The sequence below is a fragment of the Chelonia mydas genome, chromosome 10, assembly GCF_015237465.2.
Source record: "Chelonia mydas isolate rCheMyd1 chromosome 10, rCheMyd1.pri.v2, whole genome shotgun sequence".
In the NCBI taxonomy this organism is placed as follows: Eukaryota; Metazoa; Chordata; order Testudines; family Cheloniidae; genus Chelonia; species Chelonia mydas.
In genome coordinates, this window is record NC_051250.2 from 4,425,582 (window position 1) to 4,569,760 (window position 144,179).

Here is a 144,179-nt window from a genome sequence, read left to right on the forward strand (position 1 = left end):
GTCTGGACCTAACTCAGTAAATAGCAGGTGCTTGTATCCACTGGCGCCAGCCACTAAAGAAAGAGATGATCATATGCTTGGAGCCAATGAACAGAAATGTTCCTCTCTGGGTGAGCCAGGAATGGTGTTCATCACTGCAAAAGGCCTGAAAATCAGCCCTCTGTGACATACTGTGGTGTTATCCAGACCAGGGAGGGGCTGTGTCATCGCCTTCCCCCTTTTAACTGGAGGCCCCTGCAACGTTTCGCTGCTGTATATCCCAACCTGGATCGCTCACAAACAGCCTTCAGCATGCAGGTGTCCCCAAGTGTCTATGTGTAACTGCAGCCTGCTAGCCACACTGGGGCTCTCGGCAGCCTTGGTTACTACTGCAGGGTGACCCCAACACGCTCCCAGTCCAAAAATGTATGTTCTGTACTGTGCAGCCCACTCCTGGACAGTCCAGAGGTATTAAGCCTGCAGTCCCTCTCTGGGAACAATACACAACAAATTGCTACCTTAAATGGAGTTACCCAGACAGTTTAACTTAAACACACTGGATTGGATTAAACAATACAACAAGTTTTATTAACAAAAGAAGAGAGGATTTTAAGTAATGAGGCATAAAAGTCATAAATCGTTACACAAAAAATAAAGACAAAACATTTCCTAGTGCCTAACTTAACAAACTATACTTGAGTCAAGGCAAAGTCCTAATCACATCATTCAAAAGCATTACTTACCAAAACCTTCAGGTCAGGACCCCTTCCCCAAAGTCCAATAGCTGTTTCTTTTGTCTTCCTAGGTTCAAGGAGTGAGATGGACAGGGAGAGAGATACCTTGGGGTGTTTGCCCCTCACTTTTATAGTTCAGCCCCCCCCCATAAAGTTCTATCCATCTGAGCAGAAGGAAATATGGAGTCTAGTGAGGAAAGATGCTTCATGTGGTTTTCTTTCACTTGTGTGTGCTCCTATGCAGATTTTCTTTTCTCCTTGCTGTCTGAGGACTCTGTTTACAGCTTATATGCAAACTGAAGTAACTCTACACCCCTTTCTTTAAGACATGCTTGATCAGTTATGCCTTAATTTGTGCTACATGAGTTGGAACATGTGCCTTTAACATTAGATACGGGGGATTTCATAACTTTACACCCAGTGTTGCTGCATACATTTCACCATGATAGTGTTGACCAGCGAGTTATTAGTCTTCAAATGTTACCTCACAAGGCCTACTATAAGATTATTATACTAGGGTGTAGGGTGTGAATACAGGTGTGGCTATTGCCGGGGGGAAGGAATGCGGCATAGCTAGAGATTTCCATAGCCCCGCAAGCACCTCCTGCTCCATGCTGGTTCTGACCAGACACTTTTAATTTAACTCCTTGTGTTGCCTGGAAAATATGAATGGACAATAGGCTAAATTTTGGCTCTGTTAGCCTACTCAGGATTTGTACTGAGAACTCCCTATTGCATTCATAAAGGGGGGAGGGATAGCTCAGTGGTTTGAGCACTGGCCTGCTTAAACCCAGGGTCGTGAGCTCAATCCTTGAGGGGGCCATTGAGGGATCTGGGGCAAAAAGTGGGGATTGGACCTGCTTGGAGCAGGGGGTGGGACTAGGTGACCTCCTGAGGTCCGCTCCAACCCTGATATTCTATGATTAATTCAATGGAGAATTTCACATATGGATCAATAGCAGGCCTGAGCATTCATCCTGGAAGCTAATTTCCAGACTTAATGAAGCAGCTTGATTTAATAATTATTGTTGCATCTCTTTTAGGGTTCAATAATAATATATTAAGACTTTGCAATATATTTATGTATTATTGGCTGAGCTGGTAGCAACACTTATAGATAAGAGTTCATTATAAAGACCGTTTTTCAGTTGCATATAACTTTGCAGAACTTTAACCATTTGGGCCCAAATTTTCCAAGCTGGGTGTCTGCCTCAGGCTGAACTTTTTGGGAAACTCTTGAGCAAAGATGGCGTAGCGATTTCCAAGAACAAGGATGGGGGGAAGTATGCTGTTTTGCCCAGGATAACTACTATTACAAATGTTTCCTTGAGAAACGCTAGCCCCTCCATGCTTTGGAGCAGGGATGGGAAATTTGGCAGGGGATCACCATGGGATCAGACAGGTGCCTTTTGCTGCCCCTCTGCAAATCCACACAAATCTATTCAAGTGAGTAGCATGTGAAAACTGCCAGTTGCACATACACAGGAGAAGTTTGTTACATGTTATGGCAGCAAAATTCTTTGACAGATTCTGCCTGGCATTCAGCATGCTCCACTCCTACAAAGCTGACTGCACTTGCTCCCTCCCAGGGCTGCAGGGCCTGAGCCTGAGTTCACGGCTGGTGCCCTCTGTAGTGCCAGGTATTGGCACTGAGAACAATCTCAGACAGAGCAAACCGGTTTTCGCTGGCTCCCAGTGTTCCTCCTGCTGCTGCCCAGGAGAAGGGGGGAAAGCCTGAGCTGAATGCACAGGGGTGAGGAACAGAGGGGGAACAGGGCAGGTTGGGAATAAGAGGAGCGGAGGGGGATAGGCTGGAGAGATGTTCAGGGGCAGAGTGCTCCAGGCTGGGGTGTAGGAAAGGGGACACCAGGTTTGTAAGCACTACTTGAACCCACCCCTACAGAACCAGGACCCCAGCCTCAATATTCCTCTGCTGTCGAGCGAATAGCTGGCAAAGGGCGTACCTCACCCCCACTCCTAGAGTCTGGTGCCTCGCCTGGGAAAGAAAAGGTGTGTTTTTAACTTGGCTAAGGTGTCAAAATCCTAGTGTAGACAAGGCAGGGTGTAGATTTAACAGGTGCTAAAGGGCTCATGGTAACTCCTAGGCTCCCCCCTAAACTGTAACCCCCCCGGTTTAAAACCCTGCCTTGTGTATAGGAGACTTTTAGAAGGTGCTAGCTCACACCTTCCCATCCTGCTCCGGACAGAGCCTGAGGCTGGCATCCTGGATCCTCGACAGGGGCAGGAGTTCATTCTCTGGGTCTGGCTAGCGCGCCGCTGCCCCAGCAGGGCCCGTGCGTGTCCCGCAGCCGGAGCCCGGCACCCCCGCCCCTGGGGCCGCCCCCCTGCTCGGGCTGCGTGCCGCTGGGGGCCGGGGGGTGGGTGTCAAGCTCCGCTCCTTCAGCCCGACGCTTCGCAGGCGCATCCCGCCGAGCGTCAGGAGCCCGGCTGGTCCCTGCCTCTCGCCCCGCCGCTGCCTGCGCCGTCTCCAAAGGGGGAGGGACTTTGCCAACTCCCCGGCCCCGCACCGCCGGCGTCTTTGCCCAGGTCAGGCACCCGCGGGACTCCCCTGCCCCGCCCGGGACCGGCCCCGGCCGCGGACTCCGAAAGGGGACGGAGCAGCCGCCGCACCAGCAGCTCCCGCCGCCGGCGCGCCTTTGCGGGGTGCCCGCCCGCGGGCCCCGGGGCTCCCCGCCTCGGAGCGGCTCCCCTCGGGCAGGGGCCGGGGACCCGCCCCCGCAGCGGGACAGTGGCAGCGGAGGAGGGCGGCGAAGGGGGCTGGCTCAGAGGTGGCTCCGCCGGTGCCCAGCGCTGGCCCCGGGACCGGGCGCGGCATCCTCCCGCGGCTGGGCAGCAGCCTGGGGGGCCCCCGCTGGGCCAGGCTCGCCCGGGCCCGCGGGGCGGCGGCGGCGGCGGCCGAGGGGAGCATGTGCCGGCCGGGCGGCGCTGGCCGGCCCCCGGCAGCGGCGCCCCATGGGCGGTAGCCGCGGCGGGCTGGCGGGGCAGCTGGGCGGGCTGCTGCGGGCGCAGCCCCGCGCCTCCCTCGGCCTCCCCATGCTGCTGCTCGGCACCTACTTCTTCTACTGCCTGACGGGCTCCTGCGAGCCGCTGCCGCCCGCCGCCCGCCAGCTGCGCCCGCCGCCCCGCGACCCCGCCGGGGACCGGCCCGAGGAGCCGGCGGCGGCCGGGGGCAGGTCCGGGCCGGGCAGCCGGCGCTTCCCGCAGGCCATCATCGTGGGGGTGAAGAAGGGCGGCACCCGGGCGCTGCTGGAGTTCCTGCGGGCGCACCCCGCCGTGCGCGCCCTGGGCGCCGAGCCCCACTTCTTCGACCGCGGCTACGAGAAGGGGCTGCGCTGGTACAGGTGAGACCCGGGACAGCCCGCTCCGCTCCGCCCCGCCCCGGGGATTCCTCCGTCGCGTAGCCCGGGTCAGTCCCCGTTCCCCGCACCCAGCCCGCAGCACGCCCGCGTAGCCCGGGTCAGTCCCCGTTCCCCGCACCCCGCCCGGAGCACGCCCGCGTAGCCCGGGTCAGTCCCCGTTCCCCGCACCCAGCCCGGGTCAGTCCCCGTTCCCCGCACCCCGCCCGGAGCACGCCCGCGTAGCCCGGGTCAGTCCCCGTTCCCGGCACCCCGCCCGGAGCACGCCCGCGTAGCCCGGGTCAGTCCCCGTTCCCCGCACCCAGCCCGGGTCAGTCCCCGTTCCCCGCACCCAGCCCGGGGCACTCCAGTGTCGTCCGGGTTCGCTCCTGCTCAACCTGGGGCACTCCTGTGTTCTGGCTGGGTTCGCTCCTGCTCCCAGGCCACACGGTCCAAGTGACTCCTCTGTAATATACACCGGTTTAGCTCCCTTTCCCTGCACTCAATACAGGTCACTCCAGTGTAACCCGGCTTCATTCCTGCTCCTCCACCCAACCCGGGTCACTCCAATGTAATCCAGGATTGCCCCTGTTCCCACCCCACTTCATTCAAGTTACTCCTCTATAATGTACTCCACGTTACCCCCTTTCCCCACACTCAACCGAGGTCACTCCAGTGTAATGTGGGTTCACTCCTGCTTCCACTCCCAGTCAACCCCCCTGACTCCTCTTTAGTGTAATCCAGGTTAGCCCCCTTTCCCTGTGCTCAGTCCAGGTCACTAATCTGGGTTCACTCCTGCTCCCACCCAGCTCCATCCAGGTTACTCTGTTGTAATCTGGGTTACCCCCTTTTTCGGCACTCAGTCCAGGTCACTCCAATGTAATCTGGGTTTACTCCTGCTGCCCCACAATCCAGATCACCCGTCTTTATTGTAATTCAGGTTCACTCCTGTGCCCACCCCACTGAATCCAGGTTACTCTATTGTAGTCTGGGGTACCCCTGGTCCCCCCACTCAATGCAGGTTACTCTTCTTGAATATAATCTGGGTTCACTCCTGCTCTCCCCACTTAATCCAGATTACTCCAGTATAATCTGTGTTCACCCCTGCTCACATCCACTCAATCCAGGTTACTCCTCTTTAATATAATCCCAGTTAGCTGTTGCTCCCAACAATTCAATCCAGACTAACCACCCCCTAATCCATGCAATTCAGGTTGCCCTCTGCTCCCATTCAACTCAAACCAGGTTGCCCCTCTAAAATTAATTACTGTCTCTTTAAAAATTTTCTATGCACACTTTTTGAGGGGGTTATGGTGTGGAAAGATGACCTGGGTTACATTGGTTTTGTCCCGTCCCTCCCCGCATTAGAAAAAGGCAATAATAATCTTTCAAGGCATGAATGGGCTGTTAGTTTAAAAAACAATCATGCCAGGGAGTGTGTATGTGGGAACCCTGTACCTAATTTTTATTAGCAGAGTGACTAAAATGCCAAGTCTAAGAAATCGACTTTATGTACAGCCTTTATAAAAGTGTGCCTAGCCTTTCCCAATCTCTCCCTCCTTGGGAAGTCATTCACCTCTCCGGGTCTCTGCGGATGCTGCGTTTTCATAGCACAGCAGGAATGAATGCCCCGTGTGCATAATAAATCGTGAGCCACTTCTCTGCAGCATCATACAGTTTAAAGTATGCCAACCTGTGTGAGACCCGTGGTGGGGTATCTGGTAGTGCCTTGGTCTCTGCTCGGGTGCCAAAGCAACAGGTTTACAGTGATCAGGCTTTAAGTTCCAGCCCGTGCCGCCCTGTGTGCTTTGGAAAGCTCTGAGCACGTGCTGGGGGCTCTCAGTCTAAATTATTAATAATAATCCGTCTAATTTTTTTTATTCTTAACACTTAAAAACAACTTTTTTTTTTTTTTTAAAGGGAGGCTGACAGAAGTTCAGGTACTAAACCATACTTAAAATGACCTTTCATGCCTGCTAGTTGCAAGGCTGGCTTTCGCTGCAAAAATGTTTATCAGAACAAAACCTGTCTTTGTGTTGCAAATCCGATGACTTCTTGTTTCCTGAGTCTGAATGTTATTTCAGGGATTCGGAGGCCAGTGATCGACCAATCAGTGGTCTTAATAAAAACAAAAATTAAATTGCAGGCATGGATGGGAACAGACCATTGCAAGTTTGTTGGTTAATGTCAGCATGAACCCAGTGAATCTTACATGATAGAAGCCCTGGGTCTATTTTTCAGAGGAGCTGATCGCCAGCCGTTCTCACTGCCTTCAGCTGGAGTTGTGAGAGCTCAGTAACTGTGCAAATCGGGCCCCCTGTTCTTAATGCACCATACTAACGTACCTATATGTGGCAGGCTTCGCTGGTTCTGGGACAGATGGCATAGGTTAAGGAAAGACTGATGAATCTAGAGACTTGGCTTGTGAATTACCTGGGATTTATGGTTTTAACCCTTAATATTTTATCCTTGATACACCTGCAATTTTTTCCCATTTCCTTTTATGGTGTTTCATTTAGGGAGTTTAAAAAAGACTGAGTACCCATTAGCATTGCATGACATGGTTGAATCGATCAAAGGAATCACTTATTTACAGTGGGTTGGAAATATTGGCACAGTGGAGAGAAGCGGGAAAAAAACTATTGTCTGAATTCCTTGATATGTTACGGCCGGCCCGTTGTGTCAAAGGGCAGACCCGTATTGATTCAAGGGAGTTGTTTGGTTTCAAGGGTTTCAATGGAGTTGAACTCTTCAGGCGATAAAACATTTGGAAGAGTAGCTACTGTGCATGTGGTGTCTATTAAACGTCCATATCTTGGCCAACTGGAAGTGTCTGGGCCAAATTCACTCATGATGTAAGTCCCCCAAAGTCAGTGAATGAATCTAGCCTGTTAGGTTGAAGAGAGCCAACATGTGCAGACTGATAAAGTGTCACTCTGTTTTATTCAAACATCTGAGAGTAATGAACTGGGGAGCCCTGTCTGTCTTTCTGTCGGTTCAGCTATTGTTTTCTCTTCTAAACCAAAACAAAAAAGATTTTTTTCTTTTCAATTACTTCATCTTTCTTCACACTTCTTTCCGTCGCGGGGAAGGTTTAAGGTAATAATTCTCCCTGAAACACAAACCCTTGAAAGTCAGGGCTTTGAATGGAAAGTGAGGTAACTTTAGCCTCACAGTTGCAGCTCTGTAATACCACATCTGGGCTGTGAACTTGTTGACTTAGTGCCCCTTCAAGTACAGTGAGCAGCAAAGGTATTTTTATGATTGTATTAATGTTACAATGATTTATGATTTCATTTCTAAGTTCCATATATTCCTACGCTGTTGACAATAATCAGTTGTCTCTTTCTCGTTGAAAACCAATCGATGGATCTAACCAGCCAGAAAAACATTTTAATGACAATTATACACATTATGAAACCCCATACAGAAGTTAGAATACTCTTAAATGGCTGAGAGTGGAGCGAAGAGAAAGTTGCAGCGTGTACCGCGAAGGTATAAAATGAGTAAATATGCTTCGTGCCGCATTAGTTGTGAATTTTGAGGGATATAAATGTTTGCGGGGAGTTTAGGTGAGACCAACGAAACGTTTTAAAATGGTTCTGAGCATTGCGGAATCAGTGGAAATACAAGTAGAGAACATTTTTATATCGTTAACTGAATACCAGAAATGGGTGCAATATTCTATAAAGATGTGACCATTTTCTCTCTGGTAAAGAAGAATCTTTAAAGAGACTTCGCTGTGATTCAGAGTAGAGCAAGTCTGCATTCAAAACAATATGTATAAGAATATTTCTTCTATTACTCTTTGCTTTTCCAGTTTTATTTTCATATGAAAATGTGTTTTCATTGTTGTTTCTTCATTTAACGTCAGACTGAGCTAAAGTTGAGATGTGCCTGTGTGAAAAGAGAAGGTGGATGAAAGTTTAAACTTTTCCTAGGACTGTCTCAAAGTGGTGTAAACATTTTTTTTAAAATATTTGAATGAGCCAAGAAACTAAAATTACACCAAAGCTTTTAATGTCAACACATTGGGGCCCTGGGGCACCTGTATAGAGTTGTTGCTTGCCTCAAGTAAATTAAAAAAAAAAATCCTCTAGAATATGTACAACTCCAGATTCCCCTTCTTCATAATCATAGTTCAGTTTCCCGTGCTTGGAACAATTGCTGTACTGAAATGAGCAGTATTTAGTTGTAGTTGTGGAGTAATTTATATTATATTACCCACTTAAAGCATTGTTTAGTTAATTGATTACAAACATTCATTCTAAGTTAGTCTTTCACTGTGTATTTAAATTCAATTTATCTGCTCTGCCTTTTTGAAAAGGGTAGGGTGGGGTGGGGGTCTTTGTTAATGGCTCGAAAGCCTTCAGCATAAACCGACCAAATATCTAATGTGACGGTTTTCTGGTTACTATAGGTTTAACTCATAATGTGAGGATAAACAGCTTTCCTTTCTGGTTTATGACATAAATAACCTAATGGACAATCCAAGCATGAAGTGAATTATTATCCTAAAGCAAAACCACTTTTTTTGCACTTAACACTGTGTAAACTAAACCTAAATGGAAAGCAAAGCTGATGTTTGTAGTCAGTTTGGCTACTGGGGTAACAATGCACTGTCTTTCAAAGGAGAAGGGGTTCTTTTTTTTTTTAATTTAAATATTAGCACTTTATTGTCTCTCTGTCTAGTTATTTCTCTGCTTTATGGAAATAAAGAAAAGGGAAAATGTAAATACTTCAAATTGCATGAAGACATAAGTTGACAAGTGATTTTTAGAATTCTAGCAGGAATATTTTTAGGGATGCTAACTAACCATGAAGACATGGGGGCAGTTCTGCACTCATTTGGATCGGTGCATGTATCCCCTAACTCTACTGAAGTAAAGGGCCTCAGCTACTGTAATACATTGACATAGTGCCTTCATTTCACTGGAGCTCTGCCTATTTACATCAGCAGACTATCTGGCCCAATGCAGTTAGTCTGTACTTGCCATGTAAACGGGATCAGAATCAGGGCCACAACCTGTATTGAAAGGGGCTGGATAGAAAGAACTGCAGAATATTTCAATTCAATAAAACTTTTATGTGGTGAATTTCTAGCTGTAAAAGGCTGTGGCTGATTTAACATACAGCAGAAATTGCTCATCTCTGATTGTATAACTGGGGATGTTTTTTTGGGGGGGGGAATCTAAAATGTTGCATTTGATTTTTTTGTTTGTTTGTTACTAGTGCTGAGATTTTTCGTTCAGATTGTTAGATCTTAATTTGTCCTCATGGCAGCTATAACTTAAACGGATTCTCTAAAATCTCTCAGTTCCTTGCTTCACAGAATGGCCTCAACGATTCTAGTGTCACGGGGAGAGTATGGAAAAGTTTGGATAATGGGGGTTTTGGGTAATTGGGGGAACTTTCAATGGAATGACTAGATCTTTAGGGACATTATGTTAGATAGCAGGGAGTTCTGGGTCGTTAAGGTTTTTAAAATCAGCTGATGCAAAGAGCAGTTTCCCTGCACTGAAGCCCTGCAGAATGCAACAGCACAGACTAGCCAGTTCATTGTCAACTGAATAACTAGCAGTGCATTTTCTATTTCCTCATCTTATTGACGATCCGCTCCGTCCCGCAGCCTGTATTTTGATACCTAAAGGAACACAGTTTTACAGAGGCAGGATAAGTGCGGTGCTGTGCCAAAGCACTAGATAACTGATCACATGTTTGTTGCCTCTGACAAACACTGAAAGTGCAGCTGCTGAAAGATTAGCCTCTTGTGCCACAAAATTTCACACTGCGGATGTTGGCCCACATCAGATTTTTATAGGAACTTAAAAAAAATGCATACTTCATTAATTTTTTTTGGCATAAATAACAAAGCCACACAATCATGGCTGCGTGTATGCAATGGTAACAGCTGGCAGGCCCTTGTGGACGAATATGAATGCTTGATCTGTGGACCGTGCTGTAGCGCAGAGAGGTTATGCATAGTACTTGTGCCCTTAGGTCTCCATCAATTTAATAAAACAATTTAAACCCACTGAATTTATTTGAGCCTCTCCCTCCAAACTTTGTATTTCTTAATTTTCCGTTGTTCAAAAAGAGTACACACAGGCCAAAAGGAGGAGCTAATTATTAATATTGTTTGTGTACACACTTGTGTGTGTGTGTGTAGAATGGGACTAGAGGCAGTTAAACCTTGCCATCTGCAAGCATTTCTTCTGTCTCACTGTTAGAGGCAAGTAACAATCTTATAAGGGAGCTGGGAGACAGGGTTTCTTGGAGCAGGCTTTCTTATCTGTAAACCTTGTTGTCCTTAAGTCTTTGCGCGGGCGTGGAAAAGATACACAAAAAGACTGCTGTGATTCCAGTGTTGCTCTTTTGACATTAGCTGAGAATGTTATTGGCAGTTGAAAAGCAGAGTTAAGTGGATGCCTCAAGGGTTTTTGCGTGTGTTGTGATTTGTGCAGACAGATCAAGACATCCTATAGCAGGATCTGTTAAATAAATGGACATTTTCACTTCCTAGTGATTGCCAAGATGCATTTTGGCATGAAACTCATGTCCTTGCTTGAGGAAAGCTTTTCACAGAAGCATTTAAGTAATATATAGGTGGGGAGAGACAAAGAAATCTTACAAAATAAACATGGAATCAGATGACAAAACATCCAAGGAGCTTGACTTTAATGCATTATCTTTATTCGTTGACAAAGGCTAATCTGGTTTCCTAATGAACTAACTTCCAAATCCTCAAAGTTTGAGAGCAGTCTTCCTTTCACAGTGTCTTCCTACAAATTGAGTTCTGGAGCACACTTCTTAGTTATCATTTTCTTATTCCATTTTTTAAAATGTCAGAAGCAATGTCTATCTTCACGACCTCCAAACCCCTCACATCAGGTCACAACAATCCAAAAAATACATAAAACACAAACAAAAAGACAGAAAAGTCAATCAGGCTAGCCCCTCATTAAGAAATATTAAGCTTTGCACCTTAAATTGTCTGGGTCTGTAGAATAACTATTTAACTTTCTTTCAGCTGAAATAGCAAAATTATCTCACCTGGATAGCAACCCTTTTGTGTTCTTAGCTTGCTGTTAGTTACATAACATTTAGCTCTGTGCTCTGCAGACACCGAGCCAAATGAGCCTCACATGCATGAGTGTTTGCAGGATTGGGCCCTCTCTGGGTCATTTGGCCCAGACAGTAGTTATGAAGCAATCTGTCGGGATGCAGGACATGCAGATTTTTGGCATTTTGCAAACTGCTTTCAAGTGGGATTAAAAATAGCTTTTACTGCTGCTAGGATGGGGAAGAAACGTTTGAAAATGTTTAAGATGATCACAGGGCAGGCATTATTCATGATGACCGAGATGGGCTATGCTGTTGCTGTTTCGAAAACTCTTTGCAACTAAAGCATAATCAGCTCTGAGGCAAAGGGCCTGATTCTGATCTCATGTACATCAATTTCACACTAGTGTGACGCTGTTGACTTTAATGGGGTGGCTTCTGGTTTTGGCCCCAGTCCAAACCCCATAGAAGTCAATGAAATTCTCTTCACTCACTTCAACAGACTTTAGGTCACACCATTAGACTGGTACAACTGCAAAGGAATTAGGCCCATTTATTCTCTGTGTTGTTAAATAGACACCGTCAGGTTAAAACTGATTAAGGCTGCGTGTTGCTATTACCTATGGTCTTCCTGATAAAAGCTCTCACTCTTAGGATGGAGCAAGTTATGTTCTTTGTAATCAGCTGCGCAAGACTTTTAATTAATTTTTTTTAAACAAATTTGCAATGTAATGAAGCTTTGGGGAGTGACATGGGGTTTTAAATGGTTCAAAACAGTATTGCCGACCCTAAGCATTCACAAACCATGAGCCAGGCCCCAAGAAATCATGTAATCATGAGATTTAACAAATTATACACTTGGAATTCTTTTTATATTTGCCTTCTGGCTGTTGAACCTTTGGACTTCAGGTTTTCAAGCTTATCTCTGCAACCACAAGGATTAAAACGTACTGTTTTTATACGAAAACTCAGATTCTTGTGTATTCACGTGACTCCAGGGTCTGAAGTTTTAAGAAAAACCTCAAACATTGTGAAGCTCTACTATAAAAAATAGCAAAAGCTGCAGCACTGCTGTTAGCTTAATTATTATGGAACAGTTTTAAATAATTGTCATTGCAAAATAAATGACATTCAACACAAAACAATGTGCCACTGTGACATTTGCTCATGTTTTCTCTGCTTTTGTGAATTTTGCATGTTGTGGTGTGTCATGATTTTTCTGCTATGACAATCAAATCAAGGTTACAGTTAATATATTTATTAAAATCTTAGCTATGTTCTAGATTAGATTATTAAAACGGAAAGAACTAAAAAAAATCCTAATTTACTCTTTGCACTTTATGCTCTTTGTTTACTGGCTGCATTTCTCTATTTGGACAATGACAATAAACTAGCCAGTTTCGCTTTTGCTTCTAGTCATTTTCTCTGTCTGATTTTCATGCATTCATGCAGTGCGGCATTGTCTGAATTGCAAACACTACCTTTATTGATAAACTGTTTTCATTAGCTTAAAGGCCATCACAGAAATATTGGTCTTAAACTCTTTGAAAGCTTTTTTTAATACAAAATATTAATTCTGGATCAGATTTGTCCTGTGTCCCTTTAAGAAAAAGGACTATTTAAAAGTCGTATTAAAAGAAAAGTCGGGGCTGATTATCAGAAGTTCTGAGCACCTGCAGCTCCTGTTGAATGTCAACGGGGATTTGAGGTACTCAGCTGTTCTGAAAATCCAGCTTCTTAATTGTTACATGGATAGGTACAATGCAACGTTGCTGCTGTAAAGGGGGATGATACATTGCTCTTCTTGACTTGATGATTTTAAATTAATATATCCAGTGTATGATCATGCACATTGTATCTGATAACATGAAGTAATTGCGATTGTCCTGAAAGACAATAACGCCTTTCTTAGCAGCGACCCTACTTATTCTTGAAAATACCGTGTTTTTTTTTTTCTCTCTAGACAGCTTTTACAAGTAAATAATGACAGGAAAGTGGAAAAGGCTAATGGAGTTGGATGCTGCCTAAATGCAAATGGAATCTGTTAGTTAAGACTGTTCAAAGATTTTTAAAATAGTAATTATAGTCACCCTGCGAAGGAAGTGGGCTGCTCAGAGGAAGTTGTGGAGAGAAGCACAAAAGTTAATTGGAGAACATGCTTAAAAGCTTATTCCTGACCCTTTCAAAACTCTTCACTGTATTAAGCTTGGGTGGGGATTGAAAACTTGGCTAATGAAAGGCCTGGTTTAATACCCGGATTTAGCTCTAAATGGCTTTTCAAAGAGCTTTCAAAATCCATCTGCTTACAAAGCTCATCAGCAACGGACTGACTCTTCCCTGCCCCCTCTGCAAAAGGATGGCCTGCCCAAAGCAGAAGCTGCCGCATAAGAGTTGTCTCTGATGGCAAATACTTTAAAGAGTCAAGGGGTTAACTTCAGATCAGCTACCCTGCTCCTTTGCAGTGGGTGCTCAGGAGAAAGGCTATAAGCGGACAGCTTGGGAGGCAGTGGGGAGAAGGGAGTTTGGGTTTCACGCCCAGGGTCTAAGGGCCATGCTGAGCCCCAAGCAGGAGAGTTTCCCCTTTTCACTTCCGTTGCTCACTGACCCTACAAGGTACTGATCATTCTGGCCCCGATTCCAGCAAAGCAGTTATGTATGTGCTTAACCTTAAGAATATGATTAGATCCCCATGAAGTCAAGGGGAATTTACTCACATGCTTTAACATTAAGCAGTGTGGCGAACCGCATGTCCTCGTGGGAGGGACTTGGGAGACCTGGGTTTTATTCCTGGCTCTGCCACTGGCCTGCTGGGTGACTGCTCTGTGCCTCAGTTCCCCATCTGTAAAATGGGGATAATGATCCTGCCCTCCCGTGTTAAAGCACTTTGAGATCAACTGATGAAAAGCACTATAGAAGAGCTAGGGATTGTTGTTGTTGTTGTTGTTTTGTTATAATACATACTGAAGAAAAGACCTTTCTGATTGCATCTGAATATTTCTGCTGAGTCTTTCCACCTCCTTGCAGTCAGCCTCTATGTACCATACAAAGAACAGTATCAAATCCCAATCCCTCCTTCCTCTTTTTCTCTTCACAGTCTCCATTCCCCATCTCCTAAAATGAAACCAAAAATGGGGGTCACACAAGGGAAGGGATTTTTAAGAAAACCCCCCAACTTGCTTTAGGTTCCAGAGCTGCTTTGATTCTCTAACTTTCCTTCCTGCAATTCCCTCCCTAACTTTTGCAGCTTCGTTCGTGGCCACTGTTTTGAAATGGTGTGACGTGCATTAATCCAACAGGAAGGTCTCTTGGTTCTGAACCACATCAGGATAGGGATAAAAAGGAACTGTAGATGGTGAATGTCACAATCTCTTTAGAATTCACTTCCTTTGGTAGATATTTGACTTGTGGGAGAAGGAGGTGAGATGGGAATGAGAGGAAGAAGGGGCCAGGGAAGGCAGCCATCAAACGGGTTTAGGGTTTTAATTTTGAAAGCTTCAAAACTTGCAGAGGTTATGGACCAAATCCTGCTCTCTGTTATGGTGTAAATCTGGAGTAGCTCCAGTGAAGTCAGTGGTGTGAATCTGGCCTCTTGTCTCAGGTTCCTAGGTCAGGTTTTAACGCTGTGATCTTATTTTAAAGTGAGCCTTCATTTTCTAAAAGATCTATGGACGTGCTCCAGGAAACATTTCCTGCCAAGCACAGGCCTTACTACCATGAACCATTGGCTTCAGTGGGACACCTTGCGGGAGTCTCATGAGTATGGGTTTGCTGGATCATGCCCTATTTTGCCTGCATGTAACAGTTACATCAAGCTCACGCCCAACAGAGGGTTTTACAAGAGCGGTGCCCAAACTTCGTTCCGCTTGTGGCGGGGGGCATCACATTGACAATTTTCTAGGAACCCCCTGGGGTGCCCTGGAAATAGATAGCAGCTTTCCTCAACTTCAGTTTGGGGCTCATATCTGCTGTGGGTCTCAGCTTGCGGTGCCCCATCAGTCCGTGGCTCTGACTGAATGAGCCTTGCATACTGGGCTCAGAGGGGTCTGTGGGCCAGAACCCCGTGTTAGGGTCCCGCAAGCAGTGTAGGATTCAAGAGCTGCAATTTCCCCATTCGTTTCACTTTAGCCACCCCGCTCTATGATTCTGTGGTCCCCAAACTGTCCATGTTAGAAGGTATAATATGCTAACCCATTACACAAAAATTGCAAACCCTCATTTTGAGCTAATGAACCTGGGTGAATAATTCACATCAAATAAGGTGGTTTGACAAATTGTGGCTTGTTTTTTTTCCTGGTAGTAAATTGCTTATGAACACACACATCTGAAAGGTGTCAGCAATTCAGAATTATTTGCTACTCCCTTTGGTGAATAGTTCTTGGTCTGCAGATTGTCCGAAATGCAAATGGGGACTGTTTACAATTCGGTGTACACTTTGCTCTGTAACTTCAGCAACTAACTCCTGCCATGTGTCTGACTAACTTATTTTGAAGGTTTAAGTGGGACTTTTTTAAAGTGGTGTGTGGAATGGAATTTCAGGCTGCAAATTTCAAATGGTGAATTGCACATCGTGACTATCAATTAAATAATTATTATTATTTGTGATTTGTGTTACTGTCACACCCATGAACCCGGGCTATGGACCAGGACCCTACTGTGTTGGTTGCCATACAAACACAGCACAGGAAGATTAGCCCTGCCGTGTAATATTTTATTTGTGTGGTGTGTGTTATTTAGCTAAATTGTCCAATCAGGGAACAAGGCCCAATACCATGTGACTGATATAACTAATCAAGGCGGCCCGAATTTTGCATTTTGAATAATATAATCAAATTTGCTCCCTGCAAATATTCTCATTGAACATTTGCTTTTTGTGAGTAGCTGGGCTAGGAAAGCCTCAATACACAAATGTTCACGGACAGCAAAGGTGAAAGGGCTGCAAACATCTTGCAATCAAAACACACTGTCAAATTCGATTTAAATATTCACTGCAAATATTTGCCTCTCTTTGTCAAGCCGTAGTACTGAAGATGTTCCAAAGTGAAGAAATCTCGGCACCAACAGGACAACATAAATGTAAAATTCTTTATTTGAAACAGCTGATCGAAAGGAGCTGGTGTGGGGCGAGGGAGGGGGAGAGACAAGTGATTTCAGGCATCAAAAATAGCTGTGAATTTTAACACAGAACATTGATTACAAGCAGGAGAGAATTACATTAATGTAGTCACTTGTCACTGGGGTCTTATTAGTAATCTTCACTCATTAGTCTGGAGAGAATAAGAATGTGACCTTGTTAAGCGTCCTTGCTGTTGGAAGTACTGACCATTCTGGTATTGATTTACTACTTAGACCCATAAATACGCCGCGTGTGTGCGTTTGCGTTCTTGCATGCATATGCAGCAGGTGTATTTGCAGCTATAATGAAGAATTAGCAGTCTCCTAACCTGCCGCCATTTGTACTCATTTGGTAGCTCAGCTGGTGAATTAGCAGGTGTTTTGGACATGCACCATATTGTGCAAAAAGGAGTCTCTGGTGATTGATGGGAAGGCGCAAGAAATCTGACAGATACGGTCCCTGGAGGCCAAATCATGTTTCCTTCTCTCCCCAGCTTCTTGTGTTCTGTGTAGGGACCTGGCTGCAGCAGGTTTGCTGCTGGTGCATGGGGGTAGGCAGCATTCTGGGAGCCCCCCTTGGTGTCTGAACTCTGCCCGTGTGCGCTGAGCCGTGAGAGCTCCCTAAACCCCAGTATTCTGAACGATGGAGCTCTTAGCTGGGGATAGCCCTGGGGCTGGGATGGTTGATCCACTGGCCATTCCCCACCCTGGATTCCTTCTGACCCTGGTGGATTTCGCCATCACACAACCTGCTCACTTGAGCTGGGGGCTGAGGGCAGAATTGACCTCTACGTGACTTTAACAGTCAGCCTTCTCTGGCCCCTTGCACCAGAAGTGACCCTTATCCCAGAACACTCTACAAACATTAACTCAGTCCTGCAGTCCTCCTGTGAGGTTGGCAGATACTCTCCCCTTTCACAGATAGAGGTAAATAGAAGCACAAAGAAGCTAAAGTGACTTGCCCAAGGTCACATGCAGAGTCAGTGGCGGAGCTGGGACTAGCAAAAGAAGATTCTTGTTTTCCAAGCTCCATTTTTAACCACTGGGCAGTGCTGCGCCAATAGAGAGTTTACAACTTTGGATTTGTGATTACTCTACCTTCCCCTCCTCCCCATGCCCTCTCCCCTGATTGGCTCTGAACAGACTCTGTCCTGCTCTGGCATGCCTAAGCCATGGGTACCGTGACGTAGTTTTTAACTTCCTCGAGGCAATATTACTTATGGCAACTGGTAGGCTCGTTTTGTTTTCCTTCGTGCTTTTAGCAACATGCCGCCTTATCTAACGTGCATCATGCAACACGCATCTCTCTTTAAGTGCATCTGCTGGGGAGGTTGTAGGGGTGCAGAAGTCAGCCTGTCCTGCTGTGCAGTTGTATAAATGTGCACTTTTCAAATGGCTAATTGCACCCCGACAGCTTCCGGTGCTGGATTATTCGAACACCTCAATGCCGTGTGGTTGTTGCTAATCTTGCCCTGTGTCTTGAAGTCGCACTGTAATTCCTAGTGACAAGTTGTGTGTCAACGCCCGATGGAGGAACTGTCAATAATGATGGAAGTGAAAGCAGTTCCCCAATTACCGGGTGCACAGAGTGGGCTGTTAAAGGAATATGAAGAAGGTGTCATTGATCAGGTGCTCGACTAGGAGCTCTCCAGCTTGTCAGTACGCAGTCCCTCATTACTTACCCTTGTCAATTGATGCTTAGGGTTTGGGATGGAGCCATTGGCAAGGGACTGAATAGGCTGCCAATAAAATGCCGTCCATCGACACAGCCTGCTCAACAAAAGTGGCATGCTGAGGTCTCCTGGGTTATTGATGGCAACGCAAACCTTTTCATGGACTGTCCTAACCTTGCTCGCGTTTGCCTGCCAAGTCCCTTCCCTGAAGTGACAACTCAGTGGGGTGTGTGTGCTGGGGCTGCATTTGAGCCACTGAGCTTTTGGCATAAGCGGGGGAGATTATTCTCTCCAAATGAGAACGTACGCTGCTTCCTCTGGCCGCTTTTATATTTCGGAAAGTCATGTTCCAAAGCCACACAGACGGTGAGAAAAACGCAAGGGCCGCTGCCAAGTCAGTTAGGCTCAGAATTTTGGTTTTGTTGAAGGAAAGAAATGCTCGTTTCAATGAAAAGCTTTTTGGGGGGTAGATTTAAACATTCGCCTGCCGTGTTGTAGACCGAAGCATGAGGGAAAAACCTACATCTGCTTGGGCTAATATTCAGAAGTGAAATTGTTTCACTTTGCCTGGCTGGTCAATCGATTTTTACTTTGTGTCCAAGTGAATGAAATGCAGCAGGTGAACCGGCAGGATGCAGAATGGTTATCGGTTACTAAAAGGGAAATGAAAGTTCGTGGCGGAGGGCCTGGTTCTCCCCGGATTTCCACATGGCTTGGTCACTTATGCCTGTGCAACAGGGGTGTAAAGTGTTACCAGATCAGAATGCGCCCGTGTTGCACAAGCACAAATTGATTATTCATTTCAGCTACGGTAGAATCCGGGGACAGTAGAACCTCAGAGTTAAGAGCAGGAATGGGAACAACGAGATCCAGACTAACACGGCTACCCCTCTGACACTTGGTATGGAGGCTGTTTGTTTGTAACTCTGAACAAACCGTTATGATGGTTCTTTCAAAAGCTCAAAACTGGACAGTGACTTAATACAGCTCTGAAACTTTACTATGAAGAATAAAATGCTGCTTTCCTTTTTTTTTTAGTAGTTTACCTTTAACACAGTGCTGTAATGTACTCGCGCGTGTGTGTGTGTGCGCGCGCGCGCGTCCTCTGCTGCTGCCTGATTCCGGTTCCAAAGGAGGTGTGCGGTTGACAGGTCACTTCGTAACTCTGGTGTTCATAACTCTGAGGTTCCACTGTACCTCAATCCAGGATGAGGGCCCATGGGCTAGGCAGACAAGGAATAAAGAAGACCGTGTCTACCCTGAGAGCGTATGTGGTGTCCACAGTTGCAGGTGAGGATCATGCTCAACTGCTCTAACACTGTATTATGTTGAATAGAATGAGCCATATTTGGATTTCAGCTACATTGGTGTCAGTCCTCTTGGCAAGTTGTACTACTTATTCACAGTAGAACAGCTAAGAGCAGAATTTGGCCCCTGGTGTTTCCGTAACGAGGTCTGACTTGTTTGTCAGGATTTACGGTGAACCTGCTGGGACTTTAGTCTGAGGTAGCTACTGAAGTTATTACTTATTTAATATTTACAAAGCATCATTAATGTGTATGGGATTTCACAGAAATAAAAAGGACATGTTGCCCAGTGTGGACCTGTATGTTTTTACACACTCAGATATATATTTGCTTTCTGCAATATGGCTTGGATTGAGGGAAGGTCAATCTTACTGGCTGCTAGTCGGGCTTTGTTACAGAATGAGGCACTGTTTGGTAATAATTGACGGTATTGCTCACCTCCTTTTCCTGTCTCTTCCTCTGTGACATGAGTACAACATTGGAGGACAAACATAGAGATCGAGTCTCCCGGCTAGCGCATTGCTGAATGGGTGTTGGAAATATTCTGCCGGTGTAGACGGTGTCAACTGGATTGAGTCCCATTCTAAGGGACAGTGCTCGACCCCACACTTTAGACAGGGGATGATCATATTTTCTACCCTGGGTGTTAAATAGTTTGTTCTCTGCATGTACCAGCACCCAATCCAATTCAACCAGTGGATGGTCCTGTACTGCTGACAACTCCTTGCTGTGACTTCAGATTCCACCCACACAGTTTTTTGTTACAACCAGAACTGCTTAAAAGGGCACAGAAGATTCTGAGGTCGAGTGGAACGCGGGAGATGCTTATTCATTTGCATATTGCTACCCACAATGCTTTGCAAGCGCCCAATTAATCTTGCAGCAGATGCTGGTGGTAGATCTCTGCTCACTTTTGTATAGCGCATTTTCCCCCTTTCTGATTTTCTTTACTTTCAATAAGCTCAGTGCAGCGCATCTCAGGTCTCTGCTTTTACCTCTTTTATGTTATTAGTTAAAAGTGACTGTTGTACTCAGTGAAAAACCATTGTTGGCTGACACAGCATTTCCTGCTCTTTAATTAATTGGCAGGTCTTTTTTAAACTCGAGCTTTTTTCCAGCCCTAGTTCTGTCTCTGGTCTCACTCATCTCAGAACCTGTCTGGGCTACTTTAAGCCAAGTAATTGGAGAACCTCCAGAGACCTCTGTTTGGATGATTATCCAAAGCTTTTCTGAACCTCCTGGGTCTGATAGTCAAAAAAGGTGGTCTCCTGAGATAAGAGGTGTTCTGGAGAGATTTCTGGTGTTATACCAGATCCATCTAGAAGTACCAAAAAACCATGCTTTTATTTTTTTCTGATATTTCAGCACATCTGCTCCTGGTCCCAGCCGCATTATGAAAATGCAGAGGCATCAGGAACAGACTGAACAAGTATTTGTCTGAAAGGCTTGAAACCTCAAAATAGCAGATGGCTGTTGAGGTTGGTTTTGAGTCAGTTCCTGTGTTACCCGAACGCAGTCTTCTTCCATCCTGCTTTCATAGTCAGAACGCTTCCATCCCTATTTCTACAGCCCTGAGTTTGTTCCTTAAATAGGAAGTATCCAGTGCCTTGGCCATTGCTTAATCCTGATTGAGAAGTCAACATCCCCCATCCCGGATTTGAAGGGTCCAATCCAAGCCCAAATGGGAGTCTATCCATTGACTTCTGTGGTGGAAAAACTGGGTCCAATCCTCAGCTGGTGCCATGCAGTCTATCCATTGATTTCAGTACGGCTCTGTTGATTTACACCAGCTGAAGATCTGGTGCATTGTATTTCCAGGTACGGCTAACACAGCAGCTGGGAGGTGTAATTCCCAGCTTGGGCAGACATACATGCCCTAGCTCTGCTTGAGCTAACAACTGTCATTTGCTGTATGGCCCTGGCAGCATGGGCAGCAGCTAAGGCCAGCTACCCGAGCACAATCCTGATGGAGCCCAGGTACGTACTCCAGCAGCTAACCCAAATTCCCATGGTTCTGTGGCCACGTTTAAGCAGAGCGAGTGTGTGTGTGTCTATCCCTGCTGGGAATTACACCTCCCATCTACTGTGTAGACATACCCTAAGGGACCAGATTCAGTTCTCATTTACACTGGTGTATATCTGGAGTAACACCACTGATTTCAGTGTAGTGGCTCTGGATTAACACTAGAAGGACTGGAATCAGACTCTGGCACAAGGTCAATAATAATAATAATAAAAGATAATATCACAATTCATTTGGCAAAGCAAAGCAAAGAAGCAGCTGCCAAAGTTGTTTGAAATCACAGAGTCCCAATGGGTTGTCATAATCAGTCTGGACAGAGTCTTGGAGTTTGGTGCTCTGGTTAATTTCCTAACACACAAATGAAAGAGAAACTTGGTGGTCCAATGTAATCCAGCTCTCTCTTCACCTAGGGATATGTTTTGACTTGATTCTGATCTTGTTATAAGGCAGATACCAGGGCTATGTGTTAGAACTTCAAATTTGTTTGGTTTTGAGTGTACTAAGAAAATGATTAAGGGCCAGATTCTGCAGCCTTTACTCATGTGACTTAACAGAGTAAGGACTAATCATAGGAGTACGGCTTTGCAAGATCAGGGTCCTACACTTTCAGAAGTAATTTGCAAAGAGTGAGTTATTGAATGTGTAACATGACCAAATATGTCAGTGAGTCAATTCCACATTTAGCGTTAAACCTCCTGATATCTCCACTAAACCTTTTTTCTACTGACATGTTAATTGAAAATAAATGAAAATATTAGGTCCCAGTTCATCTTCCAGCAAGGTCTGTAATTGGCAGCCAGCTGATTTCAGTTCTGCGTTTTTAACGTTCGTGACCCAATTGAGGAGCCCTCATGTGAATGAGTGAGCCTGCATCAGCGTGGGAAAAGGGCAGAGACAACCTGCCCCCGCTGATAGTGGGGGCGGGGTGCAGCGTGAGGGCAGCTGGCTTCAGCAGTGTTACTGAGTGTGCTCAGTACAAGCCAAGCAGCAAATCTGGAGAGCCATGTGACCCCGCATGCCCCATCGCACACGTTGCCACTGGTAAAGGGTTCCACAGTCTGACCATGAATGTTCAAACATGGAGCTGATGTTACCTGGTCTCTGATGGACATGACATTCCTGGCCAGTGAATTAGACCTACGACAGCGTGTAATGCACCCTGTGTTTCTCAGAGTGAAAAATACATTTCCGTTTAAATGAAATGAGGAATCATATTCATTTCCAAAAAAGTGAGAAGTAAAAACACACTCTTTGGGAAGAATTCTGAGGGTAAAAGTCTGCAGCGTTCCACTGGGATTGTTTAAACAAGAGATACTTCTCTTAAGGTCACAATTAGAATTAATGTTCAAAACATAATCTGTGTGATATGCAGCAGTGCAAACTCCTGCAATTGTATGATGAGTCTCATGATATTTGTTGTTTATCTTAAAGCCCCAGATCCTGAAGTCATGTTATAATGGGAGGATCTCCACTGTCACTTCTTTTAAAAAAACATGTTTCTCAGAAAGTGTCAACTCTAAAGGCTCAGAAATTAGAAGGCTAATAAAAATATCCCATATTTCTAATTTAAAAAAAATACTCCATGATTTTTAAGCCAGTCTCATGGTCTTTTGGGGCCTGGCCCCTGGCTGGGTTGGCAAAACTCAAAATGTTCTGTGCAAAAAAATCTGTTGACAGTTGGGGCAGTCGAGCATAAATGGGAGCTGCGCCCCGTCCTAACAGGTATGTCTGCCTTGCAGCCCGCCGAGACAGACACATGCGTCTGCTCTGCTTGAGCTACGGCGCTCAAAATAGCCGGGGGGATGTTGTGGCTCAAGCACCAGCACGGATTTGCAACCCAAGTACAAGCCTGCCTGCCTGACCCCACCAGGTCCATCCTCGGATGGCTGCTCCGGTCTGGGCTGCAACATCCGTGATGCTGTTTTTCATGCTCTAGCTCGAGCGGAGCTAGCGTGTGTCTGTCTACCTGGGTTGGGATGCAGTGTGGACGTACTCGAAGAGGCCAGGCTACCACAGAAGCTACATGGAGGCCCTGAGCTTCTACAGAAATCTCACTGACCTGCGCGGCTCTCCCAAGGTCTGCTGGTTTTAGGGGGCCCCTCTTGTTCTTTGGGGAGCAAACAGTCATGGCCTGACGTGGGTTTCCCATCCCGTATGTGGGCTTCTCTCGTGTAGGGGATGACCTGGTCTGTCTTTGTCGGCCTTGTACACGCTAAATGGTAGTTTCTTGGTTACCATGTGGGGAAGGCAAGAATGCTTTAAAGCACAACTAAAAAGGTTGTCATCTCAGAATCATAGAATCTCAGGGTTGGAAGGGACCTCAGGAGGTCATCAGAATTGATGCCAGACTAGTGATGTTCCTTTATTCTCCTTTGAGTTGATTTCTTTGCCTCTGTCTGAGCATCCTGTTAAATTCCCAGTTGCAATCCAAACACTGCAAGCAGCAAGGCACACATTAGGAATAGACTGCTCCAGCCTTTTTTAGCCTTCCCGTATCAGTTACTCGTGTTTCTCTTGCCCTGCTATAACACATCTGAAGCACACTGGTGTAATGTGGAGATCTGTTTTGGGTTTTTTTTAATATGAAGTATGGTGTATGCAAAGTCCCAGACTCGGCGTTCTCAGCAGGCAGGTCTGTTGTCCCGACAGCTTCGTACGGTGGCATAGAAAGAGCTCCCCGATAAACCTGTTTAAATACACTAATGAGTAATTTATACAGCCACCTGAGAAGTGTCTGATGATTTATGCTGTTATTAAAAGGCTATCGGAAGAGGAGAAAAGATTTGTCACATCTGCATATGAAATCCAGCCCTGACCCTAACACCCAAGATACTGACCTATTAAATATCCAAACAGGCATTCAGGCGTGCAGCTCACTTGGAGAGATCCGTACACATCTGGTAACACTTGGTCTGATACTTAAGACCATGAACAGTGTGTAATTAAGTGTAATACACTCCCTGTCCCATTGTGGAGCTGCCCTTACGCTCCAGGCTCCCCAGTTCTCTTTGAAGCAAGGTTCCACAGGCCTCATGAAAATTGAATGAGAGGCCGCGTCAATCCCAGTGTTAAGTGTCCAGCTGGGCGTCTGACACAAGCGCTTTACCAGGGATGGCTAAGAGGAGAGAGTCATTTTGCAGGGAAGCTGCGATCGCCGGGCTGGGAAAGGATTCAAGACCGGTGTTTTCAAACCCTGGGTGCCTAGATTTAGGGACCTAAATATCCCTAGATAGCTGAGCTGATTTTTCAGAGATGCTGAGCACCTGTATCTTCCTGTTGGCCTAGCATATTGGGGGAAAACGTAGATGTGAAGTAAAATCCTTTGCTTTTCACTCTCTTCCCTAGATGCCTTCGTCTTGTTCTGTGTAACGTGGCTGTGTCAATACTTATCACTGCTGTCCACTTACTCTTGGCAGCCTCTAGAGACCTGCCAAGAGGATATGAGCAATCGGTTATTAGCACCCAGTGTAGATGTCTGTTAACTTTAGCGGCAGGAGCTTGTGTTTTTGGAGCAGAAGGTTCCTGTGTTGCCCGTTTAGAGTTTAGCAAGTCACCTTTGCATCTGTTATTTGCCGCTGTAGATTCATGGCACCATCAAATGAACAGAGTGTTCTGCTAGAGAAAAATTCACAGCAGGAAACAAGACCAGTGAGGAAAGGAGAGAGAGAGAGGAGAATAATCATGGTAGAATGCCGCTGAATCAAGGCCTGGCCTTATTACCATTATACAAGGCACCGGTGAGACCTCCTCTGGAGTAGTGTGTGCAGTTCTGGCCTCCCACGTTTAAGAAAGATGAATTCAAACTGGAACAGGTACAGAGAAGGGCTACTAGGATGGTCGGGGGAATGGAGAAGCTACCTTGTGAGAGGGGAATTAAGGAGCTTGGCTTGTTTAGCCTAACCAAGTGAAGGCTATGGAGCGATATGATTGCTCTTTACAAATACATCAGAGGGATAAACACCTGGGAGGGAGAGGAGTTATTTAAGATAAGGACCAATACCGGCACAAGAACAAATGGATATAAACTGTCCATCAATAAGCTTAGGCTTGAAATTGGACGGCTTCTAACCAACAGAGGAGTGAAGTTCTGGAACAGCTTTTCAAGGGGAGCAGCAGGGGCAAAAAACTTGCCTTGTTTTAAGACTGAGCTTGATAAGTTTACGGAGGGGATGGTGTGATGCGGTTACCTACAATGGCATGTGGCCCATCCGCGACTGCTGGTAGCAAATATCTCCAACGCCTGGAGATGCGACACTACAGTGGAAGGCTCTGAGTTATTACGGTGAATTCTTTTCCTGGTGTCTGGCTGGTGGGTCTTGTCCACGTGCTCAGGATGTAAATGATCATCATATTTGGGGTTGGGAAGGAATTTTTGTCCCGGTCAGACCGGAAGAGACCCTGGCGGAGGGGAGAAAGGGGAGGGTTTGCTGCCTTCTGCAGTGTGGAGCATGAACCATTTGCTGAGTAAATGGTGGATTCTCTGTAACTTGAAGTCTTTAAATTAAGATTTGAAGACTTCATTAACTCAGCCAGGGGCTAGGGGCCTACCTCAGGAGTGGGTGTGTGAGGTTCTGTGGCCTGCAATGTGCGAGAGGTCGGACAAGATGGTCCCTTCTGGCCTTGAAGTCTATGAGTCTTTGAGGTCTGACTGGTCCTTGGGGTAGGAATTGTGGGTCTTTTGAATAGTGCTGCTTGCTCGGAAATTGCTTTGTGATGTTCTGAGTGCTTCTGAACAGTGTTTTGGGAAAGGGTCTGCTTACTTTGATGTGTATTTCCTGCGGCTACCATGAACAGAACTATAGGAAAATAGCCTCATTCTCCATGGCCTTGCAACTTGAGTGGACATGGAGGCATGGATCCTCTGTGGTGTAAATTGACAAAGCTCCATTGGCTTCAATGGAGAGATGCTGATTTACGCCAATGGAGGATCTGGTCCTCAGTGTGTCTGACTCAAAAATTCCACATGATGGGCCAACAAGAGCAGCTTTATTGCTTAGCAAAGACCCTTTTCCTCTTTGTCACCAATGCTGGAAAACTGCCCTTGTGGGTGAGAATGGCTTGAGCAAGTGGGTCCATTTGTTACAAGGGCTAAAATGTACCCAACACTTTATAGGATTAGCATGGAGCCAGTTCTGAGAGTGAGGGTGGAAGGGGTGACGCGCCTGTGTTCGGAGAGCAGAGGGAAAGCTGGGGGTGGTGGGAGGGGATAAAAGCAACATATGTTGAATCATGTAGATGGTGAAATGCAGGCCAGATGGCTACAAATACGGAGAATTTGTTTAACAATTTGTAAGATATTCGCTCTATGGAGCAAGATCACAGGGACCCACATTCCGTTCCTCTGTACTTGGGATAGGCTCCTGGTTGTTAGCATTAATCTTTTGGCTACTAGGTAGAGATCTTAGTAGGGATTTTTCATCAGCTTCAGAAATTTGAGGCATTGTCAATATATATAAAGCTCAGCATCCTCTGGGAAGCAGGAGATGGATTCTGATAAGAACGACACCTACATTCTAGGGTGAGGGGTGCTTTTGAAGCGCCACTGATAAACTGGCATCTTCTGTGGTGTGAACATTGCCTCTGGCTCCAATTAGTGCATGCCATAGGGGAATGTTCTGTAGTGTCACCCTGAGCAATCGTCTGCAAGGTTTAGACTCACAGGGTTCGGTTCTGATCTCACTTGGCCTGCTACGTCTGATTGACACTGGTGAAAGTGAGATTGGGACCAGAAGAAATGGAGTCATGCCATTGAAATCAGTGTAGGCTCACGGTGTAAAACCAGAGTAAGCGTGATCAGAATCTGTAGGATGACCAGATAGCAAGTGTGAAAAATCGGGACGGGGTGGGCGGTAATAGGAGCCTATATAAGAAAAAGCCCAAAATATCGGGACTGTCCCTATAAAATTGGGACATCTGGTCACCCTAAGAATCTGACCACTTGAACCTGCATTCTTTCAATCTACAATAGCTACCCTGAGTGCTAAGCCATTGGCCCTGTGGTTGAGTCTCTTCTGTGTAAGTACTTAAAAATGGAGGTCCTGTCTGTTGGCTACTCCTCTCCACTCGAGAGATGGCTGTATTTCTGTGTTATACTGGGATATATGTTTTGTGAGGGACTTCGGGATGAAGGCAAGGGCACTGCAGTACAGAAATGTAAATGATGGTTAGACTCATGGTGGATCTAGAGCAGTGGTTTTAACCTTTACTGCAGCCTGCACCCCTTTGGTTCTCAAAATATATTCTTGCACCTCTTATCAAAAATCATTGAAGTCGGTCAGTTCTTTAAACCAAGATATATTTTTAATGGTACATTACAATAATCGTTACAAAATGTATCGTGTTAATAAACACATAGGTTTGATGAAACAAAGTAGTTGTACTTACATGCCTGTGCTTAATTTGTGTTTTTGATGATTTACCTTCTAAAAAAAATCTGGCATGTCTCGCACCCCCAGAAAGGGTGTCTCGCACCCCCAGGGAGTGCATGCACCCCAGGTTAAGAACCACTGATCAAGAGTATATTGCGCCCCATGCAGTTCATCCTATTGAACACTGCAGACCAACAGTTTCTGTTTAGAGCCCAAGATACTTTGAAATATGAGTTTGTGCTAATGCAAGGGGGCTGACTGGTAAGTCTGGAATCTGTCCCCATAACTCTGTGGTGTTTTCCATAGAACAGCTACAGCATGGGCCTGCTGTATTGCCAGCTTCCCGCCCCCTGCCAATGTCCCTTCGTCTTGGCCTGAAAGAAACACTGTTAAGGAAGAAGGGATATTCCAGTTTCCATGCCAATGCATTCATTGAGATTGCCCAAGAAGGCTAATTACAGAGCTGGCTGTTGTGAGATGGACACCTGTCCAGTCCATAATGAAGCCAAAGTCATCACCTCCTGTCACAGAGCTCTGCACAAAGAAGTGTTTTTTCTTTTTCCTTTTATTAGTCTAATATGTGTATTGTCCTAGCCAAGTCCCAGAAATTTTAATTTTCCATGCAGTAGATAGGCATGTATTTTATTTAACCAAATATTCCACACCTGAGGTACGGAAAGGCAAGGATATTGTGCAAACACGCTGCAAACCACAGTGAGACGCTAGTAAGGGCCAACTCTGGCGAAATGTGTTATTCCAAAGTATAAAAGGAGAGCATGGGTGTAGCAAGCCTGCAGCTGCGTAGCACCTCGGGATGTGATCTTGTCAGTTGTCACAAGCTGGGCAGGTTTTGGCATGGTCTGAAATGGGGTTGGGCAGATTGATTTGGATTAAAAGAAAAATAGCCCTGCCCTCTGAATTTGCACCTGTTTTTTAAGAACCAAACCCGCACAAAACCTTCTGGGAGGCTCTGAAATGTTCAGAGAAGCCAGTTTTCTCTTTACGTTTCCAAGACCAGCTGGAAGTGCCAAAATACCGTGGACTAGATGGACTGGAAGTGGAAATGTTAGAAATCCTGTTCTCATGAGATTTCCAGACCAGTTCTGCACACTTGGGAGGCTCAGATCATTCAGAAAAACATCAGATTCATCCTTTAGCCCAACTAAACTTGAATTCTGACCCTTTTGAGGTTCCCCCAGTCCCAGCCAATCCTCCAAAGAGCACCCCGTTTGTTGAGGGAAGTAGTGTTGGTGACTCATTTGAACTCCAATTCAGGACAGCATCTTTATTTGGGGCAGCATTTAAGCGCAATCTAAAGTCCCACTGAAGTCACTGAGATTCAAGCGCATGGTTAAAGGTAACCGTGTGGTTACGTACTGTCCTGAATATAGATCTAGACTTAAGCATTTACTTGAATTCTTTCCTGGACTGGGAATGGACTTGAGGATGCTAGCGTACAGCGAGGAGCGAGTCTCCTGCAGGAGTGTATATATAATAATAATAATAATTAATAATACCTAGCTCTCATATAGCATTTGTGGAACACTTTGAGATCTGTAGATGACAATCTTTAATGTATTTATCCTTGCCACCCACCCCTGAGAGATAGGAAAGTATTATCCTCATCGGACAGCTGGGGAACCAAGGCACACAGCGGCTAAGTGTCCTGCCCAAGGTCACGCAGAGTGTCCCTGGCAGAGCAGGGAAGTGCTCCTGGCTATTAGTGGCGGAGCAAAACTATTTTGGTGAAACGTCGTGCAGTGGTGTGTGCATTTTCATTCCATTTTAAGCCCCCCACATTTTGGTTTTTGTGAACTGTTCACTTTTTCGTTGAAACGTGGGTAGATACCGATTTTTTTTTTAATGCGGAAATGGATCTTTTTCCAGATGAGATTTTGAATTTCATGAGTGTTGGTGGTTCTGGTTGAAAACAGGGCAGTTTTTGAGTAGGACACCTATAATTTGGGGTGGGTTTGGATCAAAGTGGGGTTGTTTTTGTGAATAAACACCAAAATGCAAACTCCTTAATTTCATTGTGAATATTTCACTAATTCTTAGAAACAGAAACTATTATTACATGACACTTTCTGTAAGATGTTAGCTGTTTTGTCCTGGCCAAATTCCATTTGGAGTGATAACATTCTGCCACTTAAGGGACCACTCTTGTCAACACCGATAGATACGGTAAGGTCTGTAGGATTGGCTCCTGCTTATGTGTTCTTAAAAAGAGCTGCCATTTTTCACTCTAGAGGTGGCTGTACTTCAGAATCGAATGAAGTATTTTCTGTATATAATGTTAATAAAAGTCTGTGGCTTCCTTCAAGGTGAAAAGCACTATAAAAAAGTAAGTTCTTATTCCGGTACATTGGAAATCCCCAGCATGGACAAAAATTAACAAACTTCAGATTTTGAAGGGCTAGCTTTCTGTTCTCACTCAGCTTACCCCCCCTCCTCATGTATAACATTTATTCTGTGGGACATGAAATGGCAAATAAGAAAAATAAATTCAAATATTCAGATTAATTCTTTTATTCCGAGCACAACTCCGTGTAGCATTCTAAACATCGAGGGATTCAGGGAATGGGAGAGATTGTCAATGTTTTTTTGGTAACAAGTATAAAGTGTAGTGAGTTGGAAAACGTGAGAACCTGTTTCTGATTAATTTCTCTTCTTTTGACAACTTCGTTTTTTCTTTTCAGAAAAGAGAGGGAAAGTTTTTTTGTTTTGTTTTTTTTTGTAACATAGCTGGGTTAAAGAGGAAAAATCAGTTTAAAATATGCAGGGAACTGAAAAAAATCTTGAGTGAAGAATAAATTTAACTGACCTTAAAATATCCCATTGCCATAAGGGATTGGAAAGTAATACTTCACATGGATTTTGGTGAGGCATTTAAGGCTGTGAGGAAGAGAATATTTTACTCAAAATATTTTCTGATCTAAAATTTTTTAGGATGTCTATAAAAAAACTCAACCCTGACATGCATTAAATGTTGTTTTAAAAAAATTATTGACAGAGGAGGAAAAAGCAGTTTTCCTTAAAGTGATTTTTCTGATCTCAGTTCCTAAAGCACAACACAGTCAAACTGTGTGTGTGTGTGTGTGTGTGTGGGGACAGATCCTCAGTTGTCATAGTTGTATTGTTCTGGATCTCTGTTGATTGACAGCAGTTGGGGACTTGCGCAGCATTAATGTTAATCAGACATTCTGGTAAATGTTCTCACCTCCTCTCTTCACCAAGAGCTGGCCACTGCTGGTCAATTGTGAGAGCTTCTGTAAAGTCCATGCTAACACTTACTGCCCAGGACTTTAATGCATGCTTTGTATGCTGTGTGGAGCTGCAGTTTGCCAATTCGATCTGATAGTACGGTCTCTTCCCTTGGCATGCACATAACTCCTCTGGGCTACGAGCGTAGCTTTTGTATTGCGGACATGGCCTGAGAGATCATACCTGTTGACAGTCTAACAGTGTTCCTCTCGGTGATGGAATATAAGGGTCTATTACAATGGAAATACTGATAGATCTTCGCCTGTAGGGATGGGGTATGATCCATAGGCCAGTAAACAGTAGGAGGTGAAGGTCTTCCACACACAGCAGGATTAAGCACCTAGTGGACAAAGCACTGGACTAGAGTCACAAGATCCTGGTTTTCTCTTCCCAACTCTGCCACTGACCTGCTATATGGCCTGGGCAAGTCCCTTACCCTTGTCTGTCAAGTCTGTGAGCTTTTCAGTGCAGCAGCTGTCGCTCCCTATGTGTCCATACAGTGCCTTGCACAACAGGGACTCCATCTCAGTTGGTGCATCTAGGTGCTACCGTATTACAAATAATGAATAGCAGTAGCGCTGTACAGGAGAGAGGGAGTTGGGGCCCCTGGATCTGCCACTGAATTCCTGTCACGTAGCCTCTCTGTGCTTCGGTTTCCCCAGCTATAAACACCCAGATATAATTCCCTCCCTCTCAGGTGTGGCATGATGGTTCGGCAGTTAAGGTTTGGAGAGTGCTTTGAAATCCCCGATGAAAGGTGCTTGAGGAGGTAAAGCATTAGTAACGGGAGTGCAGAGAGGGATGCTATAACACAGTAACCACCCATCCCCTGTAATGGCATCCGATGAAGTGAGCTGTAGCTCACGAAAGCTTATGCTCAAATAAATTGGTTAGTCTCTAAGGTGCCACAAGTCCTCCTTTTCTTTTTGCGAATACAGACTAACACGGCTGCTACTCTAAAACCTTTCAAATTGTGTTACCTTCCTCCCATCTGAGAACCCAGATTCAATTTAAAACAAAAAGAAAAATGTCTGGCTTCCACAGTGGCCAGCAGAAGCCCCAAGAAATCGATTTCGGTAGGTTTCCGGGCTGGGGGAGCCCATTGGATTGTTTTCATTCGATCCAGCCCACACCACATCCCGCCCCCTCTTTTAAAAAAAAACCCACCACCAACACAAAAGAGCATTAACACCCTCCTCCCACACTAAATCCAGTCCTCTGATCCCAAGTCTGTTTTGGACCCATCCCCAGATTCAGGAGGGAAACTCCAAGGCTCTGCCACTGTCAACAGGAGTTGGTGTTCGGGGCTCATTGCTGAGAGCTATTCAGTGGCAGCTCCCATGAATCACGGACGCGTCGTTGTCATGAAAATGCCGAGAAGCTTTCACAGCGTGTGTGTGTGTGTGTGTCTCTTTTCCCTTTGAAATGGTTCTGACGTGCGTGCTCTGGATTCCAGTTGGCTGCCATTAAAAATGGGAGCTTTATAGTCTCCTGGCACCCATTTTACACAAGCGCTGCTCAGCTCCTGACTGTGTGCAGTGGATGTGGGTTGCTGTTTTTTTTTTTAAACACCGAAATCATTTCCTTATGCTGTGCCTATGGCTGGGCCAACTGGAAATGTTGAGATTTCAACTCCTGGCTGGAAAACCGATGGACGGATCAGCTCTAACCGCCTCGCTTTGGAACTGTCTGCTAGGCCTGTTTGGGGAAGAGCCTGGATGAGATTTGGAAGGGAGCCAACTGTCCTGCTCGAAAAGCCATGATGAGGAAAATGTGCTCGGTGAACGTCAGTGGTGGGAACGCCCTGCTACCGCCCGGAGAGAAAAATGGATCCATTTAATCCGCAAGTAGAGCGTGAGTTGCAGAGTGAAGGAGTGGAAGGGATGAGTTCAGCAAACTGAGCCAGGGGGATGCAGGCAGCGTGTATAAATAGTGTAATTGTTAAGAACTGAGACATCGCCCATCTCCTCTCTTCTCTTAAAGGGCAGCATTTCCAGGTGGGCAACTGGTCAGTGGCCGAGCCAGGAATCGAATCCAGTCTCTGATGCCCAGTCCAATGCCCCACGGACTAGACCATGATGCCTTGTCGAGTTTAAGGTCAGAAGGAACATGACCATCTAATCCGACCTCCTGCACATTCCAGGCCTCCTTAGTTTCTCCTGCACTGAGCCCAGACACTTGCATTTGGATTCAGGAGACTAAACCGTTGTGTGTCACAGCACAGCAGAGGAGAGAGCGAGAAAGGTGCACCGGTGCTCGAGGCCCCTGAAATGGCAGGAAGTTGGTTAGGTGAGCTGTGCCCAGATGATGCTAGAAAGTGACCTGCTCTCTATGCTGCAGCAGAAGGTGAAAAAACAACAAAGTCTCTGTCGATCTGATATGCGACGGGGGGAGAGGGGGGATTCCTTCCTGACCTGGAGAATGGCGATCAGGTTGACCTGAGCGTGGGAGCAAGACCCACCAGCCAGGCATCTGGGAAAAAGACGTCTTTATAGCTCCTACTGAAGCTCCTCCATATCAGTGATACACCCAGCGTGAAATCTCGGGTCTGGAGGAATATGCTTCAACTTTTAGAGATGGGCAAAAATCAGTGGTGGATTTTGCCTGTCAAAACTAAGACAGGGCAAGGTTGAGATCTGGGTCACAATTCATCTGACCCCATTGTTAAGGAGTTGTTGGATTGATGACTCCATCTCTCAAAAAGAGGTTATGTAGCGGAGCTAGCAAAATTTTTTGGCCAAAACTTTTTTTGGCAAATAAATAAATAAATAAAATGCAGACTCAGCAATACTGGAACAGTTTGTAAATTCATGTTGATTTCTCTGAATTATTTGTTTAAAAAAACCCCTCAAATTCTGAAAAGATCTAAATGTTTTCATTTCTGGGCTTAAGGAAGTTTTAATTTAAAAATGTTTTTTAATTTTAATTTTTTAAAAAAATCAAAAATGTTTAAAAATGGCCGAAATCAAGATAAAACATTTTGTTCGACCCCAAACAATTTTTTTGTTTACTTTTCGAAATTGCAAAACATCTGTTATTCCCCGGCTCTAATTTGCAATCTGTTTTACTTGTGTTCCCCTCCGGGGGTTAAGTCTCCTCTTGCTACAACAGGTACTCTGTCATCCTGCCTGTGTGTGTCTAACCTTCGCTGTTTAGATCACGCTGCAGGTTAAGAGCCATTTAAAATGCAATTTGCTATGCTCTGCATTGCACGCAGGAAAGGCTGAAATCTAGAATCCTGCCTGCGAGTTCCTATCATAGTTTTTGCAAACTCTGATGAAAATCAACCCTGGATTAATTTGACATATGCTCTCAATTTCCTCAGTAGGCAGTTTGGTGGGGATCCAGAACTGTGCTGGTTTCTTGAATGTAAAAAGCTCCATTTCCACTATCTGTAGGATTTTCTCACTGTAAACACCTGAGTCTGCAGGCCTGGCACAGATGTGGCCTAATGTCGGCTGCCATGTATCCGTTGCTGACTGATTTAACCTCCCTGAAAGCATGAGGGCAAAACCAAATTCACCAAAGACTCCGGCTGTCACAGTTGTGGCCACTGGGAATTTAGCAGCAGCTGGGAGAGAACTCTGATCCTCCCTCTCCAAAAGCCTAGGCCTCCATCATTTGGGCTAAAGGAGAATCTTTTTAAATTGCCCTCCAAATTTTATGGCAATTTTTCCCATAAAAAAAGGAGACTTGCTATCCGAAAGAGAAGAGTTCCCGCCTTCCTCATGGGGACTGTAAGAAGATCCCACAAGTAATGTAAAATGGGGCTCTTGGAAATACTTGTACTGAGTTGTAACTCACCACCCCACCTAATGTAGAGAGCAAGCTCCCAATATACTTAAGTGTTTTTAAACCCCAGGTGAAATTCCCGGCTTGCTGGACACCTTTATAATTAGCTGAGCGTGTATTGCAAGGAGAGCCTCTTGGTGACTGACCATTTAATACTCACCAAATGTCTCAAGATGTTGCTTTTATTACCCACACATGAAAAGAAAGAACGGTGTGGTCCCAAGGCAAACGCCCTGTGCTCTGAGAAGAATTTCTTCGGATCCTTCCTATGAGATGCAGGGGTTAGGTAGACCCTGATAGCTGAGGGCTGATCCCCGAAACACTGAACTTGTGCTGTGCGCTGGATGAAAACTGTGTGAAAACCCTTCCGTTTCCCATCGTTTGTGCTGCTGTTGTGAAAGGGAACCAGGAGCAAACAGATCAGTGTTATGTGAGTGTGTAAACAAAGGGTTCTGTCTGGGCTTGTGCCGCTTATGAATACAAGGCCATGTTTTGAGCTGGTGTAAATCTGTGCAGCTTCGTTAACTTCAAGGGAGCAATGCTGATTGACCCGAGCTGTGGATCTGGCCCATGAGAAGGCCTTGTCTGCAGTTTTTGTGCCGATTTAACTCTGGTGAGCAATGGGATTTTGTAGGGATATGATAAAATCAGTCCAACCCCACAGTTACACCGGTGTAAAAGTGCTTATACCAGGAGAGCTCATTTCTGTCCATTTATAGGAATAATTTATAAGGGGAACCTTTATATTGGCACTAGGGGGCTGTGCTGCTTTAATTAAACCCGTCTCTCAACACATTTCAGGAGAGTGGGAAGCTTGCAGGGGAACGTGGTGGCGGTTTTGTTCTTTCCTTCAAAATCTCAGAAAGCCTCCTAATGTATGGTCCTGGGCACCAGATCCTCTGCTGGCGTAAATCAGCACAGCTGCATTGACTTTGAAGGAACTGATGCCTGCTGAGAATCTGGCCCTGTATGTGAAATGGCACCATCTGAGCAGAACTGATGTTCATCAGTGAAATGTTTGGAGAGATGCATGGGGCAAAGGCACCGACGTCTCCACGTTCTTCCCTGTTCTCTGTCACTCGCTCCTTCTCTTCTCCATTGCTCTAAGGCGTCTGCATTCAAAGCCTGTTGGTCAGCATTTCCAGTCTCGTTCCGGTGGGTAAGGCGGGCAACACTATTTCTGCAGTGGCAGCAGGTCAGTCTGGTTTTTTTCCTCTGTAAACCACATCTGTTGCAAGCCGGCAGGAGGCTGGCAGGTTAGCTGCTTTGTGGGGATGCAGGAAGGCAGCACCGGTTGCTTCATCTGCCAATGACAACTAGATGCTTCCAATTGCACAACGTTGTACAGTTGGCCTTGTGCATAATTGCCTTTCCAGGAATCATGGGTGTTAGCCACTGCCAGGAACTGTGTCCTGAGCTTGATGGAACTATGGGCTGATCTGGTCTGACAAAACCTGCTTCTGTGCCTTCCTTTATAGCATACAGCATATTTCCCTAATATTGTGTTCCATGGGCCAGTCCCAAGTCTCGCCACCCCCACCCCACCCCCGGGATGATGTGCATCCCAGAGAAGTCCTGAGCGTGCCTCTTGTGCCCTCGCAGAAGACTTTGTCAGAATCGGGGCCTGACGCTCGTGGAAGTTAATGGAAAGGCTTCCATTGATTTCACTGGAGCTGGACTGGACCCACGAGAGGCAGTCACAGTGATCCGCTGGCATGACCCACCCCAGCCTGGAGAGAGACGCTGCCAGGGAGGTCAGTCTCCACGGTCCATTCAAGGCCTCTCTCTATTGAGATCCTAGCAAAGGGGGCTATTGCATTTTTAAGATGTCTTTTAGAGTTAAACAACAATGGAAAGAAGTCCACCTGAAGAGTTCTCGGCACCGTAATGGCAGTGGTGCAGTGAATTAACAATAACATGGTGATGACCAGCTCACAGCATTAAGTACTCGTGTGCAGGTAGCATAGTAACTCGACTAGCCAGGGTGGCGGAGGAGATTTTGTGGTGTGCGCACCTGACTTCTAGGCGCCAGATCAGAGACACCGACTTTTTCCACCCAGGTCACAAAAGAGCCATCGGACAGTAATGACTTTAGGTCAGCTTAGAAACCTGGGCTGGGTTCATACTGTTAGGATACAGATATTCAGGCCTGTCTGTAAAGGCTTATACTCTAATTTAGGTGTATTCTTATCACTTGGCTAGTTCTAGGGGTATAAAAGAAAGAATCAAAATCACTGTCTGCCGGTGTAAGGGCCTTCTCTCACCGTGACAGTCTGAGGCCCTGTGCTTAGGCTAAGGCCTTTGGCGAGGCAGCCATAAGCTGGGAAGCGACCGGTCACCTCCTCACATCCCAAACTAGTCACATTGAAATAAGGTGCTATTGGGCTGTTAGGAATACAATCCTGTCCTGATAATGCCTATCGCCTCCGGAGAAAGGGAAGTGCCTAGAAAATGTAAAAGGAAACTTAGTTTGATAGCATCCTGTCTGGCAAGAACTCACTTATCAATAGCTGGGATGTGAAATCCTCATTTCTGTGTTTATTCTATCACTGTAGTCCCCATTTCCCTATTGTTTGTCTGCATAATCTCTGTCTGGTTCTGTGATTGTTTCTGTCCTGCTGTATAATTAATTTTGCTGGGAGTAAACTAATTAAGGTGGTGGGATATAATTGGTTAAATAATCATGTTACAATATGTTAGGATTGGTTAGTTAAATTTCAGGAAAATGATTGGTTAAGGTATAGCTCAGCAGAACTCAAGTTTTACTATATAGTCCGCAGTCAATCAGGAAGTGTGGGTGGGTGGGGGGGAAATGGGAACAGGGAATGGGGGTGGGGAAATTGGAATCGTGTTTGGCTAAGGGCAGGAATGGGAACAGGGACACAGGAGTAAGGCTCTGTGGTGTCAGAGCTGGGAAGGGGGACACTAAGGAAGGAAACTGGAATCATGCTTGCTGGAAGTTCACCGCAATAAACATCGAATTGTTTGCACCTTTGGACTTCGGGTATTGTTGCTCTCTGTTCCTGCGAGAAGGACCAGGGAAGTAAGTGGGTGAAGGAATAAGCCCCCTAACACATACCAGCAGCCTAGAAATGAAAGACACCATCTCCTAGAGCCAGTTGCCTGAACTGTCTCCTCTCCAGGCATCTTGTTACTCTGAAACGCACTAAGAGCAGTAGGTATGAAGTGGCCGGACGGAGGGGTCACGTTTCTCTAAGGGAAGGTTGGTTAGTGGATCCAGGAAGGGAAGCCGGTTTAAAAAGGCAGGTTTAATGGAAAAAATATTCTCTGCATTTTTTTGAACTAAGAAAAACAGAGAGTCTTGCATCTCGAAGGCAGTGAGAGTTTGTGGGAGTTACCTTTTTAATTAAGGTAAATTCCTTGTTATACCCAGTGAGACCTGACCCAATAATATCTATTAAAAACAAAAAATAATGGGTATAAACCTAGAATGTTCAGCCCTTTGGCTTCACCTCCATCCTTCGTTCCTGCCGTGGTGCCCAGATCTCATAGCCTGTTTGGTATACTGGGTAAGACCATCTGCTGTTTGCAAACACGCTGTAGTATCTCAGATGGAGCCCAGCCATCTTAACACCGGAGTGTCGACCTCTTTGAACGGCCAGGTACTGACAAGCTTTTCACTTGACTTTGCCATAGTTGCAAGCGGGGCTGTGGCTGGAGATGGCCAGCTGTCAAACTAATTGTGTGTGTCCCATGTATAAGATTCCCATGCATGTTACTCTCCTTGTGACATCTGGTTTTTGTGACTTCTCTTTGTTGCTCTTTTCAGCGGCTGGGTATTAGTGAAGAGCAGGCCAAGTTGCGCTGTTATGCTTTGTGTATCCAAAACTGTGGTCTCTCGAGTGCTTTTTCATCTCGACGACCCTTCATTATGCTTGTTCTTAGGGAAACCATCAACCACTGCACGCGTGAGCCAGGAGGGATGATCAAATCCCCCTGTGGGAGCAAAGAATTATTGCAAGTTTCCTAGTTGGGTGTTCAGATTGGGGATTAAAGTCGCTCGGCCTGGTAATACCTATGACCTGTATATGGAGACTTGGTAATCTGGAGACCAAATACTTCCAAGAGGCCCCAATCTAGGGAACGTCCTACTTTCAGGGCTTTACTTTTAGGCAAATTCCAGGTCATTTTTTTTATGAGTAAAAACTGGGGTTTTTTTAGCATTGTTTTAAGAAGAATTTTTGGAGCTGCTGGCCCCTTCCAAACCTTGCAAAAATGGCTAATTTGGAGGATTTCTTCAAGTTCTAGGGTGGCTTCTATTTTGGTTGACCCACTTCACCCATCCTTAGTGCAGCCTAGTTATTTCTCACTTGAGCTGTAGTTCAGAAACTCACCCTAAAATCCCGATGATCAAGTCTTCTCCTTCCCAAAGCTGTTTCTTGGCCGCTGATCAGACGCTGACAGCTGGAACTGGCGACTCCTCCTAAAGAACCCAAATGGGGTTTCGTGCTGCTTCTTTCTGCCATGCAAGGAGTGATGGGACCACTGGGCTGTCTGGAGCTGAGCGGGGTTTCCCTTTCAGTGGAATGAAACTTACCAGAAGTGGTGTACTGTTCGAGCAGGAAACAAGAATCTCTCTGTTTAATTTCCAGCGTCAGTTGCAGGGATTCTTTGCCATCTTTGTACAAAATAAGGAGACCTGATCTCCACTCTCCTCGCCAGCCTACAGTAACCTAATAGTGAAGCGGAAAAATCCGCCTGCTACGTTTATTACCGGAGGGGGCAGGGAATATATATATATATAAAGTGTCTTTTGTGCTGTTATTCGGCCTGTATTCTGAGGCACGGGATGGGGTGGCTGCCTCCTACGTCATCTGCAGTTTGATGATCTAATGATTAAACAGAATTGATTTTTCTGCCATGTTTGAGTGGCTCTCGAGAAATGTTCCCTCTAATTTTTGACAGGCCGTGTGTGCAAAAAATTTCTTCGATGCAAATTGTTGTGTGCGCGCAAAGCTTAGAGGGAACAGTGCTCTCGAGTGTTGATCTGTTGGAATGGGTCCGTTTAATCATAGCCATGCTGTGCCTCTCCAGTCTGTCTGGCACAGTTTGTGCTTGGCTCTGGAGATTGACGATTGCTTGTGTTTTCTTGTCACACTGCTCTGTTTCTTTACGCTGTGTTGTTTCGATCACGCAGTACCCTGAGCTGGCAAGGCAGGGCTTTATACAACGGAGGCTTCCTTCGATATTCCCCCACCTCTGCATTCTCCTTTCCTTTTTTATTTGCTCCCACACCTGCGAGAAGGACCAGGGAAGTAAGTGGGTGAAGGAATAAGCCCCCTAACACATACCAGCAGCCTAGAAATGAAAGACACCATCTCCTAGAGCCAGTTGCCTGAACTGTCTCCTCTCCAGGCATCTTGTTACTCTGAAACGCACTAAGAGCAGTAGGTATGAAGTGGCCGGACGGAGGGGTCACGTTTCTCTAAGGGAAGGTTGGTTAGTGGATCCAGGAAGGGAAGCTGGTTTAAAAAGGCAGGTTTAATGGAAAAAATATTCTCTGCATTTTTTTGAACTAAGAAAACATGTTGGGTGTCAGCTTGGATCAACATGTTCTCAACCTGCCTCTGGGTCCCCGCTCCCCAAAATGAGCTGGCTGACCTTAACCACCACTCCAGAGCATCTTCTCCAGGTCTTACAAAGCAGCCATGTCTTCCCTGCTTTGGACCAAAAGGGTGAGCAACAGTCTGAGGCCAGGAGTGGTCAGTTTGTGGCTCAGTTACCAAATGAGTGGATTGATCTGTTTGTCTGTCTAGCTCCATCCATCCATCTGCCCCTGTAGTGTCCAAGTATTTAGTTAAAGATGCTAAGACAAGACAGTAGTATGCAGGAAATATTTTCAAATTAGTGTCTGGTGGTTTAATTGTTTTACTCGCACGTGTACGCAACTGTGTGTGTACACGCACAAGCACAAACTTACTTACGTGCAATGGGATCTGTGGAGCGAAATCACCGGGCACTCTGTTTCATGCTGACTACACAGTGCCAGAATCCACACCCCAGTGTGCTGGGACCATGTGTGGCTGACCCTATTGTCTCCAGATCTGATGACAATCCTAGATGTTTCTGTTGAAGTCATCAGCATTGAAATAGTTAACGAAAGATAACGTCGAGCCTGTCATCGTTCGGCTCCAGTGCAAATGTCCCATAGAGACAAATGGTCCCAGTTCACACCTCTCTTGGGAGTTATTGTTTCTGTCTGTCTGCCAGCAGATGTGGGAAGATGACACTGTGTCAGTTCACAGTGAGATTTTGGCCAGATCTGCGCTAGGAACGTACACCTGTGTAACTGTGTCGCTCAGGGGTGTGAAAATCCACCCCCCTGAGCAAGGTAGTTATACCGACCTAATCCCACATGTGGCCCGCGCTAGGTCATTGGGAGAGCTTCTCCCGCCAGTATAGCTACTGCCCCTCGGGGAGGTGGATTAATGACACCGATGGGAGCAGCCTCCCTCGGCATAGGGGCATCTTCCCTTCAGTACTACAGCAGTGAAGCTGCATCGATGCAGCGTTTGAAGTGCAGACCTGCCCTCTATCTCTGTCGCCATAAGGGGGCTAGAAACCTTTTTTTTTTTTTTAAATAATAAAATAAAAATTTCTGCAGCAGCTGCTGGGATCCCCAGAGAATTGCTGACACAGCTCACCAGCCTTTGACAGTGCAGTCCAACCTCAGCCGGGCCCCTCGGTCTCCCCGAAGATTCATTTCATTCCCCCCCTTGCACTTCCCCACCCAAGCAGCAGAGCACTTCGTTATTTCATGCCCATGTTTCTGGGTCACTCTGGGTCACATCTGGGTCCTCACTGGTTTTTGCAGTGCCTCCCAGTGTATGATCATCAGCCTGTTGCGTGGCCATGCTGTTTGCTCCTGTGATGGGATACAGCAGGGATGGGCAAACTACGGCCTGTGGGCCAGATCCGGCCCATCAGGGCTTTGGATCTGGCCCATGGGATTGCCACCCCCTATCGCCATGGGCCCCGCACCATACAGCCAGCACCACATCCCAGCGGCCCCTGGGGGATTGGTGGTGGTGGGGGGCAGAGGGCTCCGTGCACTGCCCTCGCCTTCAGGCACCGCCCCCCGCAGCTCCCATTGGCCGGGAACGGGGAACTGCGGCCAGTGGGAGCTTTGGGGGAGGTACCTGCAGGTGAGGGCAGCGCTTGGAGTCCTCTGGCCTCCCCCCCCCGACCCCAGGGGCCTCAGGGACGTGGTGCCGGCTGCTTCCGGGAGCGGTGTGGGGCCAGGGCAGGCAGGGAGCCTGCCTTAGCCTCACTGCACACCGCTGCCACCCCTGAGCCGGTCCAGGCAAGTAGCGCCAGGCCAGAGCCCGCACCCCGAACCCTTTCTGAACCCCAACTCCCTGCCCTGAGCCTCCTGCCACATCCCGCACCCCTCCTGTGCCCCAACCCCCTGCCCTGAGTGCCTTCCTGCACACCGCACCCCTTCCCACACCCAGCAATCCCTCCTGCACCCCAACCCTCTGCCCCAGCCCTACATTCATGGCCTTGCATGCAATTTCCCCACCCAGATGTGGCCCTCGGGCCAAAAAGTTTGCCCACTCTTGGGATACACAAACCCCACACCAGGCGGCGTGGGGTTAATGGGCTAACATGTGCTCCAGTGGCCCTGCCCCATTACACCTTTGAGAGATGTCGGCATTACAGGCAGGAGCTTAAAAGGGAGAAAACCAGCTCAGCCGCTGGTGGGCCAGGAAGGAGAGCAGGTCCCCAGTGCTCAGCTCCTGGTGAGAGGGGGCTCAAGGCAGGAGCTCCAGCACAACTCCTGCCCGACAGCCAGAAGGAAGGGAGGGCCCAATGGTGACTCACCCTGAGAGGGGATTATTCCTCTCTAGTGACATGTGAACGCCACTTAGTGACCCAGCCTGACAAATGCTCTCTGAAGGCAGAGAACCTTTACCCAGCTTTGGGGTGGGTTTTCTGTGATTTGACAACCCCAGGAGGGGTGGACTGTCTGGGGCCCAGCCAGAGGATTGGAACTGGAGTGGGAAAACCCTCCGGACATCATAGAGTAGGGGTCTGGGTGAGTGCTGGGGCTGTGCCCAGAGCCTCTGGGATGCCCAGGGGGAAGGAAGCATAGGGGATGCCTAAGAGGAAGGAACTCTGGAGACATCTTTATCTTCTATACATTGATGAAGATGTTAAATAAGGCTGGACCTGGCCCCGCCTGCTAGCAGAGCCGGACGTGTGATTATCCACCAAAGAGCCATGTTCCACTTTACTCACTGCAGTTGTTTTTAGCAGGGAGCAGCTTCAAGCCCTAACCTCAAACTTGCCCACTTTCCTTTGCCAGCCAAAGCCTGCAGCTCATCCCTGGCAGCCCCAGGGCACGTCCATGCTCCCAGCTGTCACGCTCTGCCCACGAGCGTGCTGCTGTGGGGTGAGACAGCCTCGTAGCCAACCCTTTGGCGAGGCTGAGTCTCGCCATATCCTTGTGATCCAGGAATTCACCGACTCAGCCCTTTGCGCTGCCGTGCCAGTCACCACCCTGCTGGTGGTTCTTGGTTTAACACCATAATTGTAGATCTCGAGGGCAGCTCAGAGTTATCAATGAAATGTTTTCCCATCGGAAAAAGCTGATTCATTGCAGACAAACAATTTTTGCAGACATTTATTGATTTAGCCAAAACTTTTGTCAGGAAGGTTCTAGGATCCATGTGATTTCTGGTCGAAATAAGAGAGAGAGAGAGAGAGAGAGTTGCCAGTCGTTAGCACACCCCTGGGACATGGGAAACCTAGGTTCAAATAAGGCAGAACCTGTGTCTTCCATCTCCCACTGGGCTAGTGGGTGTTCTAGTGTGGGTGGGTCTCTCTCTTCCATAAGAAGTCTCAGAAGGTCTCGTTTTTGTTCTGGTGGGCATGAAAACAAATGCTGCGACACTGACATCTTGTGCATAATGGAATTCTTGGTTTTTGGCAGCGCATCTGGTGAAGACGCTCTATGCCGACGGGAGAGAGCTCTCCTGTCGGCATCATCAAACCACCTCCGTGAGAGGCGGTCGCTGTGCTGGCGGGAGAGACATACACTGTCCACACCAGCGCGTAGGTCAGTGTAACTTATGTCACTCGGGGAGTAGCTTATTCACACCCCTGAGCGACATAAATTATGCCGACATAAATTGTAGTTTAGTCATAGCCTAAATCTGAATGATTCTGGAACCACAAGGCCTGTCAAGGTGACTATACGGAATACACCCCAAGACACAGAAATGATGTCATCTGAATAAAGGGGTCACCTTGAAGCGAATTTGCCAGCTGGTACCCCAGCATGGCGAGTCCCTTTGCTAAGAAAGGTGCATTACCTTAGCACGCCAGGCGATAGGTTCTCGTGCACTGATAGTTGGTCTCTTCATGCCCAGCACGATTAAAAAGTAAAGGAAAAGGTGCAACAGGTTTGCTTTCGTAAATTGTAACCATTTCTACTCCTCCCCTGTATTTTCTGGACCAGATCCTGAGCAGGTGTAAATTGATGTCACTCCTTGGAGTTCAATGGTTCAGATGATCTGAAAGCCCCTCCTTCCATAATTCTGCATGGGATCGATTGTCTGAGAAGCAGTTAGCAGGAGGGAAAGGAAAGGCAAGGGATGGGAGCCACCCAAGGGATTCAGAGAAGAGGGGGTTTGGGACCAAAAGTCATCACCATCTGGATGTTTGTGGTTTTTGTGACATGAGTCAGTGGCCTCAGGTTATTTCTTGGAGACATCGTTGTGTGCTTCACAATTCTCTCCAGTCTACTCCCTTGCTGGGCAGTCTGAGCAAAGACTGAATGGGCCGTGGAGAGGGAACTCCTCACTCTTTTCTTGTATGCGTCCCTGGGTGAAATGGCAGTGGTGGGTGTGGGGAGTTTGCATTGCCTGAAGTGCCCCCGTCCGGTAGCTAGACAAAGGAATTCAGTCTAGGGCAGCTAGTCTGGCTCCTTTCACCAGCATTGTGTTTGCTCTGATAAAACAGAGCAACCCATGGGTGTAAAAATGCCGACGCACCATCGGGAGGAAGAGTGGGGTGAGGGATAAAGGCTGCAGGAGATCTAAGGTCAATTCCAGCTCTGCCCTGTATAACCTGGGGCAAATCACTTAATCTCTCTGTGCCTCATCTCTCCTTCCTCTGCAGCACGGGGATAATAATAAAAGTTTAATTCAGGCATCAGTCATAATCCTGCTCCAGCATGCTAGTGGGCACTCTGGGGTTGCTCTCCCTTGTTGTCTAGATGCTTGCACCAAAAGTAACAAATTATACGCTTTAATTCCAGCACCTCCTCCAGCTACTGCAGTCAGGATCGAGGACACCTCTAGGGAACCGAACGAGCCAAGGCGGGGTTATTTTCTTTCTTGGCCCGGCCATTCGTCTGGATCTATTAGTATTTCTCCTGGCATACTTCTCCCAAACCCATCCCAGAGCCTATAACCTAAAGCAGGGACCAAACCACAAACATCATCCAAATCACCAGCTGTAATTTACTCTCTGTGTTTTCCGAGTTGGCGTGGACTAGCACATGGAAACGTTTTACTGCTGATAAATTTAGGAGAGAAAACTACAAGGTTCTTGGGAATGGCTCGGGGTGGGGGAGATGGAAAAAGGGGGACCCATTCATCTCGCAGGAGAGAGAAGAAGGATGTTTCTTTTCGAAGGCTTGCAGTTCCTGGCGTTGCTGCTGAGGCGGGGCTTTGGTGCAAATAGATCCGTGGTGACTTGGTCGCAATCAGTGAATGAGAAGCAGAGCCCGTGCATGCTTACCTGCTGTGCTCTGGTTTTTGCTGGGAAAGGAGCAATGGAGGATGAAGCTGAAATTCTTTCCCCTGTTGGCTGCCCAGAGATAGCCCAATTCCAGTGTGGACTGTTTGGCTAGAACCGTACTAGCTGGGTATACCTGCTGGGAGGAAGGGTGGGCTTGTGGGTAAAGCACTGGGCTGGGACTCCAGAGATGTACACTTAATTCCCAGTTCCACTGCTCTTGCTGTATAATCTTGCGCAAGTCACTTAATCTCTCTGTGCCTCAGTTCTCTTCCATCTGTAACATGGGGATAATAATTCTGTCTTGTCTGTTTTAGATTTACAAGCTGTTTGGGGTAAGAACCCTTCCTTACTACATGTCTGTAGTGCCCAGAACAATGGGGCCCTGATCCCAGTTGGGGTTTGGGAGAGGGACCATCTTTCAATTTTGTGTTTGCGTACAGCCCCCAGCGCACTGAGGTCCTGGCCCATGACTCAGGCTCTTACTTAATGCAAATAAATAACGATAAATACTACCAACTACAAATGATGATGTAAATAAATCTACACAATAAAATGCTGGAATTCAATTTTGTATGTTGCAGCTTACATAAAAATCAGGGGGTAGCCATGTTAGTCTATATCCAAAAAAACGTTACTCCAAACCATAGCAGTGTTTCTCTATGCAGGGTTCTGGTAGCTTACAGAACTGAATAACCGCAGAGAATGTGGTCTGACCATTCAGGCCAGATTATTTAGAACATAGGGCGTGCAAGCAAGTGTGCAAAATGCTTGCCCAGTTTGCTAACACAGTTACTGTGAAAAGAAAAGGAGTACTTGTGGCACCTTAGAGACTAACCAATTTATTTGAGCATAAGCTTTCGTGAGCTACAGCTCGCGAAAGCTTATGCTCAAATAAATTGGTTAGTCTCTAAGGTGCCACAAGTACTCCTTTTCTTTTTGCGAATACAGACTAACACGGCTGCTACTCTGAAACAGTTACTGTGGTTGTGTTTGCACGTGGTTGGAGTTTCTGCACAGATGGCTGATGGTGGGCATTGCATGTATCCAGTTTGCAGGTACACTCACGGGAGGTGTACAGTTGCATCCTCATTTTATGCATGCAATTTCCCAACTTGACCTTCCCTCCCTCCCCCACAAAAAACAAAACCCAGCCCTTACTATGTATCCGTATCCTTCTAGTGTTTTGTACTTCTAAACTCTGTCGAGGTTCATTTTCACTCTCCCTTGCGTTTTATTATCTGTTTAAAAATGAATTTAGTGCTAATGAAACACGCCTCCTTGAGAGTGTTGTAGGCTGAAGCCCTCTTGTTTGTCAGTATAATAGTACAGTTTCTCCCATGTAGGGTGACCAGATGCCCTGATTTTACAGGAACAGTCCCGATATTTGGGGCTTTGTCTTATATAGGCACCTATTAGCCCCATCCCGATTTTTCACACTTGCTGTCTGGTCACCCTGCTGCCACTCTGCCTAGTCAGTGTGTCTCAGCCCTGATCAGGCAGGTGAGAGGTTCATTCATTGTCCAATGCCCATTCAGTCCTTGGTGTCTCTGGGGTTGGGGAGATGGGGTCAGTGCAGTTGGTGTTTCTTGTGAGGTGGACCTATCTCCTCCAGACCTTAGACTAGAGCTACCTTGACCTCTTCACAGAGAGACCTCTCTGAAGCTAACTCTCCTGCTGTCCTTCAGCTGAGATGTCAAGCCAGGTCATCGTCTCTTCTGGGAGCAAATTTTCAAATGTGCCTCAGTGATTTAGGAACCTAAGTCTACATTGTCTTTTAAGGCACTTAGGCTTTTAGGTCCATTAGGTGCTTTTGAAAATTTGACCCCTTTTGAAGATCTTTTGAAGATCCTGTCATGTTTTTTAAATACCAGAATTAGGAGTGTCAGTCCAGCCTGACCAGATTCTAATTCTGGTCACACATCATGGTTCCTGGTAGTTTCATTTTTGCAAGGTGTTCATTCTGTATTCTTCTTGCCCTGAATTGGTGTGCCCTATTAAATAGCTGCTACGTTCCCCTCCAGAGACGGTTGTATGTCAGCAGTGGGTGAAGTGATTTTTGTGTACAGCATACATAGGCTTGGCAGAATTTGACTGTTTGTTTTTTATCATTTTGATGGATAATATAGATGCTTGTGTTAAAGGATTTTTTAAATTTTTTATTGATTTTAAATTTTCACTATTGCAGGAAGTTGTGGGGGGAAACAGACAATAATGAATGTCAGTAGATGTTGAGATTCAAAAAGTTAAAGCTTGATAATCACTAAAACACAAATTGTCAACATCACATGTCAAAATATACCAAGTAAATACCCTTACATCAAATATTAAGTTCTCATGAAAGCATTTTTCTGACTTTTCCTCTCTCTACATTTTGTTTATTATCAATGGAAATATTTTTTCCTCCGCTTGTGTGAGGACGGTGAAATTGATGTTTACCGATTAAAATTTAATCCTTCCAAGCCGACGTATCCTGTTCCTTGGGGGCCTGGTTGCTTTTGAATTAAATACTCAGAACTAATCCCCAGCATTTATGGAATGAGTCTCCCACTTAAAAGAGTAAGTGATTCTTGAGGGCAGACAAACATTTCTTTCCAGTTCCTTGGTGGTCTCAGGATTAACACAGGAGTCTCTGATTTCTCAGAAGCCACCTCCCTAATAAAAGCAGAGTAGGTCTCCATCCTGATATTGAAATGATGGCAATTAATGTATCTTGTGAGCGTTTTTAGATCAGGGGCCAAATTCAACCATGGTGTAATTTCATTGGCTCTAAGGAAGTTGCACTGAAGATGTTGCTGGCACATGAGGTTTAGGGGAAGGAGGGTAGTGGAATCATCCAGTTAAAATTCTATGATATCAGGCATTAAAGCAAAAAAAGAAAAAAAATAGCCAAAATCTTATTTATGTGCCTGGGCTTTTAGTAGCAATGGAGGAACCTCAAGATCTTCAGGCATGTGGTCTGAAGCCCCTCGGAAGTTCGCTGCTTTTCTGACACAACCTCCTCCCCCCTCTCCGGCACTGCCACTGCCTTGAGTCTACAGACTTGCGCTTGAAACTTCGCCTAACAGGCGCTCTCGCAAAGAACGGCCAGTGAGCACTCCCGGGTGGAATCTGGGGGGCAGAGGCTGCAGCAAACATGAAAAATTTAACCCAACTATTTGAACCTGAAGAGAAGGTTTTGCTTGGGTATAGGCATGGCTGGAATCAGTTTGTCTTTCACTGTCTTTTAATTGATCCTGAAGGGGTCTTTTCAGACTAAGGAGACTTGCACAGAGGCTCTGGGAGATCCTGCACAGAGATCCAATTTTTAGAGATGTCTCAAACCTGGAAAACTCAAACCCTGCTCTGCATTTGGAACAACTGCAAAGTCTGAATGTTCTTTGGATCCAGTGTTGTGGTCTGGCCCCTTACCAAGACAGGAGCCATGTGGAAAATTCCGTTCCAGGTCCCAATTTCATACTTCCAGGACATGGGGTGGTTGAGGTTTGATGTTCTGGTGTGGGCCTGTATCTGGCTAATCCTCCTGTCTAGTGTTAGATCATGCCCATCACCTCCTGCATTTGAGCTGGACTGCCATTCTTTCTCATACTGGTGAGCAGTTACTCACAGAAATAGTTCTGTTGACATCAGGGTGACTTGTGTGAGTAAATGCTCACCAGTGCGAGAGAGGTTTGCAAATCTGGCTTTTTGTTTACATCTTAGATTGTAAACTCTTTGGGGGCAGGGACCGTCCTTTTTTTCTGTGCCTGTACAGCAGCTAGCACAGTGGGGTCCCATTAATCGTCCAGCGTCTGGTTTGCTGTGACCATCTGAACTCTGCTTGCAGCCTGGACAGGTCTGAAATTCTCTTACTTGTTCACAAGCCAGGTAGTGTTGTTGGCATATTCTTGGTTGGTAAACACTTCTTGACCAACCTTGATTCTGATGTGTAGAATGGCAAGTCCTGATATCCAGTCAACAGAATAGCACTGGGGAGGGAATACATCCCTGCCGCACACTTGAGGCTGTGTAGAAATGCAGCAAAAGCTGCGAATCGTCAAGCACGCTTGCACTGGTACGGATGTGAAGGTCACGCATCGATTTAGCAAAGATTTAGCAAACTCCTTTAAGAGGGCTGGCCTGTTGACTGAATCAGAAGCTGCTTTTATGTTGATATTTGCCACATGAAACGGGTGGTTAAATTCTCAGTGCATCTCAGCCAAAAGCCGGGGATTGTTGACCGCCCAACAGTGAACCCTGATTGCGTATTAAAGAATGGCTGCATCCTACCAAGCAGAACATGAGCAAAGACCTCTCTGGGGACTGATTACAATGAATCATAGAATCACAGGACTGGAAGGGACCTCAAGAGGTCATCTAGTCCAGTCCCCTGCACTCATGGCAGGACTAAGTATTATCTAGGCCATCCCTGACAGGTGTTTGTCGAACCTGCTCCTAAAAATCTCCAGTGGTGGAGATTCCACAACCTCCCTAGGCAATTTATTCCAGGGCTTAACCACCCTGACAGGAAGCTTTTCCTAATGTCCAACATAAACCTCCCTTGCTGCAATTTAAGCCCATTTCTTCTTCTCCTATCGTCAGAGGTTAAGAAGAACAATTTTTCTCCCTCCTCCTTGTAACAACCTTTTATGTACTTGAAAACTGTTATCATGTCCCCTCTCAGTCTTCTCTTCTCCAGACTAAACAAACCCAATTTTTTCCATCTTCCCTCTTAGGTCATGTTTTCTAGACCTTTGATCATTTTTGTCGCTCTTCTCTGGACTTTCTCCAATTTGTCCACATTCTTCCTGAAATGCGGCACACAGAACTGGACACAATACTCCTGATGAGGCCATATCAGCGTGGACTAGAGCAGAAGAATTACTTCTTGTGTCTTGCTTACAACACTCTGCTAATACAGCCCAGAATGATGTTCACTTTTTTTGCAACAGTGTTACAATGTTGACTTATATTTAGCTTGTGATCCACTATGTCCCCCAGATCCCTTTCCTCAGTACTCCTTCCTAGGCAGTCATTTCCCATTTTGTATGTGTGCAACTGATTGTTCCTTCCTAAGTGGAGTACTCTGCATTTGTCCATATTGAATTTCATCCTATTTACTTCAGACTATTTCTCCAGTTTGTCCAGATCATTTTGAATTTTAATCTTATCCTCCAAAGCACTTGTAACCCTTCCCAGCTTAGTATCATCTGTCAGCTTTATAAGTGTACTCTCTAGACCATTATCTAAATCACTGATGAAGATATTGAATAGAACCAGACCCAGAACTGATCCCTGCGGGACCCCACTCATTATGCCCTTCCAGCATGACTGTGAACCACTGATAACTACTCTCTGGGAATGGTTTTCCAACCAGTTTTGCACCCACCTTATAGTAGCTCCATCTAGGATGCATTTCCCTAGTTTGTTTATGAGAGGTCATGTGAGACAGTATCAAAAGCTTTATTAAAGACAAGATATACCACATCTACCGCTTTCCCCCATCCACAAGGCTTGTTACCCCATCAAGATTGGCCCATAGTTGCCACACACAGTTTGAGATCCTTTGCCCTTGTTCAGGGACACTATGATACCATCTTTCTATTCTGCTTGTACTTTGCCTGATGTCCATGCTCTTAAGAACAGTGGATGGTGTTGGAATAGTGAGCACCTTTGAGCAGCTCAGGTGGAATACCATCAGGTCCAGCAGCATGTCCATTCTGTAACTTTTGGGTGGTCTTTTATACTTCCTTTGATCTCACTGAAGATGGTATTATATGTGGAGATCAAGTGAATAGAGATTCAGGCAGGATCTCAGGTAGGGCTCCTCATCCCACCCTTCCCAAGAGGCGGAGTGGAATTAGGAGGAGATGGCCTGAGAACACAGTGGAAACCAGTAGCATAAATGTGTTGTAGGCAATTGTAATTGGGATAAGCTGGTTTCCCATGATGTGTCTGGACATCATATCATGTTACCTCTCTATAAATCCATGGAGATGGAGTGGCTGTGCCAGCCAGCAAGGGAACTGGAGTCCGGACATTCTTGTTAAGGGCTCCTTGCCGGTGGAATTAGTTTCACCAAAGCTAAGATGCATTGCCCACCAGGCCTTACTGCGTGGCCGAGTTGTCCTTCCAAGCCTGCAAGGGATGATGTGAGAGAGCTGGTTGTGGAGAGAGCTTGGGAAGGTTCAGTTTGTTGGATGTTGGGCCTTGCTGTTTTATACCATGCTCAGAACATTGGCTAGAACTGGCCAGCCGCTGTTCCCCCATTCCCTTTTCCCAGCCCACATACCAGATGCTGGGCAGATGGACTGATAACCATTTGTTTGAATCCCCACTAACGACATGTTGCTAGAACATGCTTTGATGCTGATGGGCATTTGATGGTTTTCTTCTGAAGAAGGCGGTTTGGGGGAAGCACAGCCACTGAGTTTCCTCAAAGATTAAAGTTACATGGAGAGGCTCAGCCCAGAGTTCACAGGGAGGAGAACTGTAGCATCAGGGCTTTGGGGTCCTTTCAAATCCTTGTTGTGTCTGGCCAGGCTGTAATTACTTATTGGTGCTTAAGATCTGGGCAGAAGGAAGGACAAACCACAGTGAGTCCTCCAGAAAGCAGGTGCTTCTCTTTCCTTTGTCTCCCTCCCCCCTTTTTTCTTTTCTAGCAGGAGGGTCAGTGGCTTGCGGCATGTCCATCGACTGTTTTCTATTGTAACCAGCTGCCAAAGGAAATAAGCCAGAGGAGAGCACATGGGAAGTTTCCTGGAATTATTCCTGACATGCCAGGGGGCTGCTCACCAAGCCCCAGAAGGAACTGGGTGGTCCTGGCTGGGATGGTCAGGGTTTCCCATCCTGACTTAGCAAGTTCAGGGCAGCTGTAGAGAAAAGCTTTGAGATGTAATTGTAATAATAACAGTACCTTGTGTTTCCATAGTATGCTCACCCTGAAGGGCTTCAAAGCCATGAGGGGCTGATGTAAAGCCCATTGAAGTACATAAAAACTATTCAAAAGGTGCTGGGTCATCCCCTTAAACTACAGAAACTGCTCATCTGCTACTGAAATGCAGCCACCTCTGGAGTGCAACATGGCAGCTGTTTAAAGGGCCATTGCCAGGTGGATTTTGGTTCTGTAAAAAGGGAGTTCAGTTCAATGGAAAGGTTTTCATGGGTTTATGTTTACAATTTCAGTGAATTGTATTTTAATTGGAACTGGAACAATCCCCATTCTGCTGGGTTTGCAGGCCAAACACTGCAGCATCATGCTGGTGTCTGAGAGCTTGAAAGTGAAACAAAACTTGATTTCATCCTCCCAGCTGAGTGAAATGCAAAGAGTTTAAACAAGTGGTGAAAAGAAAACAATTTAGGGGCCGGTTTTCAAAAGAGCCTCGTGCATTTAGGAGCATATGTCCTGCTGACTTGTGCTCCTAAATCTTTTAGGCACTTTGGAAAATCTTCCCCGTAGCATTTCGTAAGTGGAGGCCATGTCTACACTATAGATTTGGTTTGTGCACCAGTGTTGGTGTACCCGTGCAGCTGATGTAAAGCCTCTTGTGGATGTGCTGTGGTGTGCAAGTCATGGTTTAAACTGATGCAGGGAGTCTACCCTAGGAGCATGTACTGGGATGTCCACCGCCACCACTAATAACATAGGGAAGCTGAAAGTGTTTTTAATAAGCCCAGTATGAAACAATTTCCTGCCCCCCGACCTGTTAAATATGTTTTTAAAAGTGATGGTGTCTAACAGCTCAGGGCAACACAGCACAAGTTTAGGACAGGAAGTGAAGACTCCCGCATAAGGGTAGGTAAGTGGCAGGGTGCATGGAAGTAAGGATGCGGGGCAGGAGGGAGAGAGACAGATTATTTTCCTGGACTGACCACTTCCAAGCAACTCAGAGACACTAATGAACTGGAAAACTACCCTCTGCAGAAATGTTAATGGCACCCGTAAAACCCGACCTGGGGAGCTGGGGCCTTTGGAAAAGGATTGTCTAATAGAAACTTCGGGAGCTGTTAGCAGCAAATGATTCCAACTCAGCTGGAGCTGCAGTGGCCAGAATGGTGCCAGATACGGAAACATGCCCCAGATCTGAAAAAAGCTTCCTAGCGTCTCTGCTGTGTTTCTGTGTGCGGGAGTCAGAGGAATGGCTTTGTGAACAGGCGGATGTGTCAAGCCTGCTCCCGTCTGCATTGTATGGGCTCCATGTGGGTGCCAGCAGGGTCTGATTCTAGGGCTTCAGGCACCGTGGGCGAGATGACCTCTTACATCCCTGAAAGAGACACATGCATGTTCGGAGGCATCCAAAAAATCATGATAGTGCAGGAAGTTGTGTTGTATTCATGAGCTCGATCTGGACAGATTTCTGATCATGTAGCATTCTCGGTCAGTGGGGAAGCATTTATCAGATAATACGGAAGTGCAAAGGGCTTCTGTAGTACAGAGGTATGGAAATGGCTGGACAGGTTGTCAAGAAAAATAACCATGTGGCAACCACACGTCAGCAATAATCGGCCGTGGAAATACACGGTGGTGCTCGTTGGCTTTTTCTCATCTCCCTTTAGGGCAGCTCCCATGAGACGCTCCTTGTTGCAGGCCTGGTGCTGGGGGTACTTTTGCCACTGGCTGGTAAGCTGGGGAGAGCATAACACTCTGAAACCAGCCGTTATTTGTCCGTGTGACTGCATTGCTGCTGTGGCCCAAGGTGGAATGTTATTGCGCTTTCTGCCCGCAAATGAGGGGGTTTTTTATGGTAAAAAGAGTGAAATTTGTTCCTTATCTTCCCCCAGGCAAAACTGCAAATTTGACACAGATGGGAATTTTTCCATTTTTGTGGGAAATGTGATGCCATTTCCATCTCACAGAGAGCCTTGCCATGGGGAGGTAACAGCTTTCTGCCTGCAAAAAACCCACCTTCCATGGCCAAGGGGGAGAGGAGAGAAAAGGAGATTCTCTTCCCTAACTCCCAGAAGCCCCAGTGTGCCTTAGAACATCGATGCAACCACACGTGCCTGGTGTTAACCCTTGTGATGCCTCACACCAGGCAAGCTGTTGTGTCTGAGCAGTTAGGAGGAGGTGTGGAAAGGACTCTAGACCAAGGGTTCCAGGGGTGTCAATGAAAAGAGACTTTTTAAATTCAAAACTTCCCTGGCAGACTTAGAAAATCAAACCCAAGGGCATTGTGCTCGGGCCTGTGAAGTTGAAAGTGACGAAAGACCAGGTGCCTGATTCTCATCTCACAGAGTACATCTAGACCGCTGACTCCACGTGTGTCCAGGGCATGACCGTGCCCGACACTCCCCTTGTCCATACACAAACCCCCGAAGTGCGCATCTCGGGACAAGTAGGTGCCAAGCTAACGAGCAGGTAAGGGGATTAACACCACAGAAAAGAATTTGCTTTAAAGCACTGTTCTTATCTCATTAACAGGCAAGTCCAGCCTCAATTACCAGAGGCATTCTTATCCGCTGGGTCATTTTTAAGAGTTTGCAAAATAGGATATGGGCCAGATTTGGTCCTTCCAGTCCATTGGGTGCTTCAGTGGCTTAATTCAGCCCCAGCCACTAATTGGAGGCCTCAATGATCATGTGGGGCTTCGTTGCGTCCCGGGATACCGATAATTTTGAATTCCTCAGGGGTTATAGACAAATATTCTGAATCTTCTATTGGAGGATTCAAAAGACTCAAGTCTACACAAACCCTCCCATTCTGCATGAGCCTGGGGAGCGGGGTTAGCTCCCACTTCAGAGACGGGGAAATGGAGACAAAGGGAGGTTAAGGGAATGACTTATGGTCAGGACATGACTGAGCTGGGACGAGAACCAGGAACGCTGACTCCTCCCGCTAGGCCAAATTTCCCCTTTTAAGGCAGTGTTACTGCTTCCCCTGACAGCCCAGGTCTGGAGAAGACCAGCCATGGAGAGGAGCTCTGCACACTGTGCTCAGGGGTCCTCCTGCCCCCAGCCACCCCCCAGCAAAGCGAGCAGAACGAGCTTCCAGCAACCGCCCCTAGTCATCGCTGGCCGTTGGAACGAGGGTTTTCAGCCGCCTTTGCCCAGCATCTCACTTCGTCCGGAGAGCCCCATTGCCCAGGAGGCTGGTGCCTCAGGAGGGTGCAGGCTTGGTCACATCTGCTTCATTTTCTTGCTGACTCCCTTTCCAAGTCTCTTCAGGCACACCCAGTGCCAGGGAGGACATGGGTTGCCTACGGGGTGCAGAGCCAAATCCCCATGTCCTCCCTTTTGGTCACAGTGAAGGACAGAAAGAAAAGGAGTACTTGTGGCACCTTAGAGACTAACAGGCTCTCTGGGAGCTCAGCTCGTTACCTGGAGCTGCTGTCTCGTCAACCTATTATCCTGGACAGGTTTGTACAGCGTGTGTGACCAAGAGGACCCGGAGCCTGGGGGAGAGACAACAACAGGCTGCAGGTTCCACCCAGGGCCAAGTGGGCAGTGTCCCAGGAATCGATAACTTGAGTCCTGTCAAAAGAAATCTCAGGGAAAAGGGAAGACGGGGTCACTTCATTCCCACCTCCAGCATGGAGCTGGCTACAGGATCCGGTGAGGTTTGCAAACACGGATGAGCTGTCTCCCTGTTCTAAATGCACTATCGGATTTGTCCTCCGAGACCCTTAGGCTTTGCACAGCTGAGACCACAGCCGTGGTTTTCCTATCTCCTCCGGCCCCCTCCTTGAGTAATGGAACATCCTAATTGCTGCTGCCTCTGACCACACCTGCACCTGCAGGGGCAACATGGCCTTCTGCTCTTCATGCTGTTCCCATGCCAGACATCTGCTCCTTACTCTGAACCATGCAGGGGCTCGGTGTCAGGTCCCCCGGTCCCCCAAGCCAAGCGCTAATGATGCAGATGACACCATTCACCTGCTGGCTATTAAATCTGGCATGAGGGTTGTCAGGTCGGCTGCTATCAAAGTTCTGCTGAGCTCAGATTATACTGCCAAATCAGCACTCGCCAGCCTGTGGGCCAGATCCTGCCGCATTTACTCAGTTTTCATGCTGTTTTCCAAAGGCAAACTCCCCCTGACTTCAGGGCTACTGAACCTGTGGATTTGGGTCTGTTTTGCTGGGTTTGGTGCTGCAGCAAAGCCCCCTAAAGCCCACGGCACAAAAATATTAAATAACGTAGCATCTTTTAATGCCGTTTAGGAGCCCTGTCGGCTCTGATCTGTGCGGTCCGTGTGTCAGACTCAGTTAGCCTGGATGTTAACATGCTGAATAACGTAACGTTCAAATGCAGCCGCTTGATTTTCTGGGGGGCGGGAGGTAGACCTGTTCTAATGAGGGATTCAGTTAGGCTGAGAAATGCCAAGTGACCTGTGATCCATGGCACAGATTTGTATTGGAATCCTCCTCCTCTTCTTCTCCCTTATTCATTTGGTGATCCAACCCCTCCCACCCCCCCAAGGCTTAATACTCTTCCATGGGTCATATTGGTGACAGTCCCCATATGGCCTGCTGCCCAGGTACCCTTTTGCAGACAAACGTGTGAATATCATCATGGGGTTTTCTTTCCTGTTGAATTCCAGTCAGTTATTTTCTGTCCTCCCAAGCCTGCGGTTATGTCATTTATAGTAGATAGAAATACTCTGCTTTGCATAATTTCCGAGTTCTCTCTCGCCCTTCAGGCCCAGCCTGCCCACCCCAGCCATTCACACAATCAATAGGCAGAATGACAAGTGGAACCAAATTAAAGCTCTGGAAACCCATCTGTCATTGTCATCAAACGGAGCCGCTTGAAACGGACGACGGCTCACCTTGCGGGATGGCGAGCTGGGCTGGGGTGGCGCGAGGGTTAAAGGAGGAAACGAGATTTGATTTTAACTTGCCACTTGCAGCTTGGACTCATTTGCAGAATGTGATGTCAACATCTAATTTTAATGGGTACAGCGGGATGAGAGGGAGAAAGAGAGCTGCCAGCAGCAAAACAAGGAGCCTGCTTAACGCTCCTGTCTTCATGATAAACAGAAGACACATTTGTGGTGTGGATGCAGAAATGTTCTTGGAAAGGTTAATTCCCCTGAAGGGCTCAGGGCTCTCTTTGCGGCTGTGGAAAGCAGTTTAAAAGGATTGTTGACTCTCCCTGAATAGGCATGTCTCCCATGGCTGTTCTCCCTCGCTGTCTATACGAGACACAGGACTGGAGAAAGAATTAGTCATGCCTTCAGCTTCCAGGGCCTGAGCCGAAGCCCGCTGACTTCAATGGGGGTATGTCTACACGGCAGCTAGAAGCGCACCTCCTAGCCCGGGTAGGCAGACTTATGCTAGTGCCACTCGAGATAAATAGCATGGGCGGCAGCTTGGACCGGGGGGTGTCTGTCGGGCTTGGAGGAGGGTGAGCTCACGCTGCGGCCTGTGCCACGACGCCCACATGGCTATTTTTAACACGCTAGGTCAAGAGGAACCAGCGCGAGTCTGTCTACATGCTCCCAGCTGTAGTGTAGACGTAGTTTGGGAGACTTTCCATTGACTCCCCTAGGCTTTGGATCCAGCCCCACGTTGGCTATGGAGCCTGAGTGGCTGCAGTCCTGGATTGCCATCCTCCCTGATCGTGCACATCTCCAGAAGGGAGGTGAGGATCCAGGCATGGGTGCTACTTCCCTTCCCCATGAGTTTATTGATGATTATTTCTACTGTGTTAGTGTTCAAAGGTCCCAGTCGGGGCAGTGGCCCTATTGTGCTAGGCACTGTACAAATGCATAGGAAGACACAGTCCCTGCACCAAAGGGCATACAATTGACATGGGAAACTTTCCTGATCAAACCCAAAGACTTTATTACAGACCCCAAACGTGGCCCAGGTCCACAAGCTGGGACTAATTTGTGGTTTTTAGGTGGAAACCAGGCGGCTTTGGAGGACTTTGACTGAGAGACATTGGGTTCATTTGAACCTGTAATTCAAGTCAAAATTCACGGGGTGTTAACATAGGTGAAGCCAAGCTGGAAAAGAGTTTGCACAAATGCCCTTGAAATGCAATTGCCAATTTCACAACAGCTCCACATGATACCTGTGAGCCTTCACCTGTGAGTGTGAAAATCACCAGCCAGTGATGCAAGAAGCAGTTATTCCAATGGCTAACGCGAGGCTCTTGCCTTGTTAAAGATTACGCTTACCTCCCAGGCTATGGTTGACTTTGACCTGCTAACCCTCTTTTAAATACTACCTGCTCTGTCTACACTAGGTGCAAGGTCCTGTTTCAAATCACGTTAGTCAGAACAGGTTCGCTAGCATGTTTAACCTATTTGCCTAGTATAGACCTAGCCTTTATTATTCTGCGTATCGTGGTATCAAAACCCTTTGTGTTAGGGGCTGTACAAACCCATATCAAAAAGATGGGCCCTGCCCTAGAACAGCCAGTCTAAGTGAATGTAGCTTCTCAAGATCTTTGTGTGATGTTCTGTACAGGAGTGTGACTCTTTCGCTGGCACTGAAAGTTGATTTTTTTAAGCAATGGCTTAGTGCTTTTTAAACTGGTTCCATCATAATTTGCTCCTCTATATCATTTGTCACTGGAAATTCTAAACATGCTTTACAAACATTGGGTCATGTTATTAATTAATTAATATATGGTGGTTATTACTCCGTGTAAGTCAGTGTAATTCCGCTGCAGTCAAAGGGGCTGTATCAGTTTACACCAGGAAAGAATCTGGCTCACTTAATTAAGCCTCACGGTAGCCCTTGGGGTGGGTAAATATCATTAGCCCCACTTTTATAGGTGGGGAAACTGAGGCGTCTCTGTTAAGTGACTGGCCTAAGATCACACGATGTGTCAGTGGGTGAGCTATGAATTGAACCCAGCTCTAACCACTAGATCCCACTTCTTCTCTGTAAATAAATTGTACTCGGTATGAAAATCAGCAATGTGCGATGGTTCTTTCATTGGGTATTAGATGACTAGAGGCTTTGGTCTGTTTGTACCAGACTGCATTCATACTGCCCCATGTCACTGCACTCTAAGAGAGGGACCTGGGGCTTCTGAATCAGAGGCAGGAGTCTGCCTGGGATTGTAACATGTGTTGCCCTGTTTTAAAATTTAATAGAGTAAAATTCCCTCTGCAGAACAGTTCTTAAGTTTTCAGGGAGTCTAGGCAAAAATGTAGGTCAGGATTCAAAATCCAGGGGCAGCCGAATGTGGAAGTGTTGGGTAGACATTAACATACTCTGAGACCTCTGATACTCTTTCAGACAGAACATCTGTTATCTGGTAACTTAGCCAGGAATCAAAGCTTTTGTACAGCACAGTTGTTTAAAGAATTTTAAATGGGGACGGATCAGCTGGTTAAAGCCCTCAACTCACCTGGGAGCCATTCTTCAACCAGCTGGGAGCAGTCCCCTAATTCACAGCGCTTGCCCTCACGTGACCTGCTCAATGACAGTGAGAGACCCATGTGGCACTAATCAGTAGCACCCTGTGAGTGAGAAGGAACCCTCCTCTTCCCCTGGTGCAGGCAGTGCGGGGATGGGCACGGACACATATCTCTATGGAAATGCAGCATCAATCTGCTCCATATCGGATGGCAGGCAGCTAAGGACCAAGGTGGATTCTGATCTCAGTTGCACCAGTGTAAGTATGGAGTAAATCAACTGATCTCTCATTCTGCTCACAGCAGGAACTCCATCTACTGGAGCTGAGGCAAGTGTCTGGATCAGTGTCTTAGCTAATCACACTAGCCAGTCAGTTTCTCTTTGATTTTTATAGTCAGTTTCACTTTCTGGTTCTCCAGCCCTGGCATGATGATGCGGTGGACCTGTTACAACTGAAGATCCAAGTAACTAGCTGCACTGTTTTTGGAATATAACTGTACCCTGAACAGACCCTCGCAGCGGACCGGGAGAGCTCCAGGAACTCAGGGCTGCATTCTGGCTGCACGTCACAAGGGTGTGAGGGGGGGGGGGGAGAGAGGGAGGAATACAAGAATGCTCTCCATGCCCCACACCCACTGTTGCAGGGCTAGCCCAAATCCCCGTGGAGAGTATAGTCCGAGTACCTACATGGGCACTAGCTGCGCATACAGGGGATGGGTGGGTGCAGCCCCGTGTCCATTCGTTTCAGCCCATGAAGCAGGCCGGGTGGGGAGCACGTGGCATCCTCTAGGCTTGTGCATATGCCAGGAGAACTCTGAGTCAGCCAGGATCCCACCTGGAGGGCTGCAGCTCCAACGCGTCTCCCCTGTATCCCGCCTCCTGTGAGCTGGGCAGAGCCCTGCCCTCAAAGCAGGCAAAATTCACCCCAGGCGCAGGGGCGTCTGCAGCACTTAGCCCTGTGTTTGGGGTTCTGTGAGCCTCTTGTGCAGGGGTGAATTTCGTGGTGCTGCTCTGCAAGCGTCTGAGCATCTCTTTAGATTCCTGCCCTGTCAGGTGTTTTACTCCGATGCATTGTTCCTTTCCTAGTGGGAGTCCATTTCGTATAAGGCAGTAACATGGGGCTGGCTCACTGCTGGTTTCTCCCACAGTGTGACTCTACCCAAGTCAACACGGTTACTCCAGCTCCATGCCAGGGTAAGGCAGTGGTGAATGAAGCCCTGTATGACTCGGCAGTAAATTTCCTGCAGTCTAGCCTCCAAACCTAATGGGAAACCTGCTGTGAACTCCACTGCTCCTCCCCAGCTCAGAGCTGGAGCAAGCCATCCTCCACCCTTGATGCAAAGGTTTACGACCTGCTATTGATCCCATTTGGCTAGTCCCACCTTCTACAGCCACAAGTGATTATGCGATCTGAAGGGGATGTGTAATTATCATCCTCGGAGCAATTTCCCATGAATCACAAACCGGCCTGTTGAAATCTCTGCAGCCAGGTAGGGCAGGCCGCCCTCTTCGGAGTTTACAGCCAAATGCGAACACTGGCCTGGCTCAGGTTTTCGACTCGTGCTGCTGACGAAAGGCAGACGGCGGCTCCTGATCTGGTTTGAATTACAGTGGCTGTGAGTCCAAGGCCTGGGTTTCCTCTGCTGCTGTGGGTTTCCTCGCCACTCAGATCGAACGTGGAACAGAAGTACAAAGCGACTCAACACGCTGTGTTCTCGGAACCTGCTGGAGTGGGGCCTACACTGAAAGTATCTTCAGCCGTGTGGGGTGTGAGCCCAGCACAGGGCCTTGTGCCTTCTTACCTAGAGGCTCCCTGGTTCAGCCCTTGGCATGGATTAGAGGAGCCCTAAGGGCTGCCCTAACTTGCACCCTGCCTGCTATGGCAATGGTGGGCTGTTGCGACCAGGAAACAACTGGGGCGTTGGAACACACCCCAGGCCACCCTGCTCCTCCTGGACCCGGTGCTTCTGGAAAGGCTTCATGGATTCCCCTGCGGCCAGTTCTGAGGCATTTCCTTCCAAGCTCAGTCAGGGTTAAGAGCTGAGTTCTGCCTCACTTTCTTGTGCCTAGCAAACCCCATCAGCTCCTGCTGTTGTCTAGACACTCTCACTAGAAACACCTGTTCTGCACACTTTCCTGTCCAAGTCCTACTGAATTAATTGCTGAGCTTCTTAACTCCAGCGTCCCCTTCCTGCCAAATGCCCAGAAGCCACCATGGGCTCGGAGTTTTTCTTTTGGCAGGCCATGGGGATGCCAGGCACGTGGGGGATCCCAGCATGGTTGCAAGGTCAGGTGTTAGGGCAGGAATCTAACCTCTGTGCTATATTGTACCATCATTTTAAATCAAGCCAATTAAACCTGGCTTTAATTCACAGGGGAGACTAGCCCAGCCCCTGGCGTGCGTGGTAGCTGCTGCAGGAGGATCGTGTCCCCAAAGCCAGCACAATCAGTGTTGTAAAGACTGCTCCACCACCCCAAATTCTTGCTGCGCCCCCGCCCCCCGTACATCCAACTGGTCCCTTGCCGCTGTGTGAACCTTTAAGGGCAGCTGGCAGCCAATGTTTAGCGTGATGCCAGGGGATGATCCAGTTGGGTGAGTGCAAAGGCGGTCTTTCCTGTCCCTCACCTGAGTGGCTCTCCTCAGCCCTAGCAGAGGGGCTGAGTCTCTGGCCCCACACCGCTCTCCCTCCCACTCCATTTGGAGGAGCTCCACTGAAGTCAACTGACCCTGGTGCTGAGTGTGTGTGAGCGAGCATCGAGTCGAAGCACACTCCCCTACAAAGCACCGGAGGACTGATCGGGCTTCAGTTGAGGCCGCCGGGAGTTCTGCCTTGGTAAGGGCTTTCAGGGTCATGCCTGTTAAAAGGAGCTCAGGGTAACCACAAACATGCCTTTCAGTTTGTCCCCCTCACCCAGGCCTGCTAGAAGAAGAGTTCCTCCACCCAGCACTGCCCCTGCCAGTTCTAGAGCCCTGGGCGTATTCAGCCCAGCACCATAAAAAGACTAGACAGAATTATCAAGGGCCAAGATATTCTTTCCTTTAATCCTTATTACTTCTCTCCCTGGGTTACCACTGATTCCAAAGACGCCCACCGAAGAGTGGTTTTAATTAATGATCCAGCAGCAGCCATGCTGTGCTGAGCAATGCTCCTGGGTAGATACAAGAGAAATGGTGCCAGCTGAAGACAGAGATGATTAGGGCAGAGCTTGGCTCTTATGGTTTTGTGATGTCTGCTCTCCACTGGGGACAGACAGTCGCTGGGACCAGCTCATAAACATTTTCCATAGCTCAACACAGGAGGTTTATCCTAGATCGACGCTGTTAGTTGTTCTGAGCTTTACGCTCCCTAGAATGTTTAAGGAGCCCAAGGCAGGCACAGGGGTAGAGAGGGGAAAGTTGTACTTAGAGCTTCGTCAGGGAGCACTGAGATACAGCAGTTCGATGAGAGGAGACGAGGGTGGTGAATAATTACATAGTTACATATAAGACCCATTACATTATTTTTGACCCTAAATCAAATAATGATGGCGGTTGGAAACAGGATGGGAAGATCCTGGTCTGATGGGCTCTTGAAACCTTTTCAAATAGTGTTAAATATTTTCCACCCCTTTGCCATACTGCGCTTTGGTTTCAATTCACAGATCTAACCATACCAAGACACAGCAGGGTCAGTATCCAAACATACATGAGAAATATTAATAGACTTGTTTCTCTCTCATTAAAATACTCTGACCCACATATGTAGAGACCTGTCGTATAGCCAGATCCTCAGCAGTTGTAACTCACTGTAGCTCCAGTTGCTGCAGTGGAACGAGGCTGATGCATAGTGGCTGATGATTTGGCCCATGAAATATTCGCAGTGCACTGTTCATGCAATGTGGGGAAACTCACAAATCTCTTTGTGTTATCAATAAATCGGAGAGTTTTGCAGTCTGCTCGTGAGCACAAAAAGAGGTGGAAACTCGATGACTAATTGGGTTACAAATTAATCCGCTCAGCTCTAGTAATTACCCGGCTTGGAATGTGGCCACGATTCTGCGCCTAACTCCCCTAGGCTTGCAAAAAGTGCCTGCGGAACGGTAATGACCGCAAGTAATCAGGAGCCGTGTTTCATCAGCACACGTTCACACTGATCCTCTGCCATGGACACACGTTTAGCTGTTCTTATACAGAGTTATTACTGCTGGTAGGAATTATTTCATAGGATTCCCTTATTATCGCCTAGACTCGTGTCGTGATACTGTTTCATCCGCCGATGGTAAAGCTCACGACTCCTGTGCAGCAGCCAGCCTTTGAACTTGTGTTCGCCTCAGAGTTTTTAACAAGAAATGCCACAGTTCGAAGCACACACGAAACTCTCCCTCTTTATGGGAGACCTGATCCAGCTCAGGGAAATTCATAGCATGGGAAACATCTGACGCTATAAAAAAGAAAATCCTGTAATGTTAACTAAAACTGGGGTGGGGGAGGCATAGCCACAGATGAAATACTGCGCTGGGAAAAGCAGCTAGTAAATAACCACTTAAAAGAAGGAAGGAAAATAGGGCTGGAACCTAAGCCAGAGTCATGCAAACCAGTTAATAACAACAGTAATAAAACAACAACTGGAATTTTCTGCAGGAGGCTTGTTTGGGCAGCTAACGAGTCTTGTTCCTGTGAACTCTGCGAGCTCCATCATGTGCTGGGTGGTGATAATATTTAGCACAGTGTGTTGGACACATTCAGCCATAGAGCTTGAAGCATTCCGATTTAAAATATAGGGGGAAACTGAGGCACAGAGAGGGGAAGTGACTGGCCCAAGCAGGTCAGTGGCAGATGGAGGAGTAGAATCCAGGTCTCCTGGTTCCAGGTCTGTTGCCTATCCACTGGAACACACTGCCTGTCCCATAAACCGTATACGGCTGGACACCTTCCCAAGGGCATAAAGAAGGTCCCCCGTCCTCAGACTACCTCCACTGATGCCCCAGCTGTTTTAGATCCAGTTCGATATTGACCTTTTGTGGCTGAAACCCCAGAAGCAGAACCTTCTTTGCTGGTGTGCCCCCAGTAGATCCACACAGTTAGCAGGTCTCCGAGCAGTGGGACAGCCAGTTGTCTGACCAGGCCCACTGTGTCCCTCTCCAGACTGCCTCGCTGACAGCCTCTCCCTCCAGTTGTCTAGTGCCAGCCTCTCTCCAATCCCTTCACTCGCTCTCACCGCATTTGATAGCATAGTTCCTGGCACCTAGAAGAGCCCGTCTCATCCACTCTCCATCCCATTCCAAATCTAAGCTGAAAACGTCCTTTCCCGTTCGCTTTTAACTTTGCTCCTTCTGTTTAACTTTGCAAAGTGGTTCGGGACACAGGTTTGATGATATGAAATTGTATTGTAGCAAACCATGCTCTCCGTTCTTCTCCTCAGAAGCTTGATCCGCTTCAATCTGAGGAGAATAACTGAGATTGGTTTTGTCCTGTGTGGTGGCCATCCTATATAATACGGGTACAGCCCTATGCCTGACCACAAAGCCGTCCCATATTTCTGCTTCTTTTAAACCATCCTCGCTGCTCTCTCACACATGGTGGTGATTTGCTTTGAGGTTTTCTTATTCCCCAGCCCCTCGGAATTGGAGCTGAAGTTCCTCTCAGCTTCCCTTCAAGAAATAAAAAAAACCTGCTGAAGGAAGAGGCTTTTAACCCTTAATTCAATCAAGCATCCAGTTGCCCACCCAAAAAAAAAATAAAATAAAAAGGCCTCATCGGTTGACCAAACTTGACAGCTTTTCCACACCAGATTAATTATCCCATCTCTGGAGTCTGCTCTTATTTCATGGAGCAGATTCATCCCGCAGAGCCAAATATCCCAGTCAGATGTTCCTCTGCCGTTGTGTCCCGTAGATAACAGGGAGTTCCTGCAGCTGCTTCCGTTTTGTGCCACTGGAAGAAATCTGTATACTGGCCACGTGTTGGGATTATCCGCGCTGCGTCACAGCGTGGGGGACCTTTGAAGGCAGCCCAAGCTTTGAATTTGTTGTTGTTGCTGCTGTCTAGGTTATCGTTTATTGGGGAAATCTGGCTGTATGAGGCCTCATCTCCCCTTGTTCGCTTTGGAGAGATCTCTCTGGCACTGCAAGCTGGCCAATAGCAAAGGGCTCTCAGCATTTTGTGTCTGTTGCACGTTGAGTCACGTTAAATTCCCTGTTGCCACTGGAGTTGGAGCTACAGGAATATGAGGAAAGCTGGGCGGGAAATAGCTTTCCCGTCCTGCGCAAATTTTCCTGATTTTTGAAATGTTTTCCTATCCTGAATTGGGCCAAAAGTGAGAATCTGTAACGGGTCTGTGAATCGACAGACTGAACGTTTCTTTGATTTGGGTCAATCAAAAGAAGTTGTTCCAATTTCACCCCCTTTTGAAACTCTTTTAAAATACAAATTAACTTAAATTTCTAACCAGAAAGTCGTTTTGGAACGAAAAGCCAAGCCGGTTTGTCCTGACAGGGTTGACACAAGCCCTGTGGCGAATTCAGAACTCTTCTTTTCCTCCACTTCTTTGTCAGGAGACTTGTCGAAAGTGACCCGTGGCTGCCAGCCGTTCTGGTCTCGACCAATTGGTGTTTTTCGGGAGTGGGAGGGGAAAGTTTTTAGTAAAAAATTCCCAACCAGCTCTAAGTCTGGGGCTTCTTGTTTCCTGCCTGGGTTTGGTCCAGCACCCTGGGAGTTGAATGATGCTGCATGTGTAGAGGTGAGTCTGCTTCATGACCTGCTCCCACACCCCACAGAAAATCCCTCTGTAAGGCGGTATCCAGGTGGAAAGGAGGGGGGACTGTGTTGGCTCCTCCAGACTGTCCCTCTCCCAGACCCGGGGAGGGGAAAGCAATGTACATTAATACAGCCTGAGTCCTGGGTTCACATCCTCTTGACAAGCTACGGGGCCTCAGCATCACAGCCCTGACGGGTGTGCGGGTCTGTGTGCGGGATTTTCTTGCTTAACTCAGGTTGACGTGTTTGGCAGTCTCTGCTGCTGTGAAACTAAGGGACAGAAATGGCAGGAGTGTTGCAAGTCCGAACTGAGGGGCAGCCGCAGAGCTGGGGCGGGGGCAGCGAGCCCAGGACTGGAATACCAGAGGAAGGGTGGGTGCTGCAGGTCAAGACTCGGGTGCATTGAAGAACTGGGTATGGGGCACCCCGGACTGGACTAGTGGGGGAGAAGGTCAGGAGCAAGGTGTCTTACAAAGGGGGCTGTGGGCTATGTTTGGGCTGCATTGCAGGAGAGTTAGGTAGACCTGATTCTCCCCTGTCTGGGTGAGTGCACATGGCCGGTGTTGGTACAGGCTGTCATGGTGGAGATTCCAGAAAATAGCCACCCTAGCCTAGGCTTCCACTGGCTGCGGTGCCAGGTGTCCGAGGCTGGGCTTTGTAAGAGCTGCTGATCAAAAGCCAAGCAGGGGTAGCCTCTACTGAGATCAAATAAAGGGAAATTATTCATAGCTCTGGGGACTCATCCAGAGGCTTTCGCAGCATCTGCTACTTGAGAAATGGGCAGAAATCAAAGGGTCTGTCAATTCCTAGACAAACGGGAACGGTCTCGAGACAAGTGTGAATCCTTCCTTCCTTCCATTTGTTCTTCATTATCGTGTGCCTAAATGGTGACTGCGCTGGGTTGGGCTTGTCAACTGCACATCTTGCAGTGGGGGCGTGCTCAAAATTTACCAGCATGCTGGAGAGATCCCTTTGCAAATATGGCCCAAATTGCGTATCCAGAGATCTTCTGTTCACTTGGCTTAATTGTCTCGCTTTCTGTTTTCCCTCTGGCAAGATGGAGCATGGGAATCCAACACAACAACTGTTCCTAGGAACATCCCAACTTTCTAAGCACCCCAGTTTGCCTGAACCTTGGCCTGTCAGGTTGTCATATGCAAGTCAGGGAGCTGCTCCGGAAGAGGAACATTGAGAATATAAGGCAATGATTTACCCCCAGTGTTGGAAGTTACTTTTGTATGGTGTACATACTGCATTTGTCATATTCAGTAGTTCAACCCTTTATATGCAAATAAGACAGACCCTTAATATTTCTTAATGCTCCAGATCCAGGGTTTTATTTACCCTCTGTGATTTTCGCCTTTATGATTGAAAGGTTTTCTGGGTGGGTGATCTGAAGACTTCCTGTTGTGTTAAAAAGGAAAATAAATGTGTCCCCTCTGTGGCTTTCCAAAATCCATTTGTCAGTGATTTTCCTGGGGTGGTATTCTGCATATCTGTGTGAATATCCTTAGTGTGGAAAAGAGGATGTGGTCCGTGTAGAATCTCATCTCTTCTGCAGTAGCACTGAGAACTGAACAGGCAAAACTGCTGAATTGTTGATAATTCCCCCCCCCCCCAAAACATAATAGATATAGAAAGCTCATGCAAATTGTAACACAGACTAGATGATCATGATGGTCCCTTCTGACCTAAATATCTATGAATCTATGGGAAAAAAAACCACCATGGAAGTGAAAAATGCTCGCTTCCCTAGGCGAGCTGCCTTCCCGTATGATATTGGCACATACAGAACTCCCGTTACTATCTGTGTGTATTTCATGCATGGGGGTCTTATCCAAAGCCAGTTGTTGTCCAGGAGTATCTTCCCATGGCCGATGGATTAGGTCTAAAAGGAAGGAAGGCGAGAACCATAAAACCATGAGAGTTTTGTGGTTTCATTTGTATTTTATAATCTGTGAGCCCAACCTTCCCTCTACCACTGGTTAGGTGCGAGAGCCCAGTGTAGGGAGTGATTTAGTCAGCTGGAGACCTTCCATGTAGGGGCCACTGGAGCCAATGGGAGTCTTTTTTTTTCACTGACTTCAGGGGGAGTTGGACCGCACGCTAAGTCAGTCCAGAACCAATGTGCCAGCACAGTGTTTGGAGATCTGTGTGGTTAGAAGTGCCAATTCCTAGATGAATACAGTTCCTCATTATTTTAATACCAGATCTTGAATATCTCCTATAAAATGCCATGAGGACACAGCTGCAGATGCCCCAGCATCTTGGCCAAATTCTCCTTGGGGTAACTAAAAGTGCCTAGCTAAAATGCCTGCTGCATTTCCACCTGGAGAGAATATTCTATTTCAGGTCTATCCAGAGCTGTTTTCTACTGTTAGAACTCTTCTGTTCCACCCCAGCAGTAGCTGCATTTCAGAGGCGAGTAAAGCAATCCCTGTGTACAGGGTTTGTACAGCATTGTGGGGTTCTTTAGTGAGGAAGGTGCAAGATGTGTAGATGCAATTCTGAAATTCTAACTTCAAAGAGATGCTCTGAAACTATCAGCTGAGGATTTGGTTGAGAATCTGACTCTTAGCGTTTCGTAGGATGGACTCTTTTAGGTAGAGAAGAGAATGTTCTGAGTGATGTAGGATTGATGTACTCGTGTTAAGGAGTGAGACTCCCTCTGTGTGTTTTAGGTGCGTAATATAAATATCCCTTTGGTGTTCATTACAAATAACACGTTAGATTGTCAAAAATGAAAACTGTTAAATATCACATCCCCTTCATTTCATTCCTCATTTAGGTTGTTTGTTTATGGCTTGTATTCCTCTTAGCCTGGGCAATGAAACAAAGAGTGGTCAGTTTCACTTCCTGGGTTTTGTACAGTTGCCCAGCGCTGCAGGAGAATGTTTAAATCAAAACCGAATTCCTTCTTTCCTTCCCCGCCCAAGAATTGAAAAAAGTTCATAGAAATGTTTATCCTGGTCTGAGGGGTTTGCTTTTAGCAGAACCTAAGTTTTGGGCCTAAATTGCTTTGATTGAAAATCTACCGTCTCTGTGCTCTGTATGAAATATTCAAACTGGGATCATCTTTTTTTTTTTTTTTTTTTATTACATAGCCAGTTGTTAACCAGTGTAATGGCGGCTCACATGCTTGTATGTCTGCTGTAGGAGTATGGTCACACCTGGGCTGGTATCCCATTTGCCTAGTTCAGTTTGGTGGCCTCCTCTGCAATGACAGGCCTCAATTCTGCTCCTTTTCCCACACTTGCTGCAATGATTCAAAGCCCCAAACTTGGCAGCCCAGTTGAGTTTTAAAAGCAAATTTTCCTGATTTATTGGCATGCTCAAGAAACCCCAGTTACCAGAGGTATAAAATTTGTCACCGGTACCTCCTCTGTGTTTGCAGAAGGGCGTAATTTTTTGTTTTACCACTTGCAGACAGCAAGTCAAGTATCTTCAGCTAGTCATAAAACACAAGATGCCAGTTTAGGAAGTACACGTTTAAAAGGCTGATCCCTCTGAAAGGTGTAATAATCTGCTGGATTACTAGCTGGATAGCTGCTGGCAAATTTACTGCTCTGGGAATAGATAATGAGCAGCTGCTGAAGCCAGCAGATTTCTTTCTGTGTTATAAAAGAAAAGGAACCTTTGGATTGAGTTTGTGCTGTTTGTCTCCATAACCAGTGTTTTCACTCCAACAGTAAAACTGATCATCTCAGTTTTAATAACCCAGAAGAACAAAGCGGCTAAGAGCCCAAGCTTTGCACTTATCCACTCTAAGGCCCTGATTTGACAAAGTACTTATATATGTGCTTAACTTTAAGCATGTGCTTTCAGTTAGGCATGTGATCAAGTGCATTTTTGAGTTGGAGACTTAAGCACCAATCCTGCAGTTGGTTCTCTGTGGGCATTGCAAGATCAGGCCCATTGGGTCTGGCACTATCAGGTGTTGAGTACCTCCTGACTGATACTGAGCACCCTCAACTCCCCTTGGCTTTGTCTGGGGATGAGGCACTCAGCACCTCACAGGATTGGGCCCCTAACTCTCTCTGTATTCCCTTGTCGAGCCCAGTGGCTCAAACTGATATGCACGTAGGTCTCAATCCAAAACCTGATGAAGTTAATGGGGAATCTTGCCCCAATGGGCATTGGATCAGGCCCTTAGGTTGAGATGTGAGGCCAGGAGCTAATGCTGGAGCTGAGTGATATGACAGGTTCAACAATAGTTGCTAGAAAGGAACAAAGTCCTTTATATTTGGAGATCTTAGAGATTAGAATCATAGAACTGGAAGGGACTTCGAGAAGTCATCTAGTCCAGTCCCCTGCACTGAGGCAGGACTAAGTATTATCTAGACCATCCCTGACAGGTGTTTGTCCAACCTGCTCTTAAAAATCGCCGATGATGGAGGCTCCACAACCTCCCTGGGCAATGTATACCAGTGCTTAACTACTCTGACAGGAAGTTTTTCCTAATATCCAACCTAAACCTCCCTTGCTGCAATTTAAGCCCATTGCTTCTTGTCCTGTCCTCAGAGGTTAAGAAGAACAATTTTTCTCCCTCCTCCTTGTAACAACCTTTTATGTACTTGAAAACTGTTATCATGTCCCCTCTCAGTCTTCTCTTCTCCAGACTAAACAAACCCAATTTTTTCCATCTTCCCTCCTAGATCATTTTTTTCTAGATCTTTAATCATTTTTGTCGCTCTTCTCTGGACTTTCTCCAATTTGTCCACATCTTTCCTGAAATGTGGCGCCCAGAACTGGACACAATACTCCAGTTGAAGCCATATCAGTGTGGAGTAGAATGGAAGAGATCTTTAAAGGGGTGCTGTCAATTTAAAAGTCAAAGCGCTTTTTAACAAAAGTCCCTGCTTGTCTTGCTAAACAATACTTTTGAATAGTTAAAGGAAATTTTGTCAAAATTTAATTTTTACGTGTGTGTGTGTGTGTGTGTGTGGAGTGTTTCCCCTTCTGCATTTCACAGACTTGCATAGTAGAAATAGATTAGTCAGCACACATTTGTTCCTAGTCAGTTTCACTTTCTGATTAATGCCATGTTGTAATGGCTCGTGAGCTCTTGTTTAAATCTAGACAAAGACTATTTTCGATGCCGTGTTGTTTTTCAAGGCATGATTTAATAAAACAAACCAAACCAAACCTTGTGTTTTCAAACACAACCTCCACCCCCCGGAGGTTTTGGACCTAACCTCGCTGTGAGCATCCCTTTTAAAAAAGTATCCAGGTGCCAGGCCTACAGGAATGCTTTTTTGTCTAATTGTAGAGCAGGACAGGACTGTCTTCCCCATGGGCTAAATGAAAAACTTCCTTTAATAGAAATCCAGACCCGGGCCAACCCCTTCTGCAGAAAAAATCCACGAGAGGTGAGAGAATCTCCACAGAGACACTCTTGCCCAGTCGCATGGAGGGGGGCAAGGGTTGGATTTGCCTCAGGTGGAAAACTCATGGGAACCCTAAACAATGAGCCCCGGTCATGTTGCTGCTGTTCTGAGCAGTTACGATGAGATGAGCTCCTCTTTTAGGCACCAAACTGTATATTCGAGCAATTGGGGGGTGTTTTTTTGTTCTTATTTAAGGGAGAGGGATAATGGCAGGCTTGGGTAGCTAACCCCTTTAATTGTGTGCAATGAAGGCTGACCGTTTTGAGGATCAGTCTTTAAGAGGGGTAGTGAACCTTTAATTCCTGAATAAATCATCTCCAGTCTGTTGCCCCTTCATCTGCAAGCTGTTTGAGCGCTGTACATATTCACTGATGGAAAGGGTCATTTGGAGATCAGAGCCCTCAATTGACCCGGGTCACAGGCAAGACACCTGTCACAGAGTCTCCTCTCCGCCCCCGATGGCAACAAGGACTTGTGAATCAAAGAGACACTGGGGAGGGAATATCAATAAAAGGATTTCTAATTGTGGCTTTGCCAACACATTTCATTCCAGGAGGATAGGAAGGGGTGGTTTGTCCCATTCTCTTCTCACCCCAGCCCCTGCATCTCTCCGTCTTGTAAACATAATAATTCTTTTGCGGTTTGAGTTCTGCAAGTCCTTAGAAATCTCCCTTTGTAAACATGAAGGAAAGAAGAAACTAGAGTCCCTAGCTTTGTACCCCTCTGAGCGTTGAGTTTGCATGCAGTATTAATAACAATCTAAGGATGAATTAACAGCTGTTATTAAAACACCTGTAGGTGCTAGGAAGGTCTGCTTTGCTTGCTTCCTCTAACTCTGCATCGGTACAGAGTGTTCTAGCAGGATCCAGCTATCGTGTTTTATCTCGTCATAGAACGTCTCTAATCTGCCGATCCCTAAGCTGTGCACTTAATAATGAACTCCTGGCGGTTTCCCAGGTGGAGTTTCAGTGCGTACCTCCTGTCAGCAAAGGGTTAATATTACTGCTGTGGGGAGGCCTCTTTGTACCCTGCTTTCCTTAATTCTAAGACTTAGTCCTGTGCTTTCACTAGGATTCTGGGGGGTATTTCTCTCTCTCAAAAAAAAATCAAACACAACTGCTGTATGCAAATCAAAGGAATAAAGCACGCTGTGGGGATACATCAGCCTCGCTGTGCTGGAGCCGACCATTCCGCAGCCCAGCAAAATGTTTAAATATGTGCTTCAAGTTAAGCACGTGCTTAACTGTAGGTCTGGCCAAACCCGGTAAGTTTTCAATTAAAAAACCCCAAACCTTAGGTTTTTCCATTGGTCAGGTTTTTTGTTTTTACCTCTCCCCGCCTTTCTTCTCCCCCTCCACACCGTTCCTCTTTCAGTGACAAAATCAGGAAAAGGGAGAGGGAGGAAAAAATTTGAAAATGGAAAATTATTTGATTTGTTGGAAACCTTGGAAAGAAATGAATTTTCTCTAAAGGTCACTTTTTAATGCTAAAAAGGTTTCAGAGGGGAAAAAATTATGATTGACTCTTCTTAAGTAGGTTCATCCAGAATGGATCCATAATGGGCTAAACGTACTGGCTACACGTGTAACATACAGTCACTTTTGGGGTTCCTCCCAGTCATCGGTGTGAATTAACGATGTTACTTACTTCTAGTGTGGCCATCACCGTGGTATCTGGACACCAAAATACCAGAATGAAAAGTTTTCCATGATGCCCTCATAAGAATGATCTTCTCTGCTCTTTTTTATATCTCATTCCATGGTTTCTCCTTCTACAGAAAGCAGATGATGGTAGTTTTGCTGACAAACCATGTTCCGTAAACCAATCTTTTGTTATTTACAAGAATGAATTGAGCTGTTTCGTGTATCACACCAGCTTTCCTGGAAAAATGGGTTTGGCTGCTTTTTCATTACTGTAACTTTTAGAATATCTTTAAATTAACGAAGTGAAATGCTGCAGTCTGAGTATTAGGTTGACTTTCTTAATGATCTCGCTAGTTAAGTGGCATTCTCACTGTATTGATTCATTGTATTACGATAGTTCTAGACGGCGCGGACCAGCTGTGGGTTTTTCTTTGCTGTGTATGTAATACCGACAGACCCCGGTCGTCAGCAGGCGGGATTGAATCTGGGGCCTCTGGAGCTTAGTGCATAACTCTCTAGTCATTAATCTCTTTCTAAGTGGTCTCAGTGCCACTAAATGGGACAGAACACCACACCCAGAAGGTGCGTGGGTTATGTGTTGACATACCCTGAGTGACTTAGACCCTCATCCTCAAAAATGTTTAGTCACCTAACTTCTGTTGAAACCAGTGGGATTTAGGCACCTAAATACCTTTTGAGGATCTGGGCCTTTATCTCCCCCTGGCTTCCGTGGTTGTTGAGGGCACACAGCACCATTCAGGATCAGAACTCTCTTGGAAAGGGTGGCTCTTTCTGACTATAAATTGGATTCTTCTTTCCTACCTACAATACTAAATAGCACAAGGCTGAGGAGGTGGGAGGATTCAGTGCCCTGCAAGGTGGAACAGGCATCTATCTCCAGCCGGTATTGAGGGGAGCTAATGTGTCAAGTCAACAGGCGGTGTGGGATTGAAAGAGCATCCCCTGAAGCAGGTCCCCTCTGATGGCTGGAGAGAGGGTTCCGAGAAGAGCCACGAGAATGACTGAAGGATTAGAAAACCTGCCTGATTCTGATAGAGGCCCGGAGCTCAATCTAATTAGCATAACCTCCATGTTAAAGGGTGACTTGATCATACTCTGTACGTACCTACCTAGGGAACAAATATTTAATAATGCCTCTTCAGTCTAGCAGAGAAAGGATAACACGATCCAATGGCTGGATGTTGAAGCTAGACAAATTCAGACTGGAAATAAGATATACATTGTTAACAGTGAGTGTCATTAATAAGGCTATGTTTTAGTCACAGGTATTTTTAATAAAAGGCATGGACAGGTCACGGGCACTAAACAAAAATTCACAGCCCGTGACCTGTCTATGACTTGTACTATATACCCCTGACTAAATCTTGGGTGCTCTGGGGGTAGGGGGCTGCCCAGGGGCACTGTGTGTGCTCCGGGGGAGGCGGCCTGAGGGTGCTGCGGGTGCTCTGGGGGGTGGCGGTGTGCGGCCTGGGACTCCCACTGCCGTTGGGAGGTGGAGTTTGGTAGGGCTGGCAGGTTCCCTACCTGGCTCTGTGCACTGGTCCTGGAAGCAGCCAGCATGTCCCTGGGCTCCTAGGTGGAGGCGCAGCCTGGGGGGTTCTGCACACTGTTCTCGCCCTGAGCGAGAACTCTCTGGTTGGTAACAGCGGCCAATGGGAACTGTGGGTGGGGGGGCGGCGCCTGTGGGCGGAGGCAGTGCGCAGAGCCGCCTGGCCACGCCTCCGCCTAGGAGCCGAGGGACATGTCGCCACTTCTGGGGAGCCCCTTGGGGTAAGTGCCGCCTGGAGCCCTCACCCCTCCCATTCTCCAATCCCCTGCCCCAGCCCTGAGCCCCCTTCCACACCCAAACTCCTGCTGTTGCTGGGCTTGGGGCGCAGTGGCCTGAGACTGTCCCAGCAGTGGCCAGCTGCACTGGCCGCTGCAGAAGTCACGGAATCCATGACTTCCATGACCTCCATGACAGACTCACAGCCTTAGTCATTAACCATTGGAACAATTTACTAAGCAAGGGTCATGGTGGATTCTTCTCCATCACTGACAATTTTTAAATCAAGATGGAATGTTTTTCTGGAAGATCTGCTCTAGGGGTTACTGTGGGGCAGGTCTCTGGCCTGAGCTATACAGGAGGTCAGATTAGATGGTCACAGTGGTCCCTTCATGCCTTGGAATATGTGAACGGCTGGGGGCTTGTGTGAAATGAGCTGCTGGATTGCAGTCCAGTTCCTTCCAGAACTAGGTATCCATGTCACAGAAAACCATACTCAAATAGGCACAAATTGACTGGCAGGGTCAACAAAGAGCCCAGGGAATGGATGGGATATGTCCCCTACTGCCCCGTCGGAGCTTTCCCCGCACCGGGAATGAGGCACATGGTTAGGATGGATAAACCAAGGACTCCAGTCTCTAGGGCTGTCACCTTTCCACTTAGTTAATGTCTTCTAAGAAGAAAAGAAACGGCCCCTTTAATTGTCTCTTATATCCCACTATACATAATCATATGCTGTTATGTGCATTAACCAGTAACCCTCTGGCCTTAACAACTCTATGGAAATGAGCATGACTTCCGGCCTTGGAAAGTAAACACCGTAATCCTCCCAAAGGAGTGAAATGTTATTACTATTGACTATCCCCTGTGCTCTCCAGAGACAAAGCACTGAACCCATGCTGCCGTTTGGGAATAAAGGCTTCCTTGTCTTCACAACCTGAGATTAAAAGGCAGCCCTTGTGGGCTTGGCTCATAGGCCTGTGGCGTTCGGAGTTGGAGGAGGAAACAGCCAGCCGTACTGGATTTTCCAAAGTATTGGGTTCAGAGGGAGAATCTTGTGTTAGTCACTTACAAACCTGCAGGGCGTTGAACTGCCCATAATTACACAGCCTGGGTCATAAAAATTAGCATGATCTTAATGTAAATCAAATGCTGAATGAAGGGGGGTAGGTTATGTCTCAAAGGAGATGAGGATCACTTAGAAAGGGTTGTACCCAACCACATGGAGTGGGGGTGACCCCTTTATCTCCCCTTTCAGTGACTGATTCGAGGTTCAGTCTCTGCAGTGTGTCCCTGGGACACATTCTGATTTCATTCACGTGGGTGAAAATCCAGATTAACTCCACTGACTTCAGCGGATTCACTCACCTGCAGAAATGAGATTGGGATCTGGCCCTCCATTGGATCCAACTCTCCAAATGCTTTGGGGCTTCAGCGCTTATTGAAATGAGGGGCTAACTACAGAGCCAGGCAGATGGTGGACACGGTTACTCCACACAGCTGTGCCAGTGCATCCTGGTTTCCGTGTACGAACCCTTTGTGCTTCCACTCCTTGGAACCCACCCAGCTCCTCCAGTCCTGGTCTTGGGATCTCACTCGGCCACGCCAATGCGCCTCATGACTGACCGCCCTATTTCAGTCCTAGCCGGAGGGGTCCCCCCAACCTACAACTCCATCACTACACCCAAACCTGTATGACTTCTCTTCCTGCACACCCCTCTGCTAGCGCCCCTCAATACTGACCTGCAGCGTCCCTCGCTCTCCCAGTCCTCGGCGTGTCAGCCAGTAAAGCCAAACTGCTCTCACCGTGAGAACAAACGGGATCTGAGACAATCCCACACAAACCAGCATCCAAACCCAGGTCTGCTGGAGCTGCCGGCTAATGTGCTCTCTCCGCTCATCTCCCTCCTCTGGGATAATCGCTTTAGGCTGTGCTGTCGTGTTTGGCAGATGACACCAATTAACTTTTTGAAAATCCGAAGTGGCTGTGGCGGTGTCAGAAATCGGCTCGGCTCTTATCTAAGGTTAATAACCGGGCCTCGGAGAACTGATTCAAGTGGAAATTACTCCAAATGGCAATGTTAATATTGGCTCTGAGTCAGGATTCTGTCCTCTTTGTCACTCCAAATCCCTCCAGGTCTTAAAGGTAAATAGCTGGCAAAGGAAAACTGGTTGCTTTCTGGCCCACAACCCCTGCCTGCGCTCTCTGAACAGTCAGTTATTAGAAGCAGGTTCCGGGTCATGACCTCCGCTGGGGTCATTGACTTGTGGACACTGCGGACCAAACTCGCTTAACTCTGCATCCAGGAGGAATGTGTCTGTACTGAGCTAAATCCTGCTGTTTGCAAGACCAAAGTGAGCAAGGGAAACGTTTTGACTCTCTCTGTTTGTTGCAGCAGAACCAGGATTTATACTGTAACCTTGGGCTCTCTTCCCCTATCCCACCAGACCCTCTTCATGTACCTCAGTCGTACGCTGGATGGGCAACCCCTGTGGGGGAGAATTCAGTTTCCAGTGGCGAGTTTTGGGTGCCACACAGACATTTGCCCACTAGGAGATAGTCTCAGACCCGGCTGCTCCATTTCATGCACACCACCAGGCTTGACTGTTATTGAACCAGATTCAAACCCTGGCCCATCCACTCCTTGCTCTGGAGACAGCAGGAGGTGCTTTGTGCTGGCCAAGCTCCGGAGCATGGACCATGTTCCTTCAAGCAGCAAATATCTGGGGCAGGGGGATCGTTCCCCCACCCAGACCTTGGATATTCTTGTATCAAACTGTAATTAGGTGCAAAGGGCGGTGTACGTGTGTGGGGAAAGCGCATTAATAAATTGTCCTCCTTGTTGTTAATTGATGGGTCTCAAAGTCAGCGGATTGTTGAGCCGAGGGGCTGGCTTTCATTCCAGGGGCATCGTGGCTTCGTTATTGCCTCTATTAGCATATTCAGGTTTCCCTTCTTAAAGGCAATTAGCTCATGGCCAGGCCTGATTGGAAACCCACAGCCTCATTTGCACGGTTTTTGAATCAAAAATAATAGATTGAGGAATTGATGTGCCCGGAGGGCCCAGTGGCTGCCTTTGTGAGTCACTTGAAGTGAAATGCTGGATTCTCTGAAGTGGGGGGAAGAAGGGGGAAGATTAAAGTAATTAGAAGTAAAAAGGTTTCCTGTTGCCAAAAGGAACTTGGCCTAATTTGCTCCCGGGCAGCTTGCTGGAGCGCTAATGCTCCTTTGCCTTGCGTGTGGGAAGGCAAGGAGGGACATTAGAGATTCAACAGAAGCTCTGACATGCCTCTCCAATAGGCGCTTTGGCAGGGGGGGATTGGGGGCCCTGGCGCACCCGCTGAGCATTTGGAAGTGGCTCCAGCACGCTGCAGGGTCTTGGTGGGAACAGGGGTTGTGGACAGAAGTGGCAGTTCTGCTTCCATGTGCATCTCTTCGGAGACTGGCCACGTCATTGTGAACCAGGAATTTCAAGCGCCTCTTTCCGTCTGTTCCCAAGTCAGGAACAAAAACACCCCATTTGGGCCATGGTCATCCTCCGCGTAACTCCATCTGCGATAGCATGGGGTTACCCCAGCACTGGCTCTGGGCCCTTATTTTCAGTCTAGGTGCTGCTATTTCCGTGCTCCCCCCCCACCGCCAAAAAGAAAAAGGGAAAGGCTGGTATATCTGCAATGTAATAACTTCGCAGCAGTGGCTTTCCACTCTCACAAAGGCGGCCTTGTCTCAACTTTGCTGCAGATAAGCCTGTTATTGTGATTCATATGCAGAGATGGGTGGTACTGTATGTCTGGTGTGAGCGGATAAATCTGCACCAACCATCGGCCCCCTTTCCTGGTTCCAAACTGTTTTACATTTTCACAAAAAGGGTTCTGTCCCCCTTAAGCTCCGTTCCTGGGGCAGCCTGTCACGCTGCCTTTGAAAGAGGCACTCCCAGCCTAATTGTGGCCGGACTGAATTCAGAGCATCGCCCCTGCTATTCTAGGGGCCGCCTGAGTGAATTGAGGAGGGGAGGGGAAGGGGCGCAAAGGAAAGGGGAAATTAATCTGTGTTGGCCTTGCTGGGAGTCTTGTCCCCACCACGATGCCATCGGCTTCCCAGCTCACTGGCTTGAAAGGGTGACTCTTTCTTTAGCACTGGAGAAATCTTTCAACCGTATCGGCCCCAGGATAAATCCCATTGCCTTTTGCTTGCTTTTGTGGCGTTTTTATAATGAGACACAGTTTCTTCCCTGGTTTCCTAACAAGTTTGGGTACGTCTACACTGCAGCAGGGAGCGTGCGTCCCGGCTTGGGTGGACAGGTGCATGCTAGCTGTTCTCCAGCTAAAGTGCGACCAATAGCAATGTAGCTGGGGGTGGCGTGGGGAAGCTGGGGCTCGCCGCCTGAGTACAAACCCACCTGGGCTCGCTGGATCCCTATCCTGGCAGCTAGCCTTAGCTGCAGTGGCCGCACGGCTGGTTTTAGCATGCTAGCTCCAGCTGACCTAGCGCGCCTGTCTGCCCAAGTGGGAAAGCACCTCCCAGCTGCGGAGGCAGGTGTGGGCTGAGGTGGACCCATATATGAGTAGCCTTTGTTTATGGTTGTGATCTTTAATCTATGGACAAAGCACCCAGAGCACTGGATGGCCGCCTACGGCTGTATTTTTAAAGAGGTGAAGAAATAAATAATCTAATGAATGGGCTTACTGGCAGTAACAGGCATGGGAATTTGGATTTAAATGGGGACTGTTGCCCACGCAGCATATTTTGAATGTATAACCCTGAGTGCTGGCACCTTCATTTATTACTATTTGTATTTGGATGGCATCTGTAGGCCCTGACATGCTGGGAGCTGTACACGCCCAGGATATGTGTACACTGCAGTTAGACACCTGCGGCTGGCCCGTGCCAGCAGGCTCAGGCTCAGGGGCTCTAAGATCCTGTGAGGTGGGAGGGTCCCAGAGCTCGGGCTGCAGGCTGAGCCTGAATGTCTACACTGCAATTAAACAGCCCGGCAGCCTGAGCCCCGTGAGCCTGAGTCAGCTGGCTCGGGCCAGCTGCGGGGATCTAATTGCAGTGTAGACGTAACTACAGAGTGAGAGACCGCTTCTGCCCCAAAGACCGTACAGCATAAATAGAGAGAGGGGAAAGTCACGCAGGAAGGGACTTGCTCAGGGACACGCAATAGGTCAGTGGCAGGGCTGGGGTTAGAAGCCAAGTCTCTTAAATTCTAGTCTAGTGCCCTCTGCTAGACCACTCTGCCTTCTTCAGATCGGAGGCTAACAGTTGTGCTCTCATCGAAGCAGGGAACAGAAACCGGCCATGTGACTTACATGTGCCATCCCAAGTGTGCTCATTCACAATATCATAGGGCGAATATCATGTTTGTCAGCCCTGTGAAGGTTATTCATTGGAAGGGTTTGGATGATAACTGAGGAACAAATCTGAGCAAATTCAGATCTGTTTGCAGGAAATTTGCAAGTAGGAAAAGAGGTCACATTCCCTGAAGAAATGAATTGTGAATGACTCACCCAGTTCTACAGTTTTCAAAGACGTTTGCCCTTCTAGTGAGGAATTGGCTCAATCTTTCTCCACTTACATCTGTCCTGTGATATGATATTTCTTCTTCTCATTTAAAGAGCTCCATAAATCAAGACACTTAAGACCAGATTGTGCAGATACGTCTTGCACCACATCCCAAGAACTACCAAACCTGGACTGAGAGAGAATGCTAGGGCCGAGGCCCTGGCACAAAGAATGGCCTTCCATCCACTCTCCCACGCTGGTGAGAGATTAATGGCCAGAGCGTTTGACCTGATCCCATGCCCTGGTTTCATGGTAGTTGGGGAGTGGTGGTCCCAGTGATAACTGGGGTTCATACAGTTTTTAGTGCCTTGAGCCCCATCCTCTGTCCTCTTGTGACCTGACCCCTAGTGATGTCATGTTAGTGCTGGATTTTGTAATATACTACTTGACTCCATGGCATTAGCTGAGACTTGAAAGCAAGAAGCAGGTGAAGCAGATTTTGGGCCCTGGGGCTGGGAGAATGGCAATAGGGCCAACCTCAAGGGTTAAAAAAAAAGGTCATGAACCAGTGGCTCAAAAAATCTGGAGAGTGGCTTAAAAAAAGATTTTGTAAAAAATAAAAGTGGTGGTTTTTTTTAATTGACCTGGTCTCTGCCCTATAGGGTGCACTCCGGTCACACTCCCAAGCTGTTCTCCACCACTGCAAAAGCTGGAAACTTACTCTCTGTTAAGTGAAAGCTGCAAATCCCCTGTATCCACCTGACTCCAGGAACTGGAGCTTTGAGAAACACACTGAGCGGTGTGACCAGTGGTTAGGGCAGTAGTATGGGACTCAGGAGATCCCCATTCAATTCTCTGCTCTGGCAGGGGCTTCGTGGATGTCTTTGGGCTAGTCACTTAGACTCTCTGGCCCAGATCCTCAAAGGTATTTAGGCTCCTCACTTCCATTGCAATCAATACCTTTGAGTGTCAGTGCCTCAGTTTCCCATCTGTAAAATGGGGATAGTATCACTGTCTTATGTCCTTGGGGCACCATGAGGATAAATACATTAGCGATTCTGAGATGCTCAGATACTACGGAGATGGGATGCCTTAAAGTACTTGGATGCGCCGTTTTGTTGTGGCCCAGACTTTTGGGAAACTCTGCATCTGTCTCTGGGAGCCGGCGACTTGTGCTGTTACCGTCTGGCAGTGTTTTCATTTTAATTCAAACTCCCTGGAATGCTCTCTTCTGTTGATTTCCTCCTTCTCCGCTTCAAATCGTAGATCTCAATAATGAGTCTGATTTTTCAGAGGTGCTGAGCACCTGTAGCTCCCAGTGAGTGTAATCAAGTCCTCGGCCAGATGCCCAGGACTTCTGAAAATGCGATGTGTTGTATTGTAGGTCGTGTTTTGCTGATCCTATGGGAAGTCGGCAGTGGAGCTGCCTGCCCACTTTGTCCCATTACAGTTTCATAGGAAGCCTGCTGAGTCTTCCGTGTCGTTCCTCCAAGGAGCACACTCCTGCTAGTCGTGAGCATTGAGCAGCCTCGCTCCCCTTGGACAGCACCTTTACATCAGGGACGTGTTTTACGCAGTTTCCTACCACATCGCTCTTTGGACAAGATCAAGAAACTCTCCATATTAAGTCCATATAATACCAATAATGGTGCTGTCCATGTCTCCCATCCTTTCCATCCAGTAGGACTGCAAAGGGTCAAGAGCTAGATTTACAAAGGTATTTAGGCACCTAAAGATATAGATAGGTGCCTACCAGATTATGTACCTAACTCCCTTTGGTATCAGTGGCAGTTAGGCACCAAGTGGATTAGGTTCCTATTTGCATCTTTAGGTGCCTAAATACCATTGGCCCTAAATCCTGGGGAATAGTGCAGGTCATAGGCATATACCTCCAGACAAGTTAACTTGGAAATCAGCCCTTTCTTCCTCACTTTCCCTGTCCCTAAAATTTATCTCCATTTTGCAGCTTCTGTGGGGATTGCTTAACTTGCTCTGCGATCCTCAGATGAAGAGGTGTTGCTGTGGTGTAGTTATAATAATTTCACTTACATGTGCAGAAGTATTTTTAAGATCAGATTCTGGCCTTTGGTGCTTTGAATACAACCGCTGTGTCCTCCATCGGCAAAGCAACATCACACAGATGTTGTTTGAAATGGCCTTGCTCTTAATTAAAACCTATTGACGCAGAGGTGCTCGTGAAGGCTCTTGTTCAGTTGCCCAACACCAGCGGTGTGATAACTGGAAGACGATGTATCTCAGATCCCAACCAGATAGCTTGCAAGGCAGCGAGGAGAACAGTGTGGGGCAGGGCAGATTTCCCTAGGTAACCGTGGGGGAGGACGACACTTGTGGATTGGAGAGATCTTCCCTTATCTCCGGTATCTGGTGACGAGGCAGGTCCTAGGGCACTTGCGATTGTCAGATCTGCTGAGGAAGAGATGCAGCTAATGGAAGATGCCTCTAGCACACAAATTAATGGTCGTGCTCTAGAGTGGGGAAGGAGAGACTCTTTAGCAGCTGCTGGGGATCTAGTTTCCGTGGCTAAGGAAGAATAGGGGCAGCATCTCCGATGGAACTTTCTAGACATATCCCAGGTGCTTGCTGCGTGACTGAGTGCTGTCGTGGGGCTTGCCAGAGATGGCATGGCCTCTAAGGATCATGGGAGCAGCCTCCTCCATGCCTGTCAGACATGCCCTGAGGGGGATTCTGGGTAAACATTTGGGGCCGTGGTAAACGCCATGGGCAATGCTTAGGATACTTTTGTCAAGTAAAGAGGCAGCCCCATTGGGAAAGGTGTCTGTGGTCCACCTGGCGTTCGGGTTTCTCTCCTGGAGCGTTGCAAGGTGATGGCTGAAAAGGGATTTCAGGGAAGAGCAGTGGGAATGGTTAGAGCCTGATTTATGAGGAGAGATATTAAGAGCTAAATACGTCCAGCTTGGCTAAGCCGTGATTAAGCAGGGGGCAGGGAAGGAGTGAGACAGGATAACTGTCTGTCTGCAAATATTTGAACGGTATGAACGCCCAAGGAGGAAGAGGAATTATGAGCATAATAAAACGGAGTTTAACTGCGAGGAAGGGGAAATCTAGTCAGAATATTCTGTAAAACTTTCTGACAGGCCTGTTAATCTTCCCCAGGGAAGTGGTGGATGCGTCATTGCTTGGCACCTTTAAAACGAGACTGGGCCATTCACTAATACACAAAATTCCCATTGCCAGAGTGAGGGCTGCACTCAGGAGCTGGACAGTAGGTTTGTACTGGGATTGGTTAGTGTGTAATCTCCTTCCCATATATCTGCAACCCTCATTTCCCTGTAAAACGTAACCCACACCTGGACCGTCAGCGGGTCAGTAATGTGCCCCACGCAGTTAACCAGCTCCCGCTAAGGAGCGAGAGAGAGCGGGCGGGCTCCCTCAGATAGGTGAATCTCAAAGAGTTAACGCTGGGTTTTTTTTGGCAGGGCAGTGTTTTGTGCCTAGGTCCTGCGATGGCGGCTGCGTTACCAGTGCCAAGATGGGAAAGATGGTAGCCGGGTTCACTGAGCTCAGGCCCGTCTTGTAGCAGTTCAGCAAACGAGGGCTGAGGTGGCTGGCAGAGCCGGTGAGCTGCTAACCCTGCCTCCCATCTCATTCCCCTCCCGTGTCCATCAAGATATCTACAGTCAGAAAGGTTCTGGGCCTTGTTCAATGGCAGGAGATGGCTCAACCAGTTTGACTTTCCAAGTGAACCAGCCGGAGTTGGTTCAGTTCACAAGGGCTCGAAGAGGAACAGTGGGTGGGCAGATGGACCAGATTCCTGCTGTAATGGGTTATGAATTAGGCTGGGGGAATCCTGTAGGGTCCGTTTACAAAGGGAGCCGGTGAACAGAACTAGGAGGGTCAAGTTGGATGAGCCATCTCCTCCCATCCATCGAGACCCAAGGCCCTTCTTACTGTATATGTCTCTTGGAAGGAGAAAGATGATCCTGGGGGGTGGAGGGAAATGAGATGGGAGGGAAGGTTACCAGCTTACCAGCTGTGCCAACCAGCTCAGCCCTTGTTTGCCAAACTGCTATGAGACGGGCTGAGATTAGCCAACCCATCGAGCATCTTGATCTGTTATTTATTTATTTTGTGCGTTTCAGTAGCTCCTAGGAGCCTCAGTCAGGGACACGAAGCCCATGCGCTAGGAGCTGTACAAACTCAATCAAAAGGTGATTACCACTTCAAAGAGCTTGCAGTCCAGGCATGTTAGTGGTGGAGAGCCTCCTTAGCTGGTATAAATCAGTGTGGCTCCTGTGACTTCAGTGAAGTGACGCTGCTTTAGACCAGCTGAGGATCTCACCCTCTGGGAAAATGTCTCAGAAATCTGGTTTGTGCATGGCCCTTGTGCTGGGCGGGGCATGCACAAACAATAACCCTCGCTAACACCTAGTGCACTGTCGTTGGAAGAACCAGAGCCAGAGCCGCAGACTTCTCTATCCCCTTATTGTATCATTAGGATGTTTGTTAGTGCCCTAGGCTTTCCAGGCAAATGACATTTTCACTTTGCAGGGGAAGGCGGGAAATCCATGTTTACGCTCTTTAATGGAGCACTCTCCCAGAAAGCCGTCCCAACCAGCAACATGCATTCTAGCCGTAATGAGACTTGGTGATGTGAAATCAATCCTGCCTCGTAATGAAGCTGGACCTCTGGCCTCACTAAAGCTATTTCCTGACATTTTTAAAGGAATAAATTGTGCTCCCTCCCCCCCATTTTAAATAGTAAATCAGCTCACGGGGCCTCTGCCACAAAGGCACCTGCAGATAAACAAGCAAAGATCATGAGGCTTATTTTATATGAATCTTCCTCCAGTGGGCTGGACTGAGGGGAATTTTGGATCACATGGTGCCAGTTCTGACACATAGGCATCATTTAAACCCTTGTAGATCGGATCGCCTCATCTGTGTTCTGTTCAGGTTCTTATACCTCATCCATCACCGTGGTATCGGAGTGCATACAGCTCCTGACGTTAGGGGGGAAAAAAGAGAGAGAGACAACAATACAATGGATGGACGCCCTTTAGCACCAAGGAGAAAGGAACCTCAGATCATGGATTCTCAACCTAAGGGGAGACAACAGGGGTCTGGAATTGTGACCACCGTGCCCTTCCCATGCTGCTAAATGTCTGCGGATGGCACCCATCTAAATGGGACGAAGGGTTTTCCCCTGCTTTGTGTCAAGTAATAATTCTACTTTGCTCTTCTATCGGCTGTTTCATTCCAGAACCTGAAAACACTGTGCAAATATTAGATGATAAAATTTCCTTTGAAAGTCACTACCCTCTGGGATGGCAAATAACAGCCCTGTGAACCATGTGCAGCAAGCCCATATTGCAGGCTAGGATGGGAGAGCATAAGAAGATTAACAGCAGTTTAAACTGCACTTTGGAATGAGTCATAAACTAGAGGTCCTGGGATGTTTCCCAAGAGCAGGGGCCTTAGCCCCAGTTTACTGACCAGATTCTAATTTGGGTCTTTACTGTTCCCACGTGTTTCAGCATAAGATGCTGAAAGACCCCCGGTCACTGGTGTTGTGATAACCGCTTTCTGACTTCTAGAGGCTGTATTTGCCTCTGTAGGTCCTATCAGGTGGGAGGCTCTGGCTCTGCAATCTTACTTGTCAGTGAGTTCATCCTCCCTTAAACAGCTGGTTCCATTATGTGATGGTCTCAGCGTGTTATCAACGGAACTCCTTCCTCTGTGTGACCGGGTTTGACTCACCACCGCAGCGCCACCTACTGGCCGTCCTGGGAATTAGCTCTCATTTCACCGGAGCACCCTGGTTTAGTGGTGTCTCACTTGTCGTCACTCTTGCCTCCACCTCTAGGATCCACGTCACTCCCCGGACGCGGCATCCTCTTCTGGACACAGCCCTCTGGCTGTGCCCCACTTGGTTCTCTCCCCACTTCCGGGGGACCTGACAGTCCTCAGTCTAGCCACTCGCCTCAGTGGCAAACTGCAGTCCACGCACTGGCCACTCCCCTCAGTCGCAAGTGGGGGGACAAAGAGAGGGGACCCGGGCCCGCCCACTACTCCAGGTCCTGGCCCAGGGACCCTGTAGCCGGCAGCCACCTCCTGCCCCTACTCCTACTCTGCTGTCTGTTCACCTGGGCCACTTCCCCGCAGCCCTAGCACCTTCTCCGCCCTTGCACCAGGGCCTCAGTCTGGCAGCCCTCAGGCTGCAGATCCCTCTTGCTCCCCTGACCCTGCCCAGCACTGCTCTGTCCGAGGTGCTGTCTCGCTCAACCCTCCTACAGGGCAGCCAGTCCTCCTCCCTTTGTTCTGCTCAGCAGCCCTTCTTATATGGGCCAGCCTGGCCCTGATTGGCTGCTCCACTGAGCCTTCTCCCTATTGGCTGGCTCAATAAGCCCTCTTCTGATTGGCTGGGTTCTGTGCAGCCTCCCCAAGGTTGCTTTAACCCTTCTTCTGCCTGTGTGGGGAAGCCGCCCCACCACACTCTGCAACAGACTCATTCTAGATTCCAGGAATCGTGAACCAATTAACACTGGATGGTTATCTCTGTCCAAGCTTTTGAATTTTGCTGGTGATTTGTATTTAATGCCACTATGCATGCATTTTTATCAGTGTTAGACTTATTACACTTCGTTACCTGAACGCAAGAAGTAATTAATCTTGCAAGGCATTTTGGAAGTGCAGTCTTAATCTGAACTTTCCGTTTGAATCCAATATATGTGCCCTCTGAAATGTCCAGCAAAGTGAATCTTCGTTGGCCTCCGAAACGCTTCTCTACTGATAGCAATTAGAGACCGTTAAAGACGTGAGCTTGTTAGCTCAACCCCTCAGTGACTGATAATTGAAGTCCAGGGTCATGTTTCATTTCACATGCAGAGGCTGACATTATATGGGAGCAATTATGCAGCCTCAAAGTGAACAAGCATGTCTTGAATGGACAAGAGCGTTTACATGGTGATGGCCCTGGCTCTTAATTGTCTACATTTATGTTCCTCCTACTGGACCATTGGTGACTCCTTTTTAACACTTTGAATATTGGTATTTCCCAGATGCCAGACAAATAAATGCTTAGCTGAACTCATGAGTGCTGTCCCTCTAAACCAATAGCCTGACAGGGTTTGGATTAGGATGTTTGGGTTGCTGGAGAGATAGGGATTATTATATTGTGGTAGCACCTAGACAGCACTAGACAAGGGCTCCATTGGGCTGGGCACCAGCAGCAGGTTAGTTTGGTAGATTAGATCGAAATGGTCACGGAAATGGTAGAACCTGGTTGTCATTTGGATCTACTGGAACCAATACATCTTTCACTAAGTCATGGGTGAACCTCAGAGGGTTTGATGTTCTGGTTCAGATGTTCATCCCATCCTTCTGAGTCTGCACAGTCAGCCTGGAACTCTCTTGAGGACTGGCTTTCTTGCAAGGCTTTTGCACGTCCTGATTTGGGGCATCTTTGAAAGGGGTGCTGCTCCAAAGATACTTGTGCTGCTGTCCAGACATGCCTGGATGTATAAAACAATGGAGAAAGAGAAGGTGATCCTGCCATTTTTCCTCCAGCAAGGACTTGGATTCACTCTGACTTCATGCCCACGCTCTGAACAGCCTTTTGTTTGATCCTAACCACTTCCTCCTCCCTGCCCCATCTCGCCAGCAGATGCAGGCACAGCCCTGTTTTGTGCATGTCAGGCACCTGCTCCCGGGCTCCCACGTGGGAGGTAAATGTGAGGAGTGAGTCTGAAGAATCAAAGGCAGACTTTGCGAAGCAGTTGCTGAAACTCCTCTCCTGGGCTGGGACCAATTAGACCGAAGTCCGCTGACACACGGTCTGCATGGCACATTACTGCAAACAATGCAGACGTGCCAGATTTCTGTTGCTCTCCACAGGTGTGGTAGCACCAGGGCAGTGCAGAGGCCCAGTGCAGAGGCCTAGCTTCCAGTGTTCAATGCTTAAGGCTCTTGTGGGGGATGGTATTTTACTCTTGGGGGGACAACGATGAAGAGAGTGGCAGAAATCTGGATTCTTCTCATTTGTATTTTATTTAATGAAGCACAAAAAAAGAAGCAGGGGGTTTGGGCCCCAAATCGTAAGGATCCCTCTCCCAAGATCCACTCTGATCATAGATCAGACACATGGCCACGAGCACAGGGGCCACTCTCCCACTCCAGTAAAGCTGGGTCCCTGGGACCCACTATGGGGGACGGTTTCCCCATGATGCAGTGTGTATTCTATTCCCTCTAGTCCTCAAGCCTCCTTCCCACCCCGTAACACAAATCCACTGGCCCATCTGGAGAGCCCTCTGCCCATGCAGGAACAGGGTGGAGGATGCCACAGAGGGTGTGGAGATCCATGCACAGAGGTTCCTCTCAATATACAGATCCTGGAAGAGGAGTAAGGATCTTTGGCTTTGCTCCCTCGGAAGCTTGCATAGCAGCCCAGATTTGCTGAGGAATTGTGATGACTGGTATATAAGAGGTTTGTGGCTGTGACCCAGGCTCGCTGGAGAAAGGAGTGAGCAGCGAAATGAGCTCCCTGCCCGTTGGGGCTGTGCATATATCTATTTTGGGGCTGGGAGCACAAAATTCAGAATCATCACTCGCCAGGAACAGAAAACGTGGAGCCAGGGAACCTAGAAGCCTGGATCCAATCACTGAGCCAATGGGACAAAACCCATGGCCTGTTAGCCTGTAAGCAACTGCCATGAACAGTCGCGCCGCAAGGTGGGGGGACAAGGGAAGCAGGGTAGGTTGCCAAAGGTGCATGTAAAGGAAAACTTTCGAGAATGAAAAGATAAATCACTCCTGGGAGATCACAGGGCCAGTGACATTTTCCGTACGTCTGAGGTTTTCTAAACGTTAGCAGTTTGATGCGTTGAATGCCCCCACATAGGATATCCTGTCTCTGATGCCCAACGAATGCCAGTCACTTTAGTATTTATTAACGATCGAAATGTATCAGCTTAATAGAGAGGCAAAAATGTTTTATTCTCCCTGCCAGGCATTAGCTCTCCACTTGAAATATAAGTCCTTTCGAAGCGTGCCTGAGTGCGCCGTCATTTGAATCTCTCACCTTGTACCTGTAGGCAATGCTTAGCATTCCAAAGATAGCCTCTTAAGGTCAATAGGAATTAACTGTAAATTTAATTAAAGTTTCCAATGCTTTCGCCAAAGTGGAGCCTGGCCTTTCATTTGCCAGTTTCATCTAGATGTGGAGGGAGAGTGGGGTTGTCAATAATTAACGGACGTAATTTAGGAGAAAGTATTAGGGAGTTAATGAAAATGTGAAATAGTGTAATTATCTCGCAGTAGCTGGGAATTTGTGTGCTGGAGCCGCAGAGGAAGAGGATGCATCTCACAATTAACTATGGAGGCGGTGGGTGGCGTTTCCGACGTGATCCCAAAATGAGGGAGCGACCAGACACCAAAAATAATGTCAAGAATATATTCTTCCATCTGTGACCTGGTCTGTGCCGGTGGTTGCTCTGAGTTAACTAAAGGTGCGACTTTAAACTGAGTTAGTTAAATCGGTGCATCATTGTAGACTGACTCTAGTTTCCGTGTTAACCTGGCTTACATCGGTTTTGCCTGGTGCAAGCTAACCTCGTATGAGTCAGGGGTAAATTGATTTGAGTGTCGGGGTTTGCACTGGTTTCACTAGCTCGCTTTTGAACCTGGTGCAGCTTGTGTGTGTAGTTAAGCTCTTGGATGCAAGACTACACAAACAATTGGAAAAGTGTCCAATGCCTTTGGCTCATTAAAGACCTTGATTTCCCCAGGGATTGTACTTTGTGGAACAGTCATCTCTCAGCTAGAGAGAAAGGGGCGCCAGTGTGTCCCTGCCTTGTTGCAAGGCCTTTGCAGGGGTGCAGAATGGTTGGGGAACTGGTTCACCTTGGCCCTGTCCCCTACATGCCCCCTACCTGTGGCCCATCCCCACTCTGCCCTGCCTCTGAGCCCGGGGCTACTGTCGATGTGGCTCTGAGCAGGAACCAGAGCGGTGGTGATCGTCTGCAGTGGCAGCTGTTCTTTGGGATCTCTTATCCCTGGCCGCTAGCCCCTTACCCTGCTGCCATTCCCACCTATGCAAAGTGGGTATAAAATGCCTTTAAAGTCAAAATACTTCACTCAGGTTCGTAGCAGCATTTTATACCCACTTTATGCAGGTGGAGATGGCTCTGGGCAGGGGACTCCAGTGTGGAGGCGACCCTTTCAGTTAACTTCACTGGGATTTGGGTCCATAAATCCAGTAGGCCCTTGGGTAAAGGTTGTGCTTTCTATTCCTTGCTGCACAGGAAAATGCACTTGTTTTGTGGAGTGAATGTTTTAAATGCCGGTTCATAAACCTTTCCGACCACCCACATCCAGTGTTCTGTAAAAGGTGGCAAATTCAGATCTATTTTACAGTATTTGGGCTCCAGTGTATTTGTGGACGAGGTATTTTTTATTTGCACTTTACCTGCCATAAGAAGTTTTTAAAATAAGATTTTTACAGTTCCAGATGGTCAAACCATTCCTACATTTGTATAGCCGCTTTAAAGAAACGACTGCTAATGCACAGTTATTACCCACCACCTCTGCTTGTTACCAACTCTTATGGGTTTCCTCTTGAGTTTATTTTTAAGGAGCACAGTTAGGGCACATAAAATAAATTTGAACCATTATGTTTTCTGAAAACTGAACAGAACCTTGAGTTCTTGTGCTGAGTTCATAGAAATGCCATTCTGTGATGCAGGGATTTAGAAAAGCAGCGTTTCGGTTTAACGTGGTCCCTTCCGAGATGATGTAATCACCAGCTTTTTCTGCTTGATAATAAACATTTTATTGCACGTTAAACAGAGGGATTAATTTAGCTCTCAAGTCTGTGTCTGCTGAGTGATATTTTTATGTCTGTTAGCAGCACATGGAAAGAATCATTTTCCTGTACAAAAATATTAATGACATCCCAGGAAGGCACTGGGGAACAGCATAAATTCTTCAGCAGTCTACGCAGAGCAGCTCTATAAAACAGCTTGGCAAATCTTATGACAGATTTCTGAAGATAATTAAATGTATATTGCCTGCTTATCTTATTGAGCAAAAAACAGCAGCAGGTTTAAGGTGTGCTAATGGGCTCTTTAACAGAGGTGCGGAGCTTCAAAGACATTTTGGCTTCCTTCTGCAAACGTAGACCATCACTCAACCGACAATCTGCTGCTCAAAGGGTAGATGAAAACAGCGCTGCAAGCAGGCTCCAAGGGCCCCTTCCGATTCTTATTAAAGTTAATGGAAACATTCCCCAAACATCAGGCCCTGGGTGCATATTAGAAATATCAACGTCCTGGGCCACTCGTGTTCTCACTGAGATTGGCATGGCAGAATCTGGCTTGCTGCTTTTTCCCGAGTCAGTCTCCAGATCAAAGTGGAATGGAATGAAGGATGCAGACCCATGACCAAAAAGCTTCCTGTGAAAGAACCCAGCTCTTATTCTGTTTCATGCAACGCCCTAAATGCACGCAGGAAGGATGAAATTCAGGCCTCTGCAGAGGCCAGCACAAGTAACCCACTGGTGAGTGTGTGTTACAGGTTCCTCTCTCAGCCCAAACTGCAGAGGATATGAGAGTTACAGTCCCGGCGAGGGAGCTTTAGTGCAAGCTGGAGCAGCTCATGCTTTGAGCTCTGGAGGTGCCTGGTTTAATCCCTGAGCTGTTGGCCAAGATGGTGACTGATACACATACAACCTCTTAGTTGTGGGGTTCCCAAACCTGAGCAGGAACTGTGGCTCGTATGCTTCCAGGAGGCACAACGCCGCCCAGAGTTTCCCAGGTGCAGAGAGGGAATGCATCCATTGTGCCTTCCCATCTGCTTAGTTGTAAACTAAGGCTAATCCCTGGGGCAAAGTCAAACGTTTCCCAAACAAGGGTACAAATGCGAGGTTAATTGGGAGAGAGGGGGAAGTATTAAAAAAGGCTTGGGAAGCAACCAAATCTCTTCCTCTTTCAGAGCTCCCCACTTGCAGGCACGCAGGCAAACTGTCTCATGCCAAGCGGGAACAGGAGCATGCTAGACACTCATACCAGCTGCGCTCCCGGCTCTCCAAACATATGGAAACTGCATGTGCTCTGCCAGTTGCTTCAGAGTGGCAGCAAAGCCGGGAATGAATAACCGGCACTGTAAACGCTGACCCAATCAAAAGCCACAGTCGCTCTGCCATGGCGTTCCATGGGAGTGTGTGAGGAATAACCTCGCGAATGCTTTTAATAAAATGTTCTTTCCTGCATTCAGAAACCCCCCCAACCTCCCGTCCTCTTCCCAAGTCGCCAGCTCTGCTGGGTAGAGAGCTAGCATTGAGAAAGCACAACCTTTTCTAACTGTGAGGGCCCCTAGACTGTGGGCTAGCTTCCCAGGCAGAGGAAAAGAATTGCTTTGGGGATGCGGGGCTTGGGGTGTGCTGTGTGCTGATCTGGGGGGGTGTCTCATTCGTCATTCCCATCAGACACTGGGAGAAATATTCTGAATCTCCCAAACTTTGCACAGGGTTTAGCATGGATGAATATCCTGTGGAAAATTCATCCCGGAAAGTGAGCTCTTTGTCAGTTACATTTTGCTGTGTGATACCCTATTGTTTGGTGGGTTCTTGCTATCCATTGGGGAACACAGAATCACGGGTTAGTGTGCAGGGGACCCTGCACCCCTGTGACCCTAGCAACATCCCATTGTGAGAGGGCAAGGGGCTCACTGGTATCTGGTAGTGAGTTTCAGCTGGCCTGACCAGTTCAGAATATCTCAATTTATTAATGTCATAAACTGTATCCAATATGGGTCATGTAAGGTATAATTAGAAAACTAATAACACACTGATCATTAATATTCTTGTGTGGTGTGTGTATGATAAACACCCGGGGACCATACAAATATGAAGGAAATGTAGAACTAAAGTGTGTTTATCAGACAAGTCCAGGGAATGGGTAAACAGGTTTCTCCCAGATAAAGGACAGGCCAACGCCTCCAGCCAGGTGTCATCAGAGCCCATTAGCAATCACATGTCAAGTGGCCATTCATTTGCATTGGAGAGGACAGGAACAACTCAACTTGCATTTTAGCAAACACCAGCAGGAGAAGAAACCTTCATGGAACTTCCTTCCCCACCAGACTCACAGCTTGAATGAACTTTATTTTGGGAGATAAGCTTCAGAGGAATCCTTTGCTGAGTTTCACTAGACTATAAAAGAAAGGGGCAAAGAATCCCAAGTTATCTTTCACCTAGGAGGACAAGGGGAACCAGTAGCCTGTGGTTCTGTGAAAGGTCCTGACTAAGAGCGAGTCAGCCATGCTGGGCAGAGTGTTTGGTGAGAGACATCATCTTAAACAAAGGCTGTTCCTAGCTAGATGGGTATTTTTCACTTATTGCTTGTAACCGTTTCCACCTTTATTGCTTTTACTTGGCATCACTTAACCTACGTCCTGCTGTTAATAAATCTAAACCAACCCATTGCTGTGTTTGAATTGAAGTGATTGTTAACTCCAGTTCATGTGGCGAGCTTCTGGGTATTGACTCTTTAAAGGAGCAAACAAACCTCATTATTCCTCTGAAAGGTGCAGGAAAGGCCTGGACATAGTAGAACACACGGTTTTGGGAAAATTTGGGGTTAGGAGTGCATGGGGTCATTTGGCCGGTGGTAATCAAGGTTGGTGGAGAGCAGCATGTGGCTGGGGTGTAACAAACAGGCTGCTGCAATCAGAACGCTGACCCAGAGCTGCTTAACACACAGACACGCAGTGTATGCTTGTCTGGTGTCCGGGCTGGGAGCCACAACAGCAGAGCCCTGAAGGCACCCAGGGTTACAGCGCAGGCAGGACACAACCCCTCACTGGTCTGGATTGCATCCCCAGAAAGGGACAACCCCAAGTCATCCCTTAGGATGATTCAGCCTGGTGCCCCTTGGTACTTTCAGACCAATAATAATCTGCGTTAGGTCAGTGCAGAGTTGGGTCAGGACTGTAGTCCCATCTCCTCCCTAACTGTTCTCTAGCCTTTGACCCTCCCATCTGGAACAGGCCTGTCAGATTTGTTATCCAGCTTTCCACACACTGCCTGGGACTCTTGGACTCTGCCTTGTTCCCCTGCTCTTTGCAGTGGATCACTGGCAATCTCACGGCCTAACCCTGGGTTTGACAGTGCCCCATTCCGTAGCAGACAGTAACACACTTATACCCATTCTCAGGGTGATCCTTTCCTACAATTCCTGGGCTAAGTGTATTCTCCACCAATCACGGAGGTGGTGAGTTTGCCCAATGCAATGTAGGAACTTTCCTTCATCCTCTTTCGCTCTTTAGATTGAGTTAGAGAGACATGCTTGGAACAAATGTAAGCCTGCAGCTAAATACAGTCCTGTCTCAGTTGCACAGGTGTCAATATTAGTCAGCATGACAGGCTGTTGAGATTATCTCATCGTTCCCTCGTGCTCCCCTGTCTGTTTGTCTCCATCTGTTTGTCTCTTTTCCTGTGCTTAGATTGTAAGCTGTTTGGGGCAGCTGTGTCTGTACAGCTCCTAGCACTGTGGGGTCCTGGTCCATGACTGAGATGCCTAGGCCCTATGGTAATACAAACAATAAGTAATACTAATAGTCATTGTTTTGAATTGATCTCCCAGCCCAACTGAAAGCCTGTGGCAGTGATGAATATCGTTTATTTGGCCGTCTTTTGATCTGGTAGCTGCAGACACATATGCCTCCACTCCCATTGAGAGTGCCGGCTTTGCAGTCTAAGAAACCTCAGTCGGCAGGAGGAAACCCTAATGTACCGTGCTTACAGGTGGCAGGACTAGCTAAGAAAACCTAGCAGTTAAAGGTTTCAGAGTAACAGCCGTGTTAGTCTGTATTCGCAAAAAGAAAAGGAGTACTTGTGGCACCTTAGAGACTAACCAATTTATTTGAGCATGAGCTTTCGTGAGCTACAGCTCACTTCATCGGATGCATACTGTGGAAATCTGGCTTTTATTCATCCTTTTTCCTTCATTCCAAGCTAATTGAGTGTGATGCTGTTTAATATATTTAGAGAGGAAAACCCTGGTGTTGCATTTGGAAAGGCCAGTCTCACACTAAATAACATTGTTGGGGGCCCAGTGGGGACTTGCCCAGGGTTTGGGCAGCAGACCCTTCTCCAGTGCTCCAGATGGGGAGAGGCTGGGAGGTACTTTTAACTCAGCAGTTCCACTCTCACCTCTCTTCCCTTGGCTGCTAAAAATAGACGGGCGGTGACGCTAGACGGCTCGCCATTTGTCTGCAGGATACAGACCTGTTGGCTAAGGCAAGCTTGTTCAGCCCGGGATGTACACACGCAGTTGGCTGATGCACTGGTTCTGAACCTGCCAAAGGTTGCTAAGCCATGGGATCAATTTATTTTCCTATAAAACTCAATTTCGTGCACAAGGCTCCCCATTTCAGCTTGCTGGGGCTTGTTCTACCACATACCTGTCCGAGTGCTGAAGGCCTCAGTGGCTTAACTGACCGGGCTGGATTGTCACCCCATATCCGTTGGTGGGCAGCGACTCTCCATGAAAAAAGTGGGATTCCCTATGTGAATAGCTGCTCGCCAGTGGGGGTTCGAGGGCTCACAGTCTGGCCATAAGACAGGAGTTGGAATTGGAGGAGATTGGAAGTCTCTGACCACTTCTCAGTCAACTTGTAGGGGTCTCCCCTTAATACTTTCCCCACTGCTAGGTATAGTCCTGAAGAAACCGCCTAGTAAGATTAGGGCTTGTCTGGGCATGACAGAGAGCTCCTGAGGGAAGAGCATCTTTGCAAGCAGTCTGGCTAACCTAGTGAGGAGGGCTTTAAACTAGGTTCACCGGGGGAAGGAGAGCAAAGCCGTGAGGTAAGTGGGGAAGTGGGATACCGGGAGGAAGCACGAGCAGGAACGCACGAGAGGGCAGGGCTCCTGCCTCATACTGAGAAAGAGGGACGATCAGCGAGTTATCTCAAGTGCCTATACACAAATGCAAAAAGCCTGGGAAACAAGCAGGGAGAACTGGAAGTCCTGGCACAGTCAAGGAATTATGATGTGTTTGGAATAACAGAGACTTGGTGGGATAACTCACGTGACTGGAGTACTGTCATGGATGGATATAAACTGTTCAGGAAGGACACGCAGGGCAGAGAAGGTGGGGGAGTTGCACTGTATGTAAGGGAGCAGTATGACTGCTCAGAGCTCAAGTATGAAACTGCAGAAAAACGTGAGAGTCTCTGGATTAAGTTTAGAAGTGTGAGCAACAAGGGTGATGTCGTGGTGGGAGTCTGCTATAGACCACCGGACCAGGGGGATGAGGTGGACGAGGCTTTCTTCCGGCAACTCACGGAAGTTACCAGATCGCAGGCCCTGGTTCTCATGGGAGACTTCGATCACCCTGATATCTGCTGGGAGAGCAATACAGCGGTGCACAGACAATCCAGGAAGTTTTTGGAAAGTGTAGGGGACAATTTCCTGGTGCAAGTGCTGGAGGAACCAACTAGGGGCAGAGCTCTTCTTGACCTGCTGCTCACAAACTGAGAGGAATTAGTAGGGGAAGCTAAAGTGGATGGGAAGCTGGGAGGCAGTGACCATGAGATGGTCGAGTTCAGGATCCTGACACAGGGAAGAAAAGAGAGCAGCAGAATACGGATCCTGGACTTCAGAAAAGCAGACTTTGACTCCCTCAGGGAACTGATGGGCAGGATCCCCTGGGAGAATAACATGAGGGGGAAAGGGGTCCAGGAGAGCTGGCTGTATTTTAAAGAATCCTTATTGAGATTACAGGGACAAACCATTCCGATGTATAGAAAGAATAGTAAATATGGCAGGCGACCAGCTTGGCTTAACAGTGAAATCCTTGCTGATCTTAAACACAAAAAAGAAGCTTACAAGAAGTGGCAGATTGGACAAATGACCAGGGAGGAGTATAAAAATATTGCTCGGGCATGCAGGAGTGAAATCAGGAAGGCCAAATCACACCTGGAGGTGCAGCTAGCAAGAAATGTTAAGAGTAAAAAGAAGGGTTTCTTCAGGTATGTTAGCAACAAGAAGAAAGTCAAGGAAAGTGTGGGCCCCTCACTGAATGAGGGAGGCAACCTAGTGGCAGAGGATGTGGAAAAAGCTAATGTACTCAATGCTTTTTTTGCCTCTGTCATCACGAACAAGGTCAGCTCCCAGACTGCTGCACTGGGCAGCACAGCGTGGGGAGGAGGTGGCCAGCCCTCTGTGGAGAAAAACGTGGTTTGGGACTATTTAGAAAAGCTGGACGTGCACAAGTCCATGGGGCTGGATGCGCTGCATCCGAGAGTGCTAAAGGAGATGGCGGATATGATTGCAGAGCCATTGGCCATTATCTTTGAAAACTCATGGCGATCGGGGGAGGTCCCGGATGACTGGAAAAAGGCTAATGTAGTGCCCATCTTTAAAAAAGGGAAGGAGGATCCTGGGAACTACAGGCCAGTCAGCCTCACCTCAGTCCCTGGAAAAATCATGGAGCAGGTCCTCAAGGAATCAATTCTGAAGCACGTAGAGGAGAGGAAAGTGATCAGGAACAGTCAGCATGGATTCACCAAGGGCAAGTCATGCCTGACTAATCTAATTGCCTTCTATGATGAGATAACTGGCTCTGTGGATGAGGGGAAAGCAGTGGACGTGTTGTTCCTTGACTTTAGCAAAGCTTTTGATACGGTCTCACCACAGTATTCTTGCCAGCAAGTTAAAGAAGTATGGGCTGGATGAATGGACTATAAGGTGGATAGAAAGTTGGCTAGATTGTCGGGTTCAACAGGTAGTGATCAATGGCTCCATGTCTAGTTGGCAGCCGGTATCAAGTGGAGTGCCCCAAGGGTCAGTCCTGGGGCTGGTTTTGTTCAATATTTTCATAAATGATCTTGAGGATGGTGTGGATTGCACCCTCAGCAAGTTTGCAGATGACACTAAACTGGGAGGAGAGGTAGATACGCTGGAGGGTAGAGATAGGATACAGAGAGCCCTAGACAAATTAGAGGATTGGGCCAAAAGAAATCTGATGAGGTTCAACAAGGACAAGTGCAGAGTCCTGCACTTAGGATGGAAGAATCCCATGCACCGCTACAGACTAGGGACCGAATGGCTAGACAGCAGTTCTGCAGAAAAGGACCTAGGGGTTACAGTGGACGAGAAGGTGGATATGAGTCAACAGTGTGCCCTTGTTGCCAAGAAGGCCAATGGCATTTTGGGATGTATATGTAGGGGCTTTGCCAGCAGATCGAGGGACGTGATCGTTCCCCTCTATTCGACATTGGTGAGGCCTCATCTGGAGTACTGTGTCCAGTTTTGGGCCCCACACTACAAGAAGGATGTGGAAAAATTGGAAAGAGTCCAGTGGAGGGCAACCAAAATGATTAGGGGACTGGAACACATGAGTTATGAGGAGAGGCTGAGGGAACTGGGATTGTTTAGTCTGCGGAAGAGAAGAATGAGGGGGGATTTGATAGCTGCTTTCAACTACCTAAAAGGGGGTTCCAAAGAGGATGGATCTAGACTGTTCTCAGTGGTAGCTGATGACAGAACGAGGAGTAATGGTGTCAAGTTGCAGTGGGGGAGGTTTAGGTTGGATATTAGGAAAAACTTTTTCACTAGGAGGGTGGTGAAACACTGGAATGCGTTACCTAGGGAGGTGGTGGAATCTCCTTCCTTAGAAGTTTTTAAGGTCAGGCTTGACAAAGCCCTGGCTGGGATGATTTAATTGGGGATTGCTCCTGCTTTGAGCAGGGGGTTGGACTAGATGACCTCCTGAGGTCCCTTCCAACCCTGATATTCTATGATTCTATGATGAGCGCCAAGTCTGGTGACTGCATTATGTTTCTGTATTTGTTGGAAGTGGAAGACACTCTGCAGTTAGGTCTCTGTTAGCACGGGGGGGTTAGTGTGATGTGTGAGTCTAGGTACGTTCAGGGTGGTTTCCTCTACAGGCCATTTCCTTGTTTCTCCATGTTTGCACTGGGTGGTTTTGCATTTAAGCAGCCCTATCGATTAACCAACCAAATCTTTGTTGGTGGGGACATACGTCGGAACAATTCCCAGCTGCCCTTCTCTGGGGGGTTGGAACGAAAAAATGAATTCACAAGGCACGTGCCAATCATCACACTGATGGCTCTGCTTCTGTGTGTTGTGTGTCTCCTCTTCCACCTTTCTTCTCTTGTCTAGATGGCAAGCTTTATGGGCCTGGGAGTGTCTCTTCATATGTGAGTGTATGGCGTTTAGCCCTTTTGGGTTGCTACTACAATATTAATAAAAATGACCTGAACATGCTTTGACTTGAGTTCTCCGTGATCTGTGACTGCATTGGCTGGAGTCATCTTTACTTTATAGAAGTCTAACATTAGTCTGGACTTGTTAATTTTATATGTCCGTGCAGTTCCTGAGTATAAAAAGGAACAACACTCTGAGCTAGGAAACTCATCAAAGAGAAGCTTAAGGAATTGGTTTAGAAAAAATTCCCCAGGCTAGGGCATGTGGCTGAGCTTGTTTTCAATCATGCAATATAAAAATTGCTGTCATAAACTGAATTAAAAAAGCATAAAGGTGCATGTCTGGTGGTGCAGGGTTGTCTAATCCTTACCAAATACCCTCAGTGAGTATCCATCATTGCACCTCCCTTTGAAAATCCAGGAGGAAATCTGTGGAGGAAATCTGATTGAAATGTGGAATTTTCATTCCATGGGAAATTTTGACATTTCACATTTTTTTTTATTCCGAATTGGAACAAAAAGTCAAAATTTCCTGCAAAACAAAATTCCCTGAAAGGACAATCAATTTGAAAAAATATTTAAAAGTCTGAATGAAAATGAAATGTTGATTGACCCTAAATGATTTTTCTATTTCATATTTGTATTTTAAAATTAGGGTTTAATCATTTAAAAATTATCATGTAGAATAATGAAAAATTAAATAGATTTCAAAATGCAAAGTCAATTAAGAGAAAAAACCAAAATGTTCCATTCTCAAAAAAAACTAACTGAAACATTTTGAGCGTTTCTTTAAAACATTGAAATTGAAGTGTTCGCATGTAATATTTCTAGTTTGACAAATTGGCATTTTCTGATGGACAGACATTCCATTGGAACACTTTCTACTGGCTCCACTCTGGAGTATTCCAGCCACTGAGGCCTGCTAGCCAGCAGTGGTGGTGACCCGATGTAGTACTTGTCCTATGGAGTAAACACAGGACAGATGCCTCGGTGTGATGTTATGGGTGGGGATCTGTGCTGCTGCAGGAGACATCTTTCCAGAGTTTATAATCACTGAAGATTAATGGCAATTTTGGCATGAGGGATTAGGCCGGAAGGATGTGCCCATGGTTAGCGAGCTAGCTTGGGATGTGGAAAACAGATTCAGGTTCAATTCCCTGCAGTGCCACAGGCTTCTTACGTGGAGAAGTCACTTAACCTCTCTCTACTTCACTTCCCCATCTGTACAATGGTGATAATAGCACTGGGCTTCCTTGCACGGGTGTCGTGGGGATAAATACATGAAACATCGAGAGGTGACAGGAAGCATAGAAATACCAGATATCTAGCTGCAACCTAGACAAATTGTCGCGTTGTCTATCTACGTTAGCAGTGTCTTTTTCTTATAGGTTTGTAAATGAATTTCACAACTTTTAGCCCCAATATTTATTGGTCCAAAATGTGTCCCAAAAAGTGCATTATTCAGCATGCCTCAGACACTGTTCACATCCTCAAAAAACGTTTATTTCATCGGGAAGCAGAAACAATATCATGTGACTATTGAAGTTGAAGTGAACAGCTTGCGAACGTCCCCAGGGGCTGAAATTTGTTTGCTTAAGGGCTATGGTGTAAATATTTGTGAATAACAAATACTTCCTTAGAATTCAGGATCATGACCGCTTTGCAGTGAGTAATAATGGTATATTTCCTACATTGGTTACATAGGATCCTTTCTCTTTAACAAAGTTGCCGTTGGACATAATATACTTTTTTTCCTTGAGGCGTCTCAGAGCCAAAACGTTGTGCTTGCCTATGGAAATAAGCAGGGTAGAAAAGAAATTCCAAAGTGAACTTTTCCCTATTTTGCTAATGCATCAGGAAACCCCAGTGTGAGAGATTGTTTTTAAAAATATTACGTTTGGCTGCAAAAGTGCCCACTTATTTCTCTACTGGCTTATGCATTATTAAAACCCATGCCTTATGGCAATTTTCAAAGCCAAAGGATCTTTGTATTTTTTTTTAAATTTAAACAAAATGGATCTTATCTTAGAAATTAAAAAATCTGTTTCAAAGCTCAGTGCTGAATGAGCTAATGGTAGAGGGTGTGTATGCATAGCTAGCTTCCAGACCAGCAATGAGTGTTCATCAGAGCCATCTGCATTAGTGCTAATGTAATGTAATGTTTGGAGACTCTGTGGCCTAGTGGTTAGATCAAAGTGTTCGGAGGCAGGGGGAAGTAATTCAGACCAAGCCACTGAATTGCTCTGGGGCCTGAGGCGAGTTACTTAATTTCCTTGTGGCGTAGTCAGATGAGCTGTGAGAGTAAAGCTGATCTCTAGTGCACATTTCCCCACATGTGGGGTTTCAATTCTTGTTGATGGCAGTTTCCCAATCTGCAGACAGAACAGGAGCCAAATAGGCAGTCAGGAATTGGGATCCATTTTCGCTGTGGATCAGAGAGGAAACTTCTCCCCTAATTCTGGAACAGGCTGAGCATCAGGTAGTGTCGCTTTCTACATTTGGTTAATACTGATAATACTTTGCAATTCTATAATGTTTTCCACTGGAAGAATTCAAAGTGCTTTAAAAGCATGAATTAATCCAGCTCCACAGCTGCTGTGAGGAGAAGAATTATTATTATCACCATCTCACAGATGGGGAACTGATGCACAGAACAGGTAAGTGATTTACCTGTGCGGCCAGGAGTAAAACCCAAGAATCCTGGGATGGAACCAGGGCCTTCCAGAGCTAAAGGCATGAGCTAATGAGGACAGTTTGAGGACTGTGTTGGATTACAGATGTGAGTAAAGATACTCATGTGTTTCCAGGCTGAAGCCCTTTGGTTGGGAGCTCTGTAGGCCAGGAAATACGTCAATCTGTGCTAACAAACTGCTGTGTACGACACAGATTTAGCCACACAGATTTAGCATCACCAAAAGCTTTCACAACTTTGTGTTGATTTTGCTGAACTTAAAAAAATGCTGAAAAAAAATTGAAATATTAATTTTTGATATTTTCAAAATGAAATGTTTCAATTTTTGGTTCAAAATGACTTTTTGTTCCCAAATTTCCTTTCAGGTTATCCTCCCTCCCCCGCAGAAAATTTTTAAAAATGGATAAAGCCAAAAAGAAACATTTTAGATTTTAGTGAGCTGTAGCTCACGAAAGCTGATGCGCAAATAAATTGGTTAGTCTCTAAGGTGCCACAAATACTCCTTGTCTTTTTGCGAATACAGACTAACACGGCTGTTACTCTGAAACCTGTCATTTTCGATTTTGTCATAACAAAACATTTCATTTGATCCCCCCAAATTTCATTTTTTGGAGCTTTTTCAGCAAAGCAAAAAAGGCTTTATTTGCCCAGCTCTACTGGACCCATCACACTCATGGTGCTATATAAAGTGAGCGAGGGCCATGGGAATTCGCCTAGGAATAGCAGACGCTTCCATTCCGACGTAACTTCCTAAGCGTAACTTCCAAAGCACCAAACATCGAAGCGTCGCATATGTTGCATTTCGCTGGATGTGTGCTGGATCAAAATCAAACTGCAGCCGTAAAGTCATCAAACATACTTGTGTTACTTCTTGAAAGCCATAACTCATGATTAGCAAATGCCCCCAGGCTTGTGCTGCCATTTCCACTTCCGCTTCCTGGCTTCAGCCCAATAAAGCAGCAGGTCAGCAGGTTTTTAGAAGTTGGTTGGAATGTACTTTCCTTCTGGCTCGAGCCAATACAGAGGTTCAGGTTAAATAATTTGTCCAAGCAAAAGCAAATCCATTCCCAACGGAAATCCCCCGTGCTACGGGGAGTATGTGTAATGGAAGCCAGGGAATGTTTGGCTGACTTCAAGCAAGGGAGGAATTTAAAGAATTGCATTACAGAGCTGCTCAAACAAGTAGAGGTATGGAGAGACAATGTAATCTAGTGGATTGAGCACTGGATAAGGAATTGGTTGATCTAGGTTTGATCTCAACTCTGCTACTGACTTGCTGTGCAACCTTGGGCAAGTCTCTTCACCTTTTTGAGCCTGGGTGTCTTCCCACTGTCTGTATTTATGTAGATTGTAAACTGTGCAGGGTATGTACTCTCTCTCACTAGGTCTAGCTCAGTGGGACTCAGCACTTGGTCGGAGCATCCAGGCGTTACTGTAATAAAAACACACACACACACGTGTCCAATTTGGCCTTTTTTCTGTTCAGCCATAATCTTTGGTGAGACCTAGATTTTTATGGCTCTGTTGTTATCTGTTCTTATTCACAGAATAGGCTTTATTGTCATAGTTGGGCAGACAGGTTTATCTCAAACAGTTCAGATCGATAACTCCATCTTGTATTTTAATATTTGGAATCCACTGCTCCAGGGGCACGATTAGCTACTGGATGAATACCTTTTCTGTTCATTCCCTCTGAAGCACCTGGCATTGGTCACTGTCGGAAGACAGGATACTGGGCTAGGTGGACCTTTGGTCTGACCCAGTATGTCCGTTCTTATGTTCTTAATATCAGTGTTTATTTTTAAACATTTTTTATTTCTTATCTAAATTGATAAAATTTAAAATAAATTTCACAGTTGTGAGAAATGGGGGGGGTCAGCACGAGGGGGGTCAGACAATTACTTAATGATAGTAGACACTGACACTCAAAAAGGCTTATAACTATTAAATCACCTTGTAACCATTGTCAACGTCACATATCAAAATATACGTAAATAAGTATATAGGTACTTATATAAGTAAATATCCTTAAATCAAACTCTGATAAGTTCTCATGCAGCACTTTTCTCAATTTGCTTATGGGTACATTTTCATTATTATTGATGGAAATATTTTTCTGTCAGTTGTGTGTTCGGTGAAATCGACATTTACCGACATTTGCTGATAAAAAGCGAATCCTTCCAAGCCTAAATATAAAAGGATCCTGCAGAGTAACTGGCCGCAGCCCTGACACAAACAGCAACTCCTCAAAATAATGGGAGGGAAAGAGAACAATTGCTGAACGTAGCTAGGTGCAGCCCCTCGTAAATGCACTGCTCACAGACCCACTTCAGTGGCTGGCAAATCATTTTGGATGAGCTCCCTGCCTTGCAAAGCTACAGATGGAGCAGAGTCAGAGTCAGATTTTAAAAAAAAAAACAACAACAATATGTTCTGATTGCTCAGACATTCTCATTCCGTAGCTTCTTTCCTTTATTTGATTACCCAATTTGTAATCTTTCCGGTTTGTTCACTTGAGAGGCGAAGATATTTTTGAGGATGATCTGCTGACAATGTATGTCTTACAGAAAAGCTGTTGGTAAAGGTTACCTTTTGGATACTGGCTGCTAATGCACCATAGAAATTGAATCACTTCTCTTGATTTCCATATTGCTTTTTAAGCTGTTTAGAAGATTTCATTCGCTTTAAGGTACTTTTAATTTGGGGAGTAGACAACACAAAAGCCACCACCTCTAATAACACTAATTGGGCAGGTTCAGCAGTAGAGTTGATTGGAAGTCAAAATTTCCATCCCATCGAAATTCCAATATTTCAATACTTAGTTTTGTCCTGAATCTGGGTGAAAAGTTGAAATAGTGAAACTTTTCATGCCGCAGAAAGTTCCAGTAAAATTCTGTTTGGAAAAGTTGAAATGTTTCATTTCAGTTTTTTGGTTTATGAAATGTTGACATTACTCTCCCTGTCCTTTAGCCACTGCGGTGCATTGTGGGGCCCCTAGGAGGCACTGTGAGAGCTCAGCCACAGCGAGGGACTGCTGTGCATCATGGGAGGTGTAGTCTGCCTGGGGAACTTGACTGATAGAGGAGACTGGGAGCAGGAGGGATCTGGAACTACAGTTCTCATGAGGCACTGCAGCCCCTCAGGCAGCTGCAGAGATGATTGCTCATCCGGAACCAAACATTTAATTTCGTTTCAGAAAATTCTCCCCAAATTTATCTTTTCCCCGTGGATAATTTAGATTTCAACAAAACTCCATTTTCTGACAGAAATGTTTTTGGCTAGCCTTATTCAGCAAAGAGGCCAGGGACTGAACTGCCTTCTCTGTCCTAAAAATGGTGTCTCCAGAGCAGAATTAAGGGTCTAAGGCAGCAGTTCCCACACAATGGGTTGTGGCCCCAGGTGGGGTTGTGTCATCAGTGGATGCGGTTGTGGCAATCCCGTGTGTACAGAGGACACCATTTTACAAAATGGCCTCCTCCACACAGCGTGAACTTGCACTCACCCTCCATGAAAGGTCACCCTGTGTGTAGGATGCCACTCTGTAGAGCAAAATGGCGTCTTCCATGTGGCATGACCTCGCATATATGGTGCACATGAGATTATGCTCTGCGGAGTATGTCATTTTGTAGGGCGTGCTCTCGCCCATGCAGTGGGGTCACGCAGAGGAAAAGTTTGGTGTAAGGGTCTCTGTCTCCTCTCACTTACCTTGTGTCACTCCACTGACTTCAATGGAGTCTCTCCAATTACTGCCCGTCGAAGTGAGAGGAGGATCAGGCTCACGGTACGGAGAGAGCTTGCTGTGCTGATGCCGGTTCTGTGGATGTAGCTCACTGATGTCAGGCTCCAGGCATCCTTCGCCAGCACTGAATTCATTCTAAAATCCTATGGGTCAGATCCCCCTCTACTGTAAATCGGTGTAGCTTCATTGACTGGGTTGTGCACGTTATGGTGGGTTGACTTCAATGGAACAAGGCTGATTTGCACTATCTGGCCCAATCGATGTTTTTAGTGTATCAATATGCATAAGGGGAAATGCACTGAATTTCAGTGCTTCTGAAACTCAGGGCACTGGGTGAATCCAGGTGTCATGGGGACAGGTGTTTTTAATCCCCCCCCACCCCCCCCCACAGCTTTGTGGCTGCTCCTTAGTCATGAACAGCAAGGCACTTTGCTTCCCTTGACGCAGAGCTTGCTGAGTTATGGGGTGGTTCTATGGTGTAAACACCCCCCCACTTGGGAACACTCATGTCACCTCTGCTCTAAAGTGGGTCTGACCTTAATTCCTATGGGATGAAAGGCGAACACATGAGCTCCCTTGGCCACCTGGCATGTGGCCCTTTGTAAAGAAAAATCAAGGGTCGTGCTGGGGGGGTAGACTGAACGTTTGTGGAGTAGGTGTTTAATCCCCAGTGTCTCCCCTTGCCTACCCACTGAAGTGGGGTCCTTTTCTGAATAACCTGACACCAAAGCGAAAATCAGGGGATAGATGGCTGGGTCAATGCAGCATGCAGAAAACTGTGTATGTCAGTGAAGGGCATGAGCATCAATAGTATTGCAGCAAGTGTAGACCGCAAAGATGGTGTGTTAGGTACAGAATGAAATGACTGCAGACAGGGAAAAACCCGGCACTAATCTTAACAGTGAATAAACAACTCTGGAAAGGACACTACAAAATACACAAATCATAAACAACACACAGTTACACACACAAACACACAATCTCTGACCCTCACGCCTACTCAGGCACCAAATCACTCCTAATTCCACGCAGCCACTTCCCTGAACACCATCCCACACATTGCAACCACAGGCACTGGCGCAGGTGGGCCTGTGAGGACTCTGGTGGTGCCGTGTGCCAGGGAGGCAGCTACCCTCAGTTGTGTGGGGGCACTTGGTCACAGGTTCAGGAAGGATGTTTTAAAAATGTGCTCCCACCGATCCATCTGGAAGACCAGGTGTGATGGAGGAGTCAGAAGGTGACTCCAGGAGCTAGACTAGATGATCCCGTGAGGTCCCTTCCAGCCTTACCTTTCTATTATTCTATGATTCACCAAGGAAAAAGTGTGGAGCTTTCTGGGAGATTGGGGCCAGTCCTGAGGCTGATGAGCAGGGACCAGCTGGAGGCTAGTGCACCGGGGCCCTATTGCTGACAGGGGCCATTGTGCTGCTATGTGACATAAATGATAAATATTCTAATAATAATAGTACTTAATTAGCCTTGGAGTCAGCTAATTTGGGGGCAGATCCTGAGGTCTGACTCTGGAAAACTCCCGTTCAATTTTGTTGGAGTAAGATCTCAGGATCTGTCCCTTTGCTATGAACAAATCACTCAGATTCTTTTGTCCTTATTGCTGGACTCCCCTAAGCCTTCCTGAGTTCATCTGTATCCCACCTTCCTTGCGGCCTGCCTGGGAATGGCTGAGTAATCCCCCCATAGGCTGGCCTGTTAGTTGTTACTAGGCGAACATCACTTCACTGGTGAATGAGAGAGCCTGGTGCTATGAAATAATCATGACTGTGAGCCCTGTGTTTGGGACAGTGTCCCCGCTGCATGGGACAAGAGACTGGTGTTCACAGTGAGGAAGTCTACGTGCTCCCAAATCTCTTTCCTTCCTCTTGCTGCACCCCTTTGGGCATTACACCTCACGTCTGGCTGATGTGGACAGAAGACGACTTCGGGGGAGGGAGGGGGTGATCAAAGGGTTGGGTTCGGTTGTAGGGAGCCGGTTATTTTGCAGCACATCCCAGCTAGGCAGGGTAAGGGGGAGAGTCAAGTGAAGCTCAGTGGGATTTGCTCCCAAGGGTTGCCAGGTATCACTTCACCTGGGTTCACCCAGCCATCCCTGTGCTGTTTCTATTTTCTAGACAGCTGCAGCTTTTGGACCGTTGGAGAAGTCTGACGGGCCTGGGAACCTGGCATCGTGTGAATCCAGACCAAAGTGACATTGAGCAAATTTTGTTAATGTGTAGCCAGTGTGGACTGTAATAATATATACTGGAAGAGAGCGATAAAATACCATTCAGTGGGGATATTGTCATTGGGTACGAATTGCCATGTTCCGTCAGACCAGGGTCCATCTACTCCAATATCCTGTCTCTAGCAGTGACTTCAGAGAAAGGTGAAGGAAAGCCTGCAGCAGGCAGTTATGGGGTAACCTGCTCCCAGGGAAAGTATCTTCCTGCTCCCCATCAGTTAATATAGTAACAACAGCTAGCTGTCATACAGCACTTTCCATCTGTCGATCTCAAAACACCTCCCCAAAGGAGGGCACTCTCAGGGGTGGATTAACACATAGGCAAACTAGGCACGTACCTAAGGCCCAAATTCATGAGGGGCCCAACCCAAGGGGCACTGTGACCCCCTGTGCCCTGGCACAATGCCACCTGCTCAGATTTGGCCCGGCCTCCCTTCTGTCATCACACAGGGCCCCGGGGTCAAACCTGAATGGCCAGTGGGGCGGCCAGTGCTGCTTCTCACAGCTTCCATGGGGCTGGCTCCTGCACCAGGTCTCCCCAATTTGGGCCTTCCTGGCCTTGTCCCACTTCCAGCACCCCGACCCCTCTGCTCTGCCCACTCACGACAGTCTTGAGACCTGTTAGCAGTACAGGGAGCTGCCGTGAATGCCCACATGGGGAAGCTGGCCCAAGGAGCCCAGTGGGTGGGCATGTGGGGTAGTGTCTGGGCAGCAGGAGCCAGTCACTGACTAACCTGGACAAAAGAGGGTTAACTAAGCAACATCTGTGTGGTGGGAGCCAGATGTGTTTGGGTTAATAGATCACTAGTGCAACTGTGCTGGCCAGGACACTGTTAATATAAATGTGCCCACACCATGGGAGCATCTAGTTTAGCTGGCCAGCAGAGGGGCCCAGAAGTGTATGTTTGTCTAGGGCTCAGTGATGGGTTAATCCAGCTCTGGTGGTTATCATTATTCCCATTTTACAGATGGGTAAACTGAGGCACAGGGAATGGAAGTAACTTGCCTAAGGTCTCTTAACAAACCAGTGGCAGAGGCAGGAATTGAAGCCAGGGTTCCTGAGTCCCAAGACTGTTTCGCTTATGCTCTGAGCAGGGGTTTTATATCCCTTTCAAAATTTTGCTTTGTTTTTAATCCTTACAATTGTAACTCCACATTGTGCTGTTACAACATTAGCTGGGTGTTAGAACAAACAAAACATTTCCCCCTCCCACCTAAATTTGCACACTGCCCTAAAAATAGAAACGGGACCAGATTTTCAGCCGTGTAAATCCGCATAGGTCCCACACCAGTTCATACCAGCTATTTCGCCTGGGTTGGTTATCATCATCTGTAAGTTTCAGTTCGCCCACAGCACATTTCAGAGAGACGACAGGATGTGCTAAAAGCACATTTGAATTTTTAAACAATGGCTGGGGTCTTATGTTGTCGAAAAACCATCTTGGAGTGTGTACTGGACAAGTCCAATGAAATGCTGCGTATTCCATGCGTTTCCTGTCTTCCTGAGGGAAGCGCTGGTCAGGGGAGTGGGTGGCAGAAGAATTAGCAAAGGAATGCGCAGGACTCAATCTGGCGTTTTATTTGCATTTTTGCTCACACCTTTTGTGTGCAAAATTGGGAACTGAACGGTTTTTAAGAGAAGGAGTTCACTGTGCTGTTGGCAAGTCCCACAGCATCCCAGCTGGCCTCTCTACAGCTATTGATTAAACAGTAACATTGCCAGGAGTTCTCCATCCGTCACTGTGATGGGAACTCCAATCAGGAAAACACAAGAGCGAAAAAAAAAGCCTTTACAATGACAACCTGCAGCTCACTAAATGAAGAATAAAAAACGATTGAACACCCTATAAATATTTATTGGCGCAGCAATAAGAGAAATTTGCTTTTGTGTTAAAGGGCTTGAGACTGGATTTGCTGAGCAATGAGTCAGAGAGAGAGAAACCGTCTCCAGTAAGAGAGAAAGTGGACTGAAAACGCTTTGTAGCTGTTGGATTGTGACAGGGTGCAGTTAGGTGAGAGATTTTACCTTAGTCTCTTCTTTAAGTCCATTAATGGCTATTAGCCAGGATGGGTAAGGAATGGTGTCCCTAACCTCTGTTTGTCAGAGGGTGGAGATGAGATGGATGGCAGGAGAGAGATCACTGGATCATTACCTGTTAGATTCACTCCCTCTGGGGCACCTGGCATTGGCCACTGTCAGTAGACAGGATACTGGGCTGGATGGACCTTTGGTCTGACCCAGTATGGCCATTCTTATGTTCTTACGTTTAATAAAGTGAATTTGATTGGGCTGCTGACAGTGAGTAGCACGCATGGGAAGTCACCTCATGTCCCTGACCCCTCGGGATGCTAGTACAGCCTAGCAGAGTTGAATCTGTCCAAACTGGGCTAACCAGTGTGGTACAGAATGAGCTTTCCCTTCTCCCTGTGCAGCCCAAAGTGTGTGGCTACACCTGGCTGATAAACCCCCGTCGGGGAAGAGTTTGCGCTGTAACGCTTCTCGCTCTTTGACGTTTGCAGTAGAGACAGGTCTGTTACAAGACTGTGCTGTAGAGTAAGTCCTTGAAGACCCGGTTCCCCACACTCCTCTCCTCTCACTTTCCTTATTCTCCTCTCCTCTCATTATTTTCAAGTAGCTCTGATGGTCCTCGGAGCAGCCCCAGAAACTCACGTAGCTCAGGCCCTCATCCGCCTGTGAGGATATTTATGCAGACAGACTGATTAATTCTTCCCTCCTGAATTCCAAGCAGCGTGGGCCTGCTTGCCGTGTCTGAGACTTACACGGCACCAAACTGAGTTTGACAGCTCAGGAAGAGGGCAGCCCCTTTGGCTTCAGACAAGGAGAAGGGTTTGTGGGGGAGTCGATCTGAAATCAATCGTTGACACATCTGGGGTCTTCTCTTCAAGAAGCCTGGGCCAAATTCACGGGGGATGTACTCAGTGGGGCTATGCCCAGTGGCAATGTGACCCCCTGAGCTCTTAGAGAGAACAATTTCCAACCAGAAATTCTTTATGTGGAAAGGTCCTTCTAGATTTCTTTGAAGGAAACTCAGCATTTTTCTAAACTTGTCTTAATTTCTAGCTTCTGAGCTTCCTTTAAAGAAACAAACAAACAAACAAAAAGGATGCTAGCTTCTTTTGAAAGCTCTTCTGAGGTCAGCCCTGTGTAGTAGTGACACAATCCATGGCCCCTGAGGGCTTTTGTGGATTTTAAGGCCAGGTGGGATCATATTAATTCTCTAATCTGACCTCCTGCATCACACAGGCTAGAGAACCGATGTTGAGCCCATAACGTCTGTTGGAGCCATAGCAGAAAGACATCCAGTCTTGGCTTAGAGCCAGCAAGTGATGGCGAATCCATCACATCGCTAGGTGAGCACCGTGGCCCTGAGGCTTGCTGAGCAGCCTTGTTGCTCAGAACTCCACCGTGACCAAACTCACATCCAAATATACAGACCCTTACCCTTTGAGCTGACAGAGAACCTCTCCTAAACGTTAGCCCTGGGGCTGGATGGAAAGCAGTGAATCTATTTTGCAAAGAATTTCAAAGTTTTGAAATTTGTTTTCATTCTGTTACGGAATGAAACTGAGGCCTTTGGAATTTTTTCACAAGAAAACAAAAACAGCAAAGCGAGATACCTTTCCACTCTGGAATCCAGGTTAAAGTCATTACTTTGAATGAGGCAGAGAGGGGACTGGAACCGGGATCCTCCATATCAGATGAGTGCTTTAACCACTGAGCTAATGATTATTCACACTTTTTGGTTTGGAATCAATGGCATTTTTCAGTGGAAAAGTTTCACTGACATCTCTTCAACCAGCTCCAGTTAGCACTATTGGGTTTATGATACAAAGCTGAACAGTTCTGAGTCCCTCCAGCAGGGGGCAGTCATGCACATACACAATGGCGAGTTACTGACGATACCATGGTACGCAGCATTCTGTTTTGTTTTGGTAGCGAAATCTTGGAAGGGACTCTGTAAGTGAGCAAGTCCAGCCTGTCAGAAAACAAAGTGCCCATTAGAGTCTAAATGGACCCCCATTTCCCAGGTCTTATTAGCTGGCAGGCAGTTTTAAATGAACAAACTGGTGTGTGAAGGCAGGTAAAAGGAAGAAAAGGGGTTCTTTTTTGTGGTGTGAGAACCTGTGGCCACTGTTTCTGGGGGTCAGATAGTAGGTTGGTCTCCCCAGCCATTTCAACCTTTCCTTGGCTTTTTTGCTGATGATGCCAACAATGGTGCCAGTTAGTATCAAAGATGATGATGACTTTGGTGCTGTGGACAATTGGACAGTCTAAACTGGACCTGGCTCTCCACCCATTCAAGAGAGGGCCCGGACAGGCCTCAGATGGCAACATCGTCGCTCGCCATTATAATTTAACTTTTTTCTGGTAGAGCCCCCAATGTGCCAGGTGCTGAACAAATGGAAGGGAAGGCGCGGTCATTGCTGACCCATTCTGGAGTCCCACCAGCTAATTAGAAAAGAAAGTCTTCTACTAATCATCCTTTGCCACCCATCCACACTCCTCAGAGTGACTCCAGATCTTATACCAAGGTCATTGACATCAGAACCTTGACCTGTGTGCTTAATTCAGGAGAAGACCAGTAATGTGATTGTCGTACTGTACTTTGCTTTTTGTCAGCACTATTACAGACTGAAGCCAGTTCTTGCTCTGACTTACATCCCATGCAACCCCACTGTAGTCAATGGGTTTGCACTCGGTGTGTCCGTCTGTACTGGGGTCACATCTAGCAACCCCAGACAAGGATCAGGACTCCATTGTGCTAAGCACTGTGTAGACAAGTACCGAGAACAGTCCTTGCCCAAGTCTAGCCATGCCAGAGGTGGACAAAACAGAGAAATGAGGTTGGGGTCTGTTGGAGAGGGAGGTAACAAAAGAAACAGTTTGGCAAAAAAATAGAAGTCACAACCCTAATCAGGGCCTGATGGGAATGGCTCGTAGGCAGCACAACACAATAGGGCTTAAGTAGGGATTTTAAAGAGTTTTGATGAAGGATTTTCCCTGTGCATTGGGCTTGGCATGTGGGGGCTGACGGCTTGATATTATCAGCTAGTTCTTACACTGGTGCGAATCACTGAAGATGTTAATGGGTCAAAGCTGGACAGATCCACTTGAGTCATTACTGTTGTCCTTTCCTTTCCACAGGAACCTAATGCCACGGACTCTAGAGGGGCAGATCACGATGGAGAAAACCCCGAGTTACTTTGTGACCAAGGAGGCTCCCAAACGTATTTACAACATGTCCAGGGAAACCAAGCTGATTGTGGTGGTGAGGAACCCGGTCACCAGGGCCATCTCAGACTACACACAGACACTATCCAAAAACCCCACCATCCCCAGCTTCCAGGCTCTGGCCTTCAAGAATGTCAGCACGGGCCTCATCGACACCACCTGGAGTGCAGTGCGGATCGGCATCTATGCCAAGCACCTCGACAACTGGCTGCAGTACTTCCCCCTTTCAAAATTCCTCTTTGTCAGCGGGGAAAGACTCGTGAGTGACCCGGCTGGGGAGATGGGCCGAGTGCAAGACTTTTTGGGTCTCAAGAGAGTCGTGACGGACAAACACTTCTATTTCAATGAGACCAAGGGCTTCCCTTGCCTGAAGAAGCCCGAAGGAAGCAGCCGGCCCCGCTGTTTGGGGAAGTCCAAAGGGCGACCTCATCCAAAAATCCACGGGCAGGTGATCCAGTGCCTGCAGGAGTTTTACAGACCCTTCAACATGAAGTTCTATCAGATGACTGGGCAGGACTTTGGGTGGGACTGAGATCTCACCAGGCCAATGGCTTTCTAAGCCACAGTGGAGAGAGGACAACTAGTCCCCTTAGCAGACCTACAGGGCCCTTGGCACATTGTGTGCCAAACTTCCCAGGGACTCTAGCATAGATGTGTCCAAGGCAAACTTTTGGAAGACACTTCCCATGTTCTAATTTATAACGGACTTGTTCCTGGAGAGAAATGTACACTTACTGACTAGAGAGAAATATTTAAGAAAGAAAAACAAACAAACAAACAAACAAAAAAAACCCCCAACCCCAGATCAGATTAAATATTCTTCCATATAAATCTTGCTAATCTATATTAACCAGAACGGTTTTCAGATGGTGAGAGAGAGAGAGAGAGAGTGTGTGTGTGTGTGTGTGTGCGCGCAGTGGCAAAGGCACTAAGATTCACAATAAAGCTTTGCAAATCAGAGTTGGCCTCCTAATGCTGCTCTTTCTCTGACTATACTGAGATTGCTGTAATGTTCACAATCAGCAATCCCGACCCTTTTAATTAGCAGGCGAAAGGGCCCTAGACACCAGTGCTGTGTTGAGGTCTTGGATGCCTTCCTTGCAAAGGGACACTGTAAAGATAACAACTGCAGCCAGGTTCAAAGCTGCTGTACAGCAATGTAGGTCCATTGACTTCAAAGGAGCTAGGTTGGTTTCCACCAGCTGAGGCTCTGGCCTGGTATATTAAAAACACTAATGACTTATGATAATAACATGTTAGGAGACTGATCTTGCTCCTCCCATTGGAATCAATGGAATTTTGGCCATTGACTTTATTGGGGCCAGTAGCATGCCCCAGTTTAAAAAAAAAAATCTTATTTCTCTATTACTTTTTATGCTATTTGTTTTTCTTTGTGCTTCACTCAATTGGGCCAGTGAGTTTTGGCCTAGATCCTCAAAGGCACCTAACTCCCCTCCACATACCTTTGATGATCTGGGCCTATGTGTTTCTTATCAATTTCACTTTCCAGTGCCTACGCCCTGCAAGTTTGGTTTTCGGTTTCCCATGCTTCAAGAGGACATGGATGCCCTCCTCTTCCCAAAGCTCTTTTTCCTTAAAATGTACAATAAATAAAATAAAGTGTTGTGTCTATTAGAGTTTTGTAAAAGCCCTTTTAAAAAAGACAATCTGAATTTTGGACCTACGTCATGTTTGGTGTCCTTAGAAACAGTTACCTGGTTTGATAGTTTCGGTCAGATCTGCAAAAAACAGGACACAATGAATCTACAAAATAATACAAATCTGTGGGTGATTTATTGTTATTTAAAGGCTTGATTCTGCCTCAGAAGTCAGTGGGAGTTTTAACATTGACTTCAGTGAGAGCAGAATTGTGTCTTAAATGCACAGGGTAGAATGTTGACCCTCTCTGAAGTTAACGGCAAAAGTCCCATTGACTTCAGTTGTCCAGGATTTTACCCACAGTTCTTTTCTGGCTAAACTGTTTGCATTAAAAATTCTATTCTGGTGTGGTTTCAGGAACATACAATACTGACAACTCTGGGCAAAAAAGAGTAGAAAAATCTCCCGTTATTAATTGTGACAAAAGTTGCAGCTCTACAAAATTGTTATAAAAATTTACTAGGCCACATCACAAAATCTGCTTGCCAGCTCTTTTCCCCAGGAGAATACAAAATTATTGGTACTTTGTCAGTCCAAATATTATTTGTCTTGGTGGATGGTCAAGTAGCATATGACAAGGTTGGACAGAAGAACTGTAAATTGGCAAAGTTTGAAATAAAAGGAAATATTAATTCTGTCCCTAATAAGCAAAATCGTCTTAAGCACATAGTCAGCTTTAAATTGGTACTTACATGTAATTGACCTCAATGGGAGTTAAGCACCTGCTTAAAGCTTAGCGGGTGGTTAAATGCTTTGTTGAATCAGGGCCTTAACAACTGAGTCAAAACACTCATTGAATAGAATGGGACCACTCACATGCTAAAAGTTTAAACACATGCTCAAGTACCTTGCAGGATTGGGGCCCTGTTTTCAGAATGGCACTTTGACCATTTTCTCTTTCCCATTTTGCAGCTGGCTCTGCATCTCTCATGTTGATTTTTATTGAGGCGAGCTTTCTTCCTGAGATTGGGCAGTGACTGGCATTTGATGATACATCTGGTCGAACAGCGAATCCAGAGAATGGTGTATTTTTCCTGATTTAAAATAGTCTGAAAGAATAAAAACAATTAGCGGCAGTAGTTCTGAATATATTCCAGATCCGGTTGCATTGTGTATCACATGCAACACAGGTGATAAAGTTGGAGACCTCCAAGAGTAAGGACAAATATTCCCCCCTCCCAGGAACAATTTTGCCAAAGAACGTATAGCAAATAAAGTCTGACCTTTAGCCCAGTGCCTACCAATCGGTTTCCAGATTTGCAGCCACAAAGGGCAGTCATGGGAGGCCGCTGGAATGAGTTTCAAGTTTTCTCATAATTAAAGAGGGGCAAAAAACACTTTGTTAACCTTTCATAATCTTATTAGTGACTTGTTTGTCTTTTTAAGTAGTTCATTACATGATTTTGGAGGGCCCCAAGGCCCTGCACGGTTTTGTACTATGTGATAGATCCATTTGATTCCAGTACAACATAGTCTCAATGCTGGCTATCCTGTAAGGCATAAGGTTGACTTGCTGTTTCAGTGGTGTCAAGCCACTGGTTGCAAACCGTCCCGGCTGCATTGTTAAACAAAAATGTTAAACTCTTTCAGGTAGCCCATGTTTTCCTTGACAAATACAATGTAAGCAAAGAGCCTCTGCCCTTTCCAGTGCGTCCCTTAGTGCTCCAGTCATTCTCCAGATTGATTTTGCATCTGGCATTTCACATGGGGTGTTTTTAGTTGGTTTGCAATACATGTTGCTAAAGCTTCTCCCACTTCTTTGCTTTTTCTACAATAAGAGGCTCCCCTTTGTTCTTCATCCTCTTCAGTGGCATTTCTTTTCTATGGGTGGCGCTTAAAGCCTCTAAACTCACAGCTAACGGTCAGCGCTCTAGTCTGTTTCAGACAGGAGGCTAATCTGTTTACTGCTGCAACAAACGATGCACAAAATGATGCAACTCAATGTCAGGTCTAAGTTGAACACAAACATCTCAGCTATTTATATATTGAGAGATGGAGAGAGAAACGTGAACTTTTTTTGGTATACCTTGGAAATAGACATGACTTCTAATTTGCATTGTCTTTGCCCTGCTTTAAATTCCTGTCAGTTTCTAAAGCCAATGTAGCTGCCTTGTACCTGGTTAAGACGCTGTGGTAGGTTAAACAACAAAGAAAATCTGAATTAATTTTGTGCGGCGCTCGGAAGGCTAGATCCCCACCTGGGGTAAATCAGAGCAGTTCCCTTGGTTTCAGTGGAACTACAGTGATTTCAGGCCAGCTGAGGATATGGCCCTGAAGAGGCAATTGAAGCAGAGAGCGGTTCAGGCTGCACGTAAATGGCATCTTCCCCCATTTCCGTAGCTTTTCCCGTGAAGTAATTCTACAGCTTCGTATGGTTGGTTTTGTCTGGCTTTGTACAAAGGGCCACAGAAGAATCTCTCTCTCCTCCCCTCATACCCTACCCCCACTCCTTTGAAAATTCATGCCAAAATGAGGCCCGATCCCAGGTGCTGCTGAGCACCCTCTAGCCAGGGGGAACTGAGGGTGCTCAGCCCCAACAGCAGGTGCCCAGCACCTCGTAAACTTGCCCTCCCCCAAGTGTGCAAATCCTGCCAAGGTGAGCAGCCCAAGGAAAGGGAAGTGCCCTCTCCACCAACCCGCTTCGGGTTGGATGTCAGAGCTGCTGGAGCCTGTTGTCACTTTCGCTGGCAGCACCACATGATGGACTGCACTTTGCTTGTTTAGGTTTTGTTTCCAGCCACGACATTCGACCAAATTATTCTCCACGAAGGGCTTTAAAGTTTCCCAAGTGCCTGTGAAAGCCTAGAAATGCTGATAGTGACCCTATTTCTCAGCTGAGTGGCTACATTCAGCCAGAGCCATATTGATATGCAAAACGTTAAGGGCCCCGGGTCTAAAGATGGTTTCTGTCTGCCTTGTGAAAGGGGGCCATACTTTTTTAAAGCCTAGGCCTTTCTAAAGCTGCACAATACCATATAGACTATGCCATTTAAAGCATTTGAAGCAACCCAAAATGTATTGAAAGCTTGCTTTGCAAACTCATTAAGACTACTCAATAGGTTCTGGCAAATACCGTGCCAGGGCTGACCGCACGGATTAAGACTTTTGAAGTGATACACAAACCTCCTGCTTAAACTAATTGCTGCCCCATGGCTCATGAGGTCAAGTATTTGTATTCATTGCATTCGAGAGGAGCCATTTGTGGGGCTGTCCAGGTGAAGTCTGCACTTCATTAGACCAGGACAATAAGCTGGAAGTTCCCCGTAGGAAGGGGAAAGGTAACCAAGATGGAAATTTCATGGATCTCTCAAAGGAGAATCATTGAATACAAACAAACTTATGTCCACCACTGCAGGGTTTTTCAATGAAAGAGTTCCCACATGGAATAGTGGCTTTGCAATCTAATATACTAAATGCGGGGAGGTAGCCTTGCCAAATGCTTCATTACGATCTTTGTTGTGCTACCCTAAAATGGCCAGTTCAATTAAAAGGGAATGTAACTTTAATTACATATATCAGTTCAGTGTGTACAAATCTCTGTCGTTTTGGTTCGTACACAATGCTGCAGTTTTTTGTTACTGTCACCCCCTGGGAGTTACTTTGAAACCTATTACTTGAATTCTATGAATTTTGTTACAGGTATACTGAAAGAAAAATTGCAAAGCTGACTGAGATCAGAGAAAATCCACTAACATTTCATTTTCTTTGCCTTCAGCCCTAGATGTGTTTGCTGGGCAGCAAAATTTCATCCTTGCCTATGACACTGTGGGGATGTATCTTCCATATCCTGCGTTTAAACTTTCACAATGAATTGAACATTAATAAATAGGCCAGGCTTGTCCTAAAATGTTTGTCTTCCTGTTTTGGGTAGGGGGACTTACCTCATCAGTAAGGAAAGAAAAGCAGCAGCAAGAGGCAGAATTGGCATCCAAGTGATGGTGAATTAGAGAGGAGATTGGATAGTGAATGCTCTACCTTATATCACCGGGGCTGCTTGAAATTCAACTTTATCTCCTAAGAGTTCTCCATTGTAACACATTGAAAAATGCCACCACAACCTTAGCAAATTGCTGCCATTGGTTAAACTGTTCCAAAGGCAACGTTCTCCTGTGACACCACTAAAGCATTGCGCCCAGCATGAGAAATATAACATGCTTCAAACATCCATCAAGTTCTATGGCTAGCATTTCAATTTATGCAGAATCATTAGCCTATGATAACCCTTAAAGCCAGAGGAATTCCAAACGATTCACTTCTGTTTGCCATCAGTGGACAGTTAACGATTGCTGGTGAAAACCAAGATGCAAAGTCTACATTGGGCTGGTAGAATCAAATCCATTGAGCGAGCAGTGGTCACTTTTGTGATGCATTGTTCCCCAATTACAAGTGGGTTCCTTTCAGCGACAGAATGGGGAACCCATCATGTGTTAACACATGTGCCTCGTGTATATCCTAGAAGAAATGGCCTTTGTCGTCACTTGCTAATGGGCCTAATTAAAAAAGAAAATTTAGAAGAATAAGGGGCGAGATTTTCTAAAGATTTCAGCCAGCTTTTCCATTAAGGTACAACATACCGTAGTTCCAATCCCTCCCAATGGGAGCTAATGAGCGCTGAGAACTTTTGAAAAAAAAAAAACGTTGATCTCTTCATTTTGGGTGTCTAAGTGGGACACTTAGAAAAATCTGTCCTCAATTGTGGGTACTGAGTACTAATGAAAATCTAATCCAAAATGTCTATTCTTTTTTCCCACTGGCCGATTTCACCTAATTTACAATCACTTTTTTTTAAATTCCTCTAAGCCTGTGGGCATCAAACTTGTATTGTGAAAAACGAAAATGCTACATTCTTTATACAGGCAAAACTCCCCCAGGAGCCACTGGGAGTTTTGCCTCAGTAAGAATGCAGCAGTTGGCTCTGGAAATATCATAGTATGGTGTGAAATGTATTTGAATGTCGTAAATTATCAGATGGATTGTTTGGCTTGGATTGTGCTATTATATTTTTTTCCCCTTTTCCCTATATGGAAGATACATCTTTGTGTTTATATTTTGTTAACAGAGAGAGAGCTCTGGGTCTGATATCACTCTCCTTTGCTGGAGTTTTCTCACCACTTGTAAAACTTGTATAAGCAGTCTCCACTGGGATAACAAAGCTGGGTGAAAATATGTCAGAATCTGATCACACTCAAAAAAAAAATAACCACTATATTTTTCTGCACAAGATCTCTGAAAATAAAGTTATAAAGAAAATGATGCAGGACTATTGTTTGTTTTCATTGGTGCATTTGCTGTTCTGGACCAGTGTGAAAAATAGACTCTTGTTATTTTCATAGATTTTTTTCTCCCCTTTTGTCCCTATCTTGAATTTGTAAAAATTCAGATTTTTCAGGTTAGTTGGAAGTCAATATTTATTCTCCAGGATGTCTAGTTATAAAGGAACCTGGCCTCAAAACATGAGAGAGAGAGAGCCTGACATATATCAAACATTTTCTTCCTGCGTGCTACTGACTGCTGTTAGGTCAAGACATTTCCAAATTGGCATGCAAATGATGGTTTGGATAATGTATGTGGATTTCGGTTTGCTCCGAGAAAGCACTATCAGGCCTCCTACAGCTAAAAATGTAAGGATCATGCATACATGATGCAAGAATCATACACTGAGTGTTCCTTAACTAGGCATAATCTGGGCACGTTCCTTCCATTAAACCGTTATCTTGGCATGCCTTGCATCACCATGTGTGAGCTGAAATTGATCACAGAGAGAGGGAAGGCAAAGCTGAATGTGTTAATGTGTCAAAGGTGCTTTATTGCCAGTGAATTCTGGTCATGTGACTCTACAGTGAACTGTAACTAGTAATTTTGTGCCTTCTGCATCCTTAGTAATTTTGTTTACATAGATGAAAATAATGGTGAACATTTTCCCGTCACCTCCCAGGGCTTTGGAAATTGCACCTTGCCAGGATTATTCTGTTCGGTGAGCTCTAGGAAGGAAAAAAATTGTATCAGAGACTCCTCTGGCATATAAACGACATTGTCGTATTCTACACACATTTCCCTCAGCCCTCTTCAACTGCCCCCAGCCCCACAAGTTTTCTACAGGGATTCTGTCTATTTAAACATTTTGGGTAAAGTGTCAGTTATATTCAGACTTTCTGGCAGGGTCACCCAGTGATCATGTGACCTTGTCAGTCACAGATCTCCCTGGCTTTCTTGTCATGTGACCTTGTCAAGTGTTTGGACAGAGGGCAGCGTTCACTGTCAACTAAGATTAACTTGCACTGAGAAAGTTACACATATTGATAAAAATGTTTGCATCCAGAGACGATCACAATCTATATCTGGGGTCCTGCTCAATGACATTTTCTCTGGTTCAGTTGAATCCATTAGTCCAGAAGTTTGTTATGGAGTCTGCTCATGAAAATGACCCTATTTGTGAGCTGGCTACACTTTGGTGGGGTGACCATTTAATAATTGTAAGCAAGGCCCATTTGCTGTGGAAAACCCTTGGCTAGAAATAAAGAATTCTATGCACAAAGGATACCCCTCTCCACAAAACTCACATTTTACTGTGTGATCTGGCCTTCCTCAATGTCACATGCTACCAGGATCTGCATATATCAAATGCCAGAAGGCGGCCTTGATTGTCTTTCTGCTTTGAAGTGGTGTTGAGCATGCTTGACTCATGGAGTCTGCAAATGTTGATTACAGCCAGCCTATTGAGGAGGGAGTGGAAGAGTGGAATGGTGCTGAAGGAGTCTGTCAGCATGGCTGGTGCAGGAGACAGTGCTTATTTATAATCTAGCTATGGTCACCAACAGGAAAGCAGTTCATCACCACATTTTGCAGCGTGCATCTGATTGGCAGTGCCACCATCACACCTGGTAAATGATCAGTCATCCATTAAATGGGGCGCAGTCTGTGCAGTGACACAAACACAAAACTTTCATATTCCCTTACACATACAGTGAGTCAGAAAAACCATTTTTCTCTAGGAAAAATTTCAGCTGGAAAACTGTCATTTGAAATTTTTCAGGAGAAATTTTTGAAAGGAAATTTTCATAGGATTTTGATTCAAATCGAAATTTTCATTTCAAACTGAGATTTTTCCTTGTGGGTAAGATTTTGAAAACTGACCTTTTAAAATAAAATAAAAATTGGATTCCCCTCCCCCCCCCCCACAAACTTTCTTTGGCCACTGAATGTGCTAGGCGGAATGATGTGTTTATTTTCTTTCCACTTTTTTCACACTGTAAATATTCAAAACTTCTCCAACTTTGGAAAAGTTTCAGAGTTTCTATTGCGTTTGGTGGCCCCCTCCCCCCAAAAAAGGAAAACAGCAAGGGAAAGGCAGGAAAACAAAAAATCTGACATTTTGAAAATTTTCCATTTTCAAAAACCAAAACTGAAATGTCAATATGAAATGAGACCATTTAATTGTGCAATTCCCTGTACAAGAAAAGGAAAAATAATTCAATCATAAATGATATTTTGCCATGAAAAATGATATTTTTCAAAGCAAACTCAGTTTGGTAGCAAAAATTCTCAGTCAAAATCTTGTAATCAGCTGTAGCTATTTTTATCAATGTGTCTCAAATCTCTTTGCAAAGCCAGGTGACCATCCTCCTCCTCATTTCATAGGTGAGATAGAGGAGGCACAGAGAAAGTTGAGTGATTTGCTCAGGGTCACACAAGGAGTGAGTGACAGAGTGGAGCATAGAACCTAGCTCTCTCTACAGATCAGAGAACAGCCTGATACTGAGGTAGGATACCAAAGTGCAGCCATACTAAGATTTCAGTGCAGGATGCTCAGAGTACCTCTATACAAAGAACATCTATAAAAAACATTGCATCACAGGGACATAACTATTGCAAAACCACCAGGCTCCAGCCTTGAGAAAGCCCAGGGTGTCTTCCACCCACATTCCTGGCCCTTACAAAGATGGGACTTCAGCTCATCTCAAGTAACTATTTCCTCTGCAATCACTTGGTTTCCAGTATAGGCTCACTAGCCTTTCCCAGCATGCTTTTCTGATTACTGGCTCTTTAAATTTGAGAGGGTCAGCAGCTGCAGCCCTAGAACAGCCATTTTGTATCTAGCTGCCGTAGACTGCCCATCACTCCGTCCCTCCCTGCTGGTAAGTACTCTGAGATCCTATACCTGTGAGATGTCCCTCTGACGTTCCCTTCTTCCTGAGCAAATGGAATATCGCCCAGGGATGTTTAGAAAACAGTTCTGAACCATAAGATCAGTTGGGCAGTGGCACAGGCTGCCGGGGAGATGTGACCAGGGAGGGTACCATCCCTGAATACAGTCAAGAAATGAGGAAATTAAAAAAAAAACAACAACAACAACAACAAAAAAAAACCAAGAAGAGTGGGAATGATGTGAAGATGGGAGCTAAGGGGTCAGGGCATATGGCCCTGGAAATTTCTGGCCCTGATGATTCATGCTGACTGGTTCATATGATCATGTGAAAGAGTTGGGTGAAACCTAGCCTTCACTTAAATCTTAAAAACAGACGACAGGTGAGACCTGAGTGGTGCATAAGCTGCATGCCGGTGGTGGGTCATTAGCAGTGGGTATTGAACCTGGGGGCTCAGAGCTAATGTGTGACCTTCTAGTGCCTTGGCTACAAAAATCTAGCTCTCTCAGCTAAGGAGAGACTCATCAACCACTTATGTGGACCACCTGCCACTACAGGGGGACAGGTGTCATACTGAATGGGGGTGGGTTACATCTGCATGGATCAATTTCACTTTGAAAGAGCAGGAGAGGAGAAAATTAGGTTTACCAATGTACATGGCATGCACAGAGTAGGCAGCAGTGATCCCTGTGTGCATGTGGGTTAGCTGTGTTAGCCCCGTGGGCTGCCAAAATCCATTTCATTTGCTGGTCAGGGATTCTGGAGAGAATTTTTTCCCCCCAGCCTTGGTTATATGAATGGAAATGAAACCTGAGCACTAGAAGAGAGTCTGTTTGCATGGTGATACTTGGTGTAAAATTATCACAGTTTAGGTAGAGCTGGCTGGGAATTTTTTGACCAAAAAATGCCAATTTGTAGAAATGGAAACTTTTCATAGAAATGTATTGGTTTCTAGGAAAAATTTTGTTGGGAAGGTTTCTTGGGTCCAGGATGAAATTTATGGTGAAATTGCTTAGGGCATTCATTGAGGATGTGGGGAGGCCAGCTTCAACACCCTAGTCTGCTTGATTTGGAGTAGGGATTCAAACCTAGGTCTCCTACATCCCAAGTGACTGATCTAACCGCCGCGCGATTGAGTCAATTTCTGCTGTTGTGTCACTCTCTTCTTTTGGAGCTGTTCCACTCTGTATAATGGACAATGGTTAGGGCGCTCACTTGGGAGGTGGGAGGCCCAATTCCCTGCTTCATATCAAGCTCATTCAAATTAAACGAGGAGATGGCTAGTACAGAAATCATCTTTTGACAAGATCTCTTCAATTTGAAGACCTCCCACTGCATAACACTAAGAAGCAAGCTGTATGACGTGCTTGAGGTATGGGGTCAAATTAGTTCATTGTAGCTCTATTGACATCAGTATAATATATTCACCACTGGCCAAAGTGACCATGAGCCTGTTGAAATCAATGGAGTGGCGCCTGCTTTCATCCGTGGGGAATCTAGCCCACAAAACTTTGGGATGCTCATATAAAAAGCACCGGAAGCCCAATATGAACCAAGGCTTAAGGCTCAGAACATGTCTATGAATTAGGTAAGATACCTGTTGTACAGATGGGTAAAGTGAGGCATAGCGAGCTTAATATAAGTTGCTAAAGGTCACATAGCAATTCAGTATCAGCACTGGGAATAGAACCCAGGAGTCCTGGCGCCCAATCTTGTGGTCAAGCTAAGGGATAATACTTTCTCTATGGGCCCAATCCTGCTGCCCCTATTCAGGATGAGTAGTGCCTTTCACCACAGCTAATCCTACTGAAAACAATTAACATGAGCGAGGATGGCAAAATTGGGCCCTATATGAGTGTTACATACCCTATATACCATGTTACATTCTGAGACCACTGGTAGCTCGGCCGCCTGCTCTCCGGTTCCTATAACCATCAGCAGCACTTTCAGCAGCTAGGAGATACTCAATGACCTAGAGCTTCCCAGCCAAGAGCACTCTTGTATCTTCAACTTCCAACACCGGTAAACAGATCAGCTGGTTGCTGAGGAGAGCAAAACTGTACATGATGTCTACACTGCAGCTGGGACCATGCTTCCCAGCTCAAATAGAGGTGTGCAGTAGCTCTGCTTGAGCTAACCCACTAAAAATAGCAGTGTAGCCAGGGGTAGCATGGGTGCTGGCTCAGACTCGTTACCTGAGTATGCACCCAGGGGCGCAGGTGTGTTTGTACTCAGGCAGATAGTCTGAGCTGCTGTGTTCATTACCCCTGGCTGCACTGCTAGTCCACCTTAGCCGGGAAGTGCAGTCCCAGTGGCTGTGTAGACATACCCTATGTTGCAGCCCTTTGGGAATTCGGAATTGCCACTGGCTAGGGATTTTCAACGAACCATACTTAACAAAAATTGCATTTCCCCCTTCCCCCCAACACAGGCAAAACACTTTTACTTTTGTACCACTTGGTTACAGACCATATTCCAGTGGGCTATACTAGTTCAGAGAGAATTGGTATCGTAACATACCATTACTTTAATCATATAACTCCTGAAACAAGAACTAACTCCCATTATAAACCACTTATTTTTCAAACCATCTCTCTAATTTCCCAGTGTGCTTGTACTATACCATTATGCCGTTTTGCACAATTTAACCAGATGCAGACTTCCATCTTTCCAATATGCTGCTCTTTTCCATGAGAAGAGAGCCTCAGTAAGACTCATTGCTGAGCTACATTAAAGGATGAAATGTTATATAAAATCTTATTGTACAAAATGAAACTTGTGTTCAGAACTGGTAGAATAAAACAAAATGTGATTTGTAACTAAAAGTGATGAACTCGGTTTGCTGTGATTTATTGTCTGAGATAAATTCATGGAGGACAGGTCCCTCAATGGCTATTAGCCAAGATGATCAGGGACACAACTCCATGCTCTGGGTTCCAACTGCCAGAAGCTGGGACTGGATAACAGGGGGTGGATCACTTGATAATTGTGTTCTGTTCATTCCCTATGAAGTATCTGGCCAGATGGACCATTGGTCTGACCCAGTATGGCCATTCTTATGTTCTGAAGAGTGTATCCATCCTGCTCAGCACTCGTGAAAATATTGGTAAAACCTCAAACTTTCACAACTGATTATTTGTCCAACAATTTGTATCAGCAGTTTAATTCTTTTCTATTAATTATTTGTCATTCTGTTTAAAATGTTTCAGTCTTCCAATCAGGGAGTAGAAGCAATACCATGTGACTTAGCTGACTAAAAGAAGGTGGTGAATCTCAAATACTTAATGGAATGAAGGCCTTGAAGCCAAGGCATTTGTGTGTGACCTTGGGCAAGTCACTTGATTTATCTGGGCCTCAGTCTCTCATCTTTAAAATGGGGATAACAATATTTCCTTTCTCCTGCCCTTTGTATTGTCTGTTTGGATTGTGAGCTCCTCAGGGCAGGATTGATCCCTTACTAAGCGTGTGTACAGTGTGGCCCCAATCATGGGTAGGGCCTCTAGGTGCAACCATAGCTGAAGTGAATGGTACATGCAGTGCTTAATTTGTAAAGAAAGAGATGCCAGAGCTCAAGCAATAATGATGGTGTGCTCTGCACAGCATGAACTCGCACGTATCATCCATGTGAGGTCACACCCTACACCCCACTGACAGAAGAGGTGCTGGGGCTGAATCCTGGCAAACGCTGGCACAAAATAAGCTCTAACTCCATGAATAATGCAAAGACTAGAAACAGCTGAGCGATCTGGTGAATGGTACCAGGATCACTGAGCAGCACCTTCCTTCATCCACAGTCTCATTGAAATAAATAAGACTCCGCTTGCTGACTAAGTTTCTATACAGCCTGAGCAAGGGTATGAGAACCTGGCTCTATGTTTGCAGATTGTTCTTAAATGTTTCCTGGAGAGAAGAAAGGGCTAAATTGACAATGGCTATTGTTTCACAAGAAATAATTCCATCTGCTGCGTTGTCAGCACTAGGGATCTGAGCCAGATCCATCCTCGGTTTGACTCAGTTCACGGCAGGGATGAATTTAACATTTTGTTGACTCAACAGCCTCTTGTAGTGAAGCACTCTCCCCGATGAAACCGAATGAAAAGTAAAATCATAATGTCAGCTGCAGATTATTTGCCTCCTATCATCAGGTACTTCCCCGAAAGACTCCTTTAAGGAAGGGAGTACATCTATGACATTTCCCTTCAAAAGACGTAACATTCCTCACAATGACTGGGCAGGATGCAAGATGACAGCATGGAGAACAGTTACATTCCTGGGGAGAAAAATGTTTTTGCCTTTTGGGGAGTTTTCTTTCTTTCCACTGACATTTGATGCAAAGTATTCATGGCTTTGAGCATGGTTCTTGAGCTGCAGAAAGCCAGAATAGCTTTGCAACATTCAGCCCAGCCGAGTTCTACATTTTATGTTCTGGTTTCAATCTCAATGTAATCCCAATACATAGAATAAACTCATGCCATATTCCTCAGTCGTCAAGAAAATGCCCATGCCAAAGGAGAGAGTGTTGTAATTGTATCCACATGCCAATGGCCTGGCTCCAAGTCATCTAATGTTAAGTCTGGTCTACACATGTGCGTACAAACATGATCAGGCATTGCCGGTTTATGCAAGTATGTAAACGAGAGGGAAACCAGATACACTGAGAGTATTTTCTAATTTTCAAATCAGTTGGCATGCTTTGGTTTAATATCTGCCTTAATTATCGTACAAGGCTATCGGTTACCCAGAATGAGAGTGGAGCAAATATGATATTTGACTTGTCTGCAAGCAACTTACTGTTTCCTTGAAGGCATTTGTTTTTTGAAATTGTTTGCCCAATAATGTCAGCAGATAATTCTTATTCTGTAGCTTGTGAGCAATTTGCTGTGATTATTTACTATTTGAAAGCTGATCTGTGTTGGTTCAAATTCATTGGATGCACAGGTCCCAGGGTTTCTGTTTCCTGACTGGATGAGCATAGCTTCTGAGTCGTGTTTCAGGGGACACACACAAATTCACTTGCCACCAGTATGCTCCAAAAGCCCTTTAACATTCATGGTTTCTGCAAACATTTATCCCAGTAAACTCAGTGATTAAAAGTGAATGCAACAGAGGGGCAAATACACTCAAAGTGCATTCATTAAATTAACAATTCAAACAAACATTCATGAAAATTTTTCCACAGCATGCATGAAGGTCTCCCCAGAATGCTTGTTTCAGCTCCATACTGATTTTTAAAAAAAGGCACCACACGCAGGAGGTTCCATAAATGAAGAGCATTGTGTGTGTGTGCGCATCACCCAGCACATTTCAGTCGGCATCCAGAATTCGGACAGGTGACCAGCTAAGGCTTAACGTAACAATTGGCTAGGTGCAGAGTCAATGATGAGCATTCTGCAGGCACTCACTGAGCCAACAGCAAAGCCATATAAAGGCTTCACTCCTGCTGCCACAGAAGTCAACAGCAAAACACGCTTTGCCTTCAACCGGAGTGGGCTTGAGCCAACGCGTCTTATCCACAGCGAGAATGTTGGAAACAAGAGGCTGTGTGGCATGAAGCTAGCTGAGGGCTTTCAAGACCTGCAAGAAAGCACAGAGGGGTAGGATGGTTTAGTTCCTATCACCCAGACATAGCACCATCAGGTTTTTGCTGACCAGTCTTTCCATCAGCCTCCTCCAGCTCTAACGTAACTTATTCAGCTTCCCCAATGAGAGAAGGAGGCATGTGCCAGAATAGATCACACGGTGCTGAAATAACAAGACACTGCCTAGAGATAGGATGAAGATGAAAGAGGGTGTGCTTAATAACGACATTAACGAGTACCTTGGATGACATGGCCAAATGAATGGGGACATCAAGGTTTCTGAGTTTAGCCTCCAGAACCTAAGCAAGTTGATCAAAAGGAATTAGTGTGCAGGAGGGTGGGGGCAACAGACAACCCATAATCAAACCATGGGGAACAGCAGTTGAAGGCAATTCTGTTTCATCGGCACTGGGGGGTTTTAAAAATGCCTCCATCATCCGGACCGCCGTGTCCCAAACACAAAGTAAGATGGACCGCTCCACGCCCATCCAGCTCATTAGGGATCCTCAGTAAGGGCGCAGGGAATGAATGTGTCCTCAGCACATGTATGTTAATCACGGCCAGATCTGAGTATAATGGGACCGGGAGGGAGCCGATGAATATTAAAAAGAATAGGTGCGAGAAGAGGACCCTAGTGGACCTCCCAAATCAATAAGGAAAGGGCTAGGTCAGAGAAGCAGCAACCCAGTACAACTCAATCCGGTGTTACTGACAGAGCAGGGAGACCAGGGGACCTGAGGAAAATGGTGAGATGCTAGAATGTCTGTTCGCAGCTAGAACAGTCCCCTGGGGTCTCATTGCATTGAAACGAATAAGGCTTTTCATTAGGCTCAGAGGGTCAGATCCTCCAGGCTGTAAATTGGTGTAGCTGCAGCAAAGGCAATGGCGTGATGCTGGTTTACACCAGCTAAGGGTCTGACCCTGGGGCCTTGTCTCCACTAGCCTTTTTTTTTTTCCCCCTAAAATTTTTCCACTGCTGCTCCCGTTGGTGCAGCACCACCAGTGGGAGGAAAGGTAGGAATGCTGGAGTGTAGACAAGGCACAGACATCCTTAGCACCATGTTGTTTAAATCTGCCACCTGGACAGAGAGAAACACAGGATGGTGTTCCAGAAAATCCACCTCTTGATCCACCTTCTCAAATGCTAAGGAAGTGCTCCGCACCTGGAACATGGATACAAATCACTTGTGCAACCATTGTTTCCACCTCAGGGTAACCTGAAGGCCTGACTTCCTGATCACTTACAAGGTGTCTTAGATGTTTCCACAGCTCACCTTCATCATTGTCTTTTCTGATCACTTAGTAAGAAAGCATGAGGTTGAACAGCTGATAGTCCTGAGGCTATTGGGAGTCATCAGGGAGGGATAGCTCAGTGGTTTGAGCATTGGCCTGCTAAACCCAAGCTTGTGAGTTCAATCGTTGAGGGGGCCATTTAGGGATCTGGGGCAAAAATTGGGGATTGGTCCTGCTTTGAGCAGGGGGTTGGACTAGATGACCTCCTGTGGTCCCTTCCAACCCTGATATCCTATGATTCTATGGGGGATTGATTTCAGGGTAGCAGAGAAGTAGCCAGCTATGCTTGCAGGATCATTTGCAGACTTTGGTGATAACACCAAAGCTGCTGTCCACAGGTTTTTGCAAGCAATGCGGGGAGAGCATCAAGAAGTTATATGGCCGCAGAATAACAGAACTGACTTCTGCAGCTGTCCAGGCTGCCGTTTATTAATACGCAGGTGTCTGCAAGAGACGAGTCAGCGTACTCAAACCCATACTGTGGAAATTGTTCTAGCTGTTGCTGTTCCCACCAATCTTATTACTGCAGCAATGCGAAAACTGATTCCAGCCCTTCAGGAGCACTGCCAGGAGCTGGCTGTTCAGACATAGCAGAACTGAGAAGCCATTGGAGTGAGGATAAATCCCCCGAGCTAGCCATTTTTAGTGGCTACCATGACCTCCCCACATCTGAAAGCAAAGGGTCAACTCAGATGTCTTACACCTTTTCTGTTCCCCAGCCAGCTCCTTGACCCCTACCTTGGCAAGTCAATTCAGAAGACTGTTGTGTCTGGGAGTGAGCTGGTGCAACATAGTCAACAACGTTTCCGGGCGTGGCATTAGCTGCATCAGGCATTGCCCATCAATGGGGGGGTGGGGCACAGACCGTGTAGAAGGCCTGTGCCAACCATGAAAATTGATATACAGCGGGGTGGGAAAGGAGATACAAAGGCATTATCTCTGCAAGCATAGAGTGGAAGATAGCCGTCAGTGGTAGGGCCCTCAAAATAATGCAAGTATCTCTGAGAGACTTGTGTATAAGAGACCGTCTCATCAAGGAGTGACTAAGAGACTCGACCTGGTGACTATGTAGAATCCTCTGTTTTTTCCCTCCCTGCGCTCAGCCTGGCTATAAAGAAGGCAGTTTCCATATGTGGAGTCTTGCCTTTCACAGGCCCTGATTTTGCTTGCTAACAAAAGGAGGGATTGAAGGCCTTTTCTCTTCCTGCCTCTGAATAGTTCAGTTTTTGTGCTGAGACTTTAAAACCCCCTTGATAAGGCGCTCGCCGTTTGGGGAAGTGACGTTTTTATTCTGGTGCCTGTAATTCTAGAAGCGACTGCCTGGCCTGAGTTGCAAGGGTTCGACTCCATTCTCTGTCTTGATTTCACAAAGACAACAGAAAGGAGGAGAAAAAAAAAGGCCCAGAACAGTGCACACTGTAGGCTGAAAGATTTGTTCTCCACTCCTCAATATTGTAACGATGATAAAGCCTCGCTCTTTTCATCAGTAGCTCAAAGTGTTTTACAAAGGGGGTCAGTATCATTAACTCCCTTTTACAGATGGGCAAACTGAGGCACATAGACTTACCCGAGGTCTTCCAGCAGCGAAGCTGAGAATAGACTCCAGGTCTCCTGAGTCCCAGTACAGTGCCCTATTGCTCTGCTGAACACCCCTGGCCACTTAGCAATTCATATGGATAGCAGGGACAAAACCCAGATCCTCCCACTCCAAAAACCCATGCCTCCACCAGTTGAGCTACAGGAGCAGTCTCCTTTAATTTATAGCAATATAGGGTATATGGTACATAGTGGAGTGGCTCTGATTCCATCCAGCAGATGGCAGTGATACACTAGCCAGATCATTACAACCTACAAGCCATAGAAATTTAGTGAACCCTGCACTTCCCTTACAGCCATTTCATCAGCATCTTTAGTTGTTTAGTCGGTTTCTGGTCCTGCTTTGAGCAGGGGGTTGGATGAGATGACCTCCTGAGGTCCCTTCCAACCCTGATATTCTATGATTCTATGATTCTTGGTTTACTGCAGTTCTGTAGTGTCCCGTGCAGTTGTAGAGCTACGCTGGGATCTCCTGGGAGCAAAGGCTCACTAAAGCCAGTCTGAATTCTCCTCCAGGGCTGGAGAATTGTGGAGTGAACTGGCCACCCGGCACGCCCTTCACCGTGCTCCGGGGGTGGGAACTCAAAGGGCGGGCAGCCTTTTTGCAGCTGGCACTTCTTCCCAACATAGTAGGACAGGAGCACAGCCTTGAGGCCTTGTCTTCACTGCTAACAAGGGTGTACGCTTCTTAACCTTGGGGTAACTAACGCACGTGAGCTATCCTGACATAAGAACACAGTCCCAACAAGGCATTTTAGTTTTACGAGTGCAAAATGTTATTGTTCGGCTTTGGTTGTGCATAACACCCATTTTGCATGGGTGAAGATGAATGCACGAGGCTCGTGGCAACGCAGAATCAGGCCCAAATTGTCACAGCACTACGCAGACGCTAACTGATAGAGTCTTGCACATCCCCAGGAAGTCAGGCAGTAACTTTGAGTATCTCAGCTTGTCACACGGGGAGGCTGGTGTTCAGTGAGACTTCAAGCCCACACACAGCACCAGTGTCAGAGCCACAGTTAGAATGCAGGAGCTCCTCACCGCTGGTCCCATTCTTGGTCTGCCTGACCAAATTATTTGTTTATTAATCTAGCTACAAATCCAGAGCTTGCTTCTTTTTCTCCATCACCCTATGCCTGCTTTCGATCACAGTCACCCACTTGTAAATCAGGAGTAAAGCCATCAGTGGTGTGATTCTTCTCTCATTTTTACCTGGCTCTACTGAAACCAGTGGAGTCCCCCCCAGTATCAAACAGGTGTAAGGGAGAGCAGAAGCAGCCCCTGTGTGTGTTAATTATGATAAATGTAGCGTCTCTCGTTGGAAAGTTTTCCAAACCATTTCGGCCTTATGAGCCGCATGCCTCGCACAGATATAAACTTTTTTCATTGTGTTAAAGAACCACAACTGCCTACCACGTAGAGAAAAGACAAGGATTCAAAGGAAGCCAGCACATTCCTGGACAAAGTCATCATATTTTTGTTGTGAACTTTTGCATGTATTGAGTGCTTAAGTTAAATTAACGAAAGAGGCTTTGGTTTTCTTTGATTAGAAACAGCATTATGCTGCCTAACAAAATGCTCCAATTTATAGCAATAAAATAAAAAAATGGTGCCTTTGGATATTTGACATAGGAGATACAAAATCAAATTCTGATCCTCCCTCTACATAAAATACCTTCTTGCTCCCACTCTTTAATGCAACGCAGGCTCACACAAAAGCCTCTCTGTATACTGGATGAGTCACTAGTGAGCCCATGTGAGAGAGACCCAGTCAGATGCAGTGCTTTTAAAAAGAGCAGTGGGGACGAGTTGACCACAGATGGTCTGAGAACCAGACACATGTGCTTATAGCTTTTGCATCGTGTTATAAAAGCGAGGCTCTAAAAGCAGAAGAAGATCTGGGGTGGGTTTCTCACATGTGCTTAGCAGAGGCCTGACTGCTCCTATTGAAGTCAAAAGAAAAGGAGTACTTGTGGCACCTTAGAGACTAACAAATTTATCTGAGCATCAGCTTTCGAGAGCTACAGCTCACTTCATTGGATTCATTGGACCTGTCATTATTGAAGTCAGTGGGAGTTCTCTCATTGACCTCAATGGGGACAGGCTTAGGCAAAGGCTGAGTGCCTTCAAAAACCAAGCCCTGAGATTTGCATGGGTTCCTGGCTCCCCAAAACAATTCTCCCTCTTCTGGAACATAAATGGAAGCACAAGTTATAAGAGTAAAAGGACAGTGGGCCAGCTTCTGATCTTAGTTCCACAGGTGTGAATCCATATTGACTCCATTTACTTCAGTGAAGTCATTCCGGATTCACTGTGGTGTAGGTGAGAACAGAATCTCTCCCAGGGATTTCTGATCAGTGCCTTTCTGGCAGGGTTTCAATCCTTTTTCAATTCCCCTCATTTTGTTGCTCTTTGCTGGGACCTTGCAGCCTGGTGCAGGAGTACCCGGTGAAAGAGAATGGCTGCCAACGGAGAGGGTGACTCCAGGGGCTAGTAACCAGATATAACTTTTTTTCACCTTCAGTTCTCCCCATCCAGCCTGGTTTAACAGGTGGTGGGGGGGGGGGGGGGGGGGATAGGTGCCGCTAGCTGGTGGCTGCTCAGGGGTCTGTCTGAAATGAGTTTGGTAGTCTCAGTCCAATTCACCTCACAAAAGTGGCTCTCCTGCCTGTGGGCAGCCACGCAGGGGGTAGGGGTGGGGGAAGAGATATTTGGTGGTTAAGGCACTAGACTGGGACTCTGGGGACCTGGGCTGAATGTGCTGCACTGCTACAGATTCTGTGGGGTGACCTTGGACCAGTCATATAATCTCACCACCAATCTCGCCTCAATTCTCCATCTGTAACCAGCAGGTAATAATTCTTCCTTTCTCCCCTCCTGACCCTAGTCAGATAGTAACCTCTTCAGGGCAGGGACTGTCCTTCAGGGAACATCAAGACAGCGAAAAAAAAAAACCCAAAGCCCAAGGCAGCAAAGCTCAGTCTTGATGGCAAGTCTAGACGCTGCCTAAAGAAACCACATGTGAACGAGAAGAGGGCAAGAATTTGTTTTCCCCATTTCTGCTGTGAATGAAAACGTCCATGTGACCACAAAGGGTCAGCACTTCAGCTCAACCTCTCCCAGCTATGTGCCTCCCAACACACTCAGGACAGAGAGAGAGAAAGGACTAGCAATGACAGGTGGGGTGGGAGTTGGGGGTCTGGGAAAATGTTCTGGTTAAGATAGGAAAGAGTTTTACAGAACAGTCAGCCTTCAATTAAGGGTCTGTAAAGTGATTTTCCAGCTGGTTCACATTGCTTTGCCATACTGGAATGGTTTAGACGCAATGCTCTTCTGAAATTATTCTCTTCCTGTTTAGTCACAGGCTTAAGTGACAGCGGCCTGCCCACCCATCTTCCAACCCCCATATGCTACCTGCCTGGGAAAGAAGGGATAGGACCATTGAACCATTTCAAGGTGGAGGGGAACAAGAAAGGAAGCAAAGAAGAAAAACACTTGGGAAAATAGCTGAAGTCTGTTTTTTTGGGCCGTGAGATACAAAGTCCAGATATTCTTCTATGTCGAATGTGCCGCCTCAGTACCACTTCTGAAAGCAATGGAATCTACTGTCTGCAAACCAACACGTTGTCTTAATTGCCACCAGACATTGTGCTGGCTGAGCGTTTGTCTTGCATCGGGTGCAGAGACGACTTCCTTTCTTGGGAGCTCATTCAGAGAGGATGTGACTAACCCTGGAGCCGAATTGAGCTTTGGTTAGGAGTGGAATGACGGAAGGGGTTTGCTGAGATCTGGGGACAGCAAACCTGAGCTGAAACTGAAGCAAACCTGGCCCTCTGGCACCAGTGAACGTGGGCCATCTAGGTTTTGGGTGGGAGTCACGTGAAGTTCAGCAGTTCTGCCTGATTTTGACCTGAAACCAGACAATCCCCTCCCCACAGCTGCTCTGGCTGAGTTTTGCTTTGTATTCTACATTCCCTTGAACCCCAAATACAAAAGTGGAACTCAGGGACAGCAAACCCGCGAGAGACAAATTAATGAGAGCTTTCCGCGGCCTCCCCCTGAACTGAACCTCCATTAAGCACTCAGAAGCCAGTTCCCACGCAACCACTGCAGACAGCCAGATCTGGGAGAGGTGTGACTCTTGCTCTGGTGGGAATGGCTGCCACGCCACTGACGTCCATAGATTTGTATCTGGTTATGTCAGGCCGCGAAACTCCATTTCTACCGAAGGAGAATCAACTCCAATTGTTTCCATACACGGCAGGCGCAAACAGAGCAGCCAGACAAGCAAAGCCCCTGCTCAGAGTGAAGCCCTTCTGCAGAGCTCAGAAATGACCAGTGGCCACTCATGAGTTTGTGGACAGGTGAGGCACACATCACAAAAGCAGCAGGTGGACCCAGGAGCTAAAGCCACTACCGGTGCTGGCGGCTCCTGGCCCACATGCACGTGGGGTAAGAGACTGGGCAGGGGTAGGATGCAGGCCCCATCCTTGCCCCCTGCAGTTCCCTAGCAGCCCAGGCTTAATGGCTACAAACCCATCGTGGCCTCACCAAGCAGCGGTTACTACGGCAACGCCCTTATAAAGTGACTCCTGGGCGTGGCAAATTGCCATGGCCACAAGGCAGCTTCTTGAGGAACTACTCGTGATACCACAATTTGAGCCTCACGCAGCACTATAGTCCTCCATCTTCCTGGGATTGCGTTTTGCTGCCCGGGCAAGAGAGTTGTGGCATTTACATCCAATCACAAATTGTCCTGAAATCTGTATACACTGATCGGGGAAACAAAAAACATGTATATGTAGTAGCTTGTGGGAATTCTTCGTTAGGCTGTGCCTTATTTGCCCAGGCTGACGAGCCGCCCCGGAAATGACCCTGTTGTGAGCATTCTTCACGGTACCAACATCTCGGCCCTTACAGTGAAGCCAGTAGTCTGTGTGAGTAAGCCTGGGAGCAAGAGACCGAGAGACCCACCAAGTCTGTCTGTGTCCAGCAGCCTCAGTAAAGAAATCCCTTTTTTAATATCCATTACAACCTGTGCCCAGGGGCGCTGGGACAATGTGTATAGTGCGGGTGCTGAGAGCCATTGAACCAAACTGTAAACCCTGGATATGGAAGCCACGTCAAGTCAGGGGGTACGGCAACACCCCTAGTTCCAGCACCTGCGCCTGTCTCTTTCTACTGTGAGAGATGCTAGAGACTTCACATTGGCAGTCCTGAGCATAGCCCTGGCAGAGAAGTCACAAATTCTGCTTTCTTGAGGCTAACCGAGATTGCTGATTCCACATAAACATAAGAGACAGCTACGGGCTCCCCACTACAGCTGTTAGCAGCTTCTATGAAAAGATTTTTCTCTCCTCTAACTTCTTGTGTGTTACATTGCTTTGGGCCAGTGCACAGATCTGGTAAAGCTTCCTCCTGCACGGCCAGACTTAGAAGCACAGAAAAACCAAGGGAGATATATATAGGGAGAGATAATATATATCATGTTGGCTACATACTGCCACATTGGGACTGCAAGATGTATGACCCATACTGTCAGTGTGATTCATAAGGAGCTGTGTGGGCTCCCCCAGCTCACCGGGAGGTATCCTGCTTTGCTGACAGCCTGGATTTTCTTTAGATAGCTCAGCACGTTTTTCAACACGAATGTAAAAAATAAAATAGGCTTTTTTGCAGGGGTGGAGGAGAAGAGTGGGGGGTGAGTTCTTTCTTCTTCTGACAAAGAAAGTGGGATAAATAGAATATGCCAGGGTACCAGAAATCTAACGCGGGAATTCCTGATTGTGCTGGAGAGGCAGGAAGGGAAGAGAGTTTGATGCTCAGAGTTGATAAGGCTTTAAGAGAGAATGGTGCATCTCTCTTGAGGAAGGAAGCAGGGGGATTGCTCCTGAGGTCCAGACAAGGACTGGGAACGGAGGAATCTGGGTTCTGCTCCAACTGGGCTCACCTCATCTCAAAAAGGACATAGTGGAACTGGAAAAGATTCAGAGAAGGGCAACAAAGATCACATGGGGTATGGAGCGGCACCTTCACGAGGAGAAACGAAAAGGAGGGGGGCTGTGCAGCTAAGAAAAGAGACGACTGAGGGAAGACATGATAGCGGTCTATAAAATCATGACGGGTGTGGCAAAAGTGAATAAGAAAGTGTCATTTCCCCTTTCCCACAATACAAAAACCAGGAGTCACCTGATGAAATTAACAGGCAGCAGGTTTGATACCAACAAGAGGAAGTACTTTTTCACACAACACATAGTTAACATGTGGAACTCATTGCCAGGAGATGTCGTGAAGGCCAAAAGTATAACTGGGTTAAAAAAAGAATTAGATAAGTTCATGACGGATAGATTCATCAATGACTATTAGCCAAGATGGTCAGGGATGTAACCCCTTGCTCAGGGCGACCCTAAACCTCTGACTGCCAGAAGCCGGGAGGGAAAGATGGGGTGGATCACATGATAATTGCCCTGTTTGTGACACTATCCCTGTAGCTCTAGTATAGGGCACTGTAAGACACAGGATGCTGGGCTAGATGGACCATGGTCCATCCCAGCTCTTACATTCTCTGTCCTGGGCCCATTATGGTTGAGATTCATCTTCATGCCAGAAGCCAGCACAAGATCTAGGAGTCCGGTTGATGCATTACGGGGCCCTGCGTCCAGCAGCAGAGGACAAGGACTCTTTGATCACTCCAGGGCACAGTGCAACCTGAGCTCAGCAAGGAACGTGCTCAGGAGGGAGCCAGAGGCTGCATGGGAGCAGAAGCAGCAGGCTGGGATCTAGCGGTGGAGGGAAGGCTGGACAGTACACAGGCTGGGCAATCTATGGCTGGAAAGCCTGGGGTCTGGCCAGAGCCACACCCTCTTACCAGTAGGGAATTAGTAGCAGCTGCAGCAGGAGGTTTGCAGGTGGGAGGATGGTGTGAAAAGGTCACTGTGAGACCAGTTTACCCTTAGAGAGACAAGGTGGGTGAGATTATATCTATTGTTGGACCAACTTTGGTTGGTGAAAAGAAAAGGAGTACTTGTGGCACCTTAGAGACTAACCAATTTATTTGAGCATAAGCTTTCGTGAGCGACAGCTCACTTCATCGGATGCATTCAGTGGAAAATACAGTGAGGAGATTTATATACACACAGAACATGGAAAAAATGGGTGTTATCATACACACTGTAAGGAGAGTGATCACTTAAGATGAGCTATTACCAGCAGGAGAGCAGGGCGGGGGTGGGGGGGAAACCTTTTGTAGTGATAATCAAGGTGGGCCATTTCCAGCAGTTAACAGGAATGTCTGAGGAACAGTGGGGGGTGGGGAGGGGGAATAAACATGGGGAAATAGTTTTACTTTGTGTAATGACCCATCCAGTCCCAGTCTCTATTCAAGCCTAAGTTAATTGTATCCACTTTGCAAATTAATTCCAATTCAGCAGTCTCTTGTTGGAGTCTGTTTCTGAAGTCTTTTTGTTGTAATATTGCGACTTTTAGGTCTGTAATCGAGTGACCAGAGAGATTGAAGTGTTCTCCGACTGGTTTATGAATGTTATAATTCTTGACATCTGATTTGCGTCCGTTTATTCTTTTACGTAGAGACTGTCCAGTTTGACCAATGTACATGGCAGAGGGGCATTGCTGGCACATGATGGCATATATCACATTGGTGGATGTGCAGGTGAACAAGCCTCTGATAGTTGGTGAGAGAGACAAGCTTTCGAGCTACACAGAGCTCTTCCGCAGGTCTGGGAAAGGTACTCAGGGTGTCACAGCTGAATACCAGGTCGAACAAATAGTTTAGCGTGAGCAGCTAGCATGTATTTTAAGGGACCACACCACTCCTTTGTAGCATCAGCCCAATGGTACAGGACAATTGCCATTCTGAATTGGCTCTTCATTCAGTGGTGTTCCATAGCCTGTGTGGCAAATGGAAAGCTGGCTTAATTACACCTTCATATAAACACTGACACGGAAGGGCTGAGACTGCTTTAGAAAAAAAAAAAACCCCAACCCAACACCACCATGTTGTGTCCTTCATTCTCTGTAAATTTCTTTCCTCTCAGGCTCAAGTCAGGGATGGGGGAGAAGGGCAGAATATGAACATTTGCAAAAAGAGCGACAGATTCTTTGGCACACGCAGGAAAATGTGAGATTATTGCGGTTCATGCAAAACTAGAAACAGCAGCAAACTCCTTGAACACCCCACCCCCAGCTCTAACACACCAACAGGTAAGAATTGTTGCCCGGTATTTCTTGGATGGAAAATATTTGAAAGCTAATACTGAGATTTATTTGCTCTAGAGGTGAGATAGGGGTGTGGGCTTGTCTCTGCACAGGGCCAAGCACAATCAGGCCCTTGCCTCTGTGTGTTAGCATAAAATAAAATAAACAACAATAATAATATCAACATCCCTAGAAATGCAGGGCTGGTTAAATAAAGAAAAACTAGATGAATAAACAGACTAATTTTGCTCCATGACTGTTGATGGGGCAAATTAATCGTAAGTGCTCCATTTGCAGCTCCTTAAAGAAGAGCACATTCCACGCGAGTAGAACAGTGAGTTTCTTGTACTATCAAAAGAAGGGGTGGGGGTGGGGTGTCAGTTAATCACCTTTAGTATTACTTTCTGATGTGCTTTATAATAGCTGTAAAAGTTTATTGCACGAAGGCCCCTGGAAGATGATACAGCCCCTGACAGGGGCCTGGGAAAGGTTCCTTAGCCTCAGTGTTTAGTCTGTATAAAAATGAAGTTATTTCTTTATAAACATTGCCAGGGACTATAAGTGAGGGAAAGGCCTTTCTATAATCACTGCGAGCTATGTACCATGGCTCCAGGCAGCTGAGTTAAGGCCCCAATCCCCAGCACAGCTGCCTAGGACCTGCTTGGATTGTGGGTCCAGAAGCAGAGGCTGTGGCTCCTAACCCCATAATGAACAAGTGGGTGGAGAAGCGGTGGAGCAGTGGCTAATCCTCTCCTGCTATATGCCAGCTAGCAATGGAGGGACAGCCTGCTACACACTGAAAAGGGGTGCGATAAATTCCTCTTGCCCCATCCCTGAAGCAAGGGCAAGTAAGGAAAAGATGAGGATTCCCCAAAGCACAATTCCTTCCTGGGGTGGTGTCGCTACAGGCCGCCTCTCATTCAGGGTGTGCGGCAAAGACACAATTTAGCCCACATGGAAAAAGTAACAATATCCCCTTTCATCCACTTTTCTTCAGCCCTTTGCAAACCCCTCTTCCCTGGTCCTGTTGCTTGCAAACAATTGACCTTGATTTGCCCAAAAATCATGGGGAAAATGTGTGTGTGCGTAGGGGGGTGGGGGTGGGTAGCAATTTTAATGAATGTTTTTGATTTTCATGGAAAGGCAGCTTTGCTCCGAATTCTTGTATCTTCATATGACCTTTGGGCAAACTAAGCCTCCATTTTTGAAATTCAACATTTTGAAATTTTGCGACAAATTGTGGGCTGTTCTAGAGCGAAAACGTGCTGATTTTCACTCCGACAGGTCCTGCTTGCAAGCAAAGGTTCCCTGAAAGTTCCTGGGTTTTTCACAAACCAGGACTGATTATGCAAATTGGAAAAGCAAGGCAAAGCTTGCAAAGTTTCATGGAAAAGTGCTGTAGAATTTAGGGCCTGAACTAACTCCCATTAGTGCCACCAGTGCATCCATTGACTTGTTCAGTGGAAGTTGAATTGGCTCCATGATCAAGCAGGAGAGGGACGGAGCAGTGGTTGCCCCCTGCGGTCCTCCAGCTGCTAGATCTGTGCTTCCATGGGCCTCCCACAACCTAGTGTATAGGCTGGTACACAGGCCACTTGGGAATTCTTCCCCAGTTCGTAGGGGATCCAGAAGCCACCGCTACAGCAGGGCTTCCTCAGACCAGTGTCGTCCTGGGGCAAATCTGTTGGATTCTGAACATTGTTCTCTCGCCATTAAACCCAGCACCTCCTTTTGCTTCATAGAATCATAGAATCATAGAATATCAGGGTTGGAAGGGACCTCAGAAGGTCATCTAGTCCAACCCCCTGCTCGAAGCAGGACCAAGTCCCAGTTAAATCATCCCAGCCAGGGCTTTGTCAAGCCTGACCTTAAAAACCTCTAAGGAAGGAGATTCTACCACCTCCCTAGGTAACGCATTCCAGTGTTTCACCACCCTCTTAGTGAAAAAGTTTTTCCTAATATCCAATCTAAACCTCCCCCACTGCAACTTGAGACCATTACTCCTCGTTCTGTCATCTGCTACCATTGAGAACAGTCTAGAGCCATCCTCTTTGGAACCCCCTTTCAGGTAGTTGAAAGCAGCTATCAAATCCCCCCTCATTCTTCTCTTCTGTAGACTAAACAATCCCAGCTCCCTCAGCCTCTCCTCATAACTCATGTGTTCTAGACCCCTAATCATTTTTGTTGCCCTTCGCTGGACTCTCTCCAATTTATCCACATCCTTCTTGTAGTGTGGGGCCCAAAACTGGACACAGTACTCCAGATGAGGCCTCACCAATGTCGAATAGAGGGGAACGATCACGTCCCTCGATCTGCTCGCTATGCCCCTACTTATACATCCCAAAATGCCATTGGCCTTTTTGGCAACAAGGGCACACTGCTGACTCATATCCAGCTTCTCGTCCACTGTCACCCCTAGGTCCTTTTCCGCAGAACTGCTGCCTAGCCATTCGGTCCCTAGTCTGTAGCGGTGCATTGGATTCTTCCATCCTAAGTGTAGGACCCTGCACTTATCCTTATTGAACCTCATCAGATTTCTTTTGGCCCAATCCTCCAATTTGTCTAGGTCCTTCTGTATCCTATCCCTCCCCTCCAGCGTATCTACCACTCCTCCCAGTTTAGTATCATCCGCAAATTTGCTGAGAGTGCAATCCACACCATCCTCCAGATCATTTATGAAGATATTGAACAAAACCGGCCCCAGGACCGACCCCTGGGGCACTCCACTTGACACCGGCTGCCAACTAGACATGGAGCCATTGATCACTACCTGTTGAGCCCGACAATCTAGCCAACTTTCTACCCACCTTATAGTGCATTCATCCAGCCCATACTTCCTTAACTTGCTGACAAGAATACTGTGGGAGACAGTGTCAAAACTTTGCTAAAGTCAAGAAACAATACATCCACTGCTTCCCCTTCATCCACAGAACCCGTAATCTCATCATAATGCTTCCTACTCCCACCCAGGCTACAGCTCGCTTAGAGGCAGCGGGCCATAGCTCCCTCTGGCGTACCTGGGTGCAACTTCTCTCAAGCCAATGGAACTGTGCCCATTTACCCCAGCAGAGGACTTGACCCAGTGCATATACCTGACTGGTGTGTGTGTATGAGGGACAGCAAGCAACTGGGGGCAGAGGGGGAAATGAATCAATGAACTGCCTTACCTAACTGTGTTTTAATCTTGCTCCTGACTGCCCTGCATGGATTGACATGGTGACATTTGGAGCAAAGGTGTAGCTCTTAATGCGTACATGACTAAGTAATGCTGAACAAGGAGCGAGGGCAGGGGTGAAAATCAATGGCAAACTATAAGCACCCGTAATAAAATATTGATGAGCCTGCTGCTTTAAATGGCACCAAGACGCTGCTTAGAAATTTACACATTTATTAAAGTTGTTCCATTTGCCATATCCATTAAACTCAAGTGCGTGGTTTGGTCGTTCCAGGCTTGACGGATCTTTGAGAGACGCTAATGTTCTAGTGAAGAGATTGTGTGTGGGAGGGTGGTTTTAAGGAAAATCAAACCAAATTATGATCTCATTAGTGCAGGTTAATTTATTTGCAACTTCAGCTCAATACTTAACAGTTAAATCACTAGTGTAATTCTGTTCTCATTAAAGGCGTGGACAAAACATTATCGTTATGTGAGGTATAGGAAGAGATGTAATTGGTTTGTGTATGAACCCAGATGTAAATAAGTATCTTAGATGTATGTATGATCTATCTATCTAATCTTCATTAAATGTAAACCCAAAGGACAATGTGTTCATAAACTTC

General features: G+C 46.6%; 1 protein-coding gene across 1 annotated transcript; it reads left to right on the forward strand.

The window, feature by feature from the left end:
* The first annotated feature begins 3,686 nt into the window (after window positions 1-3,686).
* Window positions 3,687-115,647, forward strand: HS3ST6 (heparan sulfate-glucosamine 3-sulfotransferase 6). Its single transcript, XM_037911343.2, has 2 exons — window positions 3,687-4,075; window positions 113,828-115,647. The coding sequence occupies exons 1-2, from the start codon at window positions 3,687-3,689 to the stop codon at window positions 114,444-114,446; spliced, it is 1,008 nt and encodes a 335-aa protein (XP_037767271.1). The 3' UTR covers window positions 114,447-115,647.
* Window positions 115,648-144,179: the final 28,532 nt, after the last annotated feature.

Bases quoted from the DNA above. Each gene is read 5' to 3' on its own strand.
- HS3ST6 (XM_037911343.2), top strand. From the start codon at position 3,687: ATGGGCGGTAGCCGCGGCGGGCTGGCGGGGCAGCTGGGCGGGCTGCTG. The intron at 4,076-113,827 runs GTGAGACCCGGG...TCCTTTCCACAG, and splicing joins AAGGGGCTGCGCTGGTACAG to GAACCTAATGCCACGGACTC.